The following is a 139,828-nucleotide window of genomic DNA, read 5'->3' on the forward strand; positions in this document are numbered from 1 at the left end:
ACCTCGATAGGCCAAAGGCTGCTGACTGCCTAAGGATTAGTTTCTGATGCGCAGGTACGCCTGGCTAAGTGCATCGCAAGTCAGAATGGCCCTGGAAACGGCCCTCCATCAGCGGCAGAGAGCTGACAGACTGAAACCCAGACCCCTTGCCTCTCAGGAAGGAACCCTGTGAGGCAAGTTCCTCCCAGAGCTCCCGGCAGCTTTGCGCTTCAGCTGCCCTCGGTCATCACCTGCCCAATTTTATTTACTTAATTATTAATTGGATTCCTCCCGTTCCTATTAAGGTTTTCCTTTCCTATTAAGGTCTGGGAATTTTCAGACCCCTGAGTCCTGAGCACACATGGGTGGGCACAGCTCCAACCCAGCGGTGCATTTGTGACTGGGTGTGAGTACATGCAGAGGCATGAGAAAGCTGTGTGAGCAGGAGGCCCGGCCCCCACATAACCTGTCTCTGCTGCACCCCTGCCTTCTCTCAGCTCACCCTATAACCTTGTGCGGTTTGTCTGTGACTAGAATGGACCTGTGCCGGGTCCATGCCTGGGTCACTGTGGCATATTGATGGGAGCTATGGGCTGTCACCACACTGCAGCCCCACCCATGGGTGGCCCTGAAAGGCAGCGGTGAGGGAGTATCCTCCCAGGGGGTTGTTTCAAGCAGTACACTGGTCATCTACTTTGCAGGAAGAGGGGTGACTTGAAGGAAGTATATACATGGACCCTTGAGCATGGCAAATGGCTTGTTGGTTGATCAGGCCCGGAGAGGGCAAGACTGGAAGGTTGGAGGTAAGGAAGTCTAGGCAAGAGCTGTAATGGATGGACCTACAGGAGTGGGCATTGTGTCTGATGGCAGTCCCATTTAAGAGCATTCACTGCAGAGGAGACATTGAAGGGCTAGGGGCACAGAGGACTCCAGTGGATAACAGCCAGCCTTTGTCCTCCACCACGCCAGGGCTTGCACAGTGGGCCTGAGAATGGAGTAACTGGTAATGAATATGGAGACTAGATAAGGGCTCACCAGCATGGGCTCCCTGTCACCAAGGCGGGTCTAGCTGCTGCCAATGCTGGATGTTCAGCCTGTCAGCAGCAGAGACAGACGTTAGCTCAACATGGTAGCATCCCTCAAGGACACCAACCAGCCACTGGGGAGCATACTGATTACAACATACCTCTTGCAGTCTGGAGGTGGGGAGCAGTAACTCCTTACTGGGATTCATGCATATTCTGGATATGGCTTTCTGTTCCCTGCTCAAGTATTTTGGCCATCACCAACATCTATATCCAAGGACATAAAGGAAAGGGTTTATCCATATGAGACGCCGTGTAGTATGACCTCTAAACAAGGGGATCTACTTACAGTGAAGTAAATGTGCCAGCGGGCACAGGACCACAGGGTCCACTGACCCTACAATATACAACGTCTCTTTGAAACTGCCAACCTAGTAGTACATTAGTGTGGCCTCTTTACAGCATATCTAAATACCAGCTTAGGGAAAACGTCCTCTGGCATTGGAAGTATATGTATTTTGAACCAGTGGCCATTACATGGTGCTGTGTCCCAGATAGCTAAAAATCATGGGTACAGGAACCAGGATATGGAAGAAGCAATACCTCCTCACCAGTGACCCATTTAGGGAATTTGTGCCTCCTGTCCCTATCAATTTAGGCTCTGCAGGATTAGCAGTCCTAGTTCCTAGGGCAAGAGATGCAACTACCAGGTGTCACAGGAAGGGAATTACTAAACCTAAGGCTGTAGCAGCTTCCGGGTCAGGTTGGGCACCTCGCGCCAACTGACCAGTAAGCAAAGAAAGAATTCTGTTGGCAAAGATGCTTGATCTTGATTATCCCATGTCCAGTGGTAATCGTGAATAGGCAGTTCCAGCAATGTTGGCCTGTTAAGGGCATGATAGTAAAAGACTGAGGCCTTCAGGGATGAAGGTGAGGGTTTTTCCATTGTTAAAGCCTCATAGACCAACAGAATGAATGGTAGAGGAGGGAGAGGTTGAATATTGATTTCAGCCTTGGAACCTGCAGAAGCTGTTTGTCCCACTAACCCTCCTATTGTAAGACTTTCTTTTTAAAAAATTGTATGACCACACCACAGGGCTTGTAGGGTTTTAGTTTCCCTACCAGGGATTGAACCCAGACCCTAGCAATGAAACTGCTGAGTCCTAACCACTAGACTCCCAGAAGATTTCCCAATACTCTCTTCTTAAAGGGTTAGAAATTGTGATCAGCTACCACCTTGAAGAAGCTCAGATGGTAAAGAATCTGCCTGCAACGCAGGAGACCTGGGTTCGATCCCTGGGTCAGGAAGATCCTCTGGAGAAGGGACTGGCAATCCACTCCAGTATTCTTGGCTGGAGAATCCCGCGGATAGAGGAGCCTGACGGGCTGCAGTTCGTGGGGTCGCAAAGAGTCGGACATGACTAACCCACCCACCCACCACCTTGAAGAATCAGTGAAGGAGAAAAGTGATCTTGTTATGGAGACACAAATGGGTCTGAGCAGTGCAAAGGGCGGAGCGTGGCTGTGGACCACATCCTTCGCATTCACCCCTGAAGTGGAAGGCTTCTGTGACCCTACCTGGGGGTGTCGTCTTCTGGCTGTGGGAGCCTGTCTGTGCTCAGGGCTAGCCAGGAATGCTAAAGGGTTAACGCTCCCAGAAGCAGCCCTCAACTTTCAGACAGGAAGTTGACCAGTAATACAATAAGCCAACACGATACAATACAAATGAGTTCCATTAGGAAAGCACTTCATAAGTCCAATTTGTTCATAAGGCCAACAAAGGTAGCCTAGGTACCCAACTAACAATCGGCTATATAGTACTGTATTGTAATAGGTTTATAATACTTTACACACTAATTATATGTCCATAAAAAACAAACACAAAAAATAAAGGTAACATTTTAAACTTTACAGGACAGCACCTTGAAAAGTAAAATACAACAGTTGGCATACAGGGGCTGGCATCAAGTGAACAGGCAAGAGGAATTATTGACTGGAGGAGGGAGAGGAGGTGGGAGATGGTAAAGCTGAAAGACTGTCAGCAGTAGGAGACAGAAGGAAAGCCACAGTTTCACTCTCACCTGACGCTGATGGCATGGGTTCTGGTTCCTCTATGGTGTCAATTCTGTCTACCCTCTTGAAACAACAATCCAGTGAAGAATGTTTGCATTTTTGAAAGTTTACAACTTGCAGGTTCATATCTTGGGACTTACCGTACTTTAGTTTCTTTGCCCCTCAGGTGGTATTTCCTGAGACAGGCTCTACACCGCCTTCCAGAATTCCCGAGCAGGATTCAGCCACAGTTCTTCCGCCGGCTCTATCACAATTTCTCATCAGCCTTCTCCCTTTTCCTGTCTCCCTTTTCCAGTCTTCTACCAGTGCCCCTTGGCATGACCTCCCAGATAAACTCCTTGCATTCAAAGTCTTGACTCACATCTACTTGAAGGGAACCCTGTTGTCTTAGTCAGTTCAGGCTGCTAAAACTAATTACCATAGCTGGGGTGGCTTAAATGTCTCACAGTACTGGAGGCCAGCATATCTGGCGTCTGGTGAGGGCCTACTTACCGGTTTGCAGACAACTGTCTTCTCATTGTATTCTCACATGGGAGAGAGCAGAGACAGGAAACAAGCTCTCCCAAGTCTCTTCTTATAAGGGCACTAATCTCATCATGAGGGCTCCATCCTCATGACCTCTTTATCTCCCAAAGGTCCCATCTCCAAATACCAGCACATTCAGGATTAGGATTTTAACAGGAATTTTTAGGAGCAGGGAGACACAAACATTCACTCCATAACACCTATCTAAGACAAATGGAAGAGAGCCAAGCATTTTAACATTTTTATTTATTTGGCTGTGCTGGGTCTTTGTTGCAGTGTGCAGGCTCAGCAGTTGAGGCACGTGGTGTGGTGCGAGGGTTTTAGTTGCTCCCATGGACTTCCCTGGTGGCTCAGGTGGTAAAGCATCTGCCTGCAATGCGGGAGACCCGGGTTTGATTCCTGGGTCGGGAAGATCCCCTGGAGAAGGAAATGGCAATCCACTCCAGCACTCTTGCCTGGAAAATCCCATGGACAGAGGAGCCTGACAGGCTAAGTCTATGGGGTCGCAAAGAGTCGGACACGACTGAGCGACTTCACTTCACTTCACGGCATGTGGGATCTTAGTTCCCTGACCAGGGATTGAACTTACATCCTCTGCATTGGAAGGCAGACTGCCAGGGAAGTCCTGAGAATCAAACATTAATCCTGCCCTCCTGAATGGCTTATCTGTCAGGTTAACAAAATAGTCGATAAGGGACATTTTTCTTTATAGACAATTCACAGCTAATATGTGAAGGAGGAATGGCAAAATTAGAACATCTCCATTTCGCACTCTTAATAAAATAATGGATCTAGAAAGTGATCATCAGTAGCCATTAGATAAGAAGTTGAGGAGGGTAGTGGGTTAAATGATGGCTACAAAAAGATATGCCCACATCTGAATCCCTGAAAACTGCAAGGGTTAACTTGCTTCGAAAAGGGCCTTTGTGGGTGTGATTCATTACGTGAATTCACTCCTGAAATTCGGTTAGTGTTTTTGAGAATGGATCATCCTGGATTAGCCAGGGAAGGCAAATGCAATAACAAGTATCCTAATGAGAGACAGGAGAGGAGACACAAGAAAGGGGGGAAGCAGAGAGTCCAGTGAAAGTGAAAGTCGCTCAGTCAAGTCCGACTCTGCGGCCCCATGAGCTATACGGTTCATGGAATTCTCCAGGCCGGAATACTGGAGTGGGTGGCCATGCCCTCCTCCAGGGCACCTTCTCAACCCAGGGACTGAACCTCGGTCTCCCACATTGCAGGCAGATTCTTTACCAGCTGAGCCACCAGGGAAAGCCGAGAGATTTCAGTGATGCTGCCAAAAGAGCCCAGGAATGCCACCCGCCCCCAGAAGATAAAAGAGACAAGAAAGAATTCTCAGAGCCTCCAGAGGGAGTGAGACACTGCCAACACCTTTAGTTTGGACTTCTGGTCTCCAGACTGTTGTTAAGAGGACAATTTCTGTTGTCTTAAGCCACCAAGTTTGTGGTAGTTTGTTACAGCAGCCATAGGAACTAATACAGTGAAGAACTTTATAATGAATGGATCAGACTCACACTACCTGAAGTTACTGGTCAATCTTGGCATCACTATTCTAGTCCAGCAAACAGACACCATGTGCCTCCTGACGTGATGAAGGAGGAAGCACACAGTTGTTGTTCAGTTGCTACGTCGTGTTTGACTCTTTGCGACACCATGGACTACAGCATGCCAGTTATCACTTATGAAGTATTCCTGGGGAGTGAATATAAGCTTAACCAAACTCCCAAATATAATTACAGGGGGTGGAGGAATATATTTAATGACACTTCAAGGATACACTCAGCCAGATCCAGAAGGTGGGAAACTCGACAGGAAAGTGACCTAGTTTCATAAACAAGCAAACAAGATGGCATAGAAAAAAATGAAAGAGGAAGAAGTGTTATGGTTTAAAAGATACTTAACCAAAAAAAAAAAAAATCAAATGCAATATAGATGCTGGTTTGAGCAAATAAACTATAAAGTTATATTTTTTAGACATTCATCAAAAAGTTATTATGAACTAAATATTAGATAACATCAATGTAATTTTATTGAGGAATATGATAGTAGAAGGAGAAGGCAATGGCACCCCACTCCAGTACTCTTGCCTGGAAAAATCCCATGGACGGAGGAGCCTGGCAGGCTGCAGTCCATGGGGTCGCTAAGAGTCGGACACGACTGAGCGACTTCACTTTCACTTTTCACTTTCCTGCATTGGAGAAGGAAATGGCAACCCACTCCAGCGTTCTTGCCTGGAGAATCCCAGGGACGGGAGAGCCTGGTGGGCTGCTGTCTATGGGGTCGCACAGAGTCGGACACGACTGAAGTGACTTAGCAGCAGCATGATAGTAGAATTATGATTTTTAAGTCACTATATATTAGAAATACAAACTGAGTACAGGTGAAATGATGTGCTATTTAATATTTGCTTTAAAATACTCCAGCAAAAAGGAAACACAAATGAGAGGACTCAAGAGATAAGAATTTTTTAAGTCGTTAAGCTGGAAGATGGAGTCATTTGTTATTCTATTCTCTCTATTTTGTGTATGTTTTAAATTGTCTATAACAAAAAGATAATAGTATTAGCAATATGAAGGGCAGTTGTAAGAATTCATGGTTATATATTTTAATGGAGGAAGAAACAAAGCTTTGCAGCAAATGGAAAGCTTCTCCCATGACCATTTCTCATATACTGAAGGAAAAAAGCTATCTTCTTACAGTCTGAGTTGCGAGGCCTCAGATATTGACGTTCTGGGACTCTGACTACATAATAGGCTAGAACTTAGAAACCCAGACGAGCAAGGGAGTGGGCGACTACCAGTATGTCCCAGAATTTAGACTGCTCTCCCTGCTGCTGCTGGTAGCCATGGGTGCTGTTTCTGTTCACCAGGTATTTCCAATTCTTTTAGGCCCCCTTGTGGCGGAGCGGGGCCCTGTGATTAGTTCTGGAGAATAACTTGTAGACAAGACTGGTGTCCCTGGGACCTGTGGCTTTTAATTGCTTGTATAAGACCCTCTGCTGCTGCTGCTGCTAAGTCGTGTTCGACTCTGTGCGACCCCATAGACGGCAGCCCACCAGGCTCCCCCGGCCCTGGGATTCTCCAGGCAAGAACACTGGAGTGGGTTGCCATTGCCTTCTCCAGGGCATGAAATTGAAAAGTGAAAGTGAACTTGCTCAGTCGTGTCCGACTCTTAGCGACCCCATGGACAGAGCCTACCAGGCTCCTCTGTCCAAGGGATTTTCTAGGCAAGAGTACTGGAGCGGGGTGCCGTTGCCTTCTCCGTAAGACCCTCTAGAGCTGTTTTATTTTTTCCTTCTGGGATGGGGATTGATGGCATATGACATGATGGCTGCTCTATCAATCCGGACAGATACCTGAATGACTAAAATGAGAAGAGTCCACTTGTTGACCAGAACGAACATGTGGCCAATTAAGAAATAAATCTTTATGTTTTAAACCACTGAGATTTGGGGGTTGTTTGTTATCAAAGCATAATTTAGCTCATCCTGACTAATAACTGCTGTACAGCAACAAATTCTACAGGCTACCTGGTAAGAACTTGAATAATAATTATTATTGTTATTCTGTTACCATCATTATTACTCATTAATTATTAAAGGTACCACTTACTGAGTGCTTCTTATGTGTATCAGGCATGTACTACCCAGTCCATGCATTGTCTCAATTACTGCTCACAACAAATTCAGGAGGCAGTTGTTATTATCCCATGACCAAGATGAGAAAATCAAAGTTTAGGAACTGTCACAAATATTTCACTTGGTATATGACAATTGAAGATGATATTCATTCAGTCATTCTTTGTCCCTTATACAAAGTCCCATGGGATCAGTTCTCTTTATTAATGATTGCAAGAATCCTCTTGGAAAGCCATTTTACAACATGGATCAAGCATCATTGAAAATTCATACTCAAAAAAAAAAAAAGAAAAGAAAGTTCTACTCTTTGCTCCAGTCATGATCATTCTCCAGCCCAGGCTTTTTGTGGTATATTGAACAGGGAATTTCCTAACAGTGCAGTAGTTAAGGCTCCCCACTGTTCACTGCCTGGGTGGTGGGGGAACTGTGGCATGGCCCAAAAAGAAAAGATTCCCTAAACAGAAATAAGTAAATAAATATATATAATATACGTTAAGGAAAATGAATGAATGATATTGGGGTTTGTCTCTTGAGTTACAGGTATGTTTCTTTTAGCCTGATGTTGAGTGTTCCCAGTTCAGTTACCCCTTTTGCCCTGGCGGCCATGGCGGTGGTGAACGCTAAGCCAAATGCACAACCCCCCTGAAGTATTAGCCCTCTGAGGACCTTATTGTGTCAGCTTGCCACCTCCTCCTCCGAGTTTATTTCCTGTCAATTGTAACAACGGAGTGACTTTCCTGCCTTTAATAGTAGTCATGAGAACTCTTCTGCTCTTCTGGGAGACTGACAGGCAGGATACAAACACATTTTGAAATATATTTAGGGCCACCCTCTGTTCTGTGGTGCCCAGGGGCTAGGCCTGGGGCTTTGGAGCGCGCCTAGCCAGTAACCTTAGGTAGGGGTGTGGCGCCCCCGCGTGGTGCCTGGCACAACATCACCCTGAATTCTATCCAAGGCCAAGCCGCCCACGGTGTGTCCAACTCTCCTAAGGCCTTTTGGTGCCCTCTCCTCCTTCCAGTAGGTGGCTCCAGGGTAAAGAATCTGCCTGCAGTGCAGAAGCAGCAGGAGGCACGGATTCCATTCCTGGGTCGGGAAGATCCTCTGGAGGAGGAAATGGCAACCCACTCTTGTATTCTTGCCTGGAAAATCCCGTGGACAGAGGAGACTGGCAGGCTACAAATCATGGGGTCGCAAAGAGTCGGACACGACTGAAGCGAATGAGCACAGCACAGCACCTCGAAATCCCGACTCTCTTGCAGCCTCATCCCTCAGGGGCAGTAGCCCCTCCTTTTCCTCTGTATTCCGAGGCGCTGGCTCAGCACGCTGGATCCAACGTGATCCCCCTCAACCCCCGCGCCCCACGCCTCGCTGACAGCTTCACCCAACACAAAAAGTCCTCAGGTTATTTTATTGCCGGATAGAAGTCAGTTAATGCCCCTTGGACGCCTCTCCCGTCACCTAGCCGTGGCTGCATTGTCTGCTGCGGGGTCGGGGGGCGCGAACCGCCTCGGGTCAGAGGTTCGTAGCTGCGCACTACCGCCCGGGGCGCCGCCACTTCCCCTCCCCGACGCCGGCCCAGCCGGGATCCTCGGCCCTCAGCCTTCGGTCGAGAAGGCTGGTCAGGAGGAGCTGCTCCTCGTCCGTTGGAAGGGGAGGCTCTCGGGAAAGTGGCGAGAGACCCCCGCCACGACTCCCAGGCTTTGTCGCGCGCGCTGGAGGGGGTGCTGCTGCTGCTGCTGCTGCTAAGTCACTTCAGTCGTGTCCGACTCTGTGTGACCCCATAGACGGCAGCCCACCAGGCTCCCCCGTCCCCGGGATTCTCCAAGCAAGAACACCGGAGTGGGTTGCCATCTCCTTCTCCAGGAAGGGGTGCGGAGGGCCCCTATTCGGAGTAGCAGTAGGTCCCGTAGGCCGCCTGCTGGGGTCTGGGGAAGCCGAAGCTGCGCACTCCGGGATCCGGGAGGCCCCCGCAGCGCGGCCGAGGCGTCGTGATGGGGAAGCGCACGCTGCCGTCCGCCAGCCAGCCGCCGTCGCATTGGTCCAGCCCGGAGAACTTCCAGGCGGCATAGAGGTGCCCGACCTTGGCCACCACGGCCCCGCGCCGCTGGCAGGCCGCGTGGGCTTCAGACAGCGTCAGCCGCCCGGGCACGAAGAACACGTGACCTGGGAACCGAAGCAGGTCACCGACTGGCCGAGGGCAGGGCCGGCCGGGGCGTGGCGGAATTCAGACTCCCGGGGGGCAGAGTCGGGGTGGGGGAGAGGGGCAGGTGTGGATCGGTGGGTCCCAGCCTGGGTAGCAGGAGTGGGAGTATAGAGACTGGGGGTGCAGGTGAGGTTGCAAAAGACAGGCTGGAGGCTGGGTGGGCAGAGTGCCGGAGGGGCGAGGCCTTCAAGGGCGTCGGCCTGTAACCTCAGGCCTCTAGCCTTCTGCCTTCCCCGCCGCATTCCGGAGGCCCGAGTGCGGGCCCCGCTCGCCCCGCCCCCCGCCTCATTTCAGCTCGGATCCTCCGTCCCGTGCAGGTCAGGCCCCGGCCGCTCCCGACGCGGAGGATGGCTCGCCCCGCCCCCTTACCTGACAGCGCGGAGGTGAAGCAGAAGGCGTCGTAGCGGTCGCGCTTCCGGTCGCGGGGCCCGTAGCTGCGGATCCCGGGCCGACCTCGGCCACCGCAGGGCGCGCGCGCCGTGAGGACAGGGTAACGCACGGAGCCCTCGAGCAGCCAGCCCGCGTTGCACCAGTCCAGACCCTCGGTCCACGCTGGCGGGAGATGGCGGGGGAAGGAACGGGGGTAGCGGGATTAAACGCATCACAGGCGGGAGCCAAACCCGGAGTTCGCCTCCACTGGGGTCCAGGCGACAGCTCGGAGGGAGCCTGGGCGGTACCCGGGCTCGGCCACTCACCCTGGTACAGCTGGGCGTAGGTGGCCAGACGTCCGTCCTGCTCCTCGCACGCCTGCTTCGCCTCATAGTAATTGAACTGGTACCGGCCCCGGCTGGGCTGGTACGGAAACACCACACCTGGGAGTGGGGGGCAGACAGCCTGGAGAGGGCCGGCAGAAGGAGGGGGGAAGGAAGGGCGGTGCAACCTAGGAGAAAGGGCCGGGGGCTCCGGGAGCAGGGAGGGGGAGAGGCTGGAGAGGAGCCCCGGGAGGCCTGAGACGAGACGGCCGAACCACCGCCAGAGAGGCAAGCGGCAGCAGCCGAAGGGCCTCACCCTCCAGGCGCAGGGTCAGCGCCAAGCTCTCGTCCTCGATGCCGTTGATGAGCTCACAGCGGTACCGGCCCTCGTCTTCGAGGCGCACGCCCGCGATGACCAGGGAGGCGTCCAGCCGATGCCCTCTTCGCATCCTGGCGCGCCCCCCCAGGGGCCCGTAGCCCCGGGCGTGCGGTCCGTTGGTGATGAGGATGGGCGTTTCCCGGAGTTCCCCGGGCTCCACTTTGCTCCAGCGCACCTTGTAGCTGGGAGGCGGGGCGCCCAGGACGCAGGGCAGCGTGGTCGTGGCCCCACGACGAGAGTGAATGACCTCGTGGATGGGGGGCAGGAGGTAGTGGGGGCCAGGGTTGGGTGCTGAGCAGAGGGGGCCACAGTGGCAGGAACCCCCTGACCCCCCACTGTCCAAAGCCAGCGTTCCCCAGACCCCACCAAACCTCTCTCCATTGCTCACTCAGAAACGACTCAGTCCCTGAGGACCTCCAACAACCCTTCCCACTTTCCCCACCACTGTTCTCCAGATTCTGGGCCGAATTAAGGTCTTACCTTGGCTCCCCAGGGCTCTGTGGAAGATGGTGAAGGCCCAAGGGAGAAGGAAGTGGCAGAGAGTGGGGAGGCTGATCCTGCCTTGCATGATGGGAGTCAGCCCAGTCTGTGGGGCACAAGGTTGGGCATTCCTTAGCACTCTCCTTCCTCGGAGAAGGCAATGGCAACCCACTCCAGCACTCTTGCCTGAAAAATCCCATGGACGGAGGAGTCCATGGGGTCGCGAAGAGTCGGACACACGACTTCACTTTCCCTTTAGCACTAAGGAAATGGGGTGGGGAGATGATGAACTGCCACCGGGATTCCTCAGAGGGGACTGTTCGGCTGGAAGCCATGGCGGCAGATAGAGGGGCTGAAATTGTCAGCAAAGGGAGGTGATGGGGAAGGGGCAGTAACAAAGTCTCCTCCCCGCCCCTGCCCCCGCCCCCCAGGCCTCCTGGGCCCATCCTTCTTCCTCTCTTGTCCCTTCAGTCAGCAGGTCCTCTACTTCCCATTTTTCAGCACAAGGGCTGCTTCCCAAGTCTTCCCTTCTGGATTGCCACCTCTGGCCTCTGTCTTCACCCAACACCCAGTCTCCATCTGAAGCCAGAGTAAATATGATCTTGTCACTCTCCTGCTTAAAGCAGTGACTCCTTGTTGCCAATGAGGATCAAATCCAGGGTCCTAACCCAACTTCCAAGGCTCTCTGTGATCCCGCCTCTCAGGGCACCTCCAGCATTGCCCCCCTACCCGACCCCTCACCACCTGTGCCCTCGGCACTATGCCGCAGACACGTTCTGGCTCCAGCACAGTCCGAGTTCACCCTCACCTTCTCACAGGCCATCAGTTTGGGCCTCGCCCCTCTGGGAGGCTTTCCTCTCGCCCCCCTCATCACACTGCAGGGCACTGTGGTCTGCCACTCTGGGTTCCCACTGCTCCGGACTCGGAACTTTTTCCCTTAGAAGTATTTCTCTTAGCAGCTAAATTAGCAGTGTGAATTTGAAAAGTTAAACACATATGCATATGTAGACTACATCAGTGAGCTCTCCAGTAATTATAAAGTATAAAATTATAAGGCTACTAAAAATTATTTTGAACACAGCTGTCTATTTCAGTAGTTGATTTCCCCCCTTCTTTATCTTATCTATTCTTTATCACCTTGGCCATTTTTAAAAATAATTGGACTAAAGACCCCTAACCTAGTTTTATCCCTTTTTAAGATCTAATTCCTCTACTTCCTTTGAACAAGTTGCTTAACCTCTCTCTGATTCAATGTCCTCGTCGGTAAAATGCAGGGGATAGTGGCACACCTACCTCACTGAGTAGTTGTGGAGTCAGATGAAGTAACATACATGAAATGCTTAAATAGGTCCTGATATCTATTTAAGCATTTTATGGATAAGTGCTATGTAATGCTAGTTGTTATCTGCAACTGCCAGCATAGTTGCTGGCACACAGTCGGTGCTAAATAAATATGTGTGTTAATGAGTGAGCTCACATGAAGGACTTTTGGGAAGAAGAGCAGGGACATGGCAAGAGGAAGGAAACTTTGAGGAGAACTCGGAAGGCTAAGGAGCCAAGTTCCATCTTCCTGCAGATGAAGGTCAGAGCTGAGTATGCGGCAGGAGACAGAGGTTAGGTGCAGAAAGGACTTCCCAGTGGTTAAGAAATGCATCTGTGACAAGGAAGTCGGTGAGAGAACATGTCTCCTGTACAGAACAACCTGGTAAACACCTGGTTGAGACAGTGGGAACTGGTAAGAGAGAATGGGAACTGAGATCAGTTGAGGGATCCATAGCAACCACAGCCAGCACCAACACAGTCAAGTTAAATGTGCCTGAAACTACTCTAAGCACTTTTCAAGTACACTTTTATATTTACTCCCCTTAGCAACCCTATGAGTTAGGAATGGTTATGAATCCCAATTATACATGCTCGAAGGAGCTCCCATGTCAGGATTCTCGAATGAGGTCACACAGCTGTTAAGGGGAGGGGTTTGCTGGGACTTGAATCCAGGCTTGAGCTGAGGTTCAAGCTCTTAGTCACTGGCCTGCATTTCTGTATCTCAAAGCAGGCGCACACATTCCTTCTTCATGTCCCTTACAGAGAATGAGAGAGTGGCCAACAGCCCCAGTGCCTACTCCCTGTTTTGTTTTCACTTACAAAGCTTTATTTAAGAGAAATATTCAAAATTTTTATGGGATACTTTTAGATACAATACAAAGTCATTTCTCTGATAATTATTTTATGAACATTTTGATCAATAATATGCTGTAAGATACTTTGACACTGACCTGTTAGAAGTGGACCTCTTCACAGAGATGGCGGGTGCAGTGATTGGCAGCTTTTGGTCCTGCTGGAGAAAGAGTTTCCAGGTGAAGGAGTTGCCTGGGTCCCGGGAGGTCCAAGCACTTAACAGCCTCAGGACTTGGGCCCCTGATCAGTGTGGTCTCTCCTTTTGCACCTTTGAGGAAATGCTTCTGCCCTGAGTTCAAAGAAGCCAAGGTACCAGAAACTCCCCCACTCATCATTCCACTAAGCCACATTAAGTGACTCGGGTCCAGCTTTGTGACTGGGCACTGGGTCTGCAGTACTCACTGTCCTGGGCCCGGGGGAAGACACAGAATGAAATGGGAACCCATGAAGAGGGATGGAGTGAAGGAGGCAACCCAGGAATAATTGCCTGAAATGTTGCAGACAGTGGGGTGCCCGTTTCTTATAGATGCTCTTGGACCAGAGAAGGGATGGATTGATTGGTGGGTATAAGGATGTTGGACTGCTGGGCAGGGGGATGAATTACAAATGAGGCTCAGAGATCTATGTGTCGTTCCAGCTGCCTCTGCTTTTCTATATGATCCTCCTCTAAGCAGCACCCCTCTCCCTCCCCCAACAGAGTCCTCACCTCTGCCCTCCGGCGCCTGGGTGCGCATTGCCTATGGAAAGAGGCTGTCAAGGTGGGAACCAGACTTCCAGGACCTCCACTTGCTTCAAGAAACCTGACCCCTTCTGTCCAGCCCCCTCTGTCTGTCATCTGTCTGTCCTTTCCTTCTCTGTCCCCTCCCCATCGGAAGCACAATTTCCCATTGTCTCCTTCTTTTCCCCTATTGTTGGATAACAGGGGCCCTTTCTTTATCCTCTGGGTAATGGCAACGAAATGTCAACAGCTGGGGATGTGGGATGCAGGACCGGCTGGCACACACTACCGGAAAAAGGGCCCGGGTAGGGGCGGGTTCAGAACAGGAACTGACATCCCCAAGGAGAAGAAAATGGGGAGAGAGAGAAAGTTGGTGAGAAGGTTGAAATGGGATCTGCCTTAATACTCAAGCTTCAAGTCTCGAAAGAGATTTGGGGTAAGGCCAGGGAAGTGGCTGGGCGCCAAGGAGGGCAGAGTGACTAGTTAGCGTTGCAATAGGAGAGGATGGAAATTAGAGAGTAAGGAAAATTTTTTCTGTCTCTGGGAAGGACTTGGGAATTTCTGAGGATGGAAGGACTTTGGAAAGCTCTCAGAGAGGTCATTTTATTTGTTCCCTAGTTCCCCACCTCCTCCTTCAGCAGATGGATGAAGCTCTCAAAAGAAGAGAAATCCTTAACTTCCCCTAGTAGAGAGATTCTCTAAAATTCCCCTTGTTAGGAAGTTCTTTCTGAAGTCTAAACTCCTACTAGAGCTTAAGCTCATTTTAAAAACCTATTGACATGTAAGAATTAAAGATTTTTAAATTAAAAAAAAAGTAAAGTAATATTGCCTGCAAAAAAAAAAAAAAAGAAATGTAGTTCAATAAATGTCTGTTGACTTGAAAAAAAAAAAACCTATTGAGATAGAATTTACATACAACAAAGTGCAGACCAAAAGTGTACAGGTCGAGATATAGAATCTCCCTAACACCCAGAATAGCCCATTTCTTTTTTGCATGCTATCGATGCAAAGGGAGCACTCTCTCTGCAAATAGCCATTTCGGAAAGTTTCAAGCTTCGAATTGCCTCTTGGCCTTCTTTTTCCTCTGCCCCCCAACCTCAGTGGCTTCAAATGACTAATCCTACACTTTCAAAACTGGAGGGGACCTTGGTATCATTATCATCCTCATTTACCAGGTGGAAGGGAAAGTAACTTGTCCAAGACCACACAATGCAGTTGTTGACTCAAGCCTAGAATGTCCTGCTTCTCCAGCTGATTCCTCTTCCATTCCTTTCCTCAGCCTTCAGACTCAGCCCCTCCAGCTACAAGGTCTCCCCTGGGGCCATATTTGATAACACGGTGCCCACCAGGATGATGCTCTTTAGGGACTGGATTGATTGTCTTATCTCATTCCTCCATCCCTTCCTAAACTCTTCCCTCTTCTTCCCAGAGAAAGGGACAGATGAGAAGAGACAAATAGCTGCCTGTCTCCTCTGCCAGGACACCCTGATCCCGTGCCTCTGACTGGCTTCAGCCCAACACAAACAGCCTCCCGCAGAGAGGGAGCATAAAAAGGCTCCACAGCCAGCGGTTGCGCCCCTATTCTCCAGCTCCCTTCTTTCTCCCATCGCTTCTGAGTCGTGGTTTGGAAGTCTCTGGTGTATAAATTCGTAAAAGGCTGAGTTTGGCAAGGAGGGGGTGTTAGAACTGTGATAGATGCCAAAGAACCCTTTGAGTATGGAATGAGAAAGGAACAAACCAGGAATAAATATCCCCTGAGTAACCAAACTGTGTTTAGTTTGCTCAAGGTCACGCTCATTCTCAGTTCTCCCGGAAAGACACTGTGAAATGAGAATGGGGTAAGATTTCTCAGGCTTGAGATGGCATCTTTTCTAGCATCTTCTGGGGGCAGGGCTTTGCTATTCTCACTACCTATCAACCAGGATGAAGTGGAATCATCCAGGATGAGCCTGGATGAGCCTCTTTCCCTAACACCCCAGGCTCAGCCCCCACATTCCAGGCTCATTCAGCTGACCAATTTGCTGGATCTTTGGTGATGGCAAATAGGGGCCCAGTTTTCTAGGGATTGTTGCATGAAGGACTGGAGGAGTTGGCAAAATGACACTTTAGAGGGCATAGCAGAGAGGGACCAGGTGTGCCTGGCAGGGCTTCCCTCTCCTTCCAATAGAATTTACATTCACACCCAACCGCTTGCCCACCTCCCTGTCTCCCTGCAGCGCTGTCTTTGGCAGACGGTGCAGGGCAGTCTTGTGCCCCTTCTCTGATGGCTCTCACCCTTGTCCTCCTGCCTGGGAGCCCCAGGCCTCCCTTTTTTTCTAACCCAGGCTCAAGCCTTTTATGGGGCTGGATCCTGGCCACACTGCAGGACATTTTTGGGGGTGAACCTGGGGGATTCAGCCTTGTGGAAAGACATGTTTTCCTCTCAGGACACCTCAGCGTACTCTGAACAGTGTTTGTACTGTGGTTAGAGTCAAGGGTGGGAAGGAAGGGGAAGATGTGGTCCCTGCCCTTGTGGGGGACCTGCCAATCTGAAGGGGGCATGAGGCCACGTGGCCTAATGGGAAAAACTCTGGACCATGAATCAGGAATCCTTCTCCAGATGCCGACTTCGTACGAGGCTCTGCCAACCTCCTGGAGCTTCAGTCTCTGTAACTGTCAAATGGGCCCCACACCTCCCCAAAGGGGCTGGCTGGTGTGAAGGTGATGGAGCAGCCTTCTATCAAGTGAAAGGCATGCTATGGATGATGTTCATTGTCACAACAGTTGGTTCAAGTTAGAAAAGGGTTAGAAAAGGGGAGAACAAGATGGGAAAGAGCTGAGACTCATCAGACCCACTCATCCTTGCACTAGCCACACCCTTCACGAATGGGGGCCCCTCGTGGGGCTAGGGTCTGTCTAAACAGTGAGGGTGTCCCTCTCTATATTTCTATCTTGCCCTGTTTCCATCTCTGTGGAGAATAGGAAGAGATCACCACAACGCCCCAGATGCCACGTGGAGCCCTGACTGTGCCTCATCTCAGGCTGCCCAGCCCTGTTCCCTGTTCGTCACTCCAGCCCCTTGGTTTGGGGGCTCTTGAGAAGCGGACCCCACAAAGCCCACTTCAGTCCTGATCAGAACCTAGAAATTAAAAGTGAAGATGTTCTTGGAAGACTGCAGTGGGGATGTCTTGTCCTCATCTCAACGTGGCAGATGCTCAGGCTTGTCAACCACCTCCATCCTTAAGGTGGGGTGGGCAGGGGTGGGGGTCAGAGTAGGGCTTTTCTGAAGGGCTTCAGGATACAGAGAACTGTTTGAGCAACTCAGTAAATGAACTTATGAAGGCCTTGACCTTATGAAGTGCTCAGTCTAGTGAGCTAACACCTCTCCTGTCTTGAGGCGCATGCTCAGTTGCTAAGTTGTGCTTGGCTCTTAGGGACCCCATGGACTGCAGCCTGCCAGGTTCCTCTGACCATTTCTTTTTTGCATGCTATCGATGCAAAGGGAGCACTCTCTCTGCAAATAGCCATTTCAGAAAGTTTCAAGCTTCGAATTGCCTCTTGGCCTTCTTTTTCCTCTGCCCCCCAACCTCAGTGGCTTCAAATGACTAATCCTACACTTTCAAAACTGGAGGGGACCTTGGTATCATTATCATCCTCATTTACCAGGTGGAAGGGAAAGTAACTTGTCCAAGACCACACAATGCAGTTGTTGACTCAAGCCTAGAATGTCCTGCTTCTCCAGCTGATTCCTCTTCCATTCCTTTCCTCAGCCTTCGGACTCAGCCCCTCCAGCTACAAGGTCTCCCCTGGGGCCATATTTGATAGCACGGTGCCCACCAGGATGATGCTCTTTAGGGACTGGATTGATTGTCTTATCTCATTCCTCCATCCCTTCCTAAACTCTTCCCTCTTCTTCCCAGAGAAAGGGACAGATGAGAAGAGACAAATAGCTGCCTGTCTCCTCTGCCAGGACACCCTGATCCCGTGCCTCTGACTGGCTTCAGCCCTGGTGGTTCAGTGGCTAAGAATCTGCCTGCCAATGCGGGGGACACAGGTTCGATCTCTGGTCGGGAAGATCCCACATGCTACAGGGCAATTAAGTCCATGTGCCACAACTACGGAGGTTGCGCTCTAGCGCCAGCGAGCTGCAACTACGGAAGCCCCTGCAATGAGGAACCAGTGCGCCGCAATGAAGAGTAGCGCCCACTCGCCACAACTAAAGATAGCCTGCATGCAGCAACGGAGTCTCAGCACAGCCAAAAATTTTAAAAAATAAAAAACGAATATAAAAAAGCAAGCACCGAATTGTTGCTTTACATTGTCACTGACAAATACAAATACTCTCACAGTATCGTTCCCATTTTATGGATGAAGAAACTAATATCTAAAGAAAGTTACTAAATTGTTAGTAAGTAATCCAGGTAGCTCATCTCCAGAGTTAGATGAGTTCTTCCCTTCTGTAGAAGAATAATTCCTCCAAACTTAGAAGAGATAAAAAGAGAATTGCTTCTTTTTGTTTTGTTTTGATTTGATTAGGGCTTCCCAGGTGGTGCTAGTGGTAAAGAACCCTCCTGCCATGGCAGGAGACATAAGAGACACGGGTTCGGTTCCTGGGTCAGGAAGATCCCCTGGAGGAAGGCATGGCAACCCACTCCAGTATTCCTGCCTGGAGAATACCATGGACAGACGACCTTGGCGGGCACAGTCCATAGGATTGCCCAGAGTTGTTTTGATTATTGGGGTTTTTGTTAGTTTGGGGGGGGTTTGGTGTTGCTTTAGTGGACTGTCTAAAAGCTTGCTTGACACTCAACTAGTTCTCTTGGAGATTGTAACTTTGCTGTTGAAGTGTATTTGATAAATAATCTACAATCAAAAAAGACAGAACATTTACAGTCCTGAGAGTGAAAAATTTGGCTTAAAGCTCAACATTCAGAAAACGAAGATCATGGCAACCGGTCCCATCACTTCATGGGAAATAGATAGGAAAACAGTGGAAACAGTGTCAGACTTTATTTTTGGGGGCTCCAAAATCACTGCAGATGGTGACTGCAGCCATGAAATTAAAAGATACTTACTCCTTGGAAGAAAAGTTATGACCAACCTAGATAGCATATTAAAAAGCAGAGACATTACTTTGCCGACTAAGGTCCATCTAGTCAAGGCTATGGTTTTTCCAGTAGTCATGTATGGATGTGAGAGTTGGACTGTAAAGAAAGCTGAGCACCGAAGAATTGATGCTTTTGAACTGTGGTGTTGGAGAAGACTCTTGAGAGTCCCTTGGACTGCAAGGAGATCCAACCAGTCCATTCTGAAGGAGATCAGCCCTGGGATTTCTTTGGAAGGAATGATGCTAAAGCTGAAACTCCAGTACTCTGGCCACCTCATGCGAAGAGTTGACTCATTGGAAAGGACTCTGATGGTGGGAGGGATTGAGGGCAGGAGGAGAAGGGGACGACAGAGGATGAGATGGCTGGAGGGCATCACTGACTCGATGGACATGAATCTGAGTGAACTCCGGGAGTTGGTGATGGACAGGGAGGCCTGGCGTGCTGCGATTCATGGGGTCACAAAGAGTCGGACACAACTGAGTGACTGAACTGAACTGATAGTTAGTGGTTAGGCTTCCCTGGAGGCTCAGTTGGTAAAGAATCCACCTGCAATGCAGGAGACCTGGGTTTGATCCTTAGGTTGGGAAGATCCCCTGGGGAAGGAACTGGCAACCCACTCCAGTATGCGTGCCTGAGAAATGCCATGGACAGAGGAGCCTGGCGGGCTACAGTCCTTGGGGTCTTAAAAGAGTCGGATACGACTTAGTGACTAAACCGCCACAACCATGGTTAGTGGTTAACTTGCTAAAGCTGCTAAAACAATAGGGTTTTATTGCCCAATAGAGAAATTAACCACAAAGGTATTTTGGTTCTATTGTCCTGGAAAATTGACCAATCATCTAATTAGCAGTCTTATTTCAGTATTCCTTTTGCTTATTGACTATATAAATTCCCTGTTTCTCAAATGCTCTCCAGAGCAGCTCCTTTGTCTTCTTCTAGTTCCCTCATTAATGAGTTAAGCCAATCTTTAATGTGTGTTAACAAATAACTTAGAGAAATGTGTTTTTCCACTTCTCAGCTTCCCTATACTGCTGGCCGTTATCCCTCCAACCACGGATTCACTAGCACAGGAGTGTCCTGACAGCCTGAGCCTCTCTGAGGGTAGGCTCCTTTGTTATCACCAGCCTGCAGAGGACCAGCAAAGGCCTGAGGAGAAGGTGGCCATTCGCAGCAAGAGGCCTCTACAGTGCCTCCTTGTAGTTAAGGCTATGAAGGCGGCGGCTCCAGTGGGCCACCACTGTTACAGCAGCTCAGTTTCACTGGCTACATCAGAGACAGCATAATACATCCATTGTGCTTCCTCCAGGAAGTCACCGCCTCCCCCAAATTTAACAGCTTTCTCACATGGCATAGAGGAGACATTCAGAAAATGTTGACTGAATAGATAAAATTGAGGTCTTCTTTCTTTAATTTCTGCAAACTTAACCAAAAGGCAGGGCATAATGTTGGAGTTTCACAGGCTCTGGAGTTTGAGTGTCTGGAGATAAATCTCAGGCAACCCACTAGCTGGATAACACTAGGCACCTTAGCTTCTCTTCATTGTTTTCATCGGAAAATGAGGATAACAACATCAATAATTAGAACTGAGCCTAACTCATATTGGAGAATGAAATGGCCCACTCCAGTATTCTTGCCTGGAAAATCCCATGGACAGAGGAGCTTGGTGGGCTCCAGTCCATGGGGTCGCAAAAGAGTTGGATACTACTTAGCGACAAAAATAACAAACTGACTCATATAATGCACTCAATATATTTTAGTCCTTACCGTTGGTAAGGGGACAAAGTGTCAAAGGGAGCAGAATCAATCAAAACACAGATACTGATTGATTGATTCTAAGGGATCACCTGATCTTAAGAACACAAATACCGTAAACGCATACAAGTCAGTGTTCCGCTTATTTTTATCACAAAATACAACAAAATTAATGCATGAGCAGAATAAAAAAGAATTAAACTACAAACAAAGGAATAAAATGAAAAGTAAAATCCTTCCTTCTTCTTACCTTCTCCTGGAGCAATTAAACTATTGTTAAGATTCTTCTGTAAATGCCCAGAAAGTTTTAAAGAAACTACAAGAATGCAGATAAATAGAAATATATGTCAGGTATATATATTCTTTTTAAAATCTATTTTAGATCATATAATACAAACTGTTCCCTATTTTGCTTTTTTTAATCTAATAATATGTTGTGAGCATCTGTTCCTATTAGTGGGTGACATAAAACTTCATTCCTTTCCATGTCTGCGTAGTATTCCAGCTGTGATCCACACAGTCAAAGGCTCTCGGATAATAAAGCAGAAGTAGATGCTTTTCCAGAATTCTCTTGCTTTCTTTATGATCTAACGAATATTAGCAATTTGATCTCTGGTTCCTCTGCCTTTTCTAAACCCAGCTTGTACATCTGGAAGTTCTTGGTACAAGAACTTCAGACTGCTGAAGCCTAGCTTGAAGAATTTTGAACATAATCTTACACCCATGGGAAATGAACACAAATGTATGGTAGTTTGAACATTCGTCAGCATTGCCCTTCTTTGGGATTGGAATGAAAACTGATATTTTCCAGTCCTGTGGCCACTGTTGGGTTTTCAAAGCTTGCTGACATATTAAGTGCAGCACTTTAACAGCATCAGTTTTTAGCATTATTTTGAAATAACTAAGCTGGAATCCCATCACCCCTCACTAGCTTTGTTCATAGTGATGCTTCCTAAGGTCTACTTGACTTCACACTTCAGGATGTCCAGTTGTAGGTGGGTGACCACACCATCATAGTTATCCAGGTCATTAAGACCTTTTTTTTTTTTTTTTTTTTGGTATATTTTTGTGTATTCTTGCCACATCTTCTTAATCTCTTTTGGTTCTGTTAGGTCCTTACCATTTCTGTCCTTTATCATATCTGTTGTTGCATGATATGTGACTGTGTGGATCACAACAAACTGTGGGAAATTCTTAAGATATGGTTTACCAGATAGCCTTACTAGTCTCCTGAGAAATCTATATGTAGATCAAGAAGTAACAGTTTGAAACTTACATGGAACAACAGACTGGTTCAAAATTGGGAAAGGAGTATGACAAAGCTGTATATTGTCACCCTGCTTATTTAACTTCTATGCAGAGTACATCATGTGAAATGCTGGGCTGGTTGAATCACAAGCTGGAATCAAGATTGCTGGAAGAAATATCAACAACCACAGAAATGCAGATGATGCCACTCTAATGGAAGAAAGTGAAGAGGAACAAATGAGCCTCTTGATGAGGATAAAAGAGGAGAGTGAAAGAGCTGGTTTAAAACTCAACATTCAAAAAACTAAGATCATGCCATCTGTTCCCATCATTTCATGGCAAATAGAAGGGGGGAAAGTGGAAGCAGTGACAGATTCCATTTTCTTGAGCTCTGAAGTCACTGCTAACGTTGACTGCAGCCATGAAATTAAGACACTTGCTCCTTGGAAGAAACGCTATCACAAACCTGGACAGCATATCAAAAAGCAAAGACATCACTTTGTGACAAAGGTCCATATAGTCAAAGTTATGGTTTTCGCAGTAGTCATATACAGATGTGAGAGCTGGACCATAAAGAAGGCTGAGCAATGCTTTTGAATTGTGTGGTGCTGGAGATGACTCTTGAGAGTCCCTCAGACTGCAAGGAGATCAAACCAATCAATCCTAAGTGAAATCAAGCCTGAACATTCATTGGAAGGACTGACACTAAAGCTGAAGCTCCAATATGTTGGTCACCTGATGTGAAGAACCAGCTCATTGGAAATGACCCTGATGCTGGGAAAGACTGAGGGCAGGAAAACGGGATGACAGAGGATAAGATGGTTGGATGGCATCATAGACTCAATGGACATGAGTTTGAACAAACTCCAGGAGATAATGAAGGACAGGGAAGCCTGGTGTGCTGCAGTCCATGCGGTCACAAAGTATCAAACACAACTGAGCGACTGAACAACAACAAAGCCGTATATAAAATAATGAGCCTGTGGAAATTTGCTGTGTGATGCAGGGAGCTCAACCCGGTGCTCCGTGACAGCTTAAAGGGGTGGGATGGGATGGGAGGTGGGAAGGAGGTTCAAGAGGATGGGAACATGTGTATACTCACAGCTGATTCATGGTGATGTATGGCAGAAATCAACACAACATTGTAAAGCAATTATCCTCCAATTAAAAATAAATACAATTTTAAAAAGTGAAGCCAGAATAAGTCACAGAATAATAATTTTTAAATTGGAGGAGCACTTTTATTGCTTTCTTAAAAACTGATCCCACAAGGCACCTAACTGCAGACAATTTAACAAACATAAAAACATTTAAAAATGAAAATCCCTCTTAATCTTACCATGCAGAAAGATTTAATTTTTTTACATTTTGTTGTCTGTCCTTCCAGATTTTCAAGGAATTTTTGTTTCTTAAGGCATCTGGTCCCATCACTTCATGGGAAATAGATGGGGAAATAGTGGAAACAGTGTCAAACTTTATTTTGGGGGGCTCCCAAATCACTGCAGATGGTGATTGCAGCCATGAAATTAAAAGGCGCTTACTCCTTGGAAGGAAAGTTATGGCCAACCTAGATAGCATATTAAAAAGCAGAGATATTACTTTGCCAACAAAGGTCCGTCTAGTCAAGGCTATGGTTTTTCCTGTGGTCATGTATGGATGTGAGAGTTGGACTGTGAAGAAGGCTGAGTGCCAAAGAATTGATGCTTTTGAACTGTGGTGTTGGAGAAGACTCTTGAGAGTCCCTTGGACTGCAAGGAGATCCAACCAGTCCATCCTAAAGGAGATCAGTCTTGGGTGTTCATTGGAAGAACTGATGCTGAAGCTGAAACTCCAGTACTTTGGCCACCTCATGCGAAGAGTTGACTCATTGGAAAGGACTCTGATGCTGGGAGGGATTGGGGGCAGGAGGAGAAGGGGACGACAGAGGATGAGATGGCTGGATGGCATCACTGACTCGATGGACGTGAGTCTGAGTGAACTCCGGGAGCTGGTGATGGACAGGGAGGCCTGGCGTGCTGCGATTCATGGGGTCGCAAATCGTCGGACACGACTGAGCGACTGAAATGAACCGAACTGAACCGAACTGAACTGTTGATTTTTTTCATGACTTAATATGCAATACATCACATAGCCAGCAGGTGGCGGGAGAAGGCTGCATTACCGGTACTGACAAGCCCTGCAGAGTGCTGGGCTCCACACTCAGCTGGCGTCCTGTGCTCTGCTGGAAAATCACCATTTGTTTAAGGCGGAGAACATTCTGAGATGGGAATGCTACAGCAGAGACTTTAAAGTTCTGGGGGCGTCTACCAGACTCAGAGCGCCCTTCAGACTCTTGCTTGCCAAGGCTTAGCTAAGCTTCAGTTCAGAGGGAGAGTCCCAGTTTCTCAGAGCGTTTTCCTTCTTGATATTTGCATCAGCAGTGTCAAAGGAATGAGGTGTTTCTCTTTTCAGCTGTCTTTTTTCCTACCTCTGCTCCCACTCATGTTGGTGTCTTTCATACTTCCCCCGTTCAGAAATTTTTCCATGGCATTTTTACTGAAATTTTTCCATTTCATTTTTTAAATATAAAAAACAACCCAAGTTGGAAGTATTTGCTGTCTTAAAAACTTTACTCCTCTAGGCTGACTCTAGAAGTGGCAGCAAGCACTACAGAGGAAAGAAGACCTCTTCGGTGGTTCTCCCCCTCATGCATTCTCCCCAACCCCGACCACGACCAGCATGGCCGGCTCTGGGGTGTTCAAGCCCCTTCACAGGAGACACTGAGGCCAGGGAAAGTCAGAGACGAGAACTACAGGGACAGGGATGCTGGACTCAGAGAAAGGTCTTGATCCAGACTGGAGAGAAGCATGGAACCAAGGAGCAGTGGCAGTGTGCTTCAAAGAGAAATAAATGTTTGTTAAGCAGAGCGCACACTAAACTGCATCAAAGAACAAGCCCCTGCAGCTGAGACCATTCTATTCCCTTTTTCTGTGCCGACTGGCCCTCAGGTTGCTGCTGGTAAGTCGCTTCAGTCGTGCCCGACTCTGTCAACCCCATAGACGGCAGCCCACCAGGCTCCTCTGTCCCTGGGATTCTCCAGGCATGGCCCTCAGGTTACCCACTTACAAATGGGGAAGATTGCGTACAACATGGGATTAGGCTGAGAATCAAATATACTGATGTTTGTGAAAATATTTCAAACTGTAAGCCACTGTTTTAAATAAAAGCCACTACTTTTAAATAGCGGAGCACTCTACACAAGAAATTGTATTATTTTTATTGTTATAAATTCCAAATGGTTAATGGAGTAGGAAAATTAGAAACTGCCTAAGGCCTGAAGATTAGGAAATACTATCAGCCTAAAGAAAAACTCTAAGAGACAGACAGAAAAATAATATTATGTTAGGGAATTCCCTGGTGGTCCAGTGGTTAGGACTCCTCGCTTTCATTACTGGAGAATTGTTGGTTTCAATCCCTGGTGGGAGAAAGAACATCCCAAAAGCCTTGCAGCACAGTGAAAGCACATGCAGACCCACACATTATACTAGATAAATACTTGCCAATATTTGTGATACAAACTTTTTAAAAACCCCCATACTGTAGTTGCAACCACAAGTTCTTTTCTCTTCTCTCAATCTTGCAGTCCAGTAATAGAATAAATAAATAAATGAGAAGAGGTAGAGGAAAATGTTACACAAGTTTATGCACCAAAGGTATTTGTTGGCAGAGTATGGTTTTTATGACATTGTGCAGACTTAAAGAAAAATAACCTAATACCTAGTTTTTAGGATTTCATTCTGCTCCAGAAATTTAGAAAGGATTTCAAGTGTTGGTCATCTCAGGGCCACACTCACCTCCTCTTGAAGATCCCCCTGTTACCAATCATGAAAACAGTGAAAGCGTAAGTTGCTCAGTTAGTCCTTCAACTTTGCTCATTTTCAAGAAAAAGGATCCCTGGCATTTCCACTTGAATTTTCAAATCAACTTGTCAACTGATGCAAAAATCCAACTCGGATTTTGATAGAGATTGTGCTGACTCTGTAGACCAATTTGGAGAGTAAGTTCAGTTCAGTCACTCAGTCGTGTCTGACTCTTTGTGACCCCATGGACTGCAGCACGCCAGGCCTCCCTGTCCATCACCAACTCCTGGAATTTACCCAAACTCATGTCCATCGGGTTGGTGATGCCATCCAACCATCTCATCCTCGGTCTTCCCCTTCTCCTCCTGCCCCCAATCCCTCCCAGCATCAGGGTCTTTTCAAATGAGTCAGCTCTTCACATGAGGTGGCCAAAGTATTGGAGTTTCAGCCTCAGCATCAGTCCTTCCAGTGAACACCCAGGACTGGTCTCCTTTAGGATGGACTGGTTGGATCTCCTTGCAGTCCAAGGGACTTGCAAGAGTCTTCTCCGACACCACAGTTCAAAAGCATCAATTCTTCGGTGCTCAGCTTTCTTTACAGTCCAACTCTCATATCCATACATGACTACTGGAAAAACCATAACCTTGACCAGATGGACCTTTGTTGGCAAAGTAATTTGGAGAGTGATCTTATTAAGTCTGCCAATCCATAAACACAGATATTTTTCCATTTATGTAGGTCTTCTTTTGCTTCTTTCAATGACATTTTTGAATTTTCAGTGTATAATTATTGCACTTTTCTGCTATATTTTATTAAATTACTAAGTGTTTTATTTATTTTGATGCCATAGTCAATGAATTTTTAACATCGATGGCTCTTACTATTTAGGGACCAGTTTGTATCTGCTACTTTGCCAACAAAGCTCCATCTAGTCAAGGCCATGGTTTTTCCAGTGGTCATGTATGGATGTGAGACTTGGACTGTGATGAAAGCTGAGCGCCAAAGAATTGATGCTTTTGAACTGTGGTGTCGGAGAAGACTCTTGCGAGTCCCTTGGACTGCAAGGAGATCCAACCAGTCCATCCTAAAGGAGACCAGTCCTGGGTGTTCATTGGAAGGACTGATGCTAAAGCTGAAACTCCCAATACTTTGGCCACCTGATGTGAAGAGTTGATTCATTAGAAAAGACCTTGATGCTGGGAGGGATTGTGGGCAGGAGGAGAAGGGGACGACAGAGGATGAGATGGCTGGATGGCATCACCGACTCGATGGACATGAGTTTGAGTGAACTCTGGGAGTTGGTGATGGACAGGGAAGCCTGGCATGCTGCAATTCATGGGGTCACAAAGAGTCGGACATGACTGAGTGACTGAACTGAACTTGTACCTACTTTTTTCACTTCAATCATATCATAGACATTTCCGCAAAATTATTAAGAATCCTTCTTCAAATTCATTTTTTAAGACTATGTATTAGTGCACTGTATATTTCCACTCTTTGAGCAAACTGTAGGAGATAGTGAAGGATGGGGAATCTGGTATGCTGCAGTTCAAGGGGTCACAAAGAGTAAGACATGACTTAGTGACTGGGCAATAAAGCAACAATGGTTCCACTGTAAGTTATTTAGCCATTCTCCTGTTGTGGAATATTTAGGTTCTTTGCTTTTTTTTTCCATTTTATAAATATTCCTGTAATAAATATTTCTGCTGATCTTTCTATGTCTGCATTTCAGATTGTTTTCTTATAAGTAGTCATGGCCCCTTCCACCACGAAAGAACACAGCAAGAAGTTGCCAGATATGAATCAGGAAAAGGGCCCTCACCAGAAGGTCGTCAACCTGGTGCCTTGATCTTGGACTTCCCAGCATTCAGAACTGAGAGGGGCCAAGATGGAGGAGTAGAAAGACCCCGAGCTTACCTTATAAATAGTCATGTATTCTTGCTCTCTCATAATAGCTTTTATTTTGTACAACTCTTGTGAGGAGTTTGAACCTCCTGAAAATTTGAACTCCTGGAGGCCCATTTCTTCTTTTGCAAGCCCACATAGCCTCCAGGGACAGGCCTGCAGGGGCCCTGACTTCTCCTTTTACCCCCACAGCACTGTGTTCTGACCTTGCCACAGCTCTCATCACTCACTGATATAAGTTCATGGTAACTTGTTACACCCCCACATGATCGAGAAGCCCAACAGAACAAGGGCTGGACCTTTAGTCCTTGGTCTATAGAAGACCCTTAATAAATGTTTATCAAATGAGTGAGCCAGGCAGAGCCAGAGTTCAAGTTCCTAGGCCAGACTCAGAATCTTGAGTCAATAAGTTATGTTGTTGTTCAGTTGCTCCGACTGAACAAGTCGTGTCCAACTCTTTGCAACCCCATGGACTGCAGCAGGCCACACTTCCCTATCTTTCACTATCTCCCAGAGTTTGTTCAAACTCATGTCTGTCAAGTAGATGATACCATTCAACCATTTCATTCTCTGTTGCCCCCTTCTCCTCCTGCCCTCAATCTTTCCCAGCATCAGGGTCTTTTCCAAGAGTCGGTTCTTCTCATCAGGTGGCTAAAGTACTGGAGCTTCAGTTTCAGCATTAGTCCTTCTAATGAATATTCAGGGTTGATTTCCTTTAGGATTGACTGGGGACTCTCAAGAGTCTTCTCCAACACCACAGTTTGAAAGCATCAATTCTTTGGTACGCAGCTTTTGTTATAGTCCAACTTTCACATCCATACATGACTACTGGAAAAGCCATAGCTTTGAATATATAGACCTTTAAAGGAAAGTGATGTCTCTGCTTTTTAATATGCAGTCTAGTTTTGCCATAGCTTTTCTTACAAGTAGCAAGCGTCTTTTAATTTCATGGCTGTAGTCATTGTCTGCAGAGATTTTGGAGCCCAAGAAAATAAAGTCTGTCACTGTTTCCATTTTTCCCCCCATCTATTTGCCATTAACTGATGGGACTGGATGCCATGATCTTAGTTTTCTGAATGTTCAGTTCAACAAATTATGGCCATTAGGTTTTCAGAATGGCCGATAAAGAGTATGCTGAACAGAAATTGTGGGCTGAAAAAGGCCCTTGACCTATTCATGAGTTTTCAAACTTCTTTTATGACCACAGTATAATACGTAATATTAGATAGACAGGGGAGATAGAAAGGGTGGAAAATTGAAACGGTGGAAATTGAAACCCTATCTATGGAATCTTCTCAGTGGCCCCTGAGACACTACAATAAAACCGTTTGTAAAGATGATTGCACTAGTCCAACACTCTAATTTTATAGACCAGGGAAAGGTTGCTCTTGAGCAGGAAAAGGACTCAGATCTGACTGCCATTCACGAAGTGTTCCTCTATTGAACCCAACCTCTGAACAGTATATTTGAAGCATCCCACATCACTTATGAAAGCATCTACAAGCCCACTAATCAAGATCCATTGTTTAAAGTATTGTTCCCATGTAGCATATTTTAAAAGTAAAATTAATTTCATGTTTAAAAAAACGTACTGGAATGAGGTAGTATGACATACTGAACAATTGTGACAAAGCTTGAGTGAAATGGCAGCTTTTCTCTTTGAAGATCGTAGGGGGCGCTAAGTTACCGTAAATATTGATGTGAAAGTGAAAGTGAAGTCGCTCCGTCGTGTCTGACTCTTTGCGACCCCGTGGACTGTAGCCTACCAGGCTCCTCTGTCCATGGGATTTTCCAGGCAATAGTCCTGGAGTGGATTGCCATTTCCTTCTCCAGGGGATCTTCCCAACCCAGGGATAGATCCCGGGTCTCCCGCATTGTAGACAGACGCTTTACCGTCTGAGCCAGGGAAGTCCAAATATTGATATAGGGATGCAAATAAGGGAAAACTTTTTTCTTTTTCCCTTCCGATTTTAGTTCCTGGGTGGCTCAGTGGACCCTAAGAACACTGTGGGGATGAGAGGATGTGCAACCTCTCTTGCTGACTTCTTTGCAATATGTTCTTTCCCTCTCCTGCTCAATGGATTCTCATACTTATAAGGCAAGTCTGAACTCCTCAACCTATTATGCATTTCGGGATTTTGCCTCTCCAGTCCCACTCGAGCTTCCAGCTTTGCTTGGGCTAGACAAAGTGCTCCTCGAAGTCAGGGATCGTGTCTTATGCATCTTTGTATCACCAGTACCAAAGAACAGGTCCTGGCACACAGTGGTGAATCAAAATGTGTTTGATGAACGTATTGAAACCTCTTACCTCTAGGATTTTATTTAAAAAACAAACAAACAAACAAAAAACAACTGTCCCTGCAGGCTGAGTATTCATCCCCTGAATTATTAATCACCTCAGAGGTACTACCTCCTTCTCTGCCTCCACGAATCTCTCAGGCCACTCTCGATGCTTTCACCTAAAATTTTCCTTTCTCGTATTTGTGCCTAGGACTACTCAATGTTGGACCCAAAGCTATTCTCCGAACCCCAATAGAGTCAGGTAGGACTGAAGTCACTTAGCTGCTCAGGGCCTGCTGGGAGGCAATAAGTAGAATACCTCTCGAATCTCCAGAAATGGGCTAGCGCTGGGGCGGAGTTTCTATGGCAACCATACGGCAAGCCGGCCTTTCAGATAGTTTCTCCGGGGACCACAGAGACTCAGTTCCAGCGTGCATCTCTATGGTTTCCACAGCCTAGAAGGGTCGAAACAGCACTTCCGGGAAGATGGCTGCGCACAAGTCACGTTTGTCACATGTTTCTGCGGAGAGGATCTCGCAATGACGGTAAGGGGCTACAGTCCCCCGAATGGTGACTGTCATAGCCCGGGCTCAGGGGCAAATGTGACAGAAAGAGAATAGTTTTACTCAAGTGAAGCTGCGGTCGGAGGGCTGGAGTTTTAACCTCCACAGGAAGGAACCCTAGGGAAAGGAGCCAGCTCTTCAGAACCTCTGTAAGAATGGTAGCCCAGGGCCCCTTCTCCAGAAAACTCACGTTGACTGGAAAGAAGACAGTTCCTGAAAGTGTGCTCACAGCCTTCGCAAAGACTGCGAGCACAGCCTGGTATCTAGCTTCTGTCCACAGTTACCTGTTCTAGGTCGGTTAAGGAAATTCCCACCTGTGTCATTCAGTTCGACAATTAAGGACTGAACGCATTCAGGAGCTGCATTAAGTGCATCAGGGGTTTGGGAATAAGACTAAGCATAGGCTGTGGTATATAATATAATTTCGAATTAATGCGACAAGGCATAGGCTGTGTAAGTCTTAGAGTGTAAAGCGCAAATGGCTATGAGCCTGTGAGTAGTGATTGAGAACACCAGTTCTGGAGTGCCTGAGATCCTAGATCCGCTACTTAACCAGCTATTTGATTTGTGCAAGTAGCTAAACTTTTCAGTGCCATTTCTTCAGTTGTAAGTTACAGTAAAAACACCTCCTGGGAATTCCCTGGTGGTCCAGTGGTTGGGACTCTGTACCTTCACTGCGGAGGGCTGGAGTTCAGTCCGTGGTTGGGGAACTAAGATCCTGCAAGGAACCCGGGGCAGCCAAAACAAAACCCAAAACACCTCCCTGTGGGGTTGTTGGAAGGATTAAATGAGATAATATGTGTGAAACAATTAGCAACATGCTGGCATGTGGAAGGCTGAGTATAGAATTTGGGTTTTGGTATCAATGGCAGGTCCTAAAACAAGTACCCCGCTGATAACTGAGGGATGACTGTAGTTGGGAATATAATAGAAGCTGGGCTACTATACAGTCATGCATCCTGGGCTCATATTTCCAGCTACATCCCTTACCAGCTATATAAGAAACCAGGCAAGAAACCGAGACTTTATTTTTCTCCTCTATAAAATAAGGATAATATCTGTCTTACAGAACTGTCAGGGTTAAATGAGACAGTATAATAGTATGTGTAATCCTCCTGTTAAATATAAGAGCACCTTTCCAAGCTGGACAGTTTCAAAAAGGGTGCTCCAACAAGACTGAAAGACAGTGGTGGTGAAGCCCCCACAGTGTAAGTGCTGGGGCACAGGTATAGGATACAGGCTCTATTAAGCACTGCTGTCTTATAACTGGAGGAGATGGCAACCTACTCCAGTATTCTTGCTGGGAGAACCCCATGGGCAGAGGAACCTGGCGGGCTACAGACCAAAGGGTCACAAAGAATCATACAACTGAGCACAGACAGATATCACTCAGGTTAACAAACATCTCATTGCTTTGCTTTGTTTTTAACATGGTAATAAATCATGGGAGATGTTGTCAGGTAGCGGTCAAGAGTGGGAATTCTGCAGACCAGCTGCCTGAGTGTGAATTCTACATGCATCAGCTGTGTGACCTTGAGCAAGTCACCTAACCTCCTTAGGCTTTAGTTTCCTCATTTGAACAAAAGGATAGTAATACTTTCCTGAATGCAAAGTTTAGGAAATCTTCCTGGACTGGGACGGTTACATGAAATGATCCATGCAAAGCCTTAGCAAAGCCCAGCATGTGGTGAGCTCTCCATAAATTTAGGTATTATTGTTAATACTGGTTCTCCTTGACTTTTAGCATGTTGACCTCTCAGTGGTCAGGGAGCTCCCTAAGGACCAGGCCTCCCAGCTTGGTCTCTGTTCCAGCTCCAGGAAAGAATTCTTATAAGAGCAGTTAGGATGGATTTGGTACATGATCTGAGCACTTTCTCCCTTCCTCTTAAAGGGATGACAGTGACTGCTGCTTCTCCAGTGAGAGCCTGAAGACAGTGACTTTTCTCATCATGAGTATCACCCCTGAGGTCAAGAGTCGGGGGATGAAGTTTGCTGAGGAGCAGTTGCTAAAGCATGGATGGACTCAAGGTGATTCCCAGGGGGCCCCTTCCACATCCCCTAACTCCCTCACTACCCTCTGCCCAGGGGAGAGGCATTATCCTGGATTAACCTCTCTCTAGTCTGTTCAACGGAAGAGGAAAAGTTAAAGAGAAAATTTGCAGAAGAAAATTCAGCAATTTCCAGACATTTCCAGAAAAGGGAAGAAATATGACTGTGGATAGTGAGAAGGAAGTGGCTGAGAGAACTGGGAGTGGGAAAGAGATGACCTTTGTCCTGAGAGAATTATGGGAAAAGAGAGTTTGGGCTCAAAGACATGAAGACTGTATGGAGAGGTACTAGGAAGAGTGGAACTGGGAGGGTTTCTGAGAGGGACAGGGCACGCCCAGTGCTAGGTGTGTGGAATGACAAGGAGTGGCATGTGCCAGGGTTGCTTTGTGAGGGCTTAGGGCAGGCAGTGGAATAAGCCAGGTCATTTGCTGTCTTCTGCAGGCAAAGGCCTGGGCCGGAAGGAGAATGGTATCACCCAGGCCCTCAGGGTGACGCTGAAGCAGGACACTTATGGGGTAAGACTGGACAGACTGCGGGAGGTCAGTGGGGATGGGAGATGGGGGCCTTGAAGATAGGGTGAGGGAGGGGAATGACAAGCCCTGAGTTCACACTTCTCTGGCAGGTGGGACACGACCCTGCCAAGGAGTTCACAAATCACTGGTGGAATGATCTGTTCAACAAGACTGCAGCCAACTTGGTGGTGGAAACTAGGCAGGTATAAGCTCTAATAGCAGGCATGTAACACACGAGGGCCTGGACACATGGGGGTGAGGGAGACGTGGCACCCACTCACACATACTTCCCCAGGATGGAGTACAGATACGACGCCTGTCTGAGGAGACCGCCCGTCAAGATCACGCCAAGCCCAACTTGCTGTATCAGAAGTTTGTGAAGGTATTAGAGGCTGGGGGTGAGAGGGCCCATCCTTTCCGCTTCGCTGGTCTCTTGGGGTCTGAACAATTGCCTTGCATGCCCTACCTGTTCTCAGGACTGTCCTAAGTGGGGTCCTGGGACTAACCTCGCTGTTGCTGACCCAGACTGCCCAGATCCTCAGCAAGAATTGAAATCTTCAGGCTGCATGGATCCCTGCCCTCTGCTGAGGGGGCTGCAACAGGGAGTGGGAGGCAGAGGACAGTCAGGAGCTGCCAGAGGAGAGCAGGGAGGGGACATCTATTTCAAAGGACTTAGAAGCCTGAGGAGACCTGAGAGATTATCGGACCCATTGTCTTTTATTTTGCAGATATGGCCAGAAGTGGGGAGGTGGCTCACTGAAGAGCCCACAGGTGGCTAGTAACTATAAGAACCTGTTCTAGCCAAGGACTAGAACCCAGGTGTTCAGACTTCCCTTTTCTAGCATGCCAATGGAAGGGAGTTGACATTTAATGATCTTCCATTCCCTGCTTAAAGGCTCTACATGTTATCCAGCAGATCTTCCCCATTCATCTCTGTGGCCATCTTCGGTCCCAGTTCAGACCATCATCTCCTGCATGATTTCTTCCACAGCCTCATAACTAGCTAGGCTCCTCACTCTAGTCTCAATCCTCGTGCCAATCAGTTCATCCTCCACAAAGCATCCAGAGTGTTCTCTGTAAAACACAAGTTTCACTGCATCACTGGCTCCTCCTTGACCTGGGATGACACAGTCTACAGGTGACAGACTGACTCGGATGGCCCTTCAGGCCTTGTCCTTGCCTTCTTTCCTAGCCTGTTTCTCGCCACTTCTCAGGACCTCTGCCTACACTTTAGCCAGATTGATTCTGAATCTTTTTCAGGCACCATGTTTTTTCACCTTCAAATTTTTGCATATGCTCCCCCTCTCTGGGACATTCTGCTTCCTTTACCTGCTGACCTTGTCCTTGTCTTTCAAAGCCGAGTTACTTGTAGGAACTATTCCCCAAACCCTGAAGCCTGAGTCAGGTACCCCTCCTCTAGCAGAGATAATTTTTGTTTAGTCACTAAGTCATGTCTGACTCTTTGGGGACACTATGGACTGTAGTCTGCCAGTATTTTCTTCATAATTGCCTACATTCTGCCATATCTCCTTCCCTGCTAACCACGTAGGATCTATGTTGGCTGCACCCATCTCATTCTTATTCCACTCTGTATCCCCAGCCTTTTAATCCATAGTAGGTTCTTAACCTGGTTAAATAAAGAACTGTGCATAGGTATTGGCCCAGGGTCGGGGGCGGGGTAAGGGGGCGCACAGGTTGTGAAAAGAACCATCTTTATTGTCTGCTGCTAGAACCATGAGATGACCACCAGGGGGCACTTGTCCCACTGTGAAGACCTGATGACCCAGGTACTTGTCCCTCCCTTCTTGTTCTGCCCACTAGCTAGCTCGCTGTGGGCCAGGGAGCCAGGACTGCCCCTGCCCCACCCATTCCCAGCTGCAGCCCACTTCCTGCCCAAGCTGACATATGCAGGTTGGCACACCTCTGTGGAGGTCTGTAAGAAGTGATGTCAGGGGCTGACAGATCTGTGCCTCTGGCTACTTGAGATGGTGGTTGGGAGTGGTTTCCAGAAGGGAAGTGGGATGACGGTGGTGTTGAGTGGGCCTTGTCCATCCCCACGATTCCTCCTTCTAGACGGCCACACTGACTTCAAGTGGGGAGAAGCCAGACAAGGACTGGGAAAGCTGCAGTGATGACAGCCAGGAGCCCAAGCCTCCGAATGTGTGAGACGTCTTTCTAGTGCTGGGGCATATGCGAGGAGATGCCTTCAAATCTCAGAAGAAAGGACCTGTATAATGTTTGACTGTGGTCTTCCTGGGGGGTGGAACTGTTGTACTAATCTTTGGCACTTCCAGGTCCTGAATAGGAACTCATTGGTGAATGTTTTGGAGGGGAGGAGAGGTCAAGCCTTTCCACCAGATCTATTTGTAATTCCTGATTCCCACCCCTCTCCAACAGGCTGACCGATGAGATGCTGCTCCAGGCCTGCGAGGGACGAACAGCACACAAGTAAGTAGTGGTTGGCTTCTTGGGCTCCCTTCTTTTCTCCCCATCACAAGCCCACCATTGAGGGTGGCCTGTGCCACTCTTTTCACCCCAGAGGAAATGATTCCTACTCTGTGCCCATCTCTGAAGCTGCCTGAAGACAGGTAGCTCCTCCTTACCAACTTTCCCTGCAGTCTCAAAGATGAGGCCTCTTTTCCCTGATGGCCTCCCTCTGACTTGGGCCCCATCTATTTCAGGGCTGCCCGTCTTGGGATCACAATGAAAGCTAAGCTTGCTCGCTTAGAGGCCCAGGAGCAGGCCTTCCTGGCTCGGCTCAAAGGCCAGGACCCTGGGGTCCCTCAACTGCAGTCTGAGAGCAAGGCCCCCAAGAAAAAGAAAAAGAAAAGGAAGCAGAAAGAGGAGGAAGAGGCTACAGCAACTGAAAGGAGTGCAGAAGAGTACTCAGAACACACTGACGAGAGCATCAGAAAAAGCAAGAAGAAAAGACGGCATCAAGAAGAAAGAGTCACAGATGAGAGAGAGGGCACAGCTACAGAAAATGAAGAGACCACAAGAACAGGTGGGCTTGGGGAATTGAAAAACAGAGAGCACATCGACCGGTCCCTCAGGAAAAAGAAGAGGCAGCACCGTGAAGAGGAGAAGGTGGAGCTGGCGGTCTTAGATAATGAGGGAGGCAAGGTGGCTGTCAGTGGAGTCGGGACAGAGGAAGTGGAGAGGAGAGTATACACTCACCCACGTGGCAGAAACAAGAAGAGGCGGCAGCATGAGGAAGAAGACTTGAACACAGAGGATGAAGAAGTTGAAGAGGCTCTCGCAGATAGTGGGACCAAAGAAGCAGAAAGCACATCGTGCAGTGATCAGAAAAGGGGGAGAAGCAAGAAGAAAAGATGGCAGCATCAGGAGGAGGAAGTCTTGGATGGACCTGGAGTCAATACTGCCCAGAAAGCAAAGAAGAAGAAACGGAAGAGAGACTGAAGGCCAGGCCACAGCGGGGCCCGACTGACGCCCCTCCAGGAGCTGAGGCCTCGGGCCTGAGCTGACGCAGGTCTTAGGCACCTCCTCAGTGAGGAGTCCCTCCCAAGGAAGAAACAGCCGTGGAATAGCAGTCTGCTGAGAAGAGAGTGGTAGTCCCATGTCTGAGTCAACGGAGAGGCAAGTCCCCCTTACAGAATCTAACCCAGAGATGGTGAACTCAGGCACCTGCAGGGGCCAGGCAGCTAAGGGACCAGGATGCGGGGAGCTGTGGCAGTGGGAATGCAGACATCTGAAGAGACATCTTGGCTAAAGAAGCTGAAAATGTAGATCTATGGGAAATATACTGATTTTTTATTTTGAAGGCTAAGAAAAACATGCAAATTCAGCCCATAGATTGCCAGTTTCTAACTATACCAAATTGAATAAACATCAGCTTGGTCTTCTAGTCTGTAGATAAGTTGTGACAGTCATCTCCATTCTCAGCCCAGGAAGGTCCTGAATACAAATTAGTTCCCTTAGAGGCCTCTGAAGAAGTTCCTTCTGTTAACATCTGGTAGTCTTGCTATGCTGTTAAGTGAAAGGAGAGAGTTCAGAGAACCTCACCCAGCTCCCTGTCTGCATCCCTAATAACTGTGTGTGTGTAAAGGACGCACACCTCACCTTGGAGCCTTTTTCAGCATCTGAAAGGCAACTGTCATTGCCCCCAAATGCCATAGAAACCTCTCTTGCACACTGTTCCCACAGAGAGTGCACCACCTCTCCAGAGTTGCTCTCTGGCTATACCATCTCTTAACTGTTATTGTCAGAAGAGCTCCCAGGACTCCACAGTTCTGGGAGAGAGGCACTAAGTCTTTATTGAAAAGAATGCCCCCCACCTTCTCTCACTGCAGACGATAGACACATTCGGTGTCAGGGTAGGGTGGTAGGTTCAGCTGGTACTTCTTTTCCAGAGCAGGTGGCACGAAGCGACCCCCCAGGTAGTGGTAACGACCAGTAAACTGGGTTGCAGACTTTTTGGGTGCTGTCAGGGAGATGAGCAAGTCTGGCTGGATTCCTCCAGAGCTTCCCTTCTCCACGTCCCATCCTGAAAAGAAGGTGGTAGTCAGAGCAGAAGGGACCAAGATGTCCAGTCCCCTTCCACACCTTGCTCTGCTCTAATCTTAAAGGAGTGGGAAGCCCCCTGGGTCCCCACCTGAGGAAATCATGTCCTTGGAGCTGCACACACTCCTGGGCTCTGGTCTCACAGTCAACATGTAAAGGGCATTCCTAAACTCTTTGTTCCTCAGCCCTACTTTGGCTCTTTCTGCACCTCTAGACTCTGTCTGAACCTTGAATCAGGAACAAGAACTCCTAGGTACCTACCTCAAGACAGGGCAGGGCCCTGATCCCCCCAACCTCCTTAGACCCGCACCTGAGGGAATGTCGATGCTGGCAATGGGCACAGTGAGTCCATTCAGGATGCTCAGGATGCTGCGGAATGGCTCCCGAACCTCACCCGTGAAGCTGAAGCCAAAGATGGCATCCACCACCAGCTCATACAGTTCATCAATCAGCATCGGCTGTAGTAGAGAAGGAGAAGACGTCAGAGCTAGCAGCTTCACAAAGAACCCTTAACAGGAAAGGGCTGTCCTCTGTACCCAAAGGCCATAGGCACAGGGAGAAATTTAATCTCATTCAAATGGCATTCTGAGGCCTAGAGTTCAGTGCAAGTCACTGATTGAGGCCAAGCTGAGTCCAGTCACATCTTCCGCTCTGAGTGTCTGCCAACCACTGGAGAGGCTACAGTGTAGCACAGCCTGAGACCTGGAGTCAGGAGGGGCAGGCTTTGGCCTTGCCTCTGCCGTGAACTGATGTGTGACTTTGGACAAATCACTTACCTTCTTTTGCATCTCAGTCTCTTCATCCGTAAAACGTGCTAAGGAATTTTAAAACGTTCTCAAGTTACCCACTCCTAAACCCATCATCTGAAGAAAGGGTTCAGGATAAGGTAGTCACTTCAGTTCCCAAGAGGGGCACGTAATGTGTTTACCGCATGCTAGAGGAAGAGGAATTGGCTACAGCGTGGAAAGAGTGACCAGGGGAGATTAAGGGGAAATAAAGCTTTAGAGAAGGGGGTGCTGGCAGCTCATAAATGGAGCACACCCTATGACACCAATTCCATTCAGGTAGCATACTTCAGGCACCTGTGTCAGGCCTCTCCCTGCCCTCTAACAGTTAATCTAGAGAGGGAGAGTCGTAAGTGAGCTCAGCCTGGAAAGGTGAGTGAAGAGCAGGATGCAGGCAGCAGTTACTGAGGAGGGCAGTGAACAGGAGCCACCTACCTCTGAGGGCATTTCACCAAGGAAGGGGATGTCCATTTTCTGGCACTGCGTCACCAGTGCGGTGAAAAGTGGCTTGTTAGGCCTTTTAGGGTAATAGATGGTTGGCTGGTAGCCCTACGGGGAAAGGAAGGTGGGGGATTCAAGCCCAGGTCTTGGAAACCTCTCCCCCACAGCCCTTCCCTGTGTACTCACAAAGAGTTTGAGGTGTCGAGCACAGACCAGGCCATCTCCTCCGTTATTCCCAGGGCCACAGATGACCAGGACGGTAGGGGGGCTCCTGGACAAGGACGTGGGGGGATATGCCTGAAGGCAGAGTCAAAGGGGATTCAGAGGGGCTTTGGGCAGTGACAGACCAGGCTTGGCCTGGCCGTCCCTCCCCTCACTTCGTTGTGCCTAGGCCAGGGGGGCTTGTACAATGGCTTGCCCCAAAGGTCGAGAGTTGTGCCACTGACCTTGGCAATGGCTGTGGCACAGCTCAGACCGGCCAGCTCCATAAGTTGGTCCACGCTGAACTGGTACTCATTAAACAGCTCCTGGTCCACGGCTTGGGCCTCCTCCTGGCTGAGGAAACCCACGGCCTGAGTCCCCACCCCTCAGGTGCTCCCTCGCGCGGGCGGCGCGGCCGCCCCAGGTCCCGCCCCCTTGGGTTCCACCCAAGTCCTACGCCCCGCTTGCCCGCTCAGAACCTCGCCTACCTCAGGTATTTCACTGCTGAACTCGCCATGACTTCTGAGTCCCCGCGGCCACCCGAGATCAGCCGCTGCGGCACCCACCAGGTGGGTCCTGCGCGACAGGAGCCGGCCTGGACTCTGACGTGTGACAGGCGCGAGCCTGCAACCAGCATCCCGAGCCCCAGAAGCGCCCGCAAACCGGACATCCAGCTAGCCAGGAGGGAGCACGCTGGCCCGCCCGGCGCATGCGCAGCACTTAGCCCTGCCCCCAGGGGCCGGGCCCGCACGCACCCTGGCCGGAAGCGGTCCTAGGACTGGCAACTCCGCCGCTTCTCCTCTTGTTACCGTGCGCGCCAAGGCCCGGGTGCCCTCCCACACCGGCCCCGCCTCCGTCAGGGCGTCTTGTCTTACTGTCTGGATCCCAGCCCGTCGCCGGAGCATTTTCATATTGTCTCGCAAATGACCCGAAGTGCTTTGCTCCCAAGCGCCCGTCGATAATAACTCTTCATTTCTTCATGATTTTGGGTAGCAATTCTGTTACTGCTAAGCTGTATAGCACAGCAGTTAACCCGGGTTCCTGCCCTACCACTTAGTGAGTGAACTTGGCTCTCCAGATTTGTTGCCTGTCTGTAAAATGGGATACGAGTACATATGGGGCTGTAGTCCATGCAAAGCCGTAGACAGCGTCAGGCACATAGGGCTCAATAAGTTAATGTTCTTATTAACGTTATGATTATACAGTGGAAATGAGAAATAGATTTAAAGGACTAGATCTGATAGAGTGCCTGATGAACTATGGATGGAGGTTCGTGACATTGTACAGGAGACAGGGATCAAGACCACCTCCATGGAAAAGAAATGCAAAAAAGCAAAATGGCTGTCTCAGGAGGCCTTACAAATAGCTGTGAAAAGAAGAGAAGCAAAAAGCAAAGGAGAAAAGGAAAGATATAAGCATCTGAATGCAGAGTTCCAAAGAATAGCAAGAAGAGAAAAGAAAGTCTTCCTCAGCGATCACTGCAAAGAAATAGAGGAAAACAACAGAATGGGAAAGACTAGAGATCTCTTCAAGAAAATTAGAGATACCAAGGGAACATTTCATGCAAAGATGTCCTCGATAAAGGACAGAAATTGTATGGACCTAACAGAAGCAGAAGATATTAAGAAGAGGTGGCAAGAATGCACAGAAGAACTGTACAAAAAACATCTTCACGACCAAGATAATCACGATCACTCACCTAGAGCCAGACATCCTGGAATGTGAAGTCAGGTGGGCCTTAGAAAACATCACTATGAACAAAGCTAGTGCCAGTAGAGCTATTTCAAATCCTGAAAGATGATGCTGTGAAAGTGCTGCACTCAATATGCCAGCAAATTTGGAAAACTCAGCAGTGGCCACAGGACTGGAAAAGGTCAGTTTTCATTCCAATCCCAAAGAAAGGCAATCCCACAGAATGCTCAAACTACCACACAATTGCACTCATCTCACACGCTAGTAAAGTAATGCTCAAAATTCTCCAAGCCAGGCTTCAACAATACATGAACCGTGAACTTCCAGATGTTCAAGCTGGTTTTAGAAAAGGCAGAGGAACCAGAGATCAAATTGCCAACATCTGCTGGATCATGGAAAAAGCAAGAGAGTTCCAGAAAAACATCTATTTCTGCCTTATTGACTATGCCAAAGCCTTTGACTGTGTGGATCACAATCAACTGTGGAAACTTCTAAAAGAGATGGGAATACCAGACCACCTGACCTGCCTTTTGAGAAACCTGTGTGCAGGTCAGGAAGCAACAGTTAGAACTGGACATGGAACAACAGACTGGTTCCAAATAGGAAAAGGAGTATGTCAAGGCAGTATATTGTCACCCTGCTTATTTAACTTCTGTGCAGAGTACATCATGAGAAATGCTGGGCTGGAAGAAGCACAAGCTGGAATCAAGATTGCTGGGAGAAATATCAATAACCTCAGTTATGCAGATGATACCACCCTTATGGCAGAAAATGAAGAGGAACTAAAAAGCCTCTTGATGAAAGTGAAAGAGGAGAGTGAAAAAATTGGCTTAAAGCTCAACATTCAGAAAATGAAGATCATGGCATCCGGTCCCATCACTTCATGGGAAATAGATGGGGAAACAGTGGAAACAGTGTCAGACTTTATTTTGGGGGGCTCCAAAAATCACTGCAGATGGTGACTGCAGCCATGAAATTAAAAGACGCTTACTCCTTGGAAGAAAAGTTATGACCAACCTAGATAGCATATTGAAAAGCAGAGACATTACTCTGCCAACAAAGGTCCGTCTAGTCAAGGCTATGGTTTTTCCAGTAGTCATGTATGGATGTGAGAGTTGGACTATAAAGAAAGCTGAGTGCTGAAGAATTGATGCTTTTGAACTGTGGTGTTGGAGAAGACTCTTGAGAGTCCCTTGGACTGCAAGGAGATCCAACCAGTCCATTCTGAAGGCGATCAGCCCTGGGATTTCTTTGGAAGGAATGATGCTGAAGCTGAAACTCCAGTACTTTGGCCACCTCATGCGAAGAGTTGACTCATTGGAAAAACTCTGATGGTGGGAGGGATTGGGGGCAGGAGGAGAAGGGGACGACAGAGGATGAGATGGCTGGATGGCATCACTGACTCGATGGACGTGAATCTGAGTGAACTCCGGGAGTTGGTGATGGACAGGGAGGCCTGGCGTGCTGCGATTCATGGGGTCACAAAGAGTCGGCACGACTGAGTGACTGAACTGAACTGAAGCGTTTCATATAACTTGGGACCCCTCTCCCCACTAAATTACCTCGCTTATCTCTGCTTACCTGCCTTCCCAGGTAAAGAACCCGCCTGCCAATGCAGGAGAAGTAAGAGAGGCGAGTTAGATCCCTGGATGGGGAAGATCTCCTGGAGAAGGAAATGGCAACCTACTCCAGTATTCTTGTATCCAGTATTCTTGAAAGGAGCCTGGCAGGCCACAGTCCATGGGGTATAAAGAGTCAGACACGACTTAGCGACTAAATAACAACAGGATTGAGGGGGATGTTTTTATGCTAGTTTATTCTGTTTCTGTAACAAATTCCATTCCTGGCTAGTTCACTGAGAAAAGCAAAAACTCCTCCTACTTTAAAAGAAAAAAATTATTTATTTATATCAGCTGTGCTGAGTCTTCCTTGCTGCCAGGGTTTTTTTCCTTATTCACAGCGAGGGGGAGCTAGTTGCAATGCTTGGACTTTTCATTGTGGTTGCTTCTCTTGTTTCAGAGCCCGGGCTTTAGGGCACGCAGACTTCAATAGTTGCTATTCCTGGGCTCAGTAGTTGTGGTTCCCCAGCTCTAGAGCACAGGCTCAGTAGTTTTGGCGCCTGAGCTGAGTTACTCTGCGGCATGTGGGATCTTTCTGGACCAGGGATCAGACCCATGTCTTCTGCATTGGCAGGCAGATTCTTTACCACTGAGCCACAAGAGAAGCCGGAACCCCTCCTGCTTTTAACTATTCCTCTGATGCTGTGCAGTGCTGTGCTTAGTCGCTCAGTCGTGTCTGACTCTGCAACCCCATGGATTGTAGCCCGCCAGGCTCCTCTGTCAATGGGATTTTTCGGGCAAGAATACTGGAATGGGATGCCATTTTCCTTCTCCAGGGGATCTTCCCAACCCAGGGATCGAACCAGTGTCTCCTGTGTCTCCTGCATCACAAGCAGATTATTTAGTTACCCACTGAGCCATCTGGGAAGCCCATTCCTCTGATAGTCTCTCTTTTTTTATTATAAGAGGCTTACGATCGCCTATGGCTTGTAACCTTGCCTTCATGTATGTTTATTTACATGTCTGATGTGGAAAATTGCATGTATCAGACTGTGATTGTGGTGGAAAATTGTTTTGGTTAGACTGTGGTTTACTCATCCTTGTTTTTTCGTTTATTCATCTTAATTAAAAGAGAGTTTACATTACAATTGCATAATCTTATCTAAGACTTCACTAATTTTGTTTTATAGCTTCACCAGTATATAAGTAGCTTCACTTTTATATATTAGTCATGACTTAGTGACTGAACAACAAGACTCCCTACAGGCCTACTTGAGAAAATTAGTCAATTCTGAAGATTCATTTCCAAAACACACTGTGAAGAATGTTTCTTTAACATAGATAATATTTTGAGTATATGTACCCAGTGCTGACATGAGTCTTCTCATTTTATCCTTACAACAACTGTCATTATCCCTATTTTCCAGATGAGGAAGTGAGAGTGTTAGTCACTCATTAGAGTCCGATTCTTTGCAAACCCGTGGACTGTTACTGGCCAGGTTCCTCTGTCCATGGAATTCTCCAGGCAAGAATATTGGAGTAGGTGCCATTCCCCTCCCCAGGGGATCTTCCTGACCCAGAAATTAAGCCCGGGTCCCCTGCACTGAAGGCGGATTAGGAAACTGAGGCTCAAAGATGTTGAATGATATGTCCAATGATACACTGATAGCTGTCAGTGGAGATAGGACCCAAGCAGCTTGACCTAAAGTCTGAAGTCTTCAGCATTATTCTATGCTGAAATGCCTCTCCAAATGCAGAGCTATATATCTGAAGGGTTATCAACTGCTGACTTCATTCAGATGAGATGTAACTATGAAATAGTAACACAGAGCATATCCCAGCATACACACTTAGAATTCACGAAACAGCCAATGAAGGCTATCTTCAGGAAGGCAGTGCCCAACCTGTTCCACCTTGCTGCCTTTCACCTTTTGGAGTGTACTCTAGAAAATGCCTTCAAAGTCAATTTAAGAAGGGCATGTCGGGCTTCCCTGGTGCTCAGTGGTAAAGAATCTATCTCCAGTGCGGGAGACACAGGTTCAATCCCTGATCTGGGAAGATTCCACGTGCAGAGGAGCAACTAAGTCCATGTGCCACAACTACTAAGCCTGTGCTCTAGAGCCCAGGAGCTGCAACTACTGGAGCCCGTGTGCCTAGACAACCCATGCTCTGCGACAAGAGCAGAATCCATTGCCATGAGGAGCCTGAGTACTGCAACTAAAGGGTAGCCCCTGCTCTCCACAACTAGAGAAAACCCTGTGCAGCAGTGAAGACCCAGCACAGTAAAAAAATAAATGAAAACCTTTTAATGAAAGGGGGCATGAGGATTGAGTATTTGCTAAGTTCCAGATGCTCTGCCTATATTATCTAATTTGATCCTGTCCATCCTATGATGTATTTTCGTCCTTATGTTATAGATGAGAAGTTGCATAGCAGAGAGAAGTTAAGTAATTTTCCTAAGGTAATATAGCTATAAAATGGTAGAGCCAATGATGCTTGATCCTGACCTAGGATCAATACTCTTGTGTGGCAGATGCTGCTACTTGTCCCTCAAAATCATTCTCCTTTCTTCTTTCTTCATTTAAAGACAGTTTGATTGGCTTTGTTATAGTCAGTGAATCTACATCTCAGTCAAGACATCTCCAATGCCTGACAAGATAATAAGCTCTATTGAGATAAGGAAGATTCAAAACCTGGTTTTGTGCCTGAAACCTAGTAGGTCTCTATCTACAAATATTTTAATGAATCCTTAAAATCTCATTGTGAAGTAATTTACAGTGCAGTAGAATGCCTCTTATCTGACACGACTGCTGCTGCTGCTAAGTCGCTTCAGTCGTGTTCGACTCTGTGCGACCCCATAGATGGCAGCCCATCAGGCTCCCCTGTCCCTGGGATTTTCCAGGCAGGAGTACTGGAGTGGGGTGCCATTGCCTTCTCTGATCTGGCACGACTGGGACTAGATTATTTTACTTCAACAAACGTTCATTTGCCATCTGTCAAAGTGTGACCAGGGTCTTGCCTTTGAGGATAAGGCCAAAGACTGTAGTTATCCATCTTCTTTCTTGCATAAACTTCACCACTTACATATCACCTAACAGTTTGAAGTTGGCTTCCTTAAGGTGGAACAAAAAATTGATGGTATATTTAAAGCAATCTGAGTGCAAAATTCACCTAGATTTTTATGATTTCCCCCAATTTGTAATGGTTTCTCTGCTCACATCTAATTCAACAGAAGTTTTTAAAGTCACTCACCTGAATTGTGTCTTCTAAAGATTCCATTTAGTTGTCATAGAAACAGCTTGTTTTCACACTCTTAGTTCATCAGTTTAATTACAAACAACAAAAACACACACAATTGGAATAAACACATTTGGTATCAAACACGAACAACTGTTGGTAAGCAATGGCTTAACTGGGGGAGTTGAACTGCACAGCATCCTAAAAGGTACTCACTGCCTAGGTATGAACCTCAGCTTTACTTACTAGTTGTCTGACCTGGCAGGTAAACCACTTAACATTTGTGCCTACTTTTCCTCATGTGTGAAAGGGGATTCATCTGCTGTGAGGATTAAAGGAGAAGACACTTGTGAAGCACAACAGGGTGTGGCATGTGCCAAGTGAGCAATGGTGCAAAATCCTGTTGCTGCAGCAGCTAGCATCAGTACTGCTGCTATAGGCCCGAGAGGCCCTGCATCCAGCATCTGCTTTTTTTTTCTGGAGGAAGAGGAGTGTATCAATAGCTCCCTTAAGGTGTATCTTCTGTAGCATGAGATACCCATTTCCCATATGAGAAAATGGAGTCAGTGACCCTAAAGTGTCTTAAACAAGATGTCATGCTTTTAAGAACTGGCAAGGCCAGATTGTGAGATTTGATGCCAGAAAGAAAGGGGAGAAATGTACCATCCGTTTTCCTTTTTTCTTTTCCCTATTGAATCCAAAAATCCCAATGAGAAGCACCCAGAACGCCTTGGTGCGGAGACTGCCAAGCCCTTGTCCAGCCTGCTCGGGGGCCCACTTGCAGACATTGCATTCCATGCCCATGCAGTGCTCACCGGAAACGACGGGGAAGGGGTCCAGCCCCAGAAGTCCCTGAAGTGTGCATGTTGGGAGGGTACTGCAGAGGCCATGCTGAGGCTGGCAGGGGATGGTCACATGATTATGCAGAAGCCAGACTCCATGGATCTCCTCTGAGGGTTCCTGCCAGGGCGTTCCCTGGGCTGTTTGAATGACCTGAAGGAGGCAGAGAGGGGTTTGCCAATGGAGAGGAGAGAAGGCAGCTCGCTCTGGCTCCAGCTTCTGTAACCCTCTCTGGCCCTACCTCTGCTGGTGGGCTCCAGGGCAGTGGGGAGTATGCTGAAGCCATGTGTTCCCCCATTCAGCAGGATTCTCCCTTTCACCAAGGTCTACACTCAGGCCATGCAGGAGGCGGGGGACACTCTGGACCTCCAGAGCTGGGTGAAGGTTGTGCAGACTGCTAAAGGGCAAAGTCAGAGAGGCTCAAAGCACCATGTCCCCCAGCAACAGACCACCTCTTCCCCCAAGTTTAACAGTGATCATGTTCCATTAAAGTCATCCAAAGTCACATCCTCTCCTACTTCTTTTATCCATTCTCCAGGCTTCATCCCAACCCAGGTACCCACCTATCGCCATGGGGCCCATTGGGTACCAGAAGGCCAGAGCTCTCCATTCTGAGGGGGCCTTGGCCTCCAAATGAGAGATGGGCCTTGGGTCTTGGGCCTGGAAGGAGAGACAAACACATTCATCATAGGCCTCGCTGCCCCAAGAACCATCATGAGGGGAAAGAGACATCTTTGGCAGAAGAACCAGGAGGGTGGGTATCAGGGGATGTTTTGGTCGCTGTATGCAGAGGGTCCCCCTGTATAGGGCAGGTGCTTGGCAAACTTGGACTGACTAGATGGGAATGATTCATCAGTGTGCCTGGAAGAAAACACACTGAAAAGAAGACATCAGTGAATTCAAGTCATCAAGAAGCAAGGAACTCTGTCCTCAGAGTGCAAAGCCTTTGGGGGAAGAGACTAGCAAGCTAAGGTAAGAAAAGCATCCAGGGCCTGGCATGCAGCAGGTGTGAAAACCTTGGTGCTCCAAGATACAAAGTTCTAGATGTTAGAAAAGCCTCATGAGCAGGGGGGAAGAGGCAAATTCAGGAAAGGGTTTAGGCAAAATGGTCCAGGGCCTTGAGAGAGGAGCAGAAAGTGGGGAGGGCTGGTCCTGGCCTTGGGAATATGACAAGTGGGAGGGTGGGGTCCAGGAAGTAAGAGCACTCGCATTTAGGGGACAGCGATGCTAGAAGCAGCTTCCTTAGACTCACCCTCCAGCCTTGGTGCCCGAGATGTCGTGGGAACATTCGCTGACTCTTCCTCTTTCCCCTCGTGGCCTTCCTCTAACTCATCTTCCCACCCACCTGAAGATCTGTAGAGGCAGGAAACAGATGGCAGAGTGGCACCCTGGCCAGCTCCCCTCCTCCCCGTGTCCCACCCACTGTGCCAGGCTGTGACACCTCCCAACACACCCCTGAGGCCACATCCATCGCTGAAGCTCTGCTCCCGCCCTGCTTACCTATGCTGCACTCCTGGTGTGCCCCTGCCTACCCTGGCTGGGGTCCCTTCCACCAGGCTGGCTCCACCTGGAGCCAGGGATCTCCCTGGAGCTGAGGTCTAGGAATGAAGAGGGGTAAACGGGGTCAGTTTGAGAAAAATGGCTATCCCAGCTGTGTTTGTGGTGTGAATGTACGTTTCTTCCACACACAATGGCCCCAGAGAGACAGAGAAGTGCTAGAGACAGCTGGGCTGTGCCTTGTGTCTAAGGATGAAACTACAGGGCAAGGCCCTTTGTTCTATTAAGGTTCCCAGTAGTAACTCTCAAGTTAGAACTCAAGCTCATGGAGTATCAGACCTGGCCAGAGCTTGATGACCACCTCATCCTTCCTGGGCCTCCAGGGACAAAGTCACAGAAAGTTGGTGGCCAATGTTGGATAGAACCTAGGTCTTCTGACGCCTAATCCAGTCATCTGCTTATGCCAAGATAATTTTACCTGCAAACTATAATATGGTGTCCTAGTCTTTCAAATAAGAGAGGACATAGGTGGAAAAGTGAGAGTGTTCATCACTCAGTCGTGTCCAACTCTTTGTGATCCCATGGACTGTAGCCCACTAGGTTCCTTTGTCCATGGAATTCTCCAGGCAAGAATACTGGAGTGGGTAGCCATTCTCTTCTCCAGGGGATCTTCCCAAGAGAGGACATCAGTTCAGTTCAGTCACTCAGTCGTATCTGACTCTTTGAGATCCCATGGACTGCAGCACACCAGGCTTCCCTGTCCATCACCAACTCCTGGAGCTTACTCAAACTCATGTCCATCAAGTCCGTGATGCCATCCAACCATCTCATCCTCTGTCGTCCCCTTCTCCTCCCTTCTCCAATCTTTCCCAGCATCAGGGTCTTTTCCAATGAGTCAGTTCTTCGCATCAGGTGGCCAAAGTATTGGAGCTTCAGCTTCAGCATCAATCCTTCCAATGACTATTCAGGACTGGATTTCCTTTAGGACTGACTGTTTGGATCTCCTTGCAGTCCAAGGGACTCTCAAGAGTCTTCTCCAACACCACAGTTCAAAAGCATCAATTCCTCAGTGCTCAGCTTTCTTTATAGTCCAACTCTCACATCCATACATAACTACTGGGAAAACCATAGCTTTGGCTAGACAGACCTTTGTCAGCAAAGTAACGTCTCTGTTCTTTAATATGCTGTCTAGGTTGGTCATCACTTTTCTTCCAAGGATGGCTGCAGTCACCATCTGCAGTGATTTTGGAGCCCAAGAAAATAAAGTCTGACACTGTTTCCATTGTTTCTCCATCTATTTGCCATGGAGTGATGGGACCAGATGATCTTAGTTTTTTGAATATTGAGTTTTAAGTCAGCTTTTTCACTCTCCTCTTTCACTTTCATCAAAAGGCTCTTTAGTTCCTCTTCACTTTCTGCCATAACGGTGGTGTCATCTGCATATCTGATATCTATCCCGGCAATCTTGATTCCAGCTTGTGCTCCATCCAGCCCGGCATTTCTCATGATGTACTCTGCATAGAAGTTAAATAAGCAGGGTGACAATATACAGCCTTGACATAATCCTTTCCCAATTTGAAACCAGTCTGTTGTTCCATGTCCGGTTCTAACTGTTGCTTCTCGACCTGCACACAGATTTCTCAGGAGGCAGGTAAGGTGGTCTGGTATTCCCATCTCTTGAAGAATTTTCCACCATTTGTTGCGATCGACACAGTTAAAGGCTTTGGCGTAATCAATAAAGCAAAAATAGATGTTTTTCTGGAACTCTCTTGCTTTTTTGATGATCCATTGGATGTTGACAATTGGATCTCTGGTTCCTCTGCCTTTTCTAAATCCAGCTTGAACATCTGGAAGTTCATGGTTCACGTATTGCTGAAGCCTGGCTTGGAGAATTTTGAGCATTACTTTGCTGGCGTGTGAGATGAGTGCAATCGTGTGGTAGAGACATAAAACCCAGCAAATAAATATAACAAATATTCAAGCATAATTTCAATTCCTGGGGTAAGTAGGTTGCCTGAGAGTGAGGGAAGAGGCAGTTGAAGAGACATTGACCTGTCGAGAGAGGATGGGAGGTAGAGAGGGAGGGAGGAGGAGTTTGGAGAAGGAGGGGTACAGAACTGTCCCCTAGAGAATGAGAGAGAGAGAACATCCTTGGAGCACTGCTCCCATCCTGCGGCTCTTTTGGGAACTGCAGCCAGAGACAAAACCACGTCCGGCAGGTTTGGCTCAGTTATCTTTGATGGTGTGCGTGCATGCAAGTTTGCTCAGCCATGTCTGACTCTTTGGGATTCCATGGACTGTAGCCTACCAGGCTCCTTCTGTCCATGGGATTATCCTGGCAAGAATAGTGAGTAGGTTGCTATTTTCTCCTCCAAGGGATCTTCCAAACCCAGGGATGGAACCTGTGTTTCATGGGGCTCTTGCACTGGTAGGCAGATTCCTTACCACTGAGCCACCTGGGAAGCCCCATCTTCAATGGCAGCCTTTGGCCTTCACCCACTGGGCTAGTTACCAATCAGCCAAAGCCCTGGCACAGCCCTGGTGTTGGGGACAATCCCCAACCCCCCACCCACCTCCCCACCCCCAGGTGGCCTCTGGAAAGTGTTGTGTGTCTCACACGCAGGCCCTGGGGCAGGTGACTACAGACGAGCAGTCAAATACAGCATCCTTGGCATCAGCTCCGCCCATCACCACCCCTTTCTCTGGGTAACCTCTCCCCACCCCCTCCTGCTTGTCTCGGTGTCATCTCACCAGGGTGTGAGTCGGAAGCAGCCCACCCCGGGCCAAGTGGGTCCTTACGGCATCTGTCAGCTTGGCCACCAGCCGCTCTCGCACAGAATCTGACTCCTTCTGGGGAGAGAGTGGATAATGGGGTAGTGGGGAAGGCCTGGGCTTCGGGACCGGGGAAGAAATAGAAAAGGAGGCGGGGAGGGGCCTTTGTCTCCTCTCTTCTCTAGCCCATCCCTGTGCCTTTGCCAGCGTCCTGCCACCGCCTACCCAGAACCGTGGACAGAGGTGGATTCTTCCTCACAATAGTGTCCCAAGACCCAGCACACTGTGTGTCCAATGCACATTTGATGAGCGAATGGATGGTGGGGAGAGACAGGAAGATCAGCTGGGGAAAGCATGTCAGGAGAGCAACTGGAGGGCTCTTGGGAAACAGTTCCATTCTGGGATGGAGGGTCTCACCGGACACCGGGCCAGCGCTTCCTTATAGTACTTCAGAGCCTGGTCATGCTGTCCCAGTCTGGCTGCAGCAGCCCCCAGACCCTCACAGGCCTGCCATTGCCCCTTCACGTCCCCTGGGGAAGACAGTCTGAGAGGTCCTCCCCTGGCTCCCAACCCCACCGACCCTCCCCTCCAGAGGTCCTCCCACCAGCCCCAAGGATCCTCAGGCTTTGCCCCACCCCAAGCCACCTGCAAACCGCTCCCCTCACCAGTGTCCCGGGCAGCCTGCAGGGCATGTAGGTAGTTGTCTCTGGCGGCCTTGTGGTCTCCCAGCTGGCTCACTGCAAATGCCAGGCTGCCAAAGCTCCAGCCCTGCTCCCTCCGCTGCCCCACAGAGCCTGGGGACAGAGCCCGCCCCATCCTAAGAGAAGACCTGGCCTGCTGGGGCATCAGAGCCCTGCCCCCCAACGAGGAAGGGAGGGTTGCCAGGAGTCCTGGTGCGCAACCCCGGCACACCTCTAGAGGCACCATGAAGGCTTGAACTCTTGAAACCCAGCCTGAGCTTTGGCCTGAATGCCTCCCCAGGCTACTTTGAGCCATATAAAAACTCAGGGAGGCAGGCAAAGCAGGTATTAATAGCTCCATTTTTTATACACGTGCAACCTGAAGCTCAGAAAGCAAAAATGATGTGCTGAAAGTCACACAATCATTTAGAAGAAGCACTGGGCTCCACTTCAGGCTTCCCTTTCCAGCCAGGTTCTCTCTGCCCATTGCTGCCTTCCCAACCCCAGGCTTCAGCCTCTGGGCCCACAACCCTCTGTCCTGCCTGGCTATCCCATCCCCTGCACCCTCCCACCCTCACTCTCTCTTCCCTGGTTCTGGACTTCCCAGTCTAATTAGTTCCAAAGTATAACCATAATTAGTTCTAGAGTTCCACCTTGGGGCCCAACTGGAACCCCCCTCTTAGCCCCTTGGTCTCAGTCTCACTCCCCAGTCCCCGGTACCCACCGTGCAGGTCAGCAGCCTTCTGGTGGAACTCCCGGGCTTCCTGATAGTTGCCGAGGGCATTGTGGGCCATCCCAAGGTTCCTTAGCACTGTGGCCTCCTCTCCTGGCTCCCGGCACAGGGGCAGGGCTTGCAGGAAGGCCTCTACTGCTAGCGGGAACAGCTGGAGCTGGGAGTAGCCCAAGCCTAGATCGTTATAGAGTTGCCCTACAGGGCATAGCCAAGGTCACTGGCCAGATGCTGCTGAAGCTGTACTGTTGCAGCCTCTGTCCCACTCCCTCAGCGTTCCCATGCCCCTCCCAGCCCTCAGAAAGGCCTTTGCTTCCACCCCATGTCTCAGAGAATCACCCGGTCTGAAATCCCCCAGATCCCACACCTTCTCAGCCCCAAGGCCTCACCCAGGAGTCCCCGCTCAGTGCTTCTCTCAGCAATCCTCCGACTTTCCTCCAGCACCTGCATGACTTCACCCACCCCATGCTGCCCGCTCTTCAGCATACACCCCGCTGCAGCCCCCAATGTCAGGGCTGCAGCCTGGGGCTGCCCTGCTTGGGCATAGGCCTGGCTTGCTTCTTGCAGGCAGTGGGCTGCTAGCCCAGGCTGTCCCAGAGCTCGGTAGCAGGCTCCCATTTTTGCCTGGGCTTGTCCCTGGTCACCTAGTGGCTGGTAGTGGCACAGGGCCTTGTGGAACCAGGCCAAAGCTTGAGGCAGGTCACCCAGGGCATGGTAGGCCAAAGCCACATTGAAACACTGGTCGCCATGGTACCCGCCCTGGGCCGTCTCTTGAGGGTGAGCACGTAGGAGCAGCTCAAGGCCTCTGGCTGGGTCCCCAGTCTCCACGTAGGCAGCCCCAAGGTTGAAGGCACAGGCCTGGAGAACAGGGGTGTCTCTGGTTTGTGGTGACTTGGAAGCCAGGAGGAAGGCCCTCTGGAAGCTGGTCAAGGCCTCATGGTTCCGGCCAGCCAATAGGGCCCTGTGGCCAGCCCTGGTGAGGGCTTGGATGGTGGCCTCTTGCTGAGGCCACTTTCTTTTCTTCTTTTTCTTCTTGGAGCTTGAGGACGAGAGCGAGGGTTCTTGGGGGGTATCCTCGGTGTTGAGGGAAGACATAGGGCTGACAATAGGGAGCAGAGGGGTCAGTATGTTATCCTTGGTCCTCCAAAGGACCGCTGTCCCTCTACAGCAATTCAGCTCTACTTCTGCGCCAGTGTGACCCTCAGGGTTAAAGGATTTCTCTCTGCCATCTCACTTTGCTTCACCTATCCCATTGGACATCAACTCTCACTCTGATGTCCTGACTAATTGTTCATCCTCCAAGACTCATTTTAAGACAAGGAGGGGGCAGGGCACAATCTTTGAAAAAATGACTTAGCCTGAGGATGCAACATAAACTGATTAGAACCAACTGGGTCCAAGATGGCAGACTCAACTTCCACTTGACCTTGAGCCTCAGTATACTCTCAGTGTAACACACCCCAGGTGCCATGATGGTTCTAAGGATGACCACAAAATGTCAAAAAGTGGGTGGTGGCCCAATTCCTTGAAATCCCCACCCCTTTTCCAAAATAACTGGAATACTCCACCCAATCATTAGCCTATATAATCACCTTAATACTGAGGATACCCACCAAGAGCCTATGTAAAAATTGACAGCCCCACACACGCTGTCTATGGAGTGCGTTTCTTCCCTGAATAAGCCTTCTTTCTCTTTACTATGGCTCAACATGGAATTCTTTCCTGCATGATGCCAAGAACACATACTCGGCATCCACCCCAGGGACTTGGACCTGGGATCTGACCATCCTCTCTTGAACCACTCTCTTCCTTGCAACAATTTCAAGTAACAGCTTCCTTCAGAAAGCCCCTCCCCTCAACCAGCTGGGTCCTTCTTCTGTACTCCCATAGTGCTTATCTGTACTTGGGTCTCTCAAGGCATTTTTCATATCGAGTTAGGGTTGTTGACTTTCTTGACCATTTCCCCTACTAGATTTGGAGCAACTTGAATGTTCTAAAACAGTAGATTCTCAAAATATGTTTACCGAATGAGATGAAAAAGTTGTGGAGATGGATGGTGAAGGCTGCACAGCAACGTGAGTATACTTAATGCTGCTGAACTGTATGCTTAGAAAAGGTTTAAAATGGTGAATTTCATGGTATATATAGATTTTTGCCACAATAAAAAAGGTGTACTGAATGAATAAATGAATGGATGAACGAACAGAGCACATACAGGGCCTCTGCTCCACCATCTCCTTCACTCTGTGCATCCAAAGACATCCACTCATAATCTACATACTCCTGCGTCTAATCTCAAGGTAGAGTTCAAGTCAGTTCGACAAAAGCTCAGTGTGCTCCTGCTGTGTGCCAGGAGCCATACAAGGCACTAGGGGCACAAAGCTGACTAGGCCGTGTAATTGGCGGGGAGCCAACTTTCAGGAGCAAGGCCTCTGTGTCTCCAGTTACTGCCCACTCCCTATCTCAAGGGGAACCTCTCTCCCCACTACCTCCTTGACTTTCCGTCTGCTTGCTAGTTTTGGTCGCCTAACATCCTGCTGTTATCTCTGGGGCACTGTTAAACCCAAATACATTTCTTGCATCAGCATGTGTTTCTCATTAGGATCTCTCCCCCTAGAAAGGCAAAGCCTTTTCCCTGAATCCTCCCAAGACAGGAAAAGGAGTGGAAAAGGCCCAAGAGGTGAGTTCTCAGTCCTTCCCATTTTCTTCTTCTTCTTCCCTGCTGCCTCTTTTTTTTTTTTTTTTTAGGAGAAGCAAGCAAAGGTGATACATTCTCTTTTTAAAGAAACTACCCCTGCTCCTAAGAGCACCCAGAAATTCTGTCTCTTTGAGGCCCTCCTTCCTGGGCATTCCTAGCTACCCCCACCAGACCTTGGGGCCCCAGGCACAGGCGCCTTACCTTCTTTGATCTTCTCTGTAGCTGACTTTCTGGAATGGTCCCTCTGGCTAGGATTACCTCTCTCAGCTCTTAGCTCAGAGCCCCTGGGGTTACCAGACAACCAAGTACCGCCCTCAATGCCTAGGGAATTCTTTGATTGACAGCTCAAATATCCTATCTTAGTGCTGAACTCTGCTGGTGCTTGGGCATAGATACCAGTATTTCTTTGCCCTTCCTGCCCCACCTCTCCCCACTCTTGCAGACACATGCCTCAAGTCCTTCACTTCAAGCAAGAATCAAAGCAGCAAGGGCTTGTTGCTAGTTATAGCTTCAAAGATCATCTATCACATTCCCTCATTTCACAGAGGAAGGGACCTCAGAAAAGCAGGTGTGCCTGAGGTCACAAAGCAGTCATGAGGCTGAGATTAGAGCCCAGGTTTTCTGATTCTGGGCTCACTAGCCTAAGGTCCCTTCCACTAACCGTGATTGCAAGTTTTAATGAGGCATGGGTTATCCCGGCAATGAACCCTTTCACACACACACGAACACACTCATACAATGTGCTTCTGTGTGGTAGTTTTACATTTGGGAAGAGGGCAAAAAGTTGATGGTCAGGAAATGCCTGGAGATCAGAGGAGGCTCTCTGCTCCCGGACTCCTTTTCCCAGCTCCACTGATCTGCAACCTCCAGGTTCTGCTTAATGAGAGAACAGCAGGACCCGGAAAAACAGGCACCTCCTGCCCTAACTCACCAAGGGTGGCCTGCATCAGAAAGCAAATGTCCTCATTTATCTAGGAGAAAGGCCTCTTTTAAGTAGAGAGGCCATGGCCAGAAACACAATTAGAAGGAAGTAGTTGGGCTCACCTGCATTTGCCAGGCAGACTTGGTTGAGTGCCTGCTGTGTGCAAGCCTAGTGCTGTGTGCCGCAGAAAGTGCCCATGCCCGAGGCAGGCTCTCCTAGCTGCCTGCGGCTTCTGTCCATGGGCTGGGCCTTCAGGATGCTACCGCAGCATAACCAGAGTCAAAGATGCTGCTCAGTCTGTTGCTCACTGACCAGCCTCTCTTAAAGCAAAAAAAATGATTTGGGAAGGGGGCAGATCTCACCAAGGTTCCAATGACCTCTTAAAGATCTAGTGATCATTTCTGGATCATTTTTCTTGTTTGATTCCCTACTATATCTGACATATCCTTGCAAATCTCTGCTTACATGGCTCCATGAGCCACTGTGTCCTGGCTGTCTTTCTCCTGTGCTGACAACTCCTTCTCCATCTCCTTTGCTTGCTTTCTGTCCACTTCTTTTTTTTTTTTTTTAATTTTTATTTATTTGGCTGTACCAGGTCTCAGTTGTGGCATGCAGGATCTTCTCTCTTTGTTGTGGCATGTGGGACCTTTCCTTGCAACATGCAGACTCTTTAGTTGCAGCATGTGGGATCTAGTTCCTTGACTAGGGATGGAACCCCTGGGCCCCTACTTTGAGAGCATGGAGTCTTAGCCACTGGACCACAAGGGAAGCCCCTGTCCACCTGTAAAATACCAGTGTTCCCCGACACTCTGCCCTTTGCTCCTTTCTTACTTTACACACTCTTCCTCAAACACTTACTTCATCCCGTCCTCTGAATTTTTTAAATTGAAGTATCATTTATTTATAATCCTGTTATTTTCAGGTGTGCAGCATTGTGATTCAGTATTTTTGCAGATTATAACCTATTATGTGCCCTGCTTAGCGGCTCAGTCTTGTCCGACTCCTTGAGATCCTTTGGACTGTAGCCCGCCAGGCTCCTCTATCCATGGGGATTCTCCAGGCAAGAATACTGGAGTGGGTTGCTATGCCCTCCTCCAGGGGATGTATCCTATTATAGGCTATTATAAGATATTGGGTATAATTTCCTGTGCTATACAGTAAATCCTTGTTGCTTTCTATTTTATGTATAGTAGTTTATGTCTGTTTCTCTCATACACTTAATTTGTCCCTCTCCTCTTTGGTAACCACAGGTCTGTTTTCCGTGTCTGTCAGTCTGTTTCTGCTTTGTATATACATTCATTGTATTATTTTTTATATTCCACATGTAAGTGATATCATATAGTATTTGCCTTTTTCTGTTTATTTCACAAAGTATTATTATTTCACTGCTCTTAACAACAGCAATTATCTGCTCCCTCTGTGTATCACTGACCTCTGAGTTACTTGATTATGGGTTTATCACTCAAGCGAATTTCTTTAGGGCATTAACTGTATCTGTTTATCTCTACATTGGGCTTCCCTGGTGGTGCTAGTGGTAAAGAACCCGTCTAGTATTTCTGCCTGGAGAATCCCATGGACAGAGGAGCCTGGCGGGCTACAGTTCATAGGGTCGCAAAGAGGTGGACACGACTAAAGCGATTTAGCACGCATCTCTACATCAGCACCACTTTGATCAGCGCGTAGCACAAAATAGGCCCTCAAGTTAGCGAGACCAAACCAAAGAACACTATAGGAACGGGGGTGGGGTTAATGGGAATATTAGGGGGAAATGAAAGTGGCAGGGGCAGGAGCAGAGGGTACTCGAAATAAGACGAAGAAGCCCTGGAGAAATAGCGACCTAAAGTACCGCAAGAACGATCCTCCCAGCCTTGAGTGGTATCCTTCTTCCTACCTGGTACTACAAATCCCAGAGCACCCTGCGGCATGGACCGGAAGTACCGTGTCCGCCTGTGGCAACGGTGAGGGGCGGTGGCTGGGCGGCGGGAGATTCAAACCTGGAAGAAGGAGGAACATGGAGCGGAGAGGAGCGGGCGCGGGCCGGGCGATCTGTGAGTGCTAGAAGAGGCCGAGTAGGATTTGGTTGTGGTGCCGCTGGTCGGGGACACGGCGGTCCTGGGAGAGGTTGGGGCTGGGGCTGGGCGCGGTGCCCCCTGCACAAGGGGCTCCGGCACTGTTCCGTGGAGAGGGAGCACCCAGTTCGGACTCTGGCGGGCAGGAGTAAAGCTGTGAGCTTCGAAATGCTCTGACTTACAGAGAGTTTTCTCCCTTATTCCCAAGTTCTGGGGCTCCGGGGCTCGGGGAATGTAGGTGGTCTGGCTGGTTCCTTAAAAATTCAGCAGTCATACTTGCCAAGCACTGCCTAACAAGACATGCGGGACTTCCTTGACTTTTTGGTGCTTCTTTGAGACAATGCCTCTTAAACTTTATGGTGTTTGTTCTATCCCAGAGCGTTAGCAACAGTAGGTCTCAACTTGGGTCCATAATCTTGCACTTATAACAGGCACCACTGGGCTTCTTCCATAACCCTACCTAACTGTGATGCGGGTAGTCCATGTACCACGTTTTCAAAACCATTGCTTTAGAGTGGGGTCGGAAAACTGGAAGCGCAGAAAGGTTTTCATCTGACCTGAGTGAAAGCAAAATCTTCTACTCCTTTCCCTTCTTCTCCATTTGGATTCAAAAAGCTAAGTCCATGTCTACCGATCAGTTGAAGGAAAGCTAGTTTCAGACCTGAAAAGAACAGGAAAACTGATTTTTTTTTTAAGACTCTGTGTATGTGCAAAGTCCCGCCCATCTCTCACAGTCCTCAGTTCATAATTCTGAAGTGATGTCATTCACTTACTGGTTTATTTTCCATGCTTAGCAACCAACACTTGTTCCTTGTACACCCCCTCAGAGGAACTGGTGGATTTCCTGCTGTTGGCCAGCGCTTTCAAATCTGAACATGGAGGGGTGTGTGTGTGTTTTAACTTGCTTAACTACCAATTCAAAGAAGCCCTGCCCCTCCCGCAAGTCATATCATAGGATAAGCAACATAAGGAAAAGAGATAAAGAGTCGGAATGGCATTAAGTGCTGAGTCAAAGACAGATTTGCTAAACTCTCTTTTCAAGTTCTCTGAGTTTATTTTCTTGGTGTGTATATGTAGCTTTCTCTCATTTTGTCTGATTTTGTATTGTCTTCCCTAAGGAAACTGACAGATGGGAGAGAAGAGTTAGGGGAAGGATAAAAGGAGGCTCTGGCTAAGGCAAAATAAGGCTGCCTCATTTAAGGGATTTCCTGTTCTTGAGTTTGGGAGTCAAGTTATTGTCTGCATTTTATTTAGCTTGGAGATTATTTTCTTTCTCAGGTGACCTATACCAAAAGAGAGAGGAAATACACCTTTGTGATCTTTTAAAATTCTCTGTCATTCCATTTAATCCCAAGTTGAGTGGCTTTTTTTTCACATGGTACTCTCTGTTGAGTAGCTTTTCCTTCCTTTCTGCTTGGATTTCCATGGTGGCTAAGATGGTAAAGAATCCACTAGCAAAGCAGGAGACCTGAGTTCAATCCCTGGGTGGGATCCCAGGGATCCCCTGGAGAAAGGAATGGCTACCCACTCCAGTATTCTTGCCTGGAAAATCCCATGAACAGAGGAGCTGGAGGGCTACAGTCCCTGGGGGTCAAAAAGAGTCAGACAGGACTGAATAACTAAGCCAGAACTTCTTGAGAGTAGAGGTCCACTAGTCTAGTGCGACATACAGGAGGTATTGAGTGAATGAATGGTTGCTGGATGATGCATCTTAGTTGGTTCTGTTAACCTAGTCTCTGGGAGAGTACATGAGGAGGATGACAGAAGTCCGGTTCTTGGAGAACTCAGAGCCTAATTAGGGATAAAATGAGGAGCTAAGTTCCCAGCCAAGGAGGGATCTGGACATCCCTGAAGGGAGGAGGAGGTCTGGAAGATGGCTGGAAAGGAAAGGAATGCCTCCAGTAGAGGAAGGATCCTCCCTCTAACAGGGTGCTGATTAGGGTATCTTTATCGAATGGGAGCAGAAGATTGGAGCCAGTGTCCTGGGAACAGGGTGACAGGCATGTGGGAGCTGCCTCTAGTCTCTGAGCAGAGTTGCCTAAGAAAATCTACTAAGAAGAACCTGGCTATGGCCCTCTGTCTAATGCTCCCTTCTTTGACTCCTCAGATGAACGCCTCACAGCAGAGGAAATGGATGAGCAGAGGAGGCAGAACATCGCCTATCAATACCTGTGTCGGCTGGAGGAAGCCAAGCGGTGAGCAGAGGGGCTGCCTCTTTCTGCCCTCCTCTTCCCATCTTGCCCACCCCAGGCATCTGCCCCCAAAGCAAATGGAAAAAGGCAAGAGTCCATTCTGTGGGAAAGGGAGAGTTGAAATAGCATCTTTTATTTTTTTAAAGACTTTATAGAGCCTATTTAGGTTCACAGTAAAATTAAGATAAAGATGCAGAGATTTTTCATACATCCCCTTCCTAGAAACATACATGGCCTCCCCACCATCAACAACCCCTATAAGAGTAGTACATGTGTTACAACTGATGAGCCTACTTTGACACATAATCTCTCAAAGCCCATAGTTTGCCTTAGAGTTCATGCTGAATTGTAGGCGTTCTGTGAGTTTGAACAAATATATAATGACATGTATCCTTCCATAATTATCGTATTAGTTTCACTGCCCTAAAAAGGCTCTGTTTCAGGTATTCACCCCCTCTCTCCCACCCCACCCCCAGTTCCTGGGACCGACTCATCTTTTTACTGTCTCCAGAGTTTTGCCTTTTCCAGAATTTTACTTACCTGGAATAATGCAATATGTAGCCTTTTCAGATCGATTTCTTTTTACTTGGTAATATACATCTAAGTTTCCTCCAGGTCTTTTCATGGTCTCATAGCTCATTCGTTGCTAGTGCTGAATAACATTCCATTCTCTAGATGTACCACAGTTTATTAAGCCATTCACCTATTGAAGGTCATCCTGGTTGCTTCCAAATTTGGGCAGTATGTTTTGCAGATGTAAGTTTTCAACTCCTTTGGTTAAATACCAAAGGGCACAATGGCTGGGTCACATGCTAAGAGTACAGTAACCACCAAATGGCTTCCCAAGGTGGCTTCCCAGCAATGAATGAGAGTTCCTGTTGTTCCGTTGCCTCAGCAGCACCGATATTGTCAGTGTTCCAGACTTTGACCATTCTAATAGGTGTATATTGGCATTCCATTATTGTTTTAATTTGCGTTTCCCTGATGACATATGATGTGAAGCATCTCTTCAGATTCTTATTTGCCACATGTTTATTTTCTTTGTACATCTTTCTTTCTTTTCTTTTTTCTTATGAGAGGAGAATAAAGTATATTAGAGTGGGAGATGCTGTTAGAACAGCAGCCCGGCTCAAGGGAGAGCTGGACCTGTACGTCTTTCTTGGTGAGGTGTCTATTAAGATCTTTATCCCATTTTTCAGTCAGGTTGTTTGTTTTCTTACTGTTGAGTTTTAAGAGTTTTTTTATATCTTGGGTAACAATCTTTTATCAGATGTGTCTTTTTAAAAACTAATAATTTAATTTAATTTATTTATTTTTGGCTGTGGGATCATAATTTCCTGACCAGGGATTGAACCTGGGCCCTGGTAGCGAAAGCACCAAGTCTTAATCACTGAACCGCCAGGAAATTTCCTCAAATGTGTCTTTTGTACATGTTTTCTTTTGCAAATATTTTATCCCAATCTGTGACTGTCACATTATTTTCTTGACATTGCCTTTTGTAGAGCAGACGGTTTTACTTTTAGTGAAATTTAGCTTATTATTTCTTTCAAGGACTGTGCCTTTGGTGTTGTATCTAAAAAGTCACTGCCATACCCAAGGTCATCTAGGTTTCCTCCTGTGTTGGCTTGTACGAGTTGTATTACAGTTTTGCATTTTACTTTGAAGTTGATGCTCCGTTTGGAGTTGATTTTTGTGCAGGGTGTAGGTCTGTGTCTAGATTCGTTTTCTGCACATGGATATCTAGTTATTCCAGCACCGTTGGTTGAAAAGAATGTCTTTGCTCCATGGTGTTACCTTTGCTCCTTTGTCAAAGATCAAGTGACTATATTTACATGGGTTCTGTTCGGTTCCACTGATCTATTTGTCTGTTCATTCACCAATACCATACTGTCTTGATTACTGTGGCTAAGTCAGGTAGTGTTAGTATTCCAACTTGTTCTTCACTGTCATGTTGGCTAGTGTGGGTATTTGGGCTCTCCATGTAAACTTTAAGAGTCTCATGCTGTACCCACTAAGCTAGCTGGGTGCACCCCCTTGTGAACTTGAAAATCGTTGTTTAGACAACCGCAAAATGACTTGCTGGGATTTGGATTAGCATTGAATTGACTTATAGCTCAAGTTGGGAGGAACTAACATCTTGACAATATTGAATCTTCCTATCCATGAATATGGAATATTTCTCCATTTATTTAGTTCTTTGATTTCATCATCAGTTTTGTAGATTTCCTGATGTAGATTTATACCTAATTTCATTTGGAGGGGGGTGCTAATATAAATAGTATTGTGTTTTTAATTTTGAATTCCACTTGCTCATTGCTGGTATATAGGAAAGCAATGGAATTTTATATATTAACCTGGTCTCCTACAACCTTGCTATAATCACTTATTATCTCCAGGGGTTTTTTGGTGTCATGCTTTCAGATTTTCTGCAAAGACGAGTGTGCCATCTGTGAACAAAGACAACATCACATCCTCTTATCCCCCTATATACTTTAATATATATCTCTGTATATGGACATTTGCCTTCATAACCACAATGCCATTATAATACCCACCTAAGTTATCCATTAATCCTTGAAAGATCAACACTCAGGCCATTTTCAAATTTTCTTGATTGTCTAAAAAATCATGTATTCTTACAGTCGACTTATCCAGTTAAGGATCTGAAAGAATTCATATATTGCGTTTGGTTGTTATGTACTATTAAGTCTTTTTTCATCTAGAACAGCTCACCTCCCCTTTTCAGTTCTTTATGTCACTGACTTGTTGAAGAAACCAAGTCATATGTCCTTTAGAACATCCTACATTCTGGCTTTTTCTATTCACTTCCTGTCTCACTCAACTTGTTCCATATTTCCTGTGAATGGATGTTGGCTCTAAAGGAAGGATAAATGCTTAATTTTTTCCTTTCAATCAATAGTGTAATTTTTATGTTCTCCCAAAAAGTAGGTAGGATGGGGTAGATAGGAAATCAGGTGTCTGTGGCAGAGAAAGCATAAAATGAGGTGTGACTTGCTCTTTCTTTGAAAACAGATATGCTTTCCTTGCTCTCTTGGTGTAAGACCTACAGTCAATAGACTCAGGTCATGGGGTTACATTTGATATAAATGCCAGCGTAACAAAAGCCTAGCCTACAACAACCGGTAAATCTACCTTATTTACATGCTAGGTGGACAAGATCCGTGTTTCAGTGGTATGAGTATATTGCTGCCTTATTCCTACCCTCTATAGGGACAGCAGATATCATGATTAAAGTAGAGGCCTTGACTAATTTCACACAACAGGCCCTCCTAGATAGAACAAAAGCCATCCCAGCCTTAAATGAAGAGCAACTCCAAATGAGAAAAGCGGGAATTCATAATAGAATGGATTTGGACATACTCACAGCTGCTCAAGGAGAGACCTGTGCTATAATTAAGGTTGAATGTTGTGAATACATTCCTGACTTATCTGGCAATGTATCGACTGCTTTAGATGACATGAAAAACCAGGTGAAAACAATGTCACATGAAAACATTCCTTTCTGGACTTCGGTCCTATCATCTTGGGTGAAGGGTGATTGGTGGAAAACTATATTTACCACTGTTATAGTTGCCTTGATAGTTCTGCTTTGTGGACCCTGAATTTTACAATGTATTATGAACTTTGTAACCCTTTGTTGATGTCATTCTCCCAAATTGGTGGTCAGAGAGCCAGGGTGCAATAGATCCCTATGAAGGATGCTCATAATATGAGTTAAGAGCATCAATGAATAATACTTTCCCCAATGGGACCCCACTCCAGTACTCTTGCCTGGAAAATCCCATGGACGGAGGAGCCTGGTAGGCTGCAGTCCATGGGGTCGCTAAGAGTCGGACACGACTGAGCAACTTCACTTTCACACATTGGAGAAGGAAATGGCAACCCACTCCAGTGTTCTTGCCTGGAGAATCCCAGGGACGGGGAAGCCTGGTGGGCTACCATCTCTGGAGTCGCACAGAGTCGGACACGACTGAAGCGACTTAGCAGCAGCAGCAGCAGCAGCAGCAGCAACAGCATAGGTCCCAAAATGTGGAGGAAGAGCCCACATATTGGGCTTCTCAGATGGGATCCTTTATTCTCTCCCTTATACACTCATCAGCCATAATAATACTTAATACTTACATTCAAGGTGTTTTCCTATTCATTAACTCATTTAATCATGGCAGCTGCCCACTGAAGTGGGAAGTACAGGTATCTTCATTTTGCAGATTATGCAGCTGGAGGCTCAGAAAGGTGAATTTGGGAGATGGTGTGGAAAGCAGGTCTCCCGACTCCTGTTTGTCTGTGTGTGCTGCTCCCCTTGCTGCAGTCCTACTCCCCTCTTCATCATCGAAACTGGGTTTTGGGCTGTGTAGACATGACCTTTGTGTGCCTGGGTTCTGAGAACATGCAGAATAAGAGAAGTGAGCAGGCACAGATTGGTTCAGCACTCAAATGCATAACCAGACTGAGTGAGAGGTTATATCATGTAACAGGTAAGAGACTGTTTAAGCCTCACCGAAGATGGGCAGCTTCAGTATCTGTCATGGAAGATGTATGGGGCAGGTGGGGGCTGAGGACTGGCCAATCCAGGTGTCTGAGGCAGCTTGGAAGACTGTGGAAACAGCCAGGCAGTGGGCAGAGGTGGGTGTCGCAGGCAGGGCAGGAGCAGGAGTCGGGAGAGAGTGAGAGGCTGCTTAAAGGGAGAGAGGGAGGGAGGAGGGTCCTGGGACTGGATGAAGTGCTGTGGCCTGCCCAAGCCCGCCACAAGCTGCTCTCATGCCCTCAGCTGGATGGAGGCCTGCCTGAAAGAGGAGCTGCCTTCCCCCGTGGAGCTGGAGGAGAGCCTCCGGAACGGAGTGCTGCTGGCCAAGCTGGGCCACTGTTTCGCACCCTCTGTGGTTCCCTTGAAGAAGATCTATGATGCGGAGCAGCTGCGGTACCAGGTGGGGAGCAGAGGTCTCTACCTTCAACATTCTTCCTCTCAAACTCCCTCTTCTCAAAGCTGTGAGAGTGGGATGCCCACACAATTTATTGTCCAGACCTGGCCACTACTGAGGATGAAAAGGATGCTATTAATCTTTGCACCAGAACAACGAGTTTCAATGGATATCTCCCAGCCAGGCAGTGTGTATCACCCTTAACAGGCATTTGCTAGGTGGGTTTTGAGAGGCCCTGGTATGAGAACCTCCAAGCAGACTTTTCTACCTACAGTCTACATGCAGAGGCTGTGGGCTTTACCACCTCAAGGTACTTCCAGGGCATGCTTCCCCTTCGCTGTGTTCTGGCCAGCCCAGCCTGCCTCTCCTTCCCATCCCAGCTCTGGACTCCCCTTTTCTCGGAAGCCGTACTAGGTTGCTAATCCTATCCCCATACCATCCATCCCAATGCCCCACTGGGCATCCATACCTGGTGGTTTCTGTCTGTCTGTGTGTCTCCATCCTGGGGGCATGGGAAATCCATAGGGCAGGGTCCTCTGCCCTCACCCCTTGAATCTTCAAGTTCCAGTCTGGACTCTACCCATAGCAAACCCCAAGAACCGTGGAAATAGATTCTATTCTCTTTCCTTCCCTTTCAGGCAACTGGCTTGCATTTCCGTCACACGGACAACATCAACTTTTGGCTGTCTGCAATAGCCCACATCGGTCTGCCTTCGGTAACACTGGGCCTTAAGATTGGGGTTCATCTTTGCTCTTTACCAGCACCCCCACCACACACATGCTTTACCTCCCTGGGACTCTTCAGTGTTCATCTCCATGTGTCTTTGAACCTTGTTACTTGGTCTCTGCCTCTGTTTCCCTGTGGGTATGTCAAGTGAAGGGCAGTGAAGGCTCCCTGGCCCAGGATGTTCCCATTAGTCAGTGAGGCCCCTGTATCATGCAGGAGGTGGGCCTTATGTTGACGGGCCGTCTTTCCACCAGATTTTCATAGTGTGAAGCAAGGACACACCACACCCCTAAGTGATAGACTTGGAAGCCTGGGCCAGGACCCCAGCTGGACACATGCTGTGTGTCTTCTCACTCTTTGACTCTCAGTTTGTCTCTCACCTGTAAAATGGGGATAGTGATCCCTCCCTATCTACCCTATAAGGTTGTTAGGAAGATCACATGATCTGTTTGATCTCTTTTTGTAGATTGTAAAGACTGTACAAATTAAGGCATGGTAAGACTATGCCGTGTTTTTCTGCACTATAGAAGAGAACTATAAGACAAGGAAATGACAGTTAAGAAAGAAGCTTTAGTGAGAGGCAGAAACAATAGAAACATGTGTCCTTGATGAGGCTAGAATGCTTTTAAGTCCCTAGATTTGGTGCTTTCTTACCTATCTAGGGTAACCGAGATGTATTGAGGTTAAACCTCATTAGTGTCATCAGGTGGCATGGGAAGTCATGCCAGGGGTGACTCAGCTCTTAGAGGGGTCCCCGCTGGCTAGAGACCTCTGGCTTGGACACAGTGATGGCACGTCCTGATCCTGTGCGGTCCTTGGCAGTGTGTGTCTCACTGGGCCCTTTTTGGGGTCATGGCTAGCTCCCAGCATGCCACCTTTCTGGTGAGAGTGCACGGTGAGGGATAGAGGCTGGCTGCGTCTGTAGAATGAATAGAGGCACCTATCTCTCTTGGAGCGTGTGGCCCGCATCCTGTAGACTTGATAGCCTTGTCTGATGTTTGGTTCATGTTTGGTTTGGCTGTGTGTCTGTGGCTGGGCCTCAGCTGGTGTGTGTCCCAGTGCCTTTCTTCTACACTGAGTATGTGGATGAGTGCTGGGTGTAAAGAGCTGGGGAGATTGACCCAGAAGCCCCAGGCAACAAAGGAACACACACCCCAGGTCAGATAGGAAGACCTATTCCTCAGCCCCTCTTTCCACATCTGGTGCTGCTTAGAAGTGTCCAGTGGCAGTAACTGGGTGGTTTCCCCTCCAGACCTTCTTCCCAGAGACCACGGACATTTATGACAAGAAGAACATGCCACGGGTGGTCTACTGCATTCATGCACTCAGGTGAGAGGCCAGGACTTTGTCAGCTGGGCTCCTTGGGTGGATGCAACCAACAGTCAACAGCAACAAACACTGACACAGGAAGGGCGGAGGGTAGACCACAGGGAACCCTTCTCAGAGTGACGTTCTTGATCTAACTAGTTTTGTTTAGATTTATGTGTGTGCTGGAGGGCACCTTTACACGTGACCTCTGTGGGTGAAGGGAAACGGCAGGCAGCGAGGAGTCTTCAGCTTGTGACTGGGGTGCAGAGAAGTCCAGTTAGGATGTATCAGGAGGGTCACATGCTGTCACAGTCAGTGTGAAGAGAGGAGGCTGTTTAGTCCTACTCACAGCCAGCCATCAGCAACCAGTTGGCTAAATCACAGAAAGTGATTGACCTGTTCCTGTGTCCACCACGTCACCTCCTTCTGGCTTCATTTCCCGCGTCCTTTCAGGTGGCCGTGCCTTAGCTCAGCGGGTCTCTGCTTGCTATGCCCTTTGCATCCTCCGTCTCCATCCAATGACCTGCCGCTGCAGTGTGTCCTTCTCTGTAAAGCCTTCCCAGTCCCCACAGACCTCCTATAGCATCTTACTTATCTGCTCCAGCATTGCCTTGGGCTGGCTTACATTGCCTATCTCCCTGTAAGCGGGGGATGAGTTGTGGGCAGGCGCTGAATGGTCTTCAGCTCTAAATTCCCATAGTATCTCCTGCAAACCTATTCTAGGCAGCCTGTCAAAATGAATAGGCCCCAATGCCTTCCATTCTTTCCCAGTCTCTTCCTCTTCCGGCTGGGATTGGCTCCTCAGATACATGATCTATATGGGAAGGTGAAATTCACAGGTAAGCCCAGCTCCTCCCCCAACCTCCACAGTCTGGGTGGGGTTTTGGGGGTTCGGGGCCTGATGAAGGGCACCTGTGCTATCATTGCAGCTGAAGAACTCAGCAACATGGCCTCTGAACTGGCTAAGTATGACCTCCAGCTACCTGCCTTCAGCAAGATCGGGGGCATCCTGGCCAATGAACTCTCAGTGGATGAGGCTGCAGGTAGAGATCAGGCCCACCTGTTGGTGTCGTTCCGTGGGTATGGGAGGACTCTGAGCCTTACGCCCCCATATAAACTTTGGTTACCTCTCATCATAGGCAGGGCCTTTAGGCTACCTGACTTGCCTGGCCTTGTGGATAGAAAAAAGGGTAATGTCAGAGTGGTCTGCAGCTGATTGTTTGCTCTGGCCTCCTGACCCTGTTTTCATGCCCCCTCCTAGTCCACGCAGCTGTTCTTGCCATCAATGAGGCAGTGGAGCGAGGGGTGGTCAAGGACACCCTGGCGGCCTTGCAGAATCCCAATGCTCTGCTGGAGAATCTTCGAGAGCCTCTGGCACCCATCTACCAGGAGCTGCTGGCTCAGGCCAAGATGGAAAAGGCTGCCAACGCCAGGAACCGCGTAAGGAGACTTGGCTGGCAAGGGCCGAAAAGCTGGGTGGCCTGGAAAGTCTCTAGTGAAACCAGGACTCCTATCTGTCTTGTCTCTGAGTAAAGTTGCCTGGAGAAACTAACCTGTCAGGAACTATAGAGAAATAGGAGAGGAACTGAGGGGAATGATGAGAATTGAGAAGAGACAACGGGGGAAAAGGTTCTGGGGCAGGGCTGAGAGATTGGAATGTAGAACTGGATGAGACTGGACTGGAGATTCTCAAGGTTTAGTTCAGCTTAACTGTGTCAGTACCGGGGGGGTTAGGTCACACAATTTCCCCAGATTCCTTCTAACCAGACTGATCTTTGGCTTTGAGAAGACCCCCAGAAGACCAAATAGTTATACAGGGAGGGAGGAGTAAGAAAGATTGAACTGGTTTTCCCAGGTTCCCCTCTCAATGTAGTTTTTGCAGAATGATGGAGAAAGCCAGGACATCTATGACTGCTACCTAACTCAAGCGGAAATCCAAGGCAACATCAACCATGTCAATGGTAAGAGGGACAGGCCAGGACAGGTTTGAGGGATTAGCCCCCATCCAGGGAGTTTTGAGGTTGGCTTCTCTCAGGCCAGAAGGCCCATGGCCTCACTTGGGTCAACATTTATTTCAAAGTCAAGGCTATATGTGTTCTTTACATCTGACAATGTCTGGAGAAGCAATCTCTGTCAAGGGGGCTTCTGTTTGAATGGAGAGCCATGGAGAGGACAGAGGCAAAGGGGAAGGCCATTCAGCCCTTGGCACTGGGGGCAGTTGGTCTGGGGTCCTTCAAGAAGAGAGTTTGGAGGATGGATGGATGGGGATGGGGGATCAGGGCAGGAGAGGCTGCTTGAAGGCCCAGGATGGAGTGTGCACCTGCCTGTTTGGGCAAGGGTATCCTCAGGGTCTGGAGTGATGAGCTGGGAAGACCATGAGGATCAAGCTAAAGAATTTAGGCTGGGCCCTAGGAGCCCAGGGGGCAAGGGTGGGGGTAACCCTGGGCAGAAAAGAAGCGGGCTGAGCTGGGAATGGTGAGGGGTTGGCTTTCTCACACTGTCCATTATGGAGTCTTGGTCTTTTCAGTCCATGGGGCCCTAGAAGTTGTTGATGATGCCCTGGAAAGACAGAGCCCCGAGGCCTTGCTTGAGGCCCTTCAAGACCCTGTCCTGACCCTGCAAGGAGTGAGGAGAGACTTTGCGGACTGGTACCTGGAACAGCTGAGCTCAGACAGAGAGCAGAAAGCGCAGGTCAGGCTCTGTCTATGACTTGCTTACCTTCTCTGACTATGGGATGGTGGAGCGCCTCACCACTGTCAATTCTTTGTATCTAGCACGTGCTGACTACATGCTGTGTGTGTTAGTCGCTCAGTTGTGTCCAGTTGTTTACAACCCCGTGGACTGTAGCTAGGCTCCTCTATTCATGAGATTGCCCAGTCAGGAATACTGGAGTGGGTAGCCATTGCCTTCTCCAGGGGATTTTTTCCCACCTAGGAATCAAACCCAGGTCTTCTGCATTGCAGGGAGATTTTTTACCATCTGAGCCACCAGGGAAGACTAAATGGTTAAATTACCCCAAAGTCTAATGGACCAGATTGATCAGCTTCTGCCCTCTGAGCATCTCTCATCCTGACCAGGGAGTCCTGGGGGACAGCCCAATAGGCAGTGATATGCTCTGCCATTGCTGAATTGAGGCTTCAAGTTAGCAATCTTATTTTCAGTGCTGTTGACTTTCTCCCAGACAACTATATTTGTGTTGCCTGTGTTGTTACTTCCGATGTTTGCTGGGTAAGAAAAAGCCAGAGGTTAGAGATGAGTTCCTAGGGCTGGGTGGGCCAGGCTAGTCTGCCTACAGGGGGGAGGTGGGCTTGAGGGTAGGTGAGGTGGACCTGGGGCGCTCGCTGGCTGCTCCTGAAGCACATTCACAGCCCTAGGAGGACTCTCTTCTATTGCGTCTCTTCCCTCTTCCAGGAGCTGGGCCTAGTGGAGCTTCTGGAAAAGGAGGAGGTCCAAGCTGGTGTGGCTGCTGCCAACATAAAGGGTGATCAGGAACAAGCCAGTAAGTCACCTCCAGACTGAGACCTGGTCTGGCTATATCCCTGGTTCTTGGAAGAGTGTGTAATTCCTTGGCTGGCTTCTGTATAGAGCAGTGCAGACTGCTGCTCCATTTCCTGGCCGCCACCTAGTATGCCCTATTCTTGGCTCCCTAGAGGGATGCTACAGTTAAATTCATTAAGGCCTTGGAGATAATGACAGTCAGTTCTGCACCAGGCTGAACTCCTGGGGCAGGCAGTTTCCTTGTAAGCACTTGCCCTGTATTTTGACCGTTTCAACCTGCTTGGGTTCCTTCGGCTTCCAAAATACAGTGATGGCCCAGATGAGAGAGAAACTCGTGATGCAGCTCAGTTTCCCTTAAAAATATGCTATACAGATATAATTCTTTAGTAAAAGAATGTGAGTTAGTGATTGTCTCCCTCCCAGGGGATCAACCTGGAGAGCAAGCGTGAAGGAAAATAGAGCCCCAAGCGTCCTGCAGAGGCCTGTGGACAGCATACCTGGCGCGAATGCTTGCCTCTGTCTGGACTTGCTCGGTCACCTTTCACCTTTGTCTGGCAGGCTCTGCGGAGCCCCCAGGTCACTCTTGGCTAATGGCCTGCCTTATCTCTCAGCTCTTTCCTCGTGCCAGAGTAATCTGACAAATCTGATCTGATCTTCTTTGTTGCGCACCTTCAGACCTTCACGGGTTCTTCCATATTTCTCCAAGACTTGAGTCCCTTTTCCTCCTCCTCCTGGTATGTGAGACCTTCCGAATATCTCTCCTACCGTTCTCTTCACATCCCACCAGCCTAGCCTGGTCAGACAACTTGTTCTTGCTTGATGGCCCCAGCCTTGCCCACCGCCAGGCCTCTGTCCTCTAGATTACAGTTCCCCCACATTGTCACCGGTGGAAACCGGATGAAAATGTCCCGCAGGGCTGCCTCACAGCTTCCTCCCCTGTGAAATCTTCCTCCTCTCTCCCCTGAAGTCTCTCCTCCCCCACACTGCCAGGATACTAGTGGGGAAGGAAAGTGCCTTTCACAGCAATGACAGCAATGCCGTGTAGTAATTCTGTACCCTTATTTTTTTCCAGCAGATTTTGTGCTCCTTGATGGCAATGCCCATATCTGCCTGGCATTTTATTAGCCCCAGCATTTGGAAACTAAAAACTGCACTGATGCACCATGGCCCCTTTGCAGCCCAAATGGCTCTGCCTTGAAGCTAGTTCCTTATTCCTCTGCACTGTCATCAAGATTTGGTCTCTGGAGCCTCTTGACCAACCTCATCTTAGCTGCGCTCCACAACCTCCTGTCAGTCTTGTGCTCACCACCTTAGGAACTCACCTCAGCTATGACAGCCACTCCTTGTTACCTGCTGAGCTACTCAACTTCTAGGCCTGACAAATTGCTTCTTCCAGAGCCTCTTCTTAAAGTGACCCAGCCCCTTTTCCTCCTGAACATTTAGAAATACATTTGGAACCTAGCAGAGGTTCCACTCAGAGATTACCAGCAGAACCTATTTAGCTAGGAGAGTGGAAATGGCACTGGATGCCCAGCCTCCACAGCCTCTCTCTCCTCCCCTGCAGTGCTCCGGGCTGTGCAGAGGATCAACAGAGCTCTCCGGAGGGGAGTGGCAGCTGACACTGTGAAGGAGCTGATGTGCCCAGAAGCCCAGCTGCCTCCAGTGTACCCCTCTGCCTCGGCTGTGTACCAGCAGGAGCTGGCAGTGCTCCAGCAGCAGCAGCAGGGGGTAAGCCCTAGAAGTGAGGGTCCAGCTCTCAGGTCCCCAAGCAGCTGGAGGGATCAGCGTAGTCAGTTCAGAGCACCCAGGAGAGCACTGTTAAATGCTGGCAAGCGACTAGGGGTGGAGGTGTGCTGCCATCCCTGCCATCCTGGGTATGTTATAATGGCGAATACGTTTGAGTAAACGCTGCTTTAAACACTCATTTAATGCTAAAGGAACCCTATAGGATAAGTATTATTTCCATTTTAGAGATGAAGAAACAGATGCTGAGGTTAAGTTATTTGCCCCAGACGGCTATAGCTGGCAGTGCTGGGAGTGCGTGCAAAGCCGCGTGTACTTGAAGCCTGTGCTTTTTACCACTCTGCTACCCGCCTCCCCTCGTCCGTACAGCTTCTCTGACAGTGAAGTGATAGGGCCTTGCCGGCCTGCTGGAGAAGTCAGAACACATCCGAGGGTCCAAGCAGAGACAGGGAGGAAGGTGTAGATGATGTGAATGGAAGACAGTTTCACAGAAGGAGAATGGAGGGGGCAGAGCTTGGGGTAAACCTGGGAAGTCTTGGAAGAGAGGAGACTCAACAGGGAGTCCTCCCCGCAGCAGGCATTTACAGAGCCTCGGGTCCAGGCACAGCACCTGGGAAGGGGATGGTCTCAGTGAGTGTGAGGAAGTCTATGACAAGGAAGCAAAAAATAAGTCCTAAGAAGTAAAATACAGCGACTAATGTGGACTGTAGAGCCAGACTGCCTGAGTTAAATTTCAGCTCTGCTACTTCCCAGCTATGTGACCTTGAGCCTCTCAGTTCATGTATAAAATCGGAACAATAATATGTTCATCTCATAGGGTTGTTGTAAGGATTAAATGAGTTAACCTCTGTGCTTAGAAATGAACCTGGCATAAAAGTTTTAGCCATTACTATTATTACTTGCAGCATTCTGTTTGTAGAGGACAGGAAGGGTGCTCCAGACAGGGCCAAGCACAGGGTGAAGACTGGGCGGGAAAGGGGCCCTTCGGTGTGTGGTATAGCACAGAGGGGCCTGGCCAACCTTTTCGTCCTCTCTGTGTGCCCAGGGCTGACTGCAGTTCTTAGTGTGTGATAGGGACCTGTAGAACTCACTGGTTGAGTGTGGGCTCTGGTGTCTGGCAGTTAGGTTTGTCTTATATTACTTTACTATGGTCTCATCTGTGAAATGGGGATACCAGTGGTACTTACCTCTTTGGCTTGTTAGAAAAATTAAGTGATAGTGTGCACAAAGTACTTATACATTGAATACATAGTAAGCATTATTAAGTTTAATTATTCGTGAGTGGATTAGGCCATCAGGATTTTGAGATGTAGGCTCTGGGATGTGGGAGAGGCTTGGGGGCAGGAGGGCAGCTGGGCCCCCAGCCCTTCACCAGCCCGTGGAGACTCAGCCCTCCCTGTGTTGCAGGAGCTGGCCCAGGAGGAGCTCTTTGTGGCTGTGGAGATGCTCTCAGCCGTGGTCCTGATCAACCGGGCTCTGGAGGCCAAGGATGCTAGCAGCTTCTGGAGCAGCCTGGTGAACCCTGCCACGGGCCTGGCCGAGGTGGACGGGGAGAATGCTCAGCGGTAAGAAAGGTGTAGCCGTATACCGAGGGAGGGGGTGGGTGATGGAGAGAGTGTAGCCAAGACTCCAAGTTCTTGTGCTCGGAGGCTAGCCTTCTGCATGATGTCCTGTTCCTGGGCCCAGGCCTGCTCTCTGGGTCTTTTTGCAGTTCCCTGACCTGTTTCTTCTGGGAGTGGTTGGGTTCACAGTCATTCCCCTTCCCTCCATTTATTTAGTATTTCATTGCTAATATTTGAGTACCCACTCACGTGCCAGATACTAATCTAGATGCTGGGGACAATTGCAAACAAAACACAGATCCTGCTGTCATCTGACTTTGTGCTAGCAGAGGAAGAGAGGCAAAAAACAAAGACGTTAAATGATCAGAAGAGCTATGGTGATAAATGGGCTTCCCTGGTGGTTCAGTCGGTAAAGAAGCCTCCTGTAACTGGGGAGACCTGGGTTTGGTTCCTGGGTTGGGAAGATCCCCTGGAGGAGGGCATGGCAACCCGCTCCAGTATTTTTGCCTGGCGGGCTGCAGCTCATGGGATCGCAAAAAAGACGACTAAGCGACTAAGCACAGCATACGTGGTGATAAATAAAACAGGGTGGAGAGGATAAAGGATGTGGCCCTGGTAAGCGTGGTTTGTGTTTGCTACATGGCATGGTTAGAGAAGGCCTCTATGGTAAGAGTGTGATTTTGAGAGAGACCTAAATGGCATAAGGGATTGCCATGAGCTATCTGTAGCACAGACTCTGAAAAAGAAGTGTCCTTGGTGTGTTCAGAGAACACTGGGAGACCACGAGGTGGGGTGGAAGGAGGGGAGGACAGTAATGGGAGGTGAGGTCTCAGAGACCGGACCACGTAGGCCTCTGGCTTTTACTCCAGGTGAGGAGGAAGCCACGGGAGGGATCTGAGTGAGGAGGGAGGTGACGCGATCTACTTTTAACAGGATCACTCTGGCTGCTGTGCCAAGACTCTCGACTATAGGTTAGAAGGGAAAAGCAAGGAGATCTGTTAAATGTCTATTGGAGTAATCCAGGCAAGAGATGATGGAGGCTTGGCCTAGGGCCATGGCAGTGGACGTGGTGAAAAGGAGCCATATTTTGGATATATTCTGAAAGCTGAACTGACAGGATTTGGTTATGTGGTGGATATGGAATGTGAGAGAGAGTCAGGGGTGACTTCAAGATTTTTGGCCTGAGAAGTTGGAGTGAATATTTACCGAGATGGAGAAGACTGTGGAAGATGCAGAGCAAGCGGGGGAATCAGGAGTTCAGATGTGAATTCAGCTGGAGGTGAGTGTCAGACATTCATGTGGAGATGCTGAGCAGGCAGCTGGCATTTATGAAGGGTGGTAGGTGTACTCTGGGGAATCACTAGCATATGGTGCCTCAGGCCATGAGATTAGGTGAGATCACTTAGAATGTGAGCATGGAGAGAGAAAGGCTTGAAGACTGAGTCTTGGGATGCTCTGTGCTTAGAGGTGGAGGAACTAGCAGAGGAGACTCAGAAAGGACAACCTGTGAGGTGAGATGAGAACCAGGAGAATGTGATGTCCTGGAGGTCAAGCGCAGAAAGTCCAGAAGTTTCCCCTGACCTCTGGCTGGTGATGCACACGCTCTCCCCTCATCCTCACTCACCTGGCTGCCAGGTACTTTGATGCTCTGGTGAAGCTGCGACAGATACGTGGAGTGGATGGGGCCTTCCTGAGCTGGAATGACCTACAGGCTGCAGTGAGCCAGGTCAACGCCCAGGTCCAGGAAGAGACTGATCGTGAGTGGAGTCCAGGACAGGGGGATGACGGCCCAACTCGGACAGCCCCATCCTTTAGCCATAAGCCTGTGCCCTCCGCCCACCTCAATCTCCCTTTCCCAGAGGTCCTTGCGGTCAGCCTCATCAATGAGGCTCTGGACCAGGACAACCCTGAGAAGACCCTCTCCTCCCTTCTGCTTCCTGCTGCCAGCCTGGATGATATCAGCCTTCCCATCGCCCCTCGGTACCATCTCCTCCTCGTGGCGGCCAAAAGACGGAAGGCCCAGGTGAAGTTTGGGCTGGCTGGGTGGGTCACCAGCACAGGAAGAATATCTCCTGTGCGTAGAGCTGTGCCCAGTATGCACCCTGGAAAGCCAGTCTGATGGGCATGGTCCCTTCTGGGGGTGGGAGGCAGGGGGGTTCTGATCTGCCCTTGGGGAAGAAGGGCAGAGCTCCAGTTGACAGCACAGAGTGTCCTGTGGGTACCTTATGTGTGGGAAGAGCACAGATCTGGGGGGCTGAGAACCAGGCTGGATTCCCTGCTCTGATGCTCAGTGACCATGTGACTCACAGCAAATCCCTAACGTCCCTGAGCTCTCCTTATACATCTGTAAAACACTGCATGCCCTGGTCCTACCTCCCTACTGGAATGGGGGTAAAAAACCGAGTGAGCTGACGAATGTGGCAGGGTTTTGAGCCTGTAATGGCCGGAGTAGGTGGCAGCATAGAGAGTGGCTGAGCGCTGCTAGTCCTGAGCCAGACTAGCTGAGTTTGGATGCTGGCATCTGACCCTGCACATGTTACTTACCCTCTCTGGGCCTCAGTTTCCTCACCTACAGGCTTGTGACAATAATAAACTTACCTCAGAGATGTAGGGTTTAAGTGAAATAATATGACAGGGACACCAGCTAACGTTGATCAAGTTCTCACCCTGTGCCAAATACTGTCTTATGTGCTTTACAAATGTTAGTTCATAAGTGCTTTAGAACACTGCCTGGAACACCAGGGCTCAATAAAATGTTAGTTCAGAAAGCTCATCTATGAATGAGGAGAGTGGGGAGGGAGTAGAGTCTGGGGTTGGGGTTGGGGTTGAGTAGATCTAGGGAGGGAATAAGCCTGACGGTGAGACGGGCACAGGCTCCCTTGGCCTGTGCGGCAGAGGAGCCTGGGGAGGAAGGGGACGGTGGAGGTCAGGGTCAGCATTGGCCTGAGAAGCTGTGCGTTGAGGCATAAGGGAACAGGGAGGAGGAGTGGGGAGAGACCATCACCCTCCGATGTGGGCTCTCCCTGGACATGGCTAAGGCACAAGGGCAGGAAAGGGAACTATTGAGAGCGTGGTGGATGCTGAAGGTTTCAGAGGGTTCTGGGGTGCTGCGGCCCACCCGAGTTGACGCATGGCCTGAAAGCAGGGTGGAAAGAACCCTGTGAGCCTGGCAGCAATCCAAGGGAGCCACAAGGCTGTGCCCATGCAGGGTGGGCAGAGGGGCACAGAGACTGCTTATCCCTGTGGCTCCCCAAGTCAGCCTGCAGTTTGGTTCCCCTGGGCACCTGGGCTTGGGAACCTGGGGAGACCAGCCTGAGCTCTCATCATATCCCATTGTTCTCAATTTATCAGGTGACAGGGGATCCTGAAGCTGTGCTGTGGCTGGAAGAGATCCGCCAGGAAGTGGTCAGAGCCAACCAGGACACGCATGCAGCTCAGAGAAGTAAACGGGCCGGGGTGGAGGTGGGGGGCAGTACTGGAGGGGAGAGGGTTTGCGGGAGGCAAGGAGATTGGGCTCAGTGGGAGCCCAGACAGTCAGGTAGCCTCCCCAGTCACCTCCTTCTCCATTTCAACTGATTTGGGGAGGCAGGCCAGAAAGAGAGCAGGAGGGCTGCTGCTTTGACCATAGGATGGATTTCCTAGCGGTCAGCTGGCAGGAAATCCTCTGGAGTCGAGAGCGCCTGGTCCGCCCACTGCCTCCTTCTGTGCCTTCCTGTGTGCACTTTCCCCCTGCAGTGTGAGCATGTGGAACAGGTGGGGGCCAGAAATCCATCCCGTTTTCTACTGGTAGCTTGAGTTTGGGTTTCAACAGTTAGCTCTGGTTAGAGAATGTTTAGTCTTGAAGTTGGCAAAGAGGGGTTGGCTTTGAGGAAAAGTAAAGGCCAAGTCAGCACAGACACTGGCGTTCTTGTGTGGGATGCTGATGATGTTAGTTCTCAGTGTCTGGAATCCATCGGTATGTCTGTTAGTGACTGGAAGGCAAGAGCTACATCAATTCCCCCCACTTCTTGGACTTTATTCTCCTCCTATGAAACTGTCCTGTGGTGTCTCTGACCATGTCTTGCCCCAGAACTTCTGTATAAGCCTTCCTTTTACCAAGCCCTAGTCCAGCCCTGGAGAAGGCAATGGCACCCCACTCCAGTACTCTTGCCTGGAAACTCCCATGGACGGAGGAGCCTGGTAGGCTGCAGTCCATGGGGTCGCTGAGGGTCGGACATGACTGAGTGACTTCACTTTCACTTTTCACTTTCATGCATTGGAGAAGGAAATGGCAACCCACTCCAGTGTTCTTGCCTGGAGAATCCCAGGGACAGCGGAGCCTGGGGGCTGCCGTCTATGGGGTCGCACAGTGTCGGACACAACTGAAGTGACTTAGCAGCAGCAGCAGCAGTCCAGCCCTGCCTTCCCTGGTGGCTCAGTGGTAAAGAATCCGCCTGTAAATACAGGGGACACAGGTTTGATCCCTGGGTCGGGAAAATCCCCTGGAGGAGGAAATGGCAACCCACTCTAGTATTCTTACCTTGGAAATTCCATAGACAGAGGAGCGTCATAGGCTACAGTCCATGGGGTTGCAAAAGAGTCAGACACGACTTAGTGAGTAAACAACAGGCCAGCCCTACACTGCTTTCTTCCAGGAAGCCTTTCTTGATTGCTACCTTTCCCTTTAAGCACAGCTGCATGCTGCTTTTTTCCATCTGTCCGTCCTGGGATGTCCTTGCCCTTTCCATCACACAGTGTGATTTTGAGTCCTCCTTCTCTGGATTCCTTCACAATAGACAGGACAGAGCCTGTGGAAGGGGCTCAAGGAGAAACTGACCACTTCCTCTCTATACCCCTGTTAGTGGCTCTTGGTGTGGCTGCCATCAACCAAGCCATCAAGGAGGGCAAAGCAGCCCAGACAGAGCGGGTATTAAGGAACCCTGCCGTGGGCCTCCGAGGAGTGGTTCCCGACTGTGCCGATGGCTACCAGCGGCTCCTGGAAGATGCCATGGCAAAGAAGCAGCGCCCAGGTAGTGGCCTCACCTTGCCTCTCCCCTTCTTGGCCGGCCCCAGCTACCTCTCACCTCCTCTGAGCCTTCTTTGCTTATTTGGCTTCTGCTTAGGAGATACAGCACTCTGGGTTCAACATGACATGAAGGATGGTACTGCTTACTACTTTCACCTGCAGACCTTCCAGGGGACCTGGGAGCGACCCCCTGGCTGCCGCCTCAACACCTCCCACCTAACTCGGGAGGAGATCCAGGTTGGTGGAGCCCCTGTGAGAGAGGGGTCTCGTGGATGGGACCTTTCCTGTGGGAGAGGCTCCCACCCACCAGGACACCACAGGCCCTCTCTTCTTCTACTTCTGCAGTCAGCTGTCACCAAGGTCACTGCTGCCCGTGACCGCCAGCAGCTCTGGAAGGCCAACGTGGGCTTCATCATCCGGCTCCAGGCCCGCCTCCGCGGCTTCCTGGTCCGGCAGAAGTTTGCTGAACGTTCCCACTTTCTGAGGACCTGGCTTCCAGCAGTCGTCAAGATACAGGTAGCAGACTCTGGCCTTCTGAGGTGGCAGAGCTGGACTTCCCTGAGGTTCAGAGGTTCCTCCTGCTTCCTCTTTGCTGAGTGGAGTCGGGGTGGTCTTTTGGCCTCTGTGCAGTAGTAGTAAGGGCATGGATGCTGGAGCCCAGACTACTTGGGTTTGAATCCCCTCTCCACCATGTTAACTAATTACTTACTCTCTCCCAGTTTCCTCATCTGAAAACTAGTCATCTGAAAGTTGTAGCACCCCTCTTCTAGGGTGTTATGAGGTGATATCTAAAGTACATTTAAACAGTACCTGGCGGATAGGCAAGAACATGGGCAAATGCTAGTTACTGTTGTTATCATCATCACCATCCAGAGGGTATGAGAGCTGCTTTTTAGCTTCCCCACAGAGAGAGTGGAACAAGATTTAGCACGACATCAGGGTTTAGACACCAGGAGGACTAGGAAGGAGTAGTGAAGAGGTGGTTGTGGTGATTGTTAAACAGAAAAGGGATGGAATCCCTTAGGGAAAGAACTTCTACCTTTCTCTCCAGCCAGCCCTTTCCATTCTTATTCTTCCAGCCTTTGGGTGGTTCAGTGTGGCCTCTGAGACCGACCCATAAGTCACTCAGGCACGAGGCCTTGGGCTGAGGCACTTTCCAAGCCAGGAACAGTGGGAGCTGAGCAAACAGAGGCCTCCTCAGGCAGACGTGATCTGGAGGGTCTCATGGCAAGGTGGGCAGTGTAAAGAGACTTTATTTAATGAACACCTCCAAATGCCCAGTATCTGCAAAGGATACCACTTGGCATTGGGCAAGGGTGAGAGATGGTGTGTGAGACACAGATGTGTGCTCACGTCTCTTCCATTGCAGGAACTGGAATACAGTGGGTGTTAGATGTTGTGGTAGTGAGGACACAAAAATAATAGCAGAGAACCCTGAGGGAGCCAGAGGCACGGAGACGGGCAAATGCCCTCAGTGGTGATGTGGGATAAGTGGTCACTGAGAGTGCAGGCTTTAGACCCTGAGGCTGCAGTTTGCATTCTGGTCCTGTAACTTCTGGGTACCTTACCGAGCCCTTTCCAGCCTTCAGTTTCCTTATTCATGATGATTCCTTGCCTCATGCTGGTTGTGAGGGTAAAGCAGGAAAATTACATGTAGCACTTGGTGCGGGGACACGCTCTATTGGTGAAGCCGTAATGAGATGTTAAATTTCGGGGCACTGATCCCAGAACTCAGAACCTTAGCCATCAGCATTTAGTGTCTGAATCGGTCCTCCTGGATGCAGCCTGGAATTTCACACCAGCTAAGGAGCAGAGAAGCCGCACCAACAGTGGGAGAGGGGACGGAGTCAGAAGGTGAGTTTGCCACCCACCCTAGAGCTGTGCGGACTCTGGCCTGGGTCTACCCCAGGCCACCTGCCCTCCAGCTAGGGAGAGTGAGAGTCAGAAACGAAGCAGCTTGGGTCTCCTGAGAGCTCTAACCCTGGCCGGGACTCCGGTCACGGTCCTGAATTCTCACCAATCCAGACTGAGAGGCCTTCTCTCTTGAAGGAGAAGCCGTGTGGGGATGGGTGGGTGGTCAGAGCAGAGAGGAGACCCCTCCGCCTTTCCCTCTAACAACTAACAGTATGTCAGGCAGTACCTGGAGTGGGAGGGGAAGGAGTGCTGAGAAAGGACATAGACTTGGGGCTCCCTGGCCTCTAGGCTCCAAAATAGACAGCTGGTACCATGCGACCAAGCTGCCTGTTTTATATCCTTTCCCAACAGAAGGACGGTGTAAGTCTTAGAGGGAAAGCCTGCTCAGGAGAGTTGGCTTTAGGAAAGGCTGGGAGAGCAGTTGGCTGAAAGGGGCTGCTCTTTTTAAAACTGCTTTGGCTGTGCCACGTGGCATCTGGGATCTTTATTCCTCGACCAGGGATTGAACACATACCCCCTGCCCTGGAAGCACAGAGTCTTAACCACTGGACCACCAGGGAAGTCCCTGAAAGTCAACGCGCCTAACACACTAAACCATGACATCATCAGTGGCAGAGTGTCCTCCAGGGTCTGAGTGCCCAGGAGAAGTGTAATGATTAGTGCCCTAAAGACAGGTTTCAGTAGGTAGAGATAGGGCTGGGGTAAGGGCATAAATAGACAAAGGTTTGGGGCAGCAGATCATAAAGCATGTTTGAAAGAAAATGAAATGTCTGAGGTGGCTAGACTTCGTAAGGAAGTAGGGACCAGTAGACAGTCAGATAGGAGTGTGGGGTCCGATGGTTGAGATTTCCTGGAAACTGGACTATGAGAAGCATGGTCCGAGAAGTGTTTTAGGAAAATTCACACAAGCTGGGGGTGAAAGGGGAAAGGCCCACAGGAAGGACACCAAAACAGAACGGAGTCAAGAGATTTGTGTCTTAAGAGACCAAAGCGGGTGTGATCATTGAGGAGAGGGTCATTTAGACGCCTTTGCAGCAGACTAGTCAGCGAGGAAAGGCCATCAGCCTGACGGCTGAATTACTGGAGACCTTGGAGGGAAGATTTGCTTAGAGCTGAGGTTCACAGCTAAGTGGTAGAGTTGTAAAGAGAAGTGTGAGTTATGAGAACATGAACGACCTGAGGCCCAGGTGGCCATTGGCAGAGATGGTGGGCACACACCTCTGTGCCTGCACACACTTTCCAGCCATTGCACCATGCACGTCTCCAGACTTTGGATTGTATGATGGTGTGTGGGTAGTTTTTTTTTCAAATATGTATCTATTTGGCTACATTGGATCTTAATTGCAGCACGCAGGATCTTCACTGTGTCATGCAGGGTCTTTCATTGCGGATCACAGACTGTCTAGTTGTAGCACGAAGGCTTAGTTGCTCCATGGCATGTGAGATGTTAGTTGCCTGACCAGGGATCAAACCCACATTCCCTGCATTGCAAGGCAAATTCTTAACTCCTGGACCACCAGGGAAGTCCAATGGGTAGTGGTGTTATGGGTGGATGAGTATGTTGTACGGGATATGGTACGTGCTGTGGTGAAGTCAGTAAGTGTATGTTTTACTAATATCTTTTTAAAAAGCTTGTGTCTTAACACTTGTTTCTGTGAGGAGGTGTTGGTTCTGAATGTATGTTTGATTGCATAGTGCATGCGTCAGAGTTTGTGTGCGGGAGTATGTGTTTGCTGGGTCCAGGGAGTGTGGCAGAGGGCTCAAGTGGCTACATGCAGATGTTTAGTCTTCCCCATGAAGTTGGCAGTTCTTTGAGGACAGAGCCAAATTTGCCTCTCCATTCTCCTTTCCTGCCTCCCCACCACCCATTTCTGGAGAGTCCAGAACGAGGCTTTTCCCACAAGCTTTGCAGGGCAGTCGGGACCAGCTGGAGTCATCTTTCTCCCCCTTCTGATCGGCAGGCTCATTGGCGTGGTTACAGACAGCGGAAGATTTACCTGGAACGGTTGCAGTATTTAAGAGCGAACACAGATGCTGTAATCAAGGTAGCCCCCATGATTTGGGTGGATTCCTGGCTCTCTTAAAGGACCCTCTGAAAACCATTTGTAGTCTTCTCACCTCCCATGACCTCTGGAGAAGGCTGAATTGGCCTGGGTCTAAGGGAGGGCCCTGAGCCTGGAGCTCTGAGTCAGTCTGTCTCTGCCCCCAGATCCAGGCTTGGGCCCGGATGTGGGCAGCTCGGAGGCGATACCGGAAGCGTCTGGGCTACTTCCAGAAGAATGTGAGTCTCATTCTGCTCCCCTTGTCCCCATACCCCACCTTTATCCATGAGACCAGGGAGGGGCCACCAACAGTGCTTTTTCCATCTGCATTCATGACAGGTTAACTCCATTGTGAAGATCCAGGCGTTTTTCCGAGCCAGGAAAGCCCGGGATGACTACAGGATGTTAGGTAAAGTGCCTGGTTTCCCTCCTCTGTCTATGCAAGTAACTGTCCTTGTGAGCTTCCTGGCTTTCAACAGTGAACGAGACAGAAAGCCATACCACTCCATAAACTGGGGCCTTGGAGAAGTGGTCTGACCTGAGCCTTTCTCTCACCAACAGCTAACGCCTACAACCTTGAGCATGCACCGTAGGACCCACAGTGGGCTGAGGAGTGAGGAGGTGTGCTCCTGCCTTTGCCAATCCCCCAGTTTGGTGGGAGTGATAGGAGTCCCCTGAGAGTCAGGCAGGTCTAGGTATCCCTCCTGGAGCCACACAGCAGGTTAGGGGAAGGTACTAGTTGTCTGTGCAGGAATGTGGAACAGGGCTGGTGACAAAAGCCCCCTGCCCCACCCCAGCAGCGGATAACCTCATCACAGGAACAGTCCCTCAAACTAGCTACTGTCTGTACCAGGCTTTGACTTTCTTCCTCTTACTATGACACAAGGCAAAAAAAAAAAAAAAGGGGTGGGGGAGAGAGAGAGAGAAGGGGAAAGGGAAGGAAAGGCTCTTTTCCTACAGTTGCAGCCTTCCCCATCTTTCCCCTCTTCTCTGACCCATGACTCTTCCCCCGTTAGTGGCCTAGCCCACAGGAAGGCAGACCTGGGGTCCTTTCTGCAGTCCTGGGGAACTTGAGGGGGTTCCATCTTCCTGCCCCATGGTTCCCAATAGTTGAACATCCCCCTGAAGTCTTACAGAGGTCCTTCAGGGCCCTCTTGATTCCTTTGTTAAAGCCCAGAAACCCAGCCTTGGAAGTCTGCCTCCTTTTGGTAAAGTGGACTAGTGGTCCATCTCCAGGTTGGCCTCCAGCCCTGGGTTTCCTGAAGATGTAGGCCCCTTTCCTTCCTGGGCCTGAGACTACACTTCTGGGCCTCAAGGTTGAGTACACTGTCCAGGAATCGTCTCCTTCACCTCCTCAGTCCCTCTTCCCACCCTGCCCTGTGGCAGGGGTGCTCCTGCCCCTCTCTGACCACAGAAACTCAGCCCATTTGCTTCTGGGCAGCTAGCTGCTTTTCCCTCCTTACCTCTCCCCAGCTTGGCCATTTCTGTTTTCTCTCTTGCTGTTACATTAACACCAGTGTCCTGAGACATCCTTTATCTTCTTTTTCCTCTTTAGTTTATAGTTTTTCTGGAAGAACTTGTTTTTTCCTTGGTCTGTCTCCCAACTTCATTAGTCCCACTCCACGTAGGGAGCTGCCACTTCCTAGCCATGTGGCCCTAGGCAAGTTACTGGACTTCTTTACTGCCTCCACTTTCTCACTTATAAAACGGAGATAAGGATCAGGTCGAGTTGTTGTGAGGATCAAATGAGTTAAGTGCTATGTCGTTGAATCCAAGATGCCATCAGCTGTCTTTGGTTCCACCACTCTTTACTCCTCAAAGATCTGTCCTCCATGCAGTAGCCAAATTAGTTTATTAAACCTTGTGATCTTATCACTCTCCTTAAAACACTGCCCCAGGGATAAAGTCCAGCCTCCTAAGGACAGCTTCTGAAACTCTGACCCAGCCTCTCCTGCACCTCTGGCCTCAATGACCCCCGCGCTGTCCCTCACCACCTGCACCCTCCTCTCCATGCTCCAGACATGGCCTTTGGTGGCACGCCTTTACTTTCGCAAAGGTCCCCGTGCTTGCCCCTCTCAGAGCACTAAACCACACTGCAGTGAGTTGTTTAATTGTCTGCTTCCTTTAGTGAATAGCCTTTAAGGACCAGGCCTAGTTTTGTTCATCTTCCATATCTGACCCTTTTATTTCTTACTAGCTGTGTAGTCTAGGGCAAGTTACTTACTCTCTCTGTGCCTGAGTGATCTCACCAGTAAGTTACAGTGTATAAAGTATGTAAAGCACTTAGAGCAGTTTCTGTTCCATAGTGAAAATTATGTCTTCAGTTCAGTCAGTTCAGTTCAGTCGCTCAGTCATGTCCAACTCTTCGCGACTCCCATGGACTGCAGCATGCCAGGCCTCCCAGTCCATTACCAACTCCCAGAGTTTACTCAAACTCGCGTCCATGGAGTTGGTTATGCCATCCAAGTATCTCATCCTCTGTCGTCCCTTTCTCCTCCTGCCTTCAGTCTCTCCCAGCATCAGGGACTTTTCCAGTGCGTGAGTTCTTTTCATCAGGGGGCCAAAGTCTTGGAATTTCAGCTTCAGCATCAGTCCTTCCAATAAATATTCAGGATATTTCTTGTTATTCCCTGTAGCTCAGCCCTGAGACTCTTCTTTGCTCAAAGGCTCATTCCAAAAGAGATTCAAGGAGAATCCATCTAGCTCTCATCTCCCTATATTATAAAACCCATTGTTGTATGAGGGTCAGGCAGGGCCGGATGGAGGCTGATAGGTGGAAGTACTCAGGATGAAGGATGAGTAAGTCGACCTGGCACGAAGGGGGAATGAATCAGAATGGGGGGGCCCTAGCAGATCATCAGAGGCTGCTAGGGCTCTGACTTTAGGGCAGGATGGCACTGAGATAGGCCCAGGTTGGGGGGGAACCCAGGCAGAGGAAAGCAGCTTTTGTGTCATCCCTGGTTATAAGACAAGGAGTTCAGAGATAGGACTGGCTGGGAGGCTGCCCACTGCCCTCCAGCTGCAGGCAGAACTATTGGAAAAGAACTGGAGTTGGGTGCCTGCTAGCTTCAAGCAGCATGGACACTGAGGGTGGGGTTACTGGGGAAGAGGGCGGCGAGGAAGTGTCTGCTGAGGACATGTCTAATCCTGGCACCTCTTCTCTTCCTGCCAGTCCACACACCCCATCCCCCACTCAGTGTGGTACGCAGATTTGTCCATCTCTTGAATCAAAGCCAAGAGGACTTCTTGGCTGAGGCAGAGCTGCTGAAGCTCCAGGAGGAGGTGGTCAGGAAGATCCGGTCCAATCAGCAGCTGGAACAGGACCTCAATCTCATGGATATTAAGATTGGCCTGCTGGTGAAGAATCGAATCACCCTGCAGGTGAGGGGCCCACCCGAAATCTAGCTAGCAGCCTCTAGAGAGGCGATGCTGGCCATTCTCTGGTTGCTAATCAGATATTTTCTCAATGTCTAGATTTTATCATCTGGCTCAGATCCTTGCTCCAGCGGTCCTATGCCCTTCTAGTCATTTGTTGGGGGCACATGATATAATGGAAAGAGCGCTGGACATAAAATTGTAATGCCCGGCTCTGCTGACGGGACCGGAGGCTGGTTGGTTAACCTCTCGGTCTGTTTCCTCATTAGTAAAGTGGGAATAATCAGAGTGCTCACCAGGGCAGATGTGAAAATAGATATGAGAGCTCCTTAACCTGTCAGGTACCATACATATATGCTGTGATGAGGTAGAAGTGATGCAGCAGCATCTCCACCTCAACTCTGTACAACAGGCTAATATGAATTCAGAGCAGAGGTGAATACACCTGGTGCCTCCGTCCCGCAACCCAGCTCTCTTTGGAGACTCACCTGGTGAGCGCAGAGGTGCCAGGTGGGGGTCTCAGGACAGCAGGAGGCCCTTCCTCATCCTAGACCCGTTTGTCTCCTCTGGCTCACGCCTTCGATACCTTGCACAGCAGAAAGCCCAGGCTCTTTGAAGCACTGACTCTAGGCCATATGTTCTGCGCTCTGTGCTGGCCTGGATGGGTTGTATCACCTGCTCCCCCGCCCCGGCAGGAAGTGGTCTCCCACTGCAAGAAGCTGACCAAGAAGAATAAGGAACAGCTGTCGGATATGATGGTTCTGGATAAGCAGAAGGGATTAAAGTCGCTGAGCAAAGAGAAACGGCAGAAGCTAGAAGCTTACCAACACCTCTTCTACCTGCTCCAGGTGAGCAGAGGGCTTTGGGAGGAGACATCTCTATTCTCTCCTGAGGGCCTGGGACCCGAGGCCTTCATGTCTAAGCCCTCACCTGCGTATCAGGAGTCCTTTCCTGCCGTCCTAACATCCTGCACCCAGGAAAAGAGACTGCCTCCTTTCATTTGTCTGGAATGTTCCTAGGACCCTTGAGAAAAGTGTAGCAGTGCTCCCTATTCCTAGTTCCAGTCAGCAAAGCCTTTCTTTATCTGATCACTAGTCCTTGAGGTACATCATCTGCCATTCCAATCTCCCCATTGCTTTCAGACTCAACCCACCTACCTGGCCAAGCTGATCTTTCAGATGCCTCAGAACAAAACCACCAAATTCATGGAGTCAGTGATTTTCAGTCTGTACAACTATGCCTCCAACAGCCGAGAGGCCTATCTCCTGCTCCAGCTGTTCAAGGCAGCACTCCAGGAGGAAATCAAGTAGGTTTTCCAAAAGCAAAAAGAATGGGAAGAGAAGGGGTTAAGAGATGCCACTGTTGGCTCCTTCACAAGGTGACAATTTATTGAGGTTTGAAGGTAGAAATGGACTCAGAAGACCTCTTTTCTCTGCCTCCCAGCGAGGCAAGGCATCTCTTGGGACAGCCTGGGGGGAGGACATGTGCTGACATGTTACTATCACAGCTGAGACAGACGTAACAGGACTGTCCTTAAGAAGAGGGATGCCAACACAGGCTTTAAAGAAAATCTCAAAAGGAAAAGCAGCTCTTCTATACCAAGGCAGGAGACCAGCTTCAATGACCTCTTAATCCACAGGTCAAAGGTGGAGCAGCCCCAGGATATGGTGACAGGCAACCCGACTGTGGTGAGGCTGGTGGTGAGATTCTATCGGAATGGGCGGGGGCAGAGTGCCCTGCGGGAGATCCTGGGCAAGGCGATCCAGGACGTGCTGGAGGACAAGATGCTCAGCGTCCACACAGACCCTGTCCACCTCTACAAGAGCTGGATCAACCAGACTGAAGCCCAGACAGGGCAGCGCAGGTGGGCAGATGGGCAGAGGGAGGGGTCTCTTTGATCAGCTTGGTCTAGGGCCTCACCGGGGACGCTTGAGTGTGCTTTGAAGGCGGCATATAAATGAGCTTGCTGATTTATGTAAATATGACACCAGCCCTATAGGAAGAAATAAGGTAGCCTTTTAGACCCCCTCTGGTAACTAACATGGAACTGAGGTAAATGACACTGGACCTGGTGCGCTTAACATAGAGTGAGCCCAGATGAATATGCAAATGTGTGTAATTGCTGTGTCAGTGCTTGCGAATGACTTGTCAGATATACTGGGAGTTGGGATAGGACCCCTTATTGATAGGCAGATAGCTGAATATTCAGATTTATAGATGAATAGGCAGATGAGGTAGTGGAAGAAATAAATCAGCCCTCCAGATGGCCATTAACTGAGGTGCATAGGTACTGGGGAGATGGAGCCGCAGAGGAGAGTAGGCAGTGCTGGCGGCTTCTCTGGATGGCGCACAGGCATCCAGGTGGGGGCACTGCGAGGCCCTGGCTCAGCCTTCAGCATCCCCATAACTACCAGAGACTTGCAGAGAGCCCTGGTCTCATCTGGTTCCCCTTGGGATCTTTCCACAGACCCCAGACCCTCCATTTCCTCCTACACTCTTCCACCTCCCCATAGGTGCTTCATCTCTTCTTCCACCCACATCACTCTAGTCCTCTCTGAGTCCTTTCTCTTATTCTGGCCTAAATCCTGGGCTGCCGTCAGCATGTATGTATGAGATCTTGTTGTGAGATGAGTTTAAGGGGTGGAGCCTCAGGGAGGGGAGGCCTTGGGAGGGGTTTCTGGCTGATAGCTTGTCTCTCTCTGCCCACAGCCACCTCCCCTATGATGTCACCCCAGAGCAGGCCTTGAGCCACCCTGAGGTCCAAAGACGACTGGACATCTCCCTCCGCAACCTCCTCGCCATGACTGATAAGTTTCTTGCAGCCATCATCTCATCTGTGGACCAAATTCCGTATGTGCAACAGCTTAGGCGTGAATCTCCAGAGGGCTCGGGCATGGGAGGGGAGAGCAAAGCAGTCCTGAATGGTGGCAGGCAGGAAGGGAAACTGGGCTGGGGTGCTTGGGGGCTTCCAGGAGGTAGGAAGGGGAAGAGACTAGAGACTTGCGCTGGATTATAGCGCACAGATCTAGTGGGCAGTCAAGACCTCCCTGGGCCAGAGAAAGGCACCTCAAGTGACTACGGGGACATGTGATTGTCCGAATGTACGTGGTGGAAAATGCAAAATTCTTTAGTCTATAAAGTCAAAAATAAGAAAACGTCACACCAGTAAAGCACTCTATAAAAGTCCTTTCCTTTCTTAAAATTTAGTCAATAATTATTTTCTGAAAAGCAAATGATTGAAACTGTTGACAAGGTGGGTCTCCTCTAGATCTTCACTCAGCCAACCAGCCTTCCTGGTGCTCAGTGGTGCCCAGGGCAGGGTGGGGATGCGGGAGAGGGGAGCCCACAGAGCTCATGTCCCTGCTCCCCAGATCTGGAAGACTGGATTAAGGATTTACAGTTAGGATTCAGAAAAGATTGTCCTAGGACTGATAAAGGAAAGCACACAGTGAGCTGTGAACTTCTCTCCCTGGTACCCCAGGCGGAGGCAATAGCTTTTTAAAGTATTTAATTAGATTTGTAGGTGGCATATCCATAAATAGGAATAATAATAATAATAAGGTCCCAGGGATCGAACCCAGGTCTCCCACCTTGCAGGCAGATTCTTTACCGTCTGAGCCACCAGGGAAGCTGTTTGAATCGCACTCTACCATTACTTTCACAAAAATAATTTTACTTGATCCTCACAAAAGCCCTAGGAGATAGAGAGGGCAAGAATGAACAGTCCCATTTTCCAGACCAGGGAACAAACTTGTAAGGGGAGCGCAATAGCCTGAGCTGACATCTCTGGTTAGTGGTGGAGTCAGGACCAGACGCTTCTACTCCAGTTCATTGTCTTCCTGGGCCTGCCTCTAACCCAGACCAGGCCCTCACAGATGCTCTGTAATAACAGAGCCTCCCAGGCTGTCCTGGGATTGGGTTTTGGCTGCAGGTGTCAGACACCTAACATACAGGCTCAAGGTGCTTCTGTGGGGAAGGCAGGATGGACACTGGGATCTAGGGTGTCCCCAGGGGAGACTAAAGGGGGCCGAGGAAGAGGCTCTGGGGACAGGCTGGAGGCTTCATGAGAGCTGGCTGGGCCCTGGTCCTGGGTGCTGATACAAGGGCATGAGGGAGGGACAAGGCCCAGAGATGTTTGGAGGAAGCAGCAGGGAGCTGGCTGTGGGAAGTGGAGGGTCAGCTCTGGTGTGGCTATGCCCGGGGAAGGAGAGGCGGGCACTCAGGCCCTCGCGCTGGGGCGGGGGCAGGGCCATAGTGCACCTATTGCCTGGCCCCAGGTACGGGATGCGGTACGTGGCTAGGGTCCTGAAGACGACTCTGGCAGAGAAGTTCCCCGACGCCACAGAGAACGAGATCCATAAGGCAAGTGTTGTCGCCCATCCCCACCTTGAGAGCTCTGCTTGCCCTGATGGTGGCTGTGAACCCCCAGAATGAGACCAAAGGACCAAAAAAACAACCTATGCTATAAAAAGCCAAGAAGGCGAATATTCTCCACCCTGTCAGACAAGCCTGGCTCACCAGCAGGGCTCAGATGGCAACAGGTGGCAAGACGGGAAGGGATCCAGGACAGGAGTTAACAGTAGACAGCCACCTGGGCTTGTCAGAGCGGGTTCTAGTCCCAGCTATAGCTAACATTTGCTGCGTGACCTTGAGCAAGTTGCTGGTCTGCTCTGGGTCTGTTTTCTACACAAGGATGGGATTGACCCGGGGGTCCTTCCCACCCGCTGAGCTGGGAGAGCGGGGCTGGGGCTGTGGAGGTGGGCCACAGGCGCTTCTACGACAGCCTCCTCCGCCCTCAGGTGGTGGGGAACCTCCTGTACTACCGCTTCCTGAACCCGGCTGTGGTGGCCCCCGACGCCTTCGACATTGTGGCTATGGCAGCGGGCGGCGCGCTGGCGGCCCCCCAGCGCCACGCCTTGGGGGCTGTGGCTCAGGTCCTGCAGCATGCCGCGGCCGGCAAGGCCTTCTCCAGGGAGAGCCAGCACCTGCGCGTCTTGAATGACTATCTGGAAGAGACACACCTCAAGTTCAGGTCTTGGTCCCGGCTTCCTGTTCCTCTCCCATCTTCTCTTCCCATCTTCTTTTCACAGACCACTTCCTTTCAGGCACAACTTACTTTATCAAATCCATGAGGAGGGGAGGCGCGGAGGATAGTTAGTGGGCTGGAGGACAGATTGTTGGAAGGACTCCCAGTGAAGAGGAGAGAGGGCTATTGAGGGAAGCTGGTTTGAGGGGGCCACTGGGAGAGGTGAGGCAGCGGATAGGGGCGGAGAGGCAGAGTTGGCTTGAGCAGTCACCGGCAAGGCGGGAGAAAGGCTGATGCACACAGAACGTGAGGGGGTGCCGGACTGCCCCACCCTCTCACATGCTTTTCCTCTGGGGCTAGGAGGTTCATCTGCCGAGCCTGCCAGGTGCTAGAGCCAGAGGAGCGTTTTGCAATGGATGAGTACTCGGACATGGTGGCTGTGGCCAAACCCGTGGTGTACATCACCATGGGGGAGCTCGTCAACACGCACAGGGTGAGGGCCTGTGCAAGCCTGGGGCAATGGGTGGGTGGGCTGGCCCTGGAAGGAAGGCCTGGCTCAAGCTCTGTGTCTCCTTTACTCCCTCCACCCTGTAGCTGTTGTTGGAACACCAGGACTGGATCGCCCCTGATCACCGAGACCCCCTGCACGAGCTCCTGGAGGACCTTGGGGAGCTGCCCACTGTCCCTGACCTCATCGGTGCGTGCCATCCTTGACACTGGGGCGGGCGGTGGCGCCTGCAGGAGGGGCGGGTGGGCAGGTGAGCAGGGCCTTGGAACGTGCCCTCTCGAGTTTTTGTTCAGTCTGGGACATGTGCCAGGAGGCTGGCTACGCACTCCCTCTCTCCCTCTGGTCCTGAGATGGACACAGACTGATGTAGGGGACCCTGTACCATCATATTAAATCACATGTTAAATCACATGAGATAGGACAGAGGGATAATGGCCTGTTTTGGGTCCCAAAATGTGTCTTTGATGAGGGTAGATTTCAGGAGCTGTGAAATGGAAGGAAGTTGGCTTCCAGAGGTAGAGGGGCAGGGCAGGTGGGGACAGATAGAAGAAAGCCAGGAGGAGCTCCCGGCCTAGAGAGGCACAGCCCCAAAGACACGAGGGTTAGCTCTGTGGGTGACAGCCCTTCTGCTGGTGCTCAGGGTGGCCGGAGGGACAGTGTGGGAAGGCTTCCTGGAAGAGGGGCACGTGGAGCAGCGTGTTCACCATGGCCCCATCTGTGCGTGTGCTAGTCTCTCTCCTTCCTCACCTGCGTCAGGGGAGAATGTAGCTCCGGACGGGAACATGGATCTGAGCAAGCTAGAGGTGTCCCTGACTCTCACCAACAAGTTTGAAGGACTGGAGACAGACGCTGACGACACCAACACCCAGAGCCTGCTTCTGAGGTGGGAGCACAGCCTTGGCCCCCTGGGACTCCCCAGGCCAGTGAGCTGGCTGCTCTGCAGTGGCCATCCCGCCTTCTTCCCGGACTCTCTTACCCTCCAGAAAGTTCTCCCGCAAGCCTGACTGGCCTTCCCCTTCCTGCAGCCTCGGCTGTTTTCCTTCTGGCAGCCTCAGCTTTTGGCTCCGTGTTGTGGCTGAAGGCAAAGGACTAGTTAGGACACTGGCAGCGTGGTTGTTGGCATGTTGTCGTGCTGTCTACCAAATGCTCGCTTTTTTAAACTGTATATTTATTTTTCTGGCTGTGCCAGATCTTAGTTGCACCACGCAAAATCTTCTTTGTGGCATGTGGGATCTTTAGTTGTGGCGTGCGAGATCTAGTTCCCCGACCAGGGACTGAACCTGGTCCCCCTGCATTGGGAGCACAGAGTCCTAGCCACTGGACCATCAGGGAAGTCCCCCAAATGCTTTCTTACACTTCATTTAACGTAAGGGACAAACAGTGAGGTAGATGATGGTGTTCCTGCCTTCCAGTGGAGGAAAGAAACTCAAGCTAAGTGACTTGCCTAAAGTCCCACAGCCAGGAGGTGAAGGAACTCGTGTTCTAATCAAGCCCCTGGCCTTGTGAACTGTGATCAGGAGATGGGTGTGGAACTGTTCATCCCCAAGTCTGCAAATGTGAGGGAGGGCCCTCAGTAGGCCCAGGCTGGTCATCTAGGCAAGAGAGGAGCCAGGTCACCACTTTGACCCCCCTGCCAACAAGACAGCCTCTCCACTCATCCATTCACCAAATAAACCAATGAGCTGGGTGTTCAGCTCTGTCTTGCCACAGAAGGGCTCACAGCGGGGCCAGGATAGAGGTGAACACACATCAGAGGACACCGAGAGGGGGCGGGCGTTGGGTGCTTGAGAGCTCAGAGGGACCCCTGGATGGGAAAACGTTTCACAGAGGAGGAACCGCATCCTTCAGCCAGAGGACTCAAAAGAAGGCCATTTGTGGGAGGCGTTGCAGGCAGGGGACACAAGTATAAGAGAGTACAGTGTGTTCAGACGTGGTAGTTCAGTGTCACGGGCCATCGGTCCACCTGGGTCTTCCTCCTGGTTACGTTCTCTTCATAACACCTCCCTGCATCGCTCTCCTTCCTTGCCTCCAGCCATGCCGGGCAGCCATCATGCAGGGCAGGGCTACTTACTGGCAGCTCCCTCACCAGCCCCAGTCCAGACCCTCCCTCGTCCCTCACCTCTCCCCCATCGCTCCCTCCTTCCGCAGCACCAAGCAGATGCTGGCTGACATCATGCAGTTCCACTCAGGAGACTCCCTCCAGGAGATCCTATCCCTCTCAGCTTCCAGGGAGGAGGTGAGTGGCATCCTGGCTCCCAGGTCCTGTCTCATCCACCCGACTTGAGCGTGGCTGGTTCCTTTCCCGGGGCCCTGCCCACAGTCGGCGCCAAGCAGACACCTTGCTCACCAGCCATGTGAGCTCTGGAGGGCTGAGGCCTCTGCCCATAACCCCCAGAGACCCTCAGGCTGCGGAGTCCCAAGACTGCAGCTCCTCCCTACTGCCCACTGAAACTAGAGGGAGCCCTGCAGGAGAACCAGTCCTGCTGCAGCCCTGCTGTCGGTGGTGGGAGGGGTCGGGGGTGCAGAGAGGCAGAATGGGCAGACTCCCTTGAAGAGCACCAAGGAGCTGGCGCTCAGCATAGGGAATGGGCTGCTTGAGGGCCTGAAGGCCGGAGAAGGTGGTTAAGTGTGGGAGGCCAGGGGCAAGTTGGACCAGCTGGATCACAGGCTCAGCCAGGGTCTTCCCAGAGCACAGGTGGGGACAGCCAGTAGAGGCCTGTCCCAAACATGAGACAGAAGGAGGGAGATGCCCCGGGTCCCCTGGAGCCATCCATCACAAATCTCCACCGTTGGGAAGTCGCAGCCAGTGTCCACCGGACTTTTTATGCCGTCCTCCTGCTGGGTCTCCTGGGCCACTCGTCCTCTGTGCTGACCCACAGGGCCCTTCAGTGGCTATGAAGTTGTACACTTTGATGTTCTTCACCACCCCTAGGGTGGGGACCCACGGGTGGGGCAGCATGTCAGCACCCGCTAGACCCCTCCAGCCTCTCTGCCCTCCAGGAAGCAGCCCACAAGCGGCTGATGTGCCGGCGCCAGGCCTGTGAAGCCCAGACCCCGGAGCTGCTGCGACGACACCGCTCACTGACGGCCCACTCCCTCCTGCCACTGGCAGAGAAACAGCGGCGCGTCCTGCGGAACCTGCGCCGACTCGAGGGCCTGGGGTTGGTCAGTGCCAGGGACGGCTACCAGGGCCTGGTGGACGAACTGGCCAAGGTAACAGTCTGGAGGGAGGGAGAGAATGTGTGTGTGTGTGTGTACACATGTTCATAGTGTTGACACTTCAAGGGCAGGCCTCTCCCTGGGAAGTGCCCACCCAAAATTGTCACCAGCCAGGGGAAGGCCAAGCGACCTCCAAGGGCCTTTTTGAAGGAAAGATCTCAAAATTAGTCAGGGAAGGGAGTATTCTTAAAATGCTCTTTTACTTAAAAAAAAGCAAGCTTTGGACCTGTTACTGCTCAGTAGGAGGGAGGCCCTGAAACATCCTTTGAGGGTTTGGGGTGGGGTCCTTGAGGTTGTTCGCCTCTTAGAGAAACTGCCTTGAAGTCTTCCTCTTCCGGCTTGTCCTGAAGATCCTCACAGTAAGTTGTTCTTGGGCCTGAGTCAGGCCCTGAGGCTCTCCTGCCAGGAAGGGTCGACTCACCCCTCCCTTGGTCCCCCCACCCCCAGGATATCCGCAACCAGCGCAAGCGCCGGCAACGGAGGAAAGCAGAGCTGCTGAAGCTCCAGGCCACACTCCAGGGCCTGAGCACCAAGACCACCTTTTATGAGGAGCAGGGCGACTACTACAGTCAGTACATCCGGGCCTGCCTGGACCACCTGGCCCCCAGCTCCAAGTATGTGCTCCCTTCCTGCACTCTGAAGGTGACCTGTGACCTGTCCTCTCACCCATGCCGACCTTTGCCCCACTGTTTACCAGCTATGGAACGGACATCTCCCCCCAGCACAGCGTGGTCCCTTCCTGACACTGTCTTTGAGTCTCCCTCGTAAAGTCTTGGGCTCAAGTGTCTTCCACCAGTGAGAAGTCTTCCTCAGGCTCTAATTTCCTTCTACCAGCCACCCAGAGAATTAGTGTCTTTGGTGTCGAAGAGTTTGTTAAGTGAACTGTCTGGGCCTTTTCTTCCTCAGGAGTTCTGGGAAAGGGAAGAAGCAGGTATCTCTCCACTACACGGCTGCCCAGCTCCTGGAGAAGGGTGTCTTGGTGGAAATTGAAGATCTTCCCACCTCTCAGTATGTGTCTTTGGAGGGCAGAATGTCAGGCCCTAACCTGGGAGGCGGATGGGGGAACTCTGGGCTGGGCACTGGGTGGGAGGGAAGAAGCGTGGTCCCTGCCCTGAAGGAGCTATTAGGATGATGGGGAAGACAGGCAGCTCCAGACAGAGAGCAAAGGGCAGTGGGCGTGGTCTGGCACAGTTCTAGACACCCCAAGGCACAGGATGCTGGGAAAGCATCCTGGAAGAGAAAACAGCGTTTTAGGGCCAGCCGGAGAAAAGGGCTGAGGTGTGCTGAGCAGGAGTAAAATTGGAAGGAGGAAAGAGAAGGGGGGAGTGACACAAGGGGAGCCTGGCTCTGGGTGACACACAGTGCTGCCTGGGAAGAGTGGGTGGAAGCACTGGGTGGAGGAGTGGGCTGTGGCCCTGGTGAGAGGCAGTGGGTCCCTGTTTTGAATCCTGTTCTTGATAGTTTCAGAAATGTGATCTTTGACATCACCCCTGGAGATGAGGCGGGAAGGTTTGAAGTAAACGCCAAGTTCCTGGGTGTGGACATGGAGCGATTTCAGCTCCACTATCAGGTGAGGGAACATGCCCATGAGCCCTCCAGACACCCCCTGGGCTTTAGGTGCTAGCCTGAAGATGGAAGGCTGGCCTGGCTTCCCTGGGCCTTGGATGGTATCAACTTTGTTCCCTATCCAGTCCACACTGTCTGTTCCTGAAGACGAGAGTGATGGTCTGTGTAGCCCAAGCCTCCCCCGTGCCCTGACACAGACCCCACAGCCAAGCGACAGGAGAGTGGAGTGGGCTGGCAGTGGCAGAGCAGATTAATATTTGATGCCCTATCCCATGTCAGGGGCTTTACACATGACCTCATTTAATCCTCTCCAAAGCTCTCCAGCATTATCCCTGTTTTATAGGCTCTGAGGCTAAAAGGTTAAGAAGCTGGCCTAAGTCGTAGGCCCGTGTTCAGGAAAGCAGTGATTTTAAATCCAAATCTTGCCGCTCTGCTGCTTTGCCTTTTAAATGATTTCAAGCCCTGGCTCTGCTTGAACTGACATTTGGTCAGGTCACTGCACCTGCCTCTCAGTCGTGGTTCCCTCGTCTGTGAAGGGGGTTTCCACACCCGCTTCGGTGGCCAATGCCCCTGGATGACTGTGTATGGCTCCAAGATGTTAGTGCTTTGTAGACTCTGTGGGCCACAGTGAGAACCCCTCCAACTCCCCTCCCTGCCCCTTCCCTCCCTCCTAGGACCTCCTGCAGCTCCAGTACGAGGGTGTGGCTGTCATGAAACTCTTCAACAAGGCCAAGGTCAACGTCAACCTTCTCATCTTCCTTCTCAACAAGAAATTCTTGCGGAAGTGACTGAGGCAGGGGGGTGCTCCCCAAGCCCTTCTTACCTCACTGGATGCTTTTCTTAACACTAATGCACTGCTCCACTTTCCCGCAGACACCCAGAACTCAGGCCCAGGCAAGGCTCAAGGAGTCTCGCCTTTCCCCAGCTGGGAGGAGCCTGGCTCCCTGGCCCGCAGGCAGGGTCTCTAATTGGCTCCAGGCCGGCCATGTGGCTTATAAGCCACAGAACTCCATGATTTTCCAGCCTGATGGGAAGCAATGAACCCAGGGCCTGCCCTGCGAAGGCTACTGCTCTAGTGTCTGCTGCCGCCCTCCCCATACGCAAGCACTGTCCCAGCGGCCTGATTCCTGCTGCCTCCCTTCTCTCTGCAGACCCAAGGCAGGGCTGGGCTCCCTGCCCCACCCCCACTGCAGCAGCAGCTTCTGTTCTCTCCTGCTGAGGCCAGGCCACTCTGCTGCAGCGACGCCTCACACCCTCCCACCCCTGACCCTCACCCTGGGTGGACAGCGCTCGTTAATGCCCACTCGGCCTCGTGACACACGGTGGCCTGGGCAAGATGACCCTCCATTAACCTCAAATCTCACTCTCCTGTTTACAGTCTGTTTTACATGTGGGTCACCAGGGTATTTATTCTCTCCTGTGCAACCTTAATCATGGTTTTTATTCTTTCTTCCTGAGCTCAGAGAAAGAGTTCCCATTTCCCTATTCAAACTAATACTCATGCCAATCTTTTATACCTTGTATATAAAGTCACCTTGGGTCCCTCGTGTTTAAGAACTCATTATTTCAGCCTCATACGGTACGAAAAGCAGTCTTTCCCTTTTCTCTCTCACCCAACAGGATTCTTGCATCTGAGAGCTAACTTCCTGTCCTTGTGGCCCCTCTGATTTCACTTTAATATAAACAGCTGTTACCTCTGCATCTGTTGTTAACCCCTTATTTCATCCCCTGCAGAGCAGGCGCCTAAGTTCTGGGATAAATCCGCCCTGGTGAGTGGGGGAGTCTTTCCTGCAGCGGCCCCCCTCCTTACCTTTCTGCAGGCATCCACTGTGGACCCTGCCTACCTGAGCTCGTTGGTTCTTAATGAGATGTGGCGTTTATTCCTCTCTTCCCTCCCCCAGGGGACAGAGAGGAGGAAGAAATGCTTAGATTTCAATTCCGTTTTTATTGGCCACTCTGAAGACTAAAGCCAAGAGGAGGGGAAACCAGTCCAGGTTCTACTCCACTCGTTTTGCACACATTTGCAGCAGGTTCTTTGCCTGAGCCTTGGATGACAACACCAAAGGCCTCTGAGCCACAGCTTCTTGGTATCGTGGGCTCTACACTCTGGCCCAAATCCCCTGTCCAGGAAGAAAGCCCCACTCTTTTCCCCCTGGGTTTCAGGAAGCTGGGAGGAGGGGGCAGTCTAGACAGACGCCTATCCTGCCCTCAGAACCCCCGAGCAGCTCCTGCTGGACAGGCACACACAGGTCTGCGCAGTGCAGCCTGTCTCCCTGCACTCCTTTCCATTCTGTCGCTCAGGATCTGTCTTGCTGTCACATTCCGTTTCAGTCACATCCTCCCCCCGCCACTTACCATGTCAAAGACTTCAAGTACCGCCTTGCTCTGGGTGACAGTGACATGTACCAGTGGAGCCAAGTTTCTACACATCGGTCATCATTAAAAGACTTAGATTCACCAAATGATTCCGACACTATCCCGCTGTGACGCTCCCCCACAGTCACAGGATCTCCGCCACATACAGCACGTATAGAAAGGTCCCAGTAGCTACGGTGCTTGCTGGGATATTTACACACACGTACTACTCACAACAGCTACAAAGGTGAGCAGTCACCAGTTTCATTTAATAGATGACAAAACTGCAGTCCAAAGGGTCAGATAACTGCACAAAGCACCAGAGCCATAAGGGGAAGAAAGTCTTTAAACTCAGGTCCATCTGCTCAGATTTATATTCCCCTGTACTCTTCTCTGAAACATTTCCACTTCCATCACCCCACACTCTCACGCCACTCTTGTCTTTCAAGCCCACCCCACTCCACCCTGGTGTTGGTCCCTGATGCGCTTCAGTTCATCTTTTCCTAACTATTGGTGCCCAATCTGAGATACAGGCACTTAGTTCCGATGGGTGGGACTAGATACCAGTACAACCTCTTCAGTGGACAATTTTGCAACATCAGAAATAACAAGGGCAGGGACTTCTCTGGTGGTCCAGAGGCTGAGATCTGTGCTCCCAGGGCAGGGGGCCTGGGTTTGATCCCTAGTCAGAGAATTAGATCCTGCATGCTGCAATTAAGACCTGGTGCAGCCAAATAAATAAATATTTTAAATATATGCATATTTAAGTGCAGGGTACCAGGACAATTCAATGGGGAAAGAGTAGTCTTTTCAACAAATGGTGTCAGGATGCTGGATATCCACATTCAAAAGAATGAAGCTGGACTTGTACCTCACACCATAAAACAAAAATGAAAGAAACATCACAGACCTAGATATAAAAGCTAAAACTATAAAACTCTTAGAAGAAGCATGGATATAAATTTTCATGACGTTGGATTCTGCAGTGGTTTCTTTAGATACTGAAAGCACAAGGCACAAAAGTAGATAAACTGAACTTCATCAAAATTCAAAACTCTTGTGCTTCAAAGGACATCTTTAAGGAAATAAAACAACCCACAAAAGTGGGAGATGTTTTCAAATCATATATCTGACAAAGGATTTATATCTGCAATGTATAAAGAACTCTTCAGTTCAGTTCAGTCACTCAGTCGTGTCCGGCTCTTCCCAACCCCATGAATCGCAGCATGCCAGGCCTCCCTGTCCATCACCAACTCCTGGAGTTCACTCAGACTCATGTCCATCGAGTCAGTGATGCCATCCAGCCATTTCATCCTCGGTCGTCCCCTTCTCCTGCCCCCAATCCCTCCCAGCATCAGAGTCTTTTCCAATGAGTCAACTCTTCGCATGAGGTGGCCAAAGTACTGGAGTTTCAGCTTTAGCATCATTCCTTCCAAAGAACACCCAGGGCTGATCTCCCTCAGAATGGACTGGTTGGATCTCCTTGCACAACTCAAAAAGATAGCCCAATTAAATGGGCAAAGAATTTGAAAAGCCATTTCTCCAAAGAAGATAGATGAATGGCTAATAAGCACATGAAGTAATGCTCAGGGTTCCCCTGGTGGTCCAATGGTTAAGAATCTGCCTGCCAATAAACATAGGTTCGACCCCTGGTCTGAAAAGATCCCACATGCCCTGAGGTGACTAAGCTCCTGGACCACAATTACTGAGCCTGAGCTCCCCAACAAGAGAAGGCGCTGCAGTGAGAGGCTCAGGCCCACCGCAACTAGAGCAGCCCCTGCTCGCCGCAACTGCAGAGAGCCCTCGTGCAACAGCAAAGATCCAGCACACCCAAAGATGAGTAAGTAAAATCTTTTTATAAAAGAGAGTAAAGGCCCAAGAGTATTAGGAAAAAATGATATTCAACATCATTAGTCATTAGAAAAATGCAAATCAAAATCATGAGATACCACTTCACCCCCACTAGGATAGCTAAAGTACAATAGGGACTAACAAGTGTTGGTGAGGCTGTGGAGAAATTACAAGTCAGGTATTGCTAAGGAGGCTGTAAAATAGTGGACTCACTTTGGAAAACAGTTTGGCAGTTTCTCGCTAAACACAGTTACCATGTGAGTCAGCAATTTCACTCCTAGGTATAAATCTCAAGAAAATTGAGAGCATATGTCTGCACAAAAATCTGTATACAAATGTTTATAGCATCATGATTCTTAATAGCCAAAAAGTGGAAATAATCGCATTGCTCATCAGCTAACAAGTGGATAAACAAAAGGTGATATATCCATACAATGGAATATTCAGCCATCAGAATGAAATACTGATATAAGCTACAACATAGAAGAATCTTGAAAACACGCCAAATGAAAGTCAAACACAGGCTTCCCTGGTGGCTCAGTGGTAAAGAATCTGCCTGCCAATGCGGGAGACTTCAGTTTGATCCCTGGTCCAGGAAGATTCCACATGCCTTGGGGCCACCTAAGTTTATGCACCACAGCTACTGAGCCTGCGCCCTAGAGCCCACGAGCCTCAACCACTGAGCCTGTGTGCTGCAACCACTGAGCCCATGTGCTAGAGCCCCGGCTCTGCAACAAAAGAAGCCACTCCAACAAGTGGCCCATACACTGCAACTGGAGGGTAGCCCTGCTCGCTGCAACTAGGGAAGGTCCATGTGCAGCAGTGAAGATCCAGCCCAGGCGAAAATAAACTAATTACATTTTTTTAAAAGAAGGAAAAAAAGAAATGAGCTAGATCTGAGTGTACTGATGTGAAAAGCTGTCAATGGTACATGTTATTTGGAATGCTACATGAGAAATGTGGCAGCGGTCCACCTTTGGGGAGTAGGAAGCATCTTTCTGTGCTGTTAATACAGTAAGCTTATCCAAGTCTTACAGAAAAGGAGGCCAGCACATGCCATGCGTCTAGAACAGGGGTGAGCAACACGGAGGAGTGGCGTGGCCCTTGTTCTAGAGCAGTGAGGCTCCAACTAGGTGCTACAGTCTGTGCCTGGTCAGCTACTAGGACACATGCAGAAATCGACAGCAAACACTTAGAAACTCACAGCTTGCAGTCGTACCCATGATTCTAATGATAAAAAAACAGATTATATTTTATATTATATAGGTCTCTTCATTTCATTTTTCTAGTAACTTGGTTTTTTCATATTTCACGAAAATATCAGTCGATAACAGAATTGAAAATTTTAAGCAGTTGCCCTTTACTACAGACTGTTTGAGAAGAACTGTTCTACAGGGCATACTTCTAGTCAAGTGATATAGGATGCATTAGCACTGATGAATTAAACCAGAGGGACTGAATGGAGTAGCTGAGATCACACTATATATGCAATATTGGATTCTGCTATATGCATTGAGCCATGAAAAACATTCTCCATTTCTTTAAAATTTCTTCAAAACATTATGTAGGCCATATAGTTCATGTATTTAACATTCGTATAATATCGGACAGTTTTCCATGATCAAGAACATATAATTCTGCAATGAATATTTTTGAGTTCAATTCAGTTGCTCAGTTGTGTCCGACTCTGTGATCTCATAAACCACAGCACACCAGGCCTTCCTGTCCATCATCAACTGCCAGAGTCCACCCAAACCCATGTCCATTGAGTCGGTGATGGCATCCAGCCATCTTATCCTCTGTCATCCCCTTCTCCTCCTGCCCCCCATCCCTCCCAGCATCAAGGTCTTTTCCAATGAGTCAACTCTTCATATCAGGTGGCCAAAGTATTGGAGTTTCAGCCTCAGCATCAGTCCTTCCAATGAACACCCAGGACTGATCTCCTTTAGGATGGACTGGTTGGATCTCCTTGCAGTCCAAGGGACTCTCAAGAGTCTACTCCAACACCACAGTTCAAAAGCTTCAATTCTTTGGAGTTCAGCTTTCTTCATAGTCCAACTCTCACATCCATACATGACTACTGGAAAAACCATAGCCTTCACTAGACGGACCTTTGTTGGCAAAGTAATATCTCTGCTTTTTAATATGCTGTCTAGGTTGGTCATAACTTTCCTTCCAAGGAGTAAGTGTCTTTTAATTTCATGGCTGCAATCACCATCTGCAGTGATTTTGGAGCCCCCCAAAACAAAGTCAGACACTGTTTCCACTGTTTCCCCATCTATTTGCCATGAAGTGATGGGACCAGATGCCATGAACTTAAGTTTTCTGAATGTTGAGCTTTAAGCCAACTTTTTCACTCTCCTCTTTCACTTTCATCAAGAGGCTGTTCAGTTCCTCCTCACTTTCTGCCATAAGGGTGGTATCATCCGCATATCTGAGGTTATTGATATTTCTCCCGGCAATCTTAATTCCAGCTTGTGTTTCTTCCAGCCCAGCATTTCTCATGATGTACTCTGCATATAAGTTAAATAAGCAGGATGACAATATACAGCCCTGACGTGCTCCTTTTCCGATTTGGAACCAATCTGTTGTTCCACGTCCAGTTCTAACTGTTGCTTCCTGACCTGCATATAGGTTTCTCAAGAGGCAGGTCAGGTGGTCTGGTATTCCCATCTCCTTCAGAATTTTCCAGTTTATTGTGATCCACACAGTCAAAGACTTTGGCATAGCCAATAAAGCAGAAATAGATGTTTTTCTAGAACTCTCTTGCTTTTTCCATGATCCAGGGGATGTTGGCAATTTGATCTCTGGTTCCTCTGCCTTCTCTAAAACCAGCTTGAACATCTGGAAGTTCACGGTTCATGTACTATTGAAGCCTGGCTTGGAGAATTTTGAGCATTACTTTACTAGCATGTGAGATGAGTGCAGTTGTGCGGTAGTTGGAGCATTCTTTGGTGTTGCCTTTCTTTGGGATTGGAATGAAAACTGACCTTTTCCAGTCCTGTGGCCACTGCTGAGTTTTCCAAACTTGCTGGCATATTGAGTGTAGCACTGTCACAGCATCATCTTTCAGGATTTGCAACAGCTCAACTGGAATTCCATCACCTCCACTAGCTTTGTTCGTAGTGATTCATCCTAAGGCCCACTTGACTTCACATTCCAGGATGTTTTTGAATATAAGATCTTTATTTATATTTCTAAATATCTCCCTAGAATACTAGGACAGAAATTGCTAGATCAAAGAGTATGAACATTTTTTAAAATTAGGTTTTTCCATATTATAATACATATTCATTGTAGAAAATTTCAGTTCAGTTCAGTCGCTCAGTCGTGTCTGACTCTTTGCTACCCCATAGAATGCAGCACGCCAGGCTTCCCTGTCCATCACCAACTCCTGGAGCTTATTCAAACTCATGTCCATCGTGTCCAGGATGCCATCCAACCATCTCATCCTCTGTCTTCCCCTTCTCCTTCTGCCTTCAATCTTTCCCAGCATCAGGGTCTTTTCCAATGAGTCAGCTCTTAACATCAGGTGGCCAAAGCATTGGAGCTTCAGCATCAGCCCTTTCAATGAATAGTCAGGATTGATTTCCTTTAGAATTGACTGGTTTGATCTCCTTTCACTCCAGGGACTCTCAAGAGTCTTCTCCAACACCACAATTCAAGAGCATCAAATCTTCAGCACTCAGCTTTCTTTATGGTCCAACTCTCACATCCATACATGACTACTGGGAAAACCATAGCTTTGGCTAGATGGACCTTTGTTGGCAAAGTAATGTCTCTGCTTTTTAATATACTGTCTAGGTTGGTCATAGCTTTACTTCCAAGGAGCAAGTGTCTTTTAATTTCATGGCTGCAGTCTTTTGGAGCCCAAGAAAATAGTCTCTCACTATTTCCATTGTTTCCCCATTTATTTGCCATGAAGTGATGGGACCAGATGCTGTGACCTTAGTTTTTTGAATGTTGAGTTTTAAGCCAGCTTTTTCACACTCCTCTTTCACTTTCATCAGGAGGTTCTTTAGTGCTTCTTTCATTTCTGCCATAAGGGTGGTGTCATCTATGTATCTGAAGTTATTGATGTTTCTCCCAGTAAACTTAATTCCAGCTTGTGCTTCATCCAGCCTTGCGTTTCTCATGATGTACTCTGCATAGAAGTTAAAGGAGCAGGGTGACAATACACAGCCTTGACGTACTCCGTTCCCAATTTGGAACCAGTCTATTGTTCCATGTTCGGTTCTAACTGTTGCTTCTTGACCTGCATACAGATTTCTCAGGAGGCAGGTAAGGTGGTCTGGTGTTCCCATCTCTTGAAGAATTTTCCACAGTTTGTTGTGATCCACACAGTCAAAGTCTTTGGCCTTTAGTCAATGAAGCAGAGGTAGATGTTTTTCTCTAGTCTTTCCCATTCTGTTGTTTTCCTCTATTTCTTTGCTTTGATCACTGAGGAAGGGTTTTTTATCTCTCCTTGCTATTCTTTGGAACTCTGCATTCAGATGCTTATATCTTTCCTTTTCTCCTTTGCTTTTCGCTTCTCTTCTTTTCACAGCTATTTATAAGGCCTCCTGAGACACCCATTTTGCTTTTTTACATTTCTTTTCCATGGGGATAGTCTTGATCCCTATCTCCTGTACAATGTCATGAACCTCCATCCATAGTTCTTCAGGCACTCTATCTATCAGATCTAGTCCCTTAAATCTATTTCTCACTTCCACTGAATAATCATAAGGGATTTGATTTAGGTCATACCTGAATGGTCTAGTGGTTTTCCCTACTTTCTTCAATGTAAGTCTGTATTTGGCAATAAGGGGTTCATGATCTGAGCCACAGTCAGCTCCTTTCATTCCAATCCCAAAGGAAGGCAATGCCAAAGAATGCTTAAACTACCACACAATTGCACTCATCTCACATGCTAATAAAGTAATGCTCAAAATTCTCAAAGCCAGGCTTCAGCAATACGTGAACTGTGAACTTCCAGATGTTCAAGCTGGTTTTAGAAAAGGCAGAGGAACCAGAGATCAAATTGCCAACATCCACTGGATCATCGAAAAAGCAAGAGAGTTCTAGAAAAACATCTATTTCTGCTTTATTGACTACGCCAAAGCCTTTGATTGTGTGGATCACAATAAACTGTGGAAAATTCTGAAAGAGATGGGAACACCAGACCACCTGACCTGCCTCTTGAGAAACCTATATGCAGGTCAGGAAGCAACAGTTAGAACTGGACATGGAACAACAGACTGGTTCCAAATAGGAAAAGGAGTGCATCAAGGCTGTATATTGTCACCCTGCTTGTTTAACTTATATGCAGAATACATCATGAGAAATGCTGGACTGGAAGAAACACAAGCTGGAATCAAGATTGCCAGGAGAGATATCAATAACCTCAGATATGCAGATGACACCACCCTTATGGCAGAAAGTGAGGAGGAACTGAACAGCCTCTTGATGAAAGTGAAAGAGAAGAGTGAAAAAGTTAGCTTAACATTCAGAAAACTAAGCTCATGGCATCTGGTCCCATCACTTCATGGCAAATAGATGGGGAAACAGTGGAAACAGTGTCCGACTTTGTTTTGGAGGGCTCCAAAATCACTGCAGATGGTGATTGCAGCCATGAAATCAAAAGACACTTACTTCTTGGAAGGAAAGTTATGACCAACCTAGATAGCATATTGAAAAGCAGAGACATTACTTTGTCCACAAAGGTCCATCTAGTCAAGACTATGGTTTTTCCAGTGGTCATGTATGGATGTGAGAATTGGACTGTGAAGAAAGCTGAGTGCCGAAGAATTGATGCTTTTGAACTGTGGTGTTGGAGAAGACTTTTGAGAGTCCCTTGGACTGCAAGGAGATCCAACCAGTCCATTCTAAAGGAAATCAGTCCTGGGTGTTCATTGGAAGGACTGATGCTAAAGCTGAAACGCCAATACTCTGGCCACCTCATGCGAAGAGTTAACTCGTTGGAAAAGACTCTGATGCTGGGAGGAATTGGGGGCAGGAGGAGAAGGGGATGACAGAGGATGAGATGGCTGGATGGCATTACCAACTAAATGGACATGAGTTTGAATGAGCTCTGGGAGTTGGTAATGGACAGGTAGGCCTGGCGTGCTTCAATTCATGGGGTTGCAAAGAGTCAGACACGACTGAGCGACTGAACTGAACTGAACTGAAGATGTTTTTCTGGAACTCTCTTGCTTTTTCAGTGATCCAATGGGTGTTGGCAATTTGATCTCTGGTTCCCTTGCCTTTTCTGAATCCAGCTTGAACATCTGGAAATTCATGGTTCACGTACTGTTGAAGCCTGGCTTGGAGAATTTTGAGCATTTCTTTACTAGCATGTGAGATGAGTGCAATTGTGCAGTAGTTTGAACATCCTTTGGCATTGCCTTTCTTTGGGATTGGAATGAAAACTGACCTTTTCCAGTCCTGTAACCACTGCTGAGTTTTCCAAATTTGTTGGCATATTGAGTGCAGCAGTTTCACAGCATCATCTTTCAGGATTTGAAATAGCTCAACTGGAATTCCATTGCCCCCAGTAGCTTTGTTGGTAGTGATGCTTCCTAAGGCCCACTTGTATGCAGAGTACATCATTGCATTCCAGGTTTTCTGGCTCTAGGTGAGTGATCACACCATCGTGGTTATCTGGGTTATGAAGATCTTTTTTTATATAGTTCTGGAAAATTTAGAAAATATTTAAAAGGCAAAAAACAAAAGGGGGATTCCTTGGTGGGTCAGTGGTTAAGAGTCCTCCTTGCAAAGTAGGGGACACTAGTTCAATCCTTGGTCTGAGAGGTTCCCACATGCCACAGAGCAACTGAGCCCATGCACCTCAAGTACTGAGCCCACTGCACCCACACGCCATGACTACTGAAGCAGCCTGTGCTCCCCAGCAAGAGAAGCCATCGTAGTCAGAAGCTGGCGCACTGCGACTGGAGAGTAGCCCCTGCTGGCTGCAACTATAGAAAGAGCAACAACAAAGACCCACCGCAGACAGACAGTAAAATAAAAAAAGAAATCTTTTTAAAAAAGAAACAAAGGTTAAAATAATTCATGATACCATCACTAAATGATAGCTACTTGTAACATTTTGATGCATTCTCTTCCAATCATATTTGTAATTAGAATCACACTATGCATCTTATTTCGTTAACTCCTTATTCCATTTAACACTGTAAACATATCACCATATTAAATGGAATATACCCTAATTTACTTAATCCACCCACTATTAAATAACCATTTAGAGGGTGAAGTTTTGATATATAAAAGAATGCTATGTTGCAAATTCCTTGTAGGGGGCCCTGTTGACACTGTTCTTTCTGGGTCTTTTTTTCCTTTTTTTAGTATCTTAGTTCCCTCACCAAGGATCAAACCTGTGTCCCCTGCAGTGGAAACACAGAGTCTTAACTACTGGACTAGCGCGGAAGTCCCGGATCTTTTCCTTTAGTGAACTGATCCTCTCTTCCTCTAAATGACTGGTGGGGTTAATGATTTGCAGAATCTGCCTCCCACTGACCAGGACACCCGACTCCAGGTTCTAGAATAGACACAGACTCTCTTCCCCTCTGCCACGAGAATTTGAATTCTGAGGGCGGCACCCAGGAAGGGAAGCCAGTGGTAGCTGAGTCACCAGCTGGCAGCACCGTGGAGAGATGGCCACCAGTTTCTGGCACTGAGATCCCCAGAAGGGTCAGTGTGTCACCTTTCCCAGCGCAAGTCACCTAACCCCTTACAACCCTGAGTGCCCCTTGGCATCTCCCAGCCAATCCCTGCTTGCTCAAGTTCTTCAGTGCCCTATTTTATTATTTACAAAGATTCCTTCCTGATTCATCTTAGTACGTAATCTTTATGCCTGGATTTATTTTCTCAGACTATATTCCTAGAAAAAAAGATGCCGTGTTGAAGGGTAGGCACTTTTTGTATGTGACCTAACATCCTCCAGAAAATCAGTATCAATTAACAAAGAAAGGGGGCACAGAATGTGAGAGCAAACTGGAGCACCTTGCTGGGGCCAAGAGTCCTGGACCCAGAAGGAAGCCCAGCATGACTCTTGCCAGTCAACCTAAACCTGCCCTCATGGGACTGTGAGACCTCTCAGTTGCCTTTCTACCACCATCAGTGCAGCATAGGCGACCCCTTCCTCTGCAAGGAACACACATTTTATTTTATTTTATTTTATTTTATTTTTAATTTTTTATTTTTTTAATTTTAAAATCTTTAATTCTTACATGTGTTCCCAAACATGAAACCCCCTCCCACCTCCCTCCCCATAACATCTCTGTGGGTCATCCCCATGCACCAGCCCCAAGCATGCTGTATCCTGCGTCAGACATAGACTGGCGATTCAATTCTTACATGATAGTATACATGATAGAATGCCATTCTCCCAAATCATCCCGCCCCCTCCCTCTCTCTCTGAGTCCAAAAGTCCGTTATACACAGCTGTGTCTTTTTTCCTGTCTTGCATACAGGGTCGTCATTGCCATCTTTCTAAATTCCATATATATGTGTTAGTATACTGTATTGGTGTTTTTCTTTCTGGCTTACTTCACTCTGTATAATCGGCTCCAGTTTCATCCATCTCATCAGAACTGATTCAAATGAATTCTTTTTAACGGCTGAGTAATACTCCATTGTGTACATGTACCAAAGCTTTCTTATCCATTCATCTGCTGATGGACATCTAGGTTGTTTCCATGTCCTGGCTATTATAAACAGTGCTGCGATGAACATTGGGGTACATGTGTCTCTTTCAATTCTGGTTTCCTCGGTGTGTATACCCAGCAGTGGGATTGCTGGGTCATAAGGTAGTTCTATTTGCAATTTTTTAAGGAATCTCCACACTGTTCTCCATAGTGGCTGTACTAGTTTGCATTCCCACCAACAGTGTAGGAGGGTTCCCTTTTCTCCACACCCTCTCCAGCATTTATTGCTTGCAGATTTTTGGATTGCAGACTTTCTGACTGGTGTGAAGTGGTACCTCATTGTGGTTTTGATTTGCATTTCTCTGATAATGAGTGATGTTGAGCATCTTTTCATGTGTTTGTTAGCCATCTGTATGTCTTCTTTGGAGAAATGTCTATTTAGTTCTTTGGCCCATTTTTTGATTGGGTCGTTTATTTTTCTGGAATTGAGCTGCATAAGTTGCTTGTATATTTTTGAGATTAGTTGTTTGTCAGTTGCTTCATTTGCTATTATTTTCTCCCATTCAGAAGGCTGTCTTTTCACCTTGTGTATATTTTCCTTTGTTGTGCAGAAGCTTTTAATTTTAATTAGATCCCATTTGTTTATTTTTGCTTTTATTTCCAGAATTCTGGGAGGTGGATCATAGAGGATCCTGCTGTGATTTATGTCTGAGAGTGTTTTGCCTATATTCTCCTCTAGGAGTTTTATAGTTTCTGGTCTTACATTTAGATCTTTAATCCATTTTGAGTTTATTTTTGTGTGCGGTGTTAGAAAGTGATCTAGTTTCATTCTTTTACAAGTGGTTGACCAGTTTTCCCAGCACCACTTGTTAAAGAGATTGTCTTTACTCCATTGTATATTCTTGCCTCCTTTATCAAAGATAAGGTGTCCATATGTGTGTGGATTTATCTCTGGGCTTTCTATTTTGTTCCATTGATCTATATGTCTGTCTTTGTGCCAGTACCATACTGTTTTGATGACTGTGGCTTTGTAGTAGAGCCTGAAGTCAGGCAAGTTGATTCCTCCAGTTCCATTCTTCTTTCTCAAGATTGCTTTGGCAATTCGAGGTTTTTTGTATTTCCATACAAATCTTGAAATTATTTGTTCTAGTTCTGTGAAAAATATGGCTGGTAGCTTGATAGGGATTGCATTGAATTTGTAAATTGCTTTGGGTAGTATACTCATTTTCACTATATTGATTCTTCCGACCCATGAACATGGTATATTTCTCCATCTATTAGTGTCCTCTTTGATTTCTTTCATCAGTGTTTTATAGTTTTCTATATATAGGTCTTTAGTTTCTTTGGGTAGATATATTCCTAAGTATTTTATTCTTTTTGTTGCAATGGTGAATGGAATTGTTTCCTTAATTTCTTTTTCTACTTTCTCATTATTAGTGTATAGGAATGCAAGGGATTTCTGTGTGTTGATTTTATATCCTGCAACTTTACTATATTCATTGATGAGCTCTAGTAATTTTCTGGTGGAGTCTTTAGGGTTTTCCATGTAGAGGATCATGTCATCTGCAAACAGTGAGAGTTTTACTTCTTCTTTTCCAATTTGGATTCCTTTTATTTCTTTTTCTGCTCTGATTGCTGTGGCCAAAACTTCCAGAACTATGTTGAATAGTAGCGGTGAAAGTGGACACCCTTGTCTTGTTCCTGACTTTAGGGGAAATGCTTTCAATTTTTCACCATTAAGGATAATGTTTGCTGTGGGTTTGTCATATATAGCTTTTATTACGTTGAGGTATGTTCCTTCTATTCCTGCTTTCTGGAGAGTTTTTATCATAAATGGATGTTGAATTTTGTCAAAGGCCTTCTCTGCATCTATTGAGATAATCATATGGTTTTTATTTTTCAATTTGTTAATGTGGTGAATTACATTGATTGATTTGCGGATATTGAAGAATCCTTGCATCCCTGGGATAAAGCCCACTTGGTCATGGTGTATGATCTTTTTAATATGTTGTTGGATTCTGATTGCTAGAATTTTGTTGAGGATTTTTGCATCTATGTTCATCAGTGATATTGGCCTGTAGTTTTCTTTTTTTGTGACATCTTTGTCAGGTTTTGGTATTAGGGTGATGGTGGCCTCATAGAATGAGTTTGGAAGTTTACCTTCCTCTGCAATTTTCTGGAAGAGTTTGAGGAGGATAGGTGTTAGCTCTTCTCGAAATTTTTGGTAGAATTCAGCTGTGAAGCCGTCTGGACCTGGGCTTTTGTTTGCTGGAAGATTTCTGATTACAGTTTCGATTTCCGTGCTGGTGATGGGTCTGTTAAGATTTTCTATTTCTTCCTGGTTCAGTTTTGGAAAATTGTACTTTTCTAAGAATTTGTCCATTTCTTCCACATTGTCCATTTTATTGGCATACAACTGCTGATAGTAGTCTCTTATGATCCTTTGTATTTCTGTGTTGTCTGTTGTGATCGCTCCATTTTCATTTCTAATTTTATTGATTTGATTTTTCTCTCTTTGCTTCTTGATGAGTCTGGCTAGTGGTTTGTCAATTTTATTTATCCTTTCAAAGAACCAGCTTTTGGCCTTGTTGATTTTTGCTATGGTCTCTTTTGTTTCTTTAGCATTTATTTCTGCCCTAATTTTTAAGATTTATTTCCTTCTACTAACTCTGGGGTTCTCCAATTCTTCTTTTTCTAGTTGCTTTAGTTGTAGAGTTAGGTTATTTATTTGACTTTTTTCTTGTTTCTTGAGGTATGCCTGTATTGCTATGAACTTTCCTCTTAGCACTGCTTTTATAGTGTCCCACAGGTTTTGGGTTGTTGTGTTTTCATTTTCATTAGTTTCTATGCATATTTTGATTTCTTTTTTGATTTCTTCTGTGATTTGTTGGTTATTCAGAAGTGTGTTGTTCAACCTCCATATGTTGGAATTTTTAGTAGTTTTTCTCCTGTAATTGAGATCTAATCTTAATGCATTATGGTCAGAAAAGATGCTTGGAATGATTTCGATTTTTTTGAATTTATCAAGTTTAGATTTATGGCTCAGGATGTGATCTATCCTGGAGAAGGTTCCACGAGCACTTGAAAAAAAGGTGAAATTCATTGTTTTGGGGTGAAATGTCCTATAGATATCAATTAGGTCTAATTGATCTAATGTATCATTTAAAGTTTGCATTTCTTTGTTAATTTTCTGTTTAGTTGATCTGTCCATAGGTGTGAGTGGGGTATTAAAGTCTCCCACTATTATTGTGTTATTGTTGATTTCCCCTTTCATACTTGTTAGCATTTGTCTTACATATTGCGGTGCTCCTATATTGGGTGCATATATATTTATAATTGTTTTATCTTCTTCTTGGATTGATCCTTTGATCATTATGTAGTGGCCTTCTTTGTCTCTTTTCACAGCCTTTGTTTTAAAGTCTATTTTATCAGATATGAGTATTGCCACTCCTGCTTTCTTTTGGTCTCTATTTGCGTGGTATATCTTATTCCAGCCCTTCACTTTCAGTCTATATGTGTCCCTTGTTTTGAGGTGGGTCTCTTGTAAGCAGCATATAGAGGGGTCTTGTTTTTGTATCCATTCGGCAAGTCTTTGCCTTTTGGTTGGGGCGTTCAACCCATTTACGTTTAAGGTAATTATTGATAAGTATGATCCCGTTACCATTTACTTTATTGTTTTGGGTTCGGGTTTATACACCCTTTTCGGTTTCCTGTCTAGAGAATATCCTTTAGAATTTGTTGGAGAGCTGGTTTGGTGGTGCTGAATTCTCTCAGCTTTTGCTTGTCTGTAAAGCTTTTGATTTCTCCTTCGTATTTGAATGAGATCCTTGCTGGGTACAGTAATCTGGGCTGTAGGTTATTGTCTTTCATCACTTTAAGTATGTCTTGCCATTCCCTCCTGGCCTGAAGAGTTTCTATTGAAAGATCAGCTGTTATCCTTATGGGAATCCCCTTGTGTGTTATTTGTTGTTTTTCCCTTGCTGCTTTTAATATTTGTTCTTTGTGTTTGACCTTTGTTAATTTAATTAATATGTGTCTTGGGGTGTTTCGCCTTGGGTTTATCCTATTTGGAACTCTCTGTGTTTCTTGGACTTGGGTGATTATTTCCTTCCCCATTTTAGGGAAGTTTTCAACTATTATCTCCTCAAGGATTTTCTCATGATCTTTCTTTCTGTCTTCTTCTTCTGGGACTCCTATAATTCGAATGTTGGAGCGTTTCATATTGTCCTGGAGGTCTCTGAGATTGTCCTCGTTTCTTTTAATTCGTATTTCTTGTTTCCTCTCTGATTCATTTATTTCTACCATTCTATCTTCTATTTCACTAATCCTATCTTCTGCCTCCGTTATTCTACTATTTGTTGCCTCCAGAGTGTTTCTGATCTCATTTATTGCGTTATTCATTATATTTTGACTCTTTTTTATTTCTTCTAGGTCCTTGTTAAACCTTTCTTGCATCTTCTCAATCCTTGTCTCTAGGCTATTTATCTGTGATTCCATTTTGATTTCAAGATTTTGGATCATTTTCACTATCAATATTCGGAATTCCTTCTCAGGTAGATTCCCTACTTCTTCCTCTTTTGTTTGGTTTGGTGGGCAACTCTCCTGTTCCTTTACCTGCTGAGTATTCCTCTGTCTCTTCATCTTGGTTATATTGCTGCGTTTGGGGTGGTCTTTTTATATTCTGGTAATTTGTGGAGTTTTCTTTATTATGGAGCTTCCTCACTGTGGGTGGGGTTCTATCAGTGGCTTGTCAAGGTTTCCTGGTTAGGGAGGCTTGTGTTGGAGTTCTGGTGGGTGGAGCTGGGTTTCTTCTCTCTGGAGTGCAGTGGAGTGACCAGTGATGGGTTATGAGACATCAAAGGTTTTGGAATAATTTTGAGCTGCCTGTATATTCAAGCTCAGGGGAGTGTTCCTGTGTTGCTGGAGAATTTGAGTGATATGTCTTGTTTTGGAACTTGTTGGCCCTTGGGTGGAGCTTGGTTTCAGTGTAAGTATGAAGGCATTTGATGAGCTCCTATTGCTGAATGTTCCCTGAATTCAAGAGTTCTCTAATGTTTTCAGGCTTTGTATTTAAGCCTCCTGCTTCTGGTCTTCAGTTTTTACAGTAGCCTCTAGACTTCTCCATCAGTGGTGTAAGGTGCTGGAAAGGTGCATCGGTCCTGGGGCTCTGGGCAGGGAGAAGGTCTCACAAACTCTTCCAGCAAATGCCACTCCTTGCGGGTCTCCGGGCTGGCAGGCCGGCAGCGCGCGTCCTGCCCCACTCGCACTACACTAAAGAACATTTCTTAAAAGCTCTATTGGATAATGAGCTCATCACTGGAGCCAAGCCTGGGCACAGGGCGCTGCTGCGGGTGGACATCAGCTACACTTGGAACACACATTTTAAAAATACAGGTTGCCAAGACTTTCCTGGTGGTCCAGGGGTGAAGAATCTGCCTTGCAATGCAGGGGATGTGGGTTCGAACACTGGCTGGGGAACTAAGATCCCCACATGCCTCCTAGCAACTAAGCCAGTGTGCCTCAACCTGAGGGAACCAAATAAATAGAAGAACTTAAAAAAATAAAATGAAAATAAAAAATACAGATTTCCAAATGCAGTGTGGTACCCTGGACGGGATCCGGGAATAGAAAATAAGACATTAATGGGAAAACTGGTGAAACTGAATAAAGTCTAGAGTCCAGTTAATAATAATATGTTAATATTGGTTTCTTAGTTTTAACAAATGTACCATAGCAATGTAAACTGTTAACCATGGGGAGAGACAGGAACTCTCTGTACTGTTTCTGCAACTTTTCTGTACATTTTAAACTGTTCCAAAATTAAAAGTTTACTTAAAACTGTATCACACCAATTTAGAGTCCCACTAAGAGGGCATAGAAATGTTAGTCTTACCACAACCTTGCCAACAGCAAGTATTTTTAAAAATTCAGTCTTTCAGCAAATATTTATTAAGTACTGTCTATGTACCAGGCACTATCCTAGGTTCTCGGGATCCATCTTTAAACAAAGCAGACATAGATTGATGCCCTCATGGTGTTGACATTGTAGCAAAAAAGATATTTTAGTCTGTTAGAAGCAAAAAGTGCTTTGAACAAGGATTTACTGTATAGCACAGGGAACTATACGCAGTTGCTTTTGATAAACTATAATGGAAAAGAATTGAAAAAAGGATATATATATATATATATATATATAACCGAGTAATTTGCTATAAATCTGAAACTAACAAAATACATAAATCAGCTATACTTCAGTCAAAAAAAAAGAAGTAAGGACTTCCCTGGTGGTCCAGTGACTAGAACTCCAAGTTCCCAACGTAGGGGGCCCAGGTTTGATCCCTGGTCAGGGAACTAGATCTCACATCATAACTAAGAGTTCGCAAGCTGCAACCAAGATTGAAAGTCCCACATGCTGCAAGTAAGACCCAGCACACTTCAAATAAATAAATTAAATTAAATTAATATTCTTTAAAAAAGAGAGAAAAAGAAGTAATTCTACTTTGGAAAAAGTAGAATAAGGACCAACACAGGGGAACAGAGAATAAGGGGTAAGCTACGATTTTCAATAGGGTAACCTAGAGAGGCTTCATTGAGGAGGTAACATCACAGCAATGACCTGAAGGAGGTGAAGGGGTAAGCCATGTGCATGTCTGGAGGAAAGGTCTGAGAGATACAGTGGAAGGACGGATCGCATATGGCCTTGTCAGGGGCTGTACAAGATGTCACAGGGACCAAGCTCACCCCAATCCTCAGTTCCTCTGCTACATTCCCCAGCCCCTTGCAGCTAGACAGGACTGTAAGAACAGTTTGGACCAATGAAACGTGAGTGGAGGTGTAATGTGCGTCACTTCCGGGTTGAGGCAATAAAAATCCTACATGTAATTCTCTGGTCTTTCTTTCCCTCGTTGGTGTCTGCAGTCCAGATAGTGCAGCGACAAGATGATAGAGCCTTCATCAGCCTGGGTCACTCCTGAGTGACTACCTACTACCTACCTAGAGCAGAACCTCCCCCTACCAACTAATAGTTTGACAAGTGTCATGAGCTGAGTCACCAGTTGGTGGCACCCTGGAGAGATAGCCGGGCACAGGCACCAAGACTTAATATGTTAAGCTACCGAGATTTGGGGAGCAGTCACCACTGCACCACATCTTAGCCCATCTGGCCTGACATGGAAGGACTTGGCTTTGGGTTAACTGACTCCACTGTTTCTTTAAAATTCAAGCATGATTGTTCAGTTTTCATTTCTTTGATAATTACTGAATATAGCTTTTGAACTATGGTGTTGGAGAAGACTCTTGAGAGTCCCTGGAGTGAAAGGAGATCAAACCAGTCAATTCTAAAGGAAATCAACCCTGAATATTCATTGAAAGGACTGATGCTGAAGCTGAAGCTCCAATACTTTGGCCACTTAATGCGAAGAACTGACTCATTGAAAAAGACCCTGATGCTGGGAAAGAGTGAAGGCAGGAGGAGAAGGGGAAGACAGAGGATGAGATGGTTGGATGGCATCACCAACTCGACAGACATGAGTTTGAGCAAACTTCGGGAGATGGTGAAGGACAGGGAAGCCTGGCATGCTGCAGTCCATGGGGTCACAAAGGGTCAGACATGACCGAGCTACTAAACTGAACTGAACTGATAGCAGATTGTATCTTCTAACACGGGCATAACAAATTCTCCCACCCGCCACGCTCTTCTCACCATGGCATCGACACTCCACCCATTGAGAGGCGGCCTCTGTGCCCCCTTCTCTTGAAGGGGCAGGCCTAGAACTACACTGAAGATGAAGCTATGTGACTTCGAAATCCAGGTCACAACAAATGCTATGCCTTGCATCCTGTCTCGATGGAACATTTGCTCACGGAGGCCACTGCCATGTAGTGAGGAAGCCGAGGTGACCCAGAGGAGTCAGGTGAGGGTGTCCCAGTTCATGTTCCCAGGTGGGGTCCTAGCTGGCAACTACACGCATGAGGAGGCCTTTGGGAGGACTCCTGCCATTGTCTGTCTGCAACCTCATGAGAGACTCTAAAACAGAACTGCTGGGCTGAGCTCAGTCAAGCCCAGAGCCATAATGATGGCGAGGAGGAGGAGGAGAAGGAGGAAGTTTTAAGCCACTAAGATTTGTTTTTGTTTTTTCAGATTATTGAATGAACTTAACCCATGTAAAATGCTTGAAAGAATGCCTGACACATAATATGCCTCCAATAAATGTTACAAAAATTACCTGAAATTTCACCTCTCAGAGAAAATTACAATTAAGATTCTGGTAAATATCCTTTCCAGGAAACAGCCGTTTACTTCTTCAATTGTGTATACAGATGAGACCAAACTCTACATGATGTTCTGAAACAAATGAAACTCAGTCTCTATATACACACATCCCATCAGTTCTGCTTCTCTGGAGAATCCTGACTAATACAGCTTATTAGGTTGCTCAGCTCTAATGTTTATTGACTTTCTGTATTTATTTTCTTTTTATCTTTCCTTTCTCTCTTCTTTTTTCAAAAAAAAATTTATTGGAATATAGTTGCTTTACAATGCTGTATTAGTTTCTACCGTGCAGCAAAGTGAATCAGCAATACATATACACATATCTCCTCTTTTTTGGATTTTCTTCTCATTTAGGTCACCGCAGAGGATTGAATAGAGTTCTTTGCACTAAACAGTAGGTTCTCATTAGTTATCTATTTTATACTTAGTGATGGTGTGTATGTCAGTCTCAATCTCCCAATTCATCCCATCCCCCTTTCCTCCCTTGGTGTCCATAATTTGCTCTACAAGCCACTAAGTTGTTTTGAAAATGTTTATTTATTGGGCTCTGCTGGGTCTTACTGTGGCACGTGAGATCTTCGATCCTTGCAGCATGGAAGCAGCGGCAGCATGTGGGATCTAGCTCCCCGACTAGGGATCAAACTTGGGCCCATTTGACGCAGAGTCTCTTAGCCACTGGACCACCAGGGAAGTCCCTCAAAGCCACTAAGTTTCAAGGTGGTTTGTTATATAGCAATAGATAACTACAAGAGTGAGGCTGAACATTTTCATTATTCTTACCTAATATATTGAAGTCTTTTTACACGAAGATGCCAAGCCTGCCTTTTCCCTTTCCAGATAACCGTGTGAAAAAGGATGAGGCAATGTATGACACTACCAGAGATGTCCCTCAGAATGAACTCAGAACAAAAATGTTCTCAGAATAGCTGTTCAATTAACACACATAGGTATTCAATAAATATTTGTTAAATTAGTAATCTTATGCATAGAAGGTGGGGAGATGGGGATATATTGGTTAAAGGGTACAGACCTAGTATTAAGATGAATAAATCTTGGATCTAATGTATAGCATGGTGACTATATTTAACAACACTGTATTCTTATACCTGAAAGTTGCTAGGAGACTTTTCTCCTAGCAAAGAAGGCAAAAAGTGTGTTTGTTCTCACAAAACACACACACACACACACATGATAATTATGTGAGGTTGTTGGTGGTGTTAACTAACCTTATTGGATAATCATTTTGCAATTCATAATTATCAAATCATCACACTGTACACCTTAAACTTATACAATCTTATATGTCATTATAGCTCAATAAAGAGAATAATAACAATGCCCATATTTCTGTACCTTGTTTAAATATATTATAATCAATCTAAATCAGTGTTTTTCATGAAACTCAGATACATTATACAACATTCCCTAGAAATACCAAACTGTTAAATAATTTTAAGAGGCTTACGGCAAAGTTTTACTTTTTCCTTCTCTTTAGTTTCCTTTTCATTAAACGAATAAAATAATGTATATTGCGTGGATGCTCAGTCACTCAGTCATGTCTGACTCTTTTTGACCCTATGGATTGTAACCTACCAGACTCCTCCGTCCATGAGATTCTCCAGGCAAGAATACTGGAGTGGGCAGGAGATGCCAGAGCCTCGGGTTTGATCCTGGGTCAGGAAGATCCCCTGGTGAAGAAAATGGCAACCCACTCCAGTATTCTTGCCTGGGAAATCCCATGGACAGAGGAGCCTGGTGGGCTACAGTCCCTGGGGTTGCAGAGAGTTGGACAAGACTTAGCCACTAAACAACAAGCACGATACATGTGAAGGTAAGCTAAAATACATTTGCATCCCATTTTCCCTAGAGATAAAGTTTACTGATAGTTTGGTATGGATTCTTCCAGATCTTCTTTCTATATATTTGCATTCCTGGATATGAACTTTTTGTGGCAGAATGTATTTTCCAAAAATGGCTGTGACAATATTTCCCATCCCACGTGCTCTTTCAAAACCTTGCCACACCCCATCAGGCGGAGGTTCTGTCCTCTGTCCGCCTGAGCACGCCTCTCTGTGACAAAAGTGATGTGAGCTGACACCCAAGGCTTGTCATAAGAAACGATTTTGCTTCCCCTTGGCTGTCTGTGTTAGGACACACACTTCTAGAGCTGTAAGCCACACTGTAAGAAGTCTGGCTACCCTAAAGCCCCCGTGCCAGGGAGATCACAAAGACAGACTAGAGAAAGAAAAGAGCATAGCTTTTCTGAACCCCACCTGCTTGAGTGTTCCCACCCCAGGGGCCAGACAGGTGAGGAAGCTTTCATCTTAACCCCTGTCAGAGTGGGACAGTGTGAGACCTGAGTGAAAAAGCACTAACCATTAGGTAATTGATTAATATATATATATATATACCTATACATGCTTATTTGCATAAATGACCTATTACATAGATGTCTCTTGAGTCTTGTTTTTTTAATTTATTTATTTTTAACTGAAGGATAATTGCATCACAGTATTGTGCTGGTTTCTGCCAATATCAACATGAATCCACCACAGGTTTACGTATGACCCCTCCCTCTGGAACCTCTCTCCCATCTCCCTCCCCATCCCATGCCTCTAGGCTGTTACAGAGTCCCCGGTTGAGTTTCCCGAGTCATACCACGAATTCCCATTGGTTATCTATTTTACATATCATAATGTATGTTTCTGTGTTATTCAGTACATCTCACCCTCTCCTTCCTCCCCTGCCACCGTGTCCATAAGTGAGACTTGTTTTTTGTGGGATCTTAGTTCCCCAACCAGGGATCCATTGAACCTGTGCCCCTGCAATGGAAGGCCAGAGTCTTAACCACTGGACCACCAGGGAAGTCCAAGGTTTGCTTTTTTCACTGAGCAATTTCTGAGACTGTTGTGTATCAGTGGGCTCAGATCCACTCAATATTTTGTAAGACTGTGCAGTATTCTATAGCATAGATATTGCATAACAGAGCACAGAGAATTTTCAAACATCTTTAGCTGTGGCCTCCCTTATGGCAGAAAGTGAAGAGGAACTAAAAAGCTTCTTGATGAAAGTGAAAGAGGAGAGTGAAAAAGTTGGCTTAAAGTTCAACATTCAGAAAATGAAGATCATGGCATCTGGTCCCATCACTTCATGGCAAATAGATGGGGAAACAGTGGAAACAGTGTCAGACTTTATATTGGGGGGCTCCAGAATCACTGAAGATGGTGATTGCAGCCATGAAATTAAAAGACACTCCTTGGAAGGAAAGTTATGACCAACCTAGATAGCATATTAAAAAGCAGATACATTACTTTGCCCACAAAGGTCCATCTAGTCAAGGCTAAGGTTTTTCCAGTTGTCATGTTATGGATGTGAAAGTTGGACTGTGAAGAAAGCTGAGCGCTGAAGAATTGATGCTTTTGAACTGTGGTGTTGGAGAAGACTCTTGAGAGTCCCTTGGACTGCAAGGAGATCCAATCAGTCCATTCTAAAGGAGATCAGTCTTGGGTGTTCATTGGAAGGACTGATGCTAAAGCTGAAACTCCAATATTTTGGCCACCTCATGCAGAGTTGACTCATTGGAAAAGACTGATGCTGGGAGGGGTTGGAGGCAGGAGGAGAAGGGGATGACAGAGGATGAGATGGCTGGATGGCATCACCGGCTTGATGAACATGAGTTTGATGAACTCCGGGAGTTGGTGATGGACAGGGAGGCCTGGTGTGCTGCAATTCATGGGGTCGCAAATAGTCGGACACGACTGAGCGACTGAACTGAGCTGAACTGCCTCTTCAAAGTAAGAGTTCCTGGAAACTCACGGTTTAAAACAAGTCAAATAAGCTGCTGGTCCCAGCCAGTGCCTCTCCTCACTAACCTCCATACAGGGAGAGGCCTCTGGAGAGACTCCTAGCTTTTGATGACATTTACAAATCAATCACCTTGTAGAGGGTCTAAGGACAGGTCAAGCAGCGCTTCTCTATCTGTTTGTTTTGTTTTGCTTTAAAGAAGGCAATGGCAACCCACTCCAGTACTCTTGCCTGGAAAATCCCATGGACAGAGGAGCCTGGTAGGCTGCAGTCCATGGGGTCGCAAAGAGTTGGACACGACTGAGCGACTTCACTTTCACGCACTGGAGAAGGAAATGGCAACTCCAGTGTTCTTGCTTGGAGAATCCCAGGGATGGGGGAGCCTGGTGGGCTGCCGCCTATGGGGTCGCACAGAGTCAGACACGACTGAAGCGACTTAGCAGCATAGTTGATCCGGGCTTCCCTGGTAGCTCAGCGGGTAAAGAATCTGCCTGCAATGCAGAAGAGCCCAGTTTGACTCCTGGGTCAGGAAGATCCCCTGAAGGGATAGGCTACTTACTCCAATATTCTTGGGCTTCTCTGGTGGCTCAGATGGTAAAGAATCTGCCTGCAATGAGGGAGACCTGGGTTCGATCCCTCGGTTGGGAAGATCCCCTGGAGAAGGAAATGGCAACCCACTCCAGTATTCTTGCCTGGAGAATCCCATGCACAGAGGAGCTTGGCAGGCTATAGTCCATGGGGGTCCAAAGAGTTGGACATCACTAAGCACAGCATAGCATAGTTGATTTAAAATGCTGCGTTAGTTTCAAGTGTACAACAAATGAATCAGTTATACACACACATATATCTTTTTTTTTTTAAGATTCCTTTCCCATACAGGCATCTGTTGTTGTTGTTTTTAATTCTCTCTCTCTCTTTTTAAGGTACAATGGACATATAACATTGTATTAGTTTCAGGTATACAACATAATGATGATTCAATATTTGTATATATTGTGAAATGACCAGCACAATCCATGATCGCATGTAGTTACAATTTTCTCTTGTGAAGTTTTTTTCAGTCTTGAATGTACATTCGAATCACCCCTGAAATCTTGTTAAAATGAACGTTGCGAAGAGTAGTTCTGGAGTGGGCTGACCTTCTCAGCAGTGCTGACCGTCTCCCAGGTGATGCCCGTGCCCACTGAGTCAGGGGTTACCAAACCTCAGCTAGCTCCTGATGACCCTTGCTTTCCTTGCTCACCTTCCAAAATGGTGTGGGGGTGGGGTTCAAGCCTGGAGTTTTGAAAACTGAACTTTCCCTCCTCCTAAAGACTGGAAGCTCCTATTTTCACCTCCAGTCTTTGCTTCCCTTCTATTCTCCAGGATTCTTCACAGACCGGGGGAAATGCTACCACAACCATCTGTGCAAGGTCCCTCGATGCTGAACTTCACGGGGTGGAGACCAGAAGTCACCGAATGAATGGGCTATAGATGTGATTCTCACTTTTCCAGAACTTCAGTGCTTTCGTTTCGACTTTAAATATCTGCTTTAGGAGAGAAATGGGTAGAGAACGGGTGTTGGGAATTGTGTTCCCTCTGTCATCTGTCATCGTTATGCCGTCTGTTCAAGTAGAGGACTCTTCTTTGGCCCTTTCTTGACACTTTTGCTTTAACATGACCTTCCTCCACCCTGCCATGAGAGAGAGAGAGAGAGAGAGAACCCTCTAAGATGTTTCACAAACCTCTGCCATGCTTTGAGCATCCTGGTACTATACCAACAGATTTGCACCACTCTGGCATCTGGCCTCGGTTACACATGATCTTCTCCTGTCGGGGATGGAAGGAGAGGGGCTTTGTAGCAAGGCACATTTACATTATGTATTGTAATCTTTGCAGTAGTTTGTGAGTATCACCCTCACGTTATCCTGGAGGAAACTGAAGCTCAGAGAGGGTCAGTGCCTCATCTAAGGCCACACTGCTAGAAATGACTAGCTGGGATTGGATCTCAGATCTGCCTGACTCAGCCTTCTCCCCAGGTTTTCTCCCCAGAAATCTGAGCAATTCTGAGGTCCCTGTGTGACCATGCTGGGTTTCTCAGTGCCCTTTTCTTCCTCATTAGCAGCTGCAGCAATGAATTCATGAGAGTACAGTTCCAATTGCCCTCTGAGGTCTCGCCTCTGTGTGGAGTCCTGGGCCCCTCCAGTGTTCCTTCTTTTGGCAACAGTGAAACCATTTTCTCTCTGATCCATGACTGGGCACAGAGGGGCCCAGGTTGGAATCCCACAGCCACCTGTTGGACGAATATGCACACATTCCTTAAACTCTCTGAGCTTCAGTTTCATCCTCTGTAAAATAAGGATGATAATTGTATGTCAGCTGAGCTATTGTAGGATGATGAGAAGAGGGCATCTAATGCCTTTCAGATGCGTGCCTGGCATCAAGCAGGAATGAAAACAAAACAAAGCTTATACCTTTCTATCCTTGATTTTTAAACTTTCTAATGGATCAGGACTAAGACAGCCTCTTATTGGCCCCTGAGTCTTCCCAGCAACACAGCCTTCCAGGGGCAAGTGGGGAGTGTGTGAGATGAAGCGATTTCCCAGCTCTTACTGAGAGCAGGGGTGGCGGGCGTGGGGGAGTGGATGTTTGGGGGTAGGGGGGTGTCTTCCCAGGGGGAGCAGTGGTAAAGAATCTGCCTGCCAATGCAGGAGATGCAGGAGACATGGGTTTGATCTCTAGGTTGGGAAGATCCCCTGGAGGAGGGCATGCCAATCCACTCGAGTATTCTTGCCTGGAGAATCCCATAGACAGAGGAGCCTGGCGGGCTACAGTCCACGGGGTCGCAAAGAGTCAGACACAGAATACGCACACAACAATAAATAATAACTGAGAGCAAGAGGGGGCTGAAGCACACCCTGTTCCCTGTGGAATTTGGGGACCATACCCGGACAGACCTCAAGAAGTTATTAACCAGTATGAGCAACATGTGTGAGTGGAGGGCAAGGGGGAGAACCAGTTTGGCAAGACACCAGTGGGCAGGCTGGCACTCCAGAGGGGGTGCTGAGCATGAACCATCATGGTGCCCACCCCGTCACTTCCCCAGTGCCCTGTCACAGGTGCTCAATAAACAACTGTTAAAGGAAGATGCTCTTTGGGGACAGGGGCTGGCTGAGCCAGTGGAGGAAGCGGCAGAAGAATGGTGATGGCCCTGAGTCCACGCTGCATGAAGGCCTGAGCTACTTTCTGACAGACTTGTTAGAGGTGTGGTTCAATGAGTGACAGGGCTCAAAGGAGAAAGAATATACTCTTTCCTATTGGTGGTTGCTTCTATCGAACTCCAGCCAACCTGAAAACAAATTTTAAGTAACAGAATGAAAATAATGAAATACAATGGAGATCTTCAGTTTTGAGAACACTGAGATTTCCGGGACGAGTGAGAGACCCCACTATCACACTGCCTCTCTTTTACGGAGCCTCCATCAGACTTGGGAGGCCAACGCAGCAGGGTCAACCAGACTCTCCATTCCAACTCCTGCCAAGTTTCTGCCCTCTGGCCTATGCATTTCCGCAGAAACTCCTTTAATTGGATGGGGCATTTGACCCCTTCTGTCACCTGATGAAAAATGCTTAACCTGGTCTTATGTCCCCTAGCTCGAATCCCCACCACTGGCTGCTCTCAAGAGAGAGTCTGAGGAGTGTATCACAGGCAAGTGCACACACAGTCACAGCACCCTGGAGAAGGACCACACACTTACACACTCATTAACACTTGGATTGACAAGTACGTCTCTCTTCTGTAACTCATGAGGAGGATGGAGAGGGAGCCTTGAGTCTCGTCCACTCTGTTCCCTTACTGTCTCCCTGCCTGCCCTGCCCCCTACAAACGATGCCAGGGCCCCCTCCTATGCTGCCAGGTACACAGCCTCTGGTTGCTTAGCAACGGCGTGCCTCTCCTCCCTATCTCAGCAACCTCTCCACGTAGCTTTAGTGTCAGCCACAGCAGGGAGAGCCAGACTGGACCTGACAGGAGCTGCTGCTGCCGCTAGGGAATGTGTGGGAAAAAGTCCCCAAATAGGCCCAGGTTCTTTTTTAACATTCATGTTCCACACTGACTCTCAGAAACTCCTGCCACGCTCCCTTGTCCCCAGCTTCTGCCAGGCTGCTGATTCCCCCTCCCAACTGGACATCTTGCCCCACTGCTGTGCTCTCTCTGCACTGGGTCTCTGGATCTGTCCCATGTGATCTATTCCTCTTTTGAGGTTCAAGGCCCCTTGTAATCCTGTAACTCCACGTCCACGGGTGTCTATCTCTGGGGTCTCTGTGGTTGTCCCAGGCTCTCTTTAGGCTCCTCCTGCTTAGAATGAGTAACTGTCTGTCTCCCCTTCACTAACACTAATCCCCTCACTCCCCACCTCCAAAAACTGATTACTGGGATGACCCCATGTTGCCTTAGCAACCATGACCACACCCCTTGTTTCCACCTTTTCAGGAAAAGTCTGTGGTGGGAGGCGCCTCACAGAAATGACCCCTAGGCTTTCTGCACTCAGCCAGCCCTCACTTCAGGTTCAATGGAAACTGACATTGGACTTCTGGCCAAGAAGAGGACTAGCTCCAGAAAAGCAAGTCATCTCTGCTGCTCTCCCTCCTCATCAGCTATAATGTCAGAGTCCCAGAGAGAAGCTCTTGCAGAGGCTCAGCACCTGCAGTGGGCAGGAACCCGCCCACCCAGAACAGTGCTGCCTAGCGCTGCCCCAGCTGATAGAGTGCCTTCCCAGGGCATGGTGTCGATCCCCCTGTCTGTGTCACCTGGCCTGATTTCTCTACCTACCCCATCTCCCTCAGTCCCCGAGGCTCGGGTCTGACGATATCATCTGTGGATTAAGAACCAGGACTAGGGAGCAGTCAGCAAAGAGATGGCTGAGAAAATACTTCCAGAGTAAAGGAAGATGGGGTGGAGCCCAGCTCCTAGTCAGGGTTGGCTTGGAGGGATGCTGAAATGAGGGCATGAGAGAGATTTAGGGAGGGAGGCCTGGATTCTGCCTTCTAGCAGAGGCAGCCAGCAAACAGCAGATGGAACTTTCAGGCAGGAGGCCGGATCGAGTGACCTCACCCAAACCCTGTGGTCTGCTGCTATTGCAACCTGGCGAGTCTCCCAGCTCTCCTGGGTCCCCAAGTGGAAGAGCTTTTTATAGTTCACTCCCCAACTTGGGTTTGAATAATTAAACAAGATGGACAGAAATAGCAGCCGGACAGCTAAGGCGGGTTATTTTCGGGTTTTCTAGAACACAGAGTGCTCCTGGGCGGCACCCCACCCATGCAGGGGGTGGAGCCAGCATGACGGCCGATGGGAGATTCCTGTGGGGGAAACCCACCCGCATCCCCCAGGGTTCCTTGGGGTGACAGGTTTGCTGTCAGCCAGAGGAGGGTCTCACCGCTTCTTCCTGGTCTTCAAGGAAGGAGAGGGCTCTCTCTCTCGGCCTTCTGCTCATAGCTCCACCCCTGGCAGGAAGTCCCTTCTGTTGTCTGTCAGACCTTCTACTTCAGAGATGGTGACAGATATTGAAAATCAGATCGATAAGCAGCTTCAAGACAGACTGAATCAGGAGGAGGTGGCTACAGCTCCTCTGGCCAAGGAGCTGGAATCAGGTGATAGGAGGTTTTGTGTCCCTCTCCAACCTCACTCCCCATATATCTGTTGGGAAGCCGTGGGGGGAATGAGGACTGGCGTGGAGGATGGGAGGCAGAGCGGGAGAGAAGAATTGAGGGTGTATGTTGGGGGACGGGGTGGCGAACTAGGCTCCAGAGAAGAAACGACCAAAGCTGGATTAGTGTCAGGGCTGAGAAACTCTGAAGGGGCAAGAAGCTCTCCTCTTCTAGCTCCCTGGTGTCTTGTGTTCCTGGCATATGCTCAGCCTGGGTTTGCTGGGACAGAGCTTTAGCAGCTGAGCTGGGGATGGGGAGCGGTGGGGAGGGCACCCTCAGTTCTCCATTGCAGACCAATCATTTGTGGCTTGTTTGCATAATACTTTTGGTTCAACCGCAGAGATTAGGGCCTCACCCCAACTCTACCCTGAGGCTTTAAAAACCTGGGGCACAGAGGGGGCACTTATCATGTTTTCTCCCTTTAGATAACAATTTCAGGGGTGGGTTTGGAGGTCAGATTTCAGGAAATACTGAAATACTCATTCATTCGTGTTTATTCATTCAACAAACATTTCAAAAGCACCAACTCAAACTCTTGCCTTGTGTTGGTGCTGGGAATAAATTAGTATGGCAAGCTCCTTGCTCTCAAGAAGCCTGAAGTTTAGTAGGGAAAATGGCCATCTTAAAACCTACTCTCCACCATTTTTGAGCGCTTACTATGAATAAGATACCATATAGGAACTTCGCAGAAATTGTCCCACTTAATCCTCATAACAAGTCTGTGGTCTAAGCAGCATTAGCCCCATTTGACAGTTAGTAGAACCGAGAAGAGACCTGTCCAAAGTCATAAAGCTTGTAAACGGAACTGGAACCTGTGTGCATGTGATTCCAAGTTCTGTGTTCTTATGCCGTGGATATTCAAAAGAGAGCGAGACTGTCTTTAGTTTCGGGTATGTGCTATGCGTGGTTGGGTGGGGCAATCAGGGAAAGATGTGTTTTTGCCCTGTACTTCATTCATTCTACAAATTCTTAAACTGAGTATCTAGATACTCCGTCCTCTGCTCTTAGTGCCGAGGATCCTGAAGTGACCGAAGTCCTTGCGCTGTGGACATGCTCTTCAGGGATAGAAGAAAGGCTGAAATTATAATTGGGCGAGTCGTAAAGCCAAGTTGCCTTTACCCTCAGAGTTGTTCTGTTCTCTCCCAGGGACAAATTTCTGGGTAATCTAGAGGAAAGGCCGGGCCGTCTTACTCTGAGAAGTCCTTCCTAACGTCTATCCTGCATTTCTTTCTGTTCCAATAGATTTCCCCACCTCGCATTTCATTTCTCTTTTTCAAGGCCAAACCTCACAGCAGTAACCCGGCAGGACGAAAGCGTCTGGCCCTTTAAGGCCATTTCTTCCCCCCACGTGCCGTCTGGTTGGGCTGGCGACGCTGACGCACGCGTGACGTCAATGGCAGCTGGCGGAGTCTGGGCACGAGGAGTGAAGTTGGGATGGGGGTTGGTGGGGCGAAAACCAGAGGGCGGTTTATTTGCATTTAAAGGGGCCACTCCAGGGTTAGCGCTCAAGGCTTTAAAGATTTGTGTATTTGGAAAACTTTCCGTCTTGCGCTAGGGGACAAGAAAAACGCGTGGTACAGCCAAAGTCTGTCGTGACTGGAGTTTGCGATGTCGATTATGTCCTTCCGCGGAAAGGGGGAAATAGTCCCACAGTGCCGGGGCTGGAACCACGTGACCTGGAGGGGGCGGTGGGGGGGTGGGGAGAGGGAAAAAGGGAGGAGCTGGGGAGTCGACTGTCAGGCTTGGTTTCAGCTGCCCCCACCCCCACATCCTGCCCACCCTTCTGCAGCTGCCACCACATCCTGCCCAGCCGGGGGCAGGGAACTCGTGTTGGGGGGCACTGACCCAGGACCCGGCTTAGGCACCGCCTCCCTGCCCCCTTCAGTTCCAGGGCGGGGCATCTGCCCTTTGCCCCGGGCCTGGCCCCAGGCACCCTGGCACTGAGCTTGGGGGACAGTTCTGCCAACAATCTTGGACATCTCTCTGCCTGATTCTTCCCCGCGCCCTACCCCCGGCCCAGAATGGGACTTGTTCGGTCCCAGATCAGAGCCCCATTCCTGGCCTAGCACAGTTATCAATAGACAAATGGAGGTGTTCAATAAAGTTTTTTGTAATCTTAACTCAGTTACACAGCTACAAACACATACAGAAATTCATGCAACAAAATGCTGAGCGCATACCATGCCAGCCCCTGCAAAGCTCAAAGCTGAGTTAAACTGCTGCCCTCAAGGAGCTCAAAATTACCGAAAGACAGTAAATTAGAAATCAAGAATGCCAGTACAATGCATTGTGTACTGATGAGGTAGATACAGAGAATACACTAAACAGAGGTACAGGAAAACACAAGTTCACATGGAAAATGTCTACACAGAAGAATCAGCAGTATATTACGTGTGCTGATGGCACAAGCAAGATGGAAGAGGTGGGGAGAGATTGGGGGCCTTTGCTGGGATTACTGGAAAACTGGGAGGAAGAATGATCAGCCCAATGGAAAGGATGACATGCATGGAGGTGAGGATGGAGATTGTCCAGATGGCTGTGGAGAAGGCAAGAGGGGTTAACCAAACAGCCAGACAGAGGCTGAAACGGTGGTAACGGCATCCCAGAGTTCCATAGTCAGGACAACAGTCAGGAGAGCAGCAGCCCTTGTGGATGAGGCAAGCCTTTCCAAATTAAGTTGTACAGGGGTGTTTGGGGAAGCACGAATCAAGGGAGCTGCTGAGGTCCCTTTGCCATACAAACAGATGAAGATGATACTGTTCAGAGGAGTTTACACACTTTTTAGAACCTTGGTGGGCATTTGTCTAACTCCTAGGGGGTTTTATGGCAACATTAGGTGACTTTTCTCTAAGAAAGATGAGTCGGTAAAGGGAGAGAAAGATAAGGGAGACCCAGGCATCTGAGCCTGTCTAGGTATTTTTCACCTAGTGCATCCTGGGAGGGGTAGTCCAGAGGCTAGAAGAAAAAGATATAGTGAGTCATTTTCCGGAAGTCTTTATTATAGTCTAACTTGCAGCAGTACTCCCTAGATCCTTTCTTAGTTCTCCATGGAAATCAAGACCTCATGTTTGTTACTCTTCCTTTCCTATGAAGTTCTCTCTATAAATAAGTGTATATGTAAATTCTATTCCACTTGTAATGTCAGCCTGTTCCACTCTTTCCTACTCTGTTTTCTACTGGATTATCATTTCAGCATCTCAGGGTCCAAGATACTTCATCTCCTCTACTGAGTTTATCCCTCCCTCCCTTTCTCTCTCCTGCTTTTCCTGGCCCTTTAGCACCCTCCCAGGTGACTCACCTACCTTCCTTCCTCATTCCTTTGTTAAGGACCCAACATTCCAAGGCAGGGAGGACCAGCTGGCCAATCACAGCCCTGACAAGCCTGCCTCAGGCTTGAGATTGGCTGAGCTGCAGCTGGCGGGAGGCTCACCACGCAGATATATAGGATATTGTGGAGGGGGGTTCTGGGAATCAGCTCTGGGAAAGAATTTGTATTGGGACCGTTAATGTTTTGGGAGAGAATCCTTCAACTAGAGCAGGGGCCAGAGGGGTCTTCAGCTGGGAGAGCCTCGAAACTGAAGGCAGGCTGATTGACCCAGCTCTCTTGGTCTCCTGGGACCTGGATGTCCCCTCCCCACTTTTTTTCCTATGATCTGGGACCCAGTGGTCTGAAGGCTTAGTTCCCAGGCCCGTCCCTAAGAAGTCTTTTCCAGCAGCCCTGGATCTCTCCAGTCTCAACATTCTGCTTTCCCGACGTCGGAAACAGCCGGAAAATAAACACCCTGATGACTAAACGGTTTCTCCAGCTAGAGCCTGGGGAAGCACTAAAAATAGAGGCCACAAGTGAGGGGAGGTTCCCCAGTTGAGGGGTGGGGGGGCACTTTCCCATCGTGCTATTGCCACAGCCCCAAGCCTGGCACAAGGCTCTGTTCTTCTCAGAGTCCTTGGGGACCAGGCAGATGGGCTCCCCCTGCCTACCCTGAGGTCCTTCAGGTAAGCCAGCTGTGCCTGATAGGGAAGACAGACATCTGGTGCTGGGGCCCCAACTCTTAAATCTAATGGGGAGCTAAAGCTACTTTTGGGGACAAAGTGGGACAGTTTAAATCAGGTTTCCAGAAGGAGTGGTCAGGTGGAAGAGACGGAAACTGAGGCCAAGGAAATAGCCTGCTGGCTTCCTGTCTTAAAACATAAGACAAGCCTCCAACCTATTTGCAAAGCAATTCCACTGAACTTGCCTCCTATGAGGATCCTGTGGGATAATGGGCCTAAAGGGGTCTTGACAGTCCAGCCCTTAGGTTTATTATAAACCAGCATGGGCTACCATTCAAAGTAATCTACTTGTATGAACTAATTTAACCTTCACACCAATTTATGAGTTAGGTACCATTACCATCTCTACTTTACCCATGGGGTAGAGAGAAGTTAAGTAATGTGCCTATGTTCCCAGTTAATAAATGATGAATAAGGATTTGAGCCAAGATAGCTTGACTCCCCCAAAGTTGATGCCTCTAATCACCACAACATGCAGCCCCTTTCAGGGATGTATTTGTCTTCAACCCTGAACCTAGAATTGACTCTTTGTCCAGTAAATCAGACCCAGTAGAAATCAAAGTATGGGAAGAACTGAGTGCCCTTCTGTTCTGCAAGGTTCTTTGAGATCTAAGCCAGATTCCATCATTTTGTCAAGCTCAAGGTAGGAAGCTGACATTGGAGTAACGGGGAGTAAGTCTGACAGGGTCAGTTGTCCAGTACACATGGCACCCACACTCCTGTTGCAAGGCAGGAGAGGATTCACCACACCCTGGAGCAAACAGGAATTATAAACTTTTTAAAACAGCTACTACTCTGCTTCTTTAATAAGATGCTTTTGGGCGTTTCCTGTGCTGGGGGAAATTAAGGTCACACCCCTTTAAATTGCCCCCTCGGCTGTAAGTGCTCTGGGGCCGCAGGCACCCGGGATTAGGTCACCCAGGAACTATGAGCTGTCGCTTTAAATTGCTGGGCGTCAGCCGAGCCGGGTCCCGGGCAGGGATGGGGGCCTGTCACAGGTAGAGGGAGCAAACGAGCTCGCCAGGTAACCCCCTAGAAATGCACCTGTCTCTTTAAGTGGGGCTTCGGCACACCCTAAATGAGAGAGATGGAATCTTCCCCTCACCTAGCATCTACCCTTAATTTATCTACTAAGACTCCTACCTCCCAACTCTCTCGGAGCTTGGGGGTTGGGGGAGTTGTCGACAGAGCTTGAGTGCATGGGAGAGTATGCGTGCAGTCCGCCGAACCTCCCCAGAAAGGACCTCCTCAAGCGCATGGTGGCAGCAGTGCTAGGCGGCCGTCCCGCCGGCTAAAGCCGGCACCACGGGCACGGGCTGATCCCTGTAGAGGCCTCTGGGTCTTGCCTCCCCACTTTGCCTCGCTCTGTCGCTTCCTCCCTCCCTCCCTCCCGGCAGGCGGAGGGATCTGCCGCTGCCGGCGCCGCAGCCTAGCTTGGAAGGGCGGTGGGGTGGGGGCCGACCCTGCCCGGCCCGGCCGGCCCGAGGGAAGCGAGGGGCGGGGCCGCGTCTCCGGGACCGCCCCTACTCCGGCCCCGCCCCTCCGCCCCCACGGGTTCCTCCCATTGGCCCCCCCGCCTGTCCATCACCCCCGTTCCCCCCACCCCTCAAGCTAGGCTGAGCTGTGCCTACGTCGGCCTCGACTCCCGGGGGCTGGAGGAGTTACCTTTGGAGCCCGAAAGGAGGAAGGAAGCAAAATATCAACAACAGCCGAGGCGGCTCGGGCGGTCGGCCCCGGTCCCCCGTCTGCCTGCCCGCCCGCGCGCCCACGACGGGGGCCCAGGCCCCCCGGCGCCGCCCAGGGCCCGCGCGGACGCCGGCCTCACTAATTATTCCCCCCGCCTGGAGCTGCGGCTTCCAGGTGCTGAAGAGCCCCTGGACTAGGGGCGAGAGCTACCCCCTCCCAGCCGTGACACCCTCCCTTCCCCCAGCGGGGCCGGTGAGTAAAGAAAAATAATGCGCCTGCCGCTTTAAGAGGTCCCCTCCCCCACCCCGTCCTGAGGTTGGGGTGGAGGGTGGTCTAGACCGTCCCCCTGAGGGGTGGGATGGGGTGGCCTCCAGGGCTGGGAGGAACTCGCGGAGCGGGCTCTTTTCGTGTAGCGTTGGTGGGAGATTACATGGGGGACTGTTTGGGTGAGGGAGTCGGCTGACGGGGACAAGTGGAGTGGGCTGTAATTCCCTTGGGTGTTGGGATCGGGGTGGGGACGGGCGGCTTGGGGGCGCGCTGGTCTGTTGGTGTCCTGGGGTTACGGAGGACCCCCCAGTGGTCTGGGAAGGGGCGCCATCCTCAGAAGGGGTCTCCGGTGACAGCCGGGAGCGACTGACATTTTAACAGCCGGCCCTCCCTCCCTCTCCCTCCTCGCGCCGCCTGTTCCCTCCTCCTTGGCCCGAAATGGTGCAGAAGGGGGCCTGGGAGGGCGGCGGGAGGGTGGGGGCGGGGGGAGCCGCAGCTGTTTGGGAAGCGGGGGAGGGAGGGGGGGATGTTGTTCAGATGACACCGGGGTGGTGGGTTGGGGAGTGTGTGTGTGTGTGTGTGTGTGTGTGTGTGTGTGTGTGTGTCCGGGGCCCGGGCTTGCCCGGTGCCTGTGGAGTTGGGACGCGGAGTCACCGCGGAGGTGGCCACGCAGGGCCTTTCCTTGGGACCTCCTCGCCCTCTTCTCCCGAGACCCCTGATCTGGTTTGTCAGTAGACCCAACTGGAGAACCCCCGGCCAGAAGTTTGCAGCTGTCTAACATCTGGGCGAGAGTTCTCCAGTCGCTTTCTTCACCTATGGCAGGCTGAGCTGGGCTGGGAGTGGGGGTCTAGTCAGTGTTGGGGGGCTTTTGGGGACGGAGGGCCAAGGAGACTGAGATGCATCTAGTCTTTTACTCCAGTGCCAGCCACTTTCCTGTCTGGTTTGGTCTTACAGGCAGGGTCTCCTTTCCCCTAGGGATTCAAGCTAATCTCTCAAAGGCCTCCTGAGGTCTCTCCCTAATGAAGGGAGGGCTCCTGAGTGTGGGTACCCTTGGAACTACAGACTAGGTTATCCAGGTTTGTCCTTTGAGTGGGAGGCTTTCTCTGCCTCCTTTTAAGCAGCTAATTGTTGATGGGTTGGGGGAGGGTACAGTGGGTGGATCCTGTGTCCCCCTTTTCAGTGCCCAGCCCCCTTTTGAGGTCTCTGTAGCCCTGGTTTCTTTGGTTTGGGTGAGTGGTCCTCCCCACCCCTTCCCCCCATTCTCTCTGTGGGTCTTCTGGGCAATTCAGGGCCCAGCCTGGACTATGGGAAGTTTAACGTCTGGGGCGGTGACCTTGGGCTGCTCTGGCCTCGAGATAGCAGGGGAGCCCAGGCCAGGAGGAGATTGGGTGTTTTGAAGTTAGGGAGCTGTCCACCTCCCACTCCCCTCCAAACCCGCAACAGGGAAGTCTTAGTAGTCAAGGAGAGTGTTGAAAAAAGCACATGTCAGTGTTCACAGATGTCCACCCTCCTGTGGCCGCCGGGTCACACCCGCCCCAGGACTTAGCCTGGCTGTCCCAGCTCCCACGGCATGCCTGGGAATGAATTTCCTTCCTGTGGTTTCCCAGTGTGTTGGGCAGAAGATGGGGGTGGGGTGGGATCAGTGTGAAGGTGGCTGAGTACCCGTGTATATAGAGTGATTGGGGAATCACTGGAGTTCGTGTGTAAGTCTTTCCCCAGCAGACATATGGGCCCTTGGGACTCAGCGGTCATTTTCTCTTTGTTGTAACTTCCGTGCCACCCCTCTCCCGACACTCCCGGTAGGTGTTTGTATATTTGTGTGTGTGTGTACATTTGTAAAGAGAAGGGTTTCTGGTTTCTCTGTGGGAATGGGGAGCTATTACTTACACTCCTTCAGAGGCCAGAGAGGTTGTTTTTTAAATCTGAGGTCACACAGCAAGTCTGTGTCAGTGCTTTAGTCCCGCCACCATGCTTTCAGGCATGGCTTCATAGCAGGGAGAGACCACAGGAAGGAGGACTTGGTCCTTCCCCTTGGAGGCCCTGGTCCAAGGGGAGAAGCAGGGCCCTTGTAATGGGGGATTGGCATGGGAGGTTCTGTCTGCTCTCCCCAGTGCCTGGAACACAGTAGTGAAGGACTTGGGAGTGTGCCGGGGGCTGCCCGTTGTGCCCCTCCTCTGTACCTGCCGTCCCTGCACTGGGGGAACCTGGGCTTCCCCACTCTGCCTCTCTTGGCTCCTGGCTCTTCTCGTAGGCTGGGAGATATGATCGTCTTTCTGGCTGCTTGTTACATAATCTCTCCAGAAGGTTTTTTTTTTTTTTTTAATCTTTCCTGGTTTTTCCTGGGAGGTGTGATGAGGGGAGAAGGCAGAGGGTAGACTCTTCAGGTTGGGGCTGGAGAACTGATAGTCAGGAGGCTGGAGGAGGCCTCCTAGCCTCCGAGAAGGACAGGAAAGACGAGGCCTTGGGGTTAGGCCCTCACTGATTGTGGCCTAGCCCCTCCTCCTCCCCGACTCTGCCCTGGGAATGTCTCTGTGCTGTGGATTTTCCTGGCCCTTGTGCCCCCAGAGAGGCCTGCCTCTCTGTTCCTCCTGTTAACTGTCTTCTGGCCAGCCAGGCCCCCGCCCTCCCTGTTTGGCTTTGGCCCAGAATCTCAGTGCTCGCCCTGGCCTGGTGTGGATGGGACCCTGTGTTGGACACTTTGCCTCCCACTCGTGTGCCTCTGTGGGCGGGAGGTGCCAGAAACAAATGGGTGGGCCCAGCATTTCTCCCCTAGCTGTGCTGAGAGCCAGGCCTCCTGCCTCCGTGTCTCTCTGGTCCAGAGCATGGTGGCCTTACTGGAGAAGGGGAGTGGGTGGGGATGGGTAATGCAGACCTCAGCTCTCGGGAACAAGTCATAGCTGCTGGAAGTGGGTCTGAGGATCAGACCTGGCCCTCGAACCTCAGCTCAGGTTCTGGGTCTTGAGGCACTGTGCTGACAGGCGTGCCCCACCCCTTGGGATCAGGGCTGGGGCTCTCCAGGCTCTCAAGCCAACTGGTTTGAGGCAATTATCTGCCTTTTAGAGGGAAGGAAGAGATGGTGGCGGGGCCAGCGTAGCCTTAGCATCACTGTAATCGCTAGTGGCTTTTACAAGCCAGTCATGGGGCCGGAGTCTGGCCAGCTGTCTGTCCTTCGGTCCCAGTTTGGTGACTTACTCATGGGGTGAGGGGGAGGCGTCGGGCACAGGTAGTTCTCTCCTGGGAGCTGAACCCCTTTCTGTGTGGCAGTTGATGTCCCCGTCTGTCCACAACTTCAGCAGGCAGAATGGAGCTTAGACTTCAGGAAGGACTTAACAGTAGAGGTGGGTGAGGGAGAGAGCGCAAGCTCCAGCTTGGCCGGAGAAAGACAGATCTCAGAGTACTTTCTTCTCCAGTGGCTCTTGGTGGCTCTGCTGAAAGGCCTTGAACTTTGGCCTAGTGTAGATGGTGCTGTTTGGCTCCTGGAATATTTATCTTCTCTTCTCCCGTGCTGCCTGGGACTGCAGGTATCCTGAGGAGAGTTTGTCCTGGACTTGTGGGATGGCTAGCCTCTGGGCCCCTTTCCCCTGGCAAGGGCGGGTGAGTGGGGGTCCTATGGAAACTAGCATGCCCGGATACATCTGGCAGGTCCATAGCGTTTAGTGGCACACGTGCATGGAGGTGTGCAGCACATACACACGGGTGCGTCCACACCCCTGGGGCCACTGCATCCGGTAGGGGCTGGGGGTACTGAAAGGCAAAGATAATTAGAAGATCAGAGACTGGGAACAGGGTGAGGGGACTGGAGGCCAGAAGGCAGAGGTATGGAGAACCCTAAAGAGAGGAGTGTTGAAGGGAGCTTGAGGAATTGGGTCTAGAGCTAGAGCATGGCGTGTTGGTTGGAGAGTCCTGGCTGACTTCCATCACTGCCCCTTGCTCACCACTCCATCCCTGCCACCATTTATCCCTCTGTGGCCCTGGCTCAGCCTACCTTGGCCCCTCATGCTACCCACATGTCCTTGGGTGAATCCACTTTGCAGATGTACGGGAGTTTCACCTAGCCTTGTGGTGAGCAGAGCACCTGGGTCTTTGGGTGGTTCGTCACTGGTCTCTGTCGCACTCCTCACTCACCCAGATAAACAAGGCCAGTCCGAGGCATCAAGGTTACATGTGAGCCCTCAGGCATCTCAGGGCTGACCCCTAGCCTGGGCGATCCCCAGGGCCCTTTGCATTTGATTTTCCCTTTTCTCGAGGCTGTGTCCACAACCTCCCCTTCCTGGGGGGCCTAGCCATGCTTCTGGCTGATTTCTCTAGGATGGAGGTGGGCGATGTGTTCGCTGACTCTGCACGAGACCCTGAGAGCTTGGGACTGGGGGATGACAGTTGCGCCTCCTGTTTGGTCTCTCTCCCCTGTGTTGTAGGCTGGGAAGAGAGGGACTTGTCTGGAGCTCTGGCCTGTTGCTGGCCTCACCCAGGCGGGACCATATTTACTCACTTAAACTCACCCTCCCAGCCTCCCAGGAGGCTCCAGGCTCTAGGCCTGGTCACTGACCTTGGCGTGGTGCTCTGGCCACTCCCTGAGGAGTTAGAAAGGCCCAGGAAGCATATAGAGAGGGAGCTTGTTTTGCTCCGTGGTCAAGAGCACTTTACCCTCAGGCAGTACCCCACTCACTCTGTTTTCCAATATGCTTTGGAGACCAAAAACTAAAACTTTTGAGATCCCTGGGGACTGGAGGAAGGAAACTTGCATTTGTTGTTTCCCTGTGTGCCAAGCTCTGTGCTGGGCATGGAAACATAGGAAGATTCATTTATTTCTCACACACTGTTTCATTTGTCGTTTCCTTTGTAATTAGGGAGACTGAGTAAGAGATTTAAGTGACTTGCTCAAGTTTTCCCAGTTAGGAGTTGCTAAGGGCTTTTGTCTGAGATTAAGGGAAGGATCCTGCCCGCAGGAAGGGCAGTGGAAAGGAAGGCCCAGGGAGACCTGGGGGTAGGAGGAAGATACACTGAAGGGAAGGACCAACCCAGTAGGATTCCCTGACAGAAGGCAGAGGATCAGGATCTGGTGGCAGGTTGGGGGGTGGGGGGGACATGCTTTGGTACCCTGAGAAGGTCTCCTGATGGACTGTCATGGGGTAAGGTTCCCAAAGCAGGGATACGTAAGCAGGAATAGATGACACTCAGACCCCTCCTGGGTACTGGTTAGTACTCTCTAAAGCTGCCATATGAGAAGACTGAGGAGAGAGACTAGATCAGGAAAGATTTGAGCCACAAGAGTCCTGGGCTTGTGCGAAGGGTGAGAGGCGTGGCTGACTTGAGCCTGATGGTAGGGAACCTGCCCCGGAAGGAATGTGCTGTTGCTCCTGGGAAGGGAGACCCTGCCTGCTCTCAGTCCAAGCTGTGCAGGGAAGCGCTGTGCTCAGCAGTCAGCCCACCTCTGCCACTTACTCCTGGTGACCTTGTGCAAGTCCCTGCCCATCTCTGAGCTGGTTTCCATTTCTGTGAAACAGAGATGCCTCCCCTGGAAAAAAAAAAGGTTAAAAGGTTCCATGGGAAAATGTGTGGTACTCAACACAGAGTGGGTGCTTGGAAAGTGGCTGTATCCTTTCTTCCAGACGTCAGCTCCAGCCTGGCCCTGGACCTGCCTGCTAAGGCCATGGTCCAGAAGGTGGGGCAGGGGCACACTGTGTCCCAGGCAGGAACTTGATGTGAGGGGGGCTGAGGAGGGCCCCGAGAAGACCCAGGGGTGGGCTTGGGAAGCTGAGCCCAGCTCTGCCCTCCCCGTCCAGCCATCTCCTTGTCTCAGAACTGTCCCCTCCTCATTTCACCCCAGAGTGTTAGCAGATCCCTCTGGCTGCTTACTTATCTCATGATTTCCCTGCCCCCACCCCTGCCAGCAAATACTTGGGATTGAGGGTTGGGAGAATGAGGAGGAGTAAGAGAGAGCTGATGCTCAGACCTCAAGGGAAGACCGACTGCAGGAGTGGGTGTGGGTGGGGAGAGGAGGGTTGGTCTCTGTGGAGTCTCCCCGCTCCAGTTGGATCAAGTAGCACGGAGGCGAGGGGATGGGGCAGATGACCTCAGACCTTTAGAGCCTGTGTGTTTTGACGGTTGGGGGCAGACCTGGAGGAAGGCCTTCCCAGTCACATCTCTGGGCCGCTGAGCCCCTTCCCTCCACCCCCCACAGCTGCCTGCCCCTCTCTGCTGACTCCCCTGTGCATACCCCGTGGGGCCCAGGCTGAATGGGTGGGGACAGGTGTCCTGGCCCAGCTGTTCCCTCTTGTCTCCCCCACCTGTCAGCCCAGAGGGTGGGGAGCTGACAGCAGAGAGGAGGAACCTCTTGGCCTCCTCACCTGCTCGCTGGGGTGGGGCCCTGGTTGTAAAGTGTAGCTGAAGGATTGAGAGGAGACAATAGACTGGACTTCCTCCTTAGACGGAGGGTAGCTCTTGATAGAAATGGCAGAGAAAGCTGGGTATGCAGGGATCCTCACTGTCAGTAATCAGAGGGGTCTTTGTACAGTATCTTCAAGAAAGAGTGAGAAACTGCATATTGGTGAAGGGCGTGGATCAAATCTGGGGGCAAGTGTTTGCATAGATCTGTGCAGGTACTTCCCCCGCCCCCCGCCACTGTCTGCCCATGGGGGTGCGGGGTGCTCCATCTGGCTGGGCATCTTAGCCTCACCTGGCACCTTTCCTGAAAGCAGCAAGCTAATCCTGTAAGAGCTGCCTGGCTGGCCGCCTCGGCAGGCCCACGCAGCCGCACTGCTGCCCTCCTTGCCAGGGGCTTAGAGGACTGTCCTTCGAGTTAGAA

The 139,828-nt window shown here is 48.8% G+C and overlaps 6 protein-coding genes across 8 annotated transcripts in view; 3 read left to right on the top strand and 3 right to left on the bottom strand.

Annotated features, from left to right (window-relative positions):
* Positions 1-9,142: 9,142 nt before the first annotated feature.
* On the bottom strand, positions 9,143-11,102 carry HAPLN2 (hyaluronan and proteoglycan link protein 2). The gene is made up of 5 exons (XM_068966245.1): positions 11,015-11,102; positions 10,472-10,825; positions 10,159-10,275; positions 9,833-10,015; positions 9,143-9,423 (listed from the first exon to the last, which is right to left on the bottom strand). Exons 1-5 carry the CDS (start codon positions 11,100-11,102, stop codon positions 9,143-9,145), a joined length of 1,023 nt encoding a protein of 340 aa, XP_068822346.1.
* Positions 11,103-30,508: 19,406 nt separating this feature from the next.
* LOC138072956 (G patch domain-containing protein 4) lies at positions 30,509-36,980 on the top strand. 2 transcript variants are annotated; one of them, XM_068964300.1, is made up of 9 exons: positions 30,509-30,563; positions 32,473-32,609; positions 33,072-33,145; positions 33,253-33,345; positions 33,438-33,524; positions 34,873-34,929; positions 35,216-35,304; positions 35,540-35,590; positions 35,824-36,980. In XM_068964300.1, the coding sequence occupies exons 2-9, from the start codon at positions 32,531-32,533 to the stop codon at positions 36,560-36,562; spliced, it is 1,269 nt and encodes a 422-aa protein (XP_068820401.1). In that variant the 5' UTR covers positions 30,509-30,563; positions 32,473-32,530; the 3' UTR covers positions 36,563-36,980. The 2 variants fall into 2 exon arrangements, with proteins under 2 accessions (XP_068820401.1, XP_068820402.1); XM_068964301.1 differs by lacking the exon at positions 34,873-34,929.
* On the bottom strand, positions 36,947-39,770 carry NAXE (NAD(P)HX epimerase). The gene is made up of 7 exons (XM_068964302.1): positions 39,579-39,770; positions 39,336-39,444; positions 39,076-39,186; positions 38,884-38,997; positions 37,974-38,121; positions 37,438-37,646; positions 36,947-37,129 (listed from the first exon to the last, which is right to left on the bottom strand). Exons 1-6 carry the CDS (start codon positions 39,758-39,760, stop codon positions 37,444-37,446), a joined length of 867 nt encoding a protein of 288 aa, XP_068820403.1. The 5' UTR covers positions 39,761-39,770; the 3' UTR covers positions 36,947-37,129; positions 37,438-37,443.
* Positions 39,771-46,655: 6,885 nt separating this feature from the next.
* Positions 46,656-53,192, bottom strand: TTC24 (tetratricopeptide repeat domain 24). Its single transcript, XM_068994132.1, has 10 exons — positions 52,487-53,192; positions 52,092-52,295; positions 51,353-51,481; positions 51,105-51,217; positions 50,667-50,765; positions 47,919-48,016; positions 47,671-47,771; positions 47,181-47,294; positions 46,982-47,072; positions 46,656-46,815 (listed from the first exon to the last, which is right to left on the bottom strand). Exons 1-10 carry the CDS (start codon positions 53,190-53,192, stop codon positions 46,656-46,658), a joined length of 1,815 nt encoding a protein of 604 aa, XP_068850233.1.
* A 4,536-nt stretch (positions 53,193-57,728) lies between these two features.
* IQGAP3 (IQ motif containing GTPase activating protein 3) lies at positions 57,729-97,265 on the top strand. The gene is made up of 38 exons (XM_068965180.1): positions 57,729-57,765; positions 59,894-59,981; positions 64,768-64,924; positions 65,557-65,634; positions 66,898-66,974; positions 67,725-67,792; positions 67,883-67,996; positions 68,215-68,393; positions 68,836-68,914; positions 69,481-69,644; positions 70,365-70,452; positions 72,016-72,179; positions 73,602-73,759; positions 75,392-75,513; positions 75,616-75,779; positions 77,108-77,198; positions 78,598-78,765; positions 78,859-78,998; positions 79,107-79,277; positions 82,637-82,720; positions 82,885-82,956; positions 83,057-83,126; positions 85,890-86,098; positions 86,788-86,940; positions 87,235-87,398; positions 87,732-87,956; positions 88,802-88,942; positions 90,370-90,454; positions 90,892-91,124; positions 91,479-91,611; positions 91,713-91,815; positions 92,383-92,509; positions 93,775-93,862; positions 94,627-94,839; positions 95,293-95,459; positions 95,752-95,853; positions 96,307-96,415; positions 97,086-97,265. Exons 1-38 carry the CDS (start codon positions 57,729-57,731, stop codon positions 97,197-97,199), a joined length of 4,899 nt encoding a protein of 1,632 aa, XP_068821281.1. The 3' UTR covers positions 97,200-97,265.
* A 35,673-nt stretch (positions 97,266-132,938) lies between these two features.
* Positions 132,939-139,828, top strand: part of MEF2D (myocyte enhancer factor 2D) — a 29,379-nt gene continuing 22,489 nt past the window's right edge. For both annotated transcript variants that reach the window (XM_068965802.1, XM_068965801.1), the window contains exon 1: positions 132,939-133,008. The gene's annotated coding sequence lies outside the window, so the exon portion shown is untranslated. The remainder of the gene's footprint in view (positions 133,009-139,828) is intronic.

This window comes from Capricornis sumatraensis, chromosome 2 (assembly GCF_032405125.1).
Source record: "Capricornis sumatraensis isolate serow.1 chromosome 2, serow.2, whole genome shotgun sequence".
Taxonomy (NCBI): domain Eukaryota; kingdom Metazoa; phylum Chordata; class Mammalia; order Artiodactyla; family Bovidae; genus Capricornis; species Capricornis sumatraensis.

Bases quoted from the DNA above. Each gene is read 5' to 3' on its own strand.
- HAPLN2 (XM_068966245.1), bottom strand. From the start codon at position 11,102: ATGCAAGGCAGGATCAGCCTCCCCACTCTCTGCCACTTCCTTCTCCCT. The intron at 10,276-10,471 runs GTGAGGCCCTTC...CCCCACTCCCAG, and splicing joins GCTGACCCTGCGCCTGGAGG to GTGTGGTGTTTCCGTACCAG. The intron at 10,016-10,158 runs GTGAGTGGCCGA...ATCTCCCGCCAG, and splicing joins CTACGCCCAGCTGTACCAGG to CGTGGACCGAGGGTCTGGAC.
- LOC138072956 (XM_068964300.1), top strand. From the start codon at position 32,531: ATGAGTATCACCCCTGAGGTCAAGAGTCGGGGGATGAAGTTTGCTGAG. The intron at 32,610-33,071 runs GTGATTCCCAGG...TGTCTTCTGCAG, and splicing joins AAAGCATGGATGGACTCAAG to GCAAAGGCCTGGGCCGGAAG. The intron at 34,930-35,215 runs GTACTTGTCCCT...TCCTCCTTCTAG, and splicing joins GTGAAGACCTGATGACCCAG to ACGGCCACACTGACTTCAAG.
- NAXE (XM_068964302.1), bottom strand. From the start codon at position 39,760: ATGTCCGGTTTGCGGGCGCTTCTGGGGCTCGGGATGCTGGTTGCAGGC. The intron at 39,445-39,578 runs GTAGGCGAGGTT...GGGTTTCCTCAG, and splicing joins TCAGCAGTGAAATACCTGAG to CCAGGAGGAGGCCCAAGCCG. The intron at 38,122-38,883 runs GTAGGTGGCTCC...TCTCTACTACAG, and splicing joins TTGGTGAAATGCCCTCAGAG to CCGATGCTGATTGATGAACT.
- TTC24 (XM_068994132.1), bottom strand. From the start codon at position 53,192: ATGTCTTCCCTCAACACCGAGGATACCCCCCAAGAACCCTCGCTCTCG. The intron at 51,482-52,091 runs GTGGGTACCGGG...CTCTGTCCCCAG, and splicing joins GAAGGCTGCTGACCTGCACG to GCTCTGTGGGGCAGCGGAGG. The intron at 47,073-47,180 runs ATACCCACCCTC...TTCCAGGCCCAA, and splicing joins AGCGACCAAAACATCCCCTG to GACCCAAGGCCCATCTCTCA.
- IQGAP3 (XM_068965180.1), top strand. From the start codon at position 57,729: ATGGAGCGGAGAGGAGCGGGCGCGGGCCGGGCGATCT. The intron at 67,997-68,214 runs GTAGAGATCAGG...GCCCCCTCCTAG, and splicing joins CTCAGTGGATGAGGCTGCAG to TCCACGCAGCTGTTCTTGCC. The intron at 82,721-82,884 runs GTAGCCCCCATG...CTCTGCCCCCAG, and splicing joins ACACAGATGCTGTAATCAAG to ATCCAGGCTTGGGCCCGGAT.